General features: G+C 53.1%; 5 protein-coding genes across 5 annotated transcripts; 3 read left to right on the forward strand and 2 right to left on the reverse strand.

Moving 5' to 3' along the window:
• Window positions 1-34,116: 34,116 nt before the first annotated feature.
• NET1 (neuroepithelial cell transforming 1) lies at window positions 34,117-44,496 on the forward strand. Its single transcript, XM_050324944.1, has 10 exons — window positions 34,117-34,240; window positions 38,253-38,360; window positions 40,090-40,257; window positions 40,989-41,051; window positions 41,423-41,519; window positions 41,626-41,702; window positions 42,165-42,422; window positions 42,673-42,843; window positions 43,636-43,822; window positions 43,988-44,496. Exons 1-10 carry the CDS (start codon window positions 34,148-34,150, stop codon window positions 44,350-44,352), a joined length of 1,587 nt encoding a protein of 528 aa, XP_050180901.1. The 5' UTR covers window positions 34,117-34,147; the 3' UTR covers window positions 44,353-44,496.
• A 4,762-nt stretch (window positions 44,497-49,258) lies between these two features.
• Window positions 49,259-50,837, forward strand: LOC126645125 (calmodulin, striated muscle). The gene is made up of 2 exons (XM_050325128.1): window positions 49,259-50,044; window positions 50,552-50,837. The coding sequence occupies exon 1, from the start codon at window positions 49,556-49,558 to the stop codon at window positions 50,003-50,005; it is 450 nt and encodes a 149-aa protein (XP_050181085.1). The 5' UTR covers window positions 49,259-49,555; the 3' UTR covers window positions 50,006-50,044; window positions 50,552-50,837.
• A 4,466-nt stretch (window positions 50,838-55,303) lies between these two features.
• Window positions 55,304-63,592, reverse strand: ASB13 (ankyrin repeat and SOCS box containing 13). Its single transcript, XM_050325018.1, has 6 exons — window positions 63,465-63,592; window positions 61,651-61,838; window positions 60,870-61,020; window positions 59,560-59,694; window positions 58,159-58,350; window positions 55,304-57,317 (listed from the first exon to the last, which is right to left on the reverse strand). The coding sequence occupies exons 1-6, from the start codon at window positions 63,505-63,507 to the stop codon at window positions 57,190-57,192; spliced, it is 837 nt and encodes a 278-aa protein (XP_050180975.1). The 5' UTR covers window positions 63,508-63,592; the 3' UTR covers window positions 55,304-57,189.
• A 5,808-nt stretch (window positions 63,593-69,400) lies between these two features.
• TASOR2 (transcription activation suppressor family member 2) lies at window positions 69,401-104,936 on the forward strand. The gene is made up of 24 exons (XM_050323501.1): window positions 69,401-69,644; window positions 77,618-77,757; window positions 78,929-79,024; window positions 79,930-80,002; window positions 80,555-80,646; window positions 81,366-81,503; window positions 81,593-81,708; window positions 81,826-81,845; window positions 81,956-82,055; window positions 82,470-82,570; window positions 83,103-83,206; window positions 85,014-85,086; window positions 85,173-85,247; window positions 88,159-88,971; window positions 89,398-89,661; window positions 91,623-92,502; window positions 93,477-94,020; window positions 94,710-98,150; window positions 98,997-99,122; window positions 99,325-99,478; window positions 100,263-100,368; window positions 102,063-102,244; window positions 103,779-103,893; window positions 104,308-104,936. Exons 1-24 carry the CDS (start codon window positions 69,602-69,604, stop codon window positions 104,309-104,311), a joined length of 7,800 nt encoding a protein of 2,599 aa, XP_050179458.1. The 5' UTR covers window positions 69,401-69,601; the 3' UTR covers window positions 104,312-104,936.
• Window positions 104,937-105,681: 745 nt separating this feature from the next.
• GDI2 (GDP dissociation inhibitor 2) lies at window positions 105,682-120,481 on the reverse strand. The gene is made up of 11 exons (XM_050323502.1): window positions 120,315-120,481; window positions 112,056-112,163; window positions 111,390-111,489; window positions 110,775-110,909; window positions 109,517-109,715; window positions 108,892-109,023; window positions 108,522-108,621; window positions 107,797-107,968; window positions 106,918-107,062; window positions 106,787-106,841; window positions 105,682-106,714 (listed from the first exon to the last, which is right to left on the reverse strand). The coding sequence occupies exons 1-11, from the start codon at window positions 120,357-120,359 to the stop codon at window positions 106,559-106,561; spliced, it is 1,347 nt and encodes a 448-aa protein (XP_050179459.1). The 5' UTR covers window positions 120,360-120,481; the 3' UTR covers window positions 105,682-106,558.
• Window positions 120,482-123,134: the final 2,653 nt, after the last annotated feature.

Consider the following 123,134-nt stretch of genomic DNA (forward strand, 5'->3'; position numbering starts at 1 on the left):
AAGAATAATGGTAATAATAACACACTTTAGCTCCAAACCTGGAAGCAGTTGAGCTCTTTTTAAATGACTTTTAACCAAATGCACAAAATCTGTTTGAGGGCCTGACTTGGGCTTTAAGCAAAGGCCTCCACTCCCTTTTTCCACTGAGACATAAACATATCAAATTAATATCAGACTAAAATATATTTAATTACTATGACATGCCCAGTAAATGAGCTCAGTCCCTTGTCAGTTTGCCCTCCCTGTGTGGTTGTGTGTTCACTCCTCCCCCAAGGAGCTTTTGTCCCCGGTGCTGCAGGAGGAGTTGTGCTCTGCCCACCAGCCTCATTTTGGTCAAACACCAGCCCAGACAGAAACAGAGACTCAGTGAAGGCACTAAAGACACCCCGCAGTGTTTGAGGGCGAGGCAATATCCTTTATTAGCCCCCTTTCCCAGCCCCTCCTGGCTCTTTTCCCCTTGGGTTGTCAGGGCTCCCACATTCCCAAGCACTCCGGATCTGCTGCTTCAGCGTGGTATTTTCAAGCGTTCCCGTGGCTTTCCCAGCAAGCATCAAGTTTCCCTCGTGTGATGCAGGAGAATCCCTGAGGCTTCCAAAACAGGACGATGGGGGCGGGCTTTGGGCAGTTATTTGTGGCCTCTTGGCCGTGTCATCCCAGAGCTGTGGCTAAAAAGGGAGGAGACAGTCGATGTGTGCTGGAGACAGTGACTTCACCCAGCTATGAGCGCTGCATGTTTGACCTGGGCACGGCTGTAACATCTTCACAGTTTCTGTTTCTCCCTCTCCCCCTGTGGCAGAAGCACCTGCAGCTCCTGCACAGGGGTCACGTTTCAGGGAGAGGGAATTGCTCTGGGAAGGAGAGGAAGCCACAGAGTGTGCCCAAAGAAGGGCAGTCCTGGAGGAAAAATGGAAAAAAACCCTCTTTTCCAGCCCCTTTTTGAGCCAGACAGCACATCCAGTGTTTGTCTGAACCTTGTCCCCACAGCTGTGGCAGCCAGAGGGTGATAAAAAATTGCAGATACTGGGACAGGTGAAAGAAACCCTTTGTTTTGGAGTTGGTTTGTTTGCTTTCTAATCCTATTCCCATGGTTTATCTAGTCCTGAGGTGAATCCAGCTGAAGGGGACAGCCCATAGGCACGTTATCCCTTTGGAAGTAACACATGGAAATAAACCGAGTCCTCCCTCCTCCCCTAGACTGTCTGACTCCCCCATCTTGCCTACAAGCTGCATGGAACTGTCTCTGGAAGAGCTCCTTCCAGCTGGGACATGGGAATTCTCCAATCCTTGAAGCTTGGACAGTTGGTTTTTATGTCCATCCAGAGCCAACTGTTCTCTCTGCTACCTGGAAACACTCAGCACTCTGTAGTTATTTAATGAGATTAATCCCAAATAACTGGCTGATCCCCCATTAATAGGCTGGCTTTGTATAGAAGGATTAAAAGGAAAGAGTGGTTTTATGTAGGGGGGGAAGTGGAAAAAGTGCTCAGGTGTCAAGGGATGGAAACAAGGAGGGGGGTCAGGGTAAGAGCCAGAGCAAAGAGAGGGTCTGAGAAAGGCAGGACAGGCAGCTCCTGCCTGCTGGGATCAACTGGATCAACAGGAGCAGCAGTTGGAGAGCTGAGAGTCCAGCTTTGTGGCCGTGGGGTTGCTGCATGAGGCTTGCAGGGAGCTGGTGGGAAAGAAAGGAGAAAAGTGGCCTTTTTTGATCGCTTTATTTAGACAATAATGTGAAACAAAGCCCTTCCCAGCCTGTGCAGAAGGTTTGTCAGGAAGAGCTTTGTTCCTGCAGCAGAGACTGGAGCAGATAACCTGACTTCACTTGGGGGAAGGATTGGTTTTAACAGGCCATCTGAAGACAGGGAGTCTTCCATATTAAAAAAAAAAAAAGAAGAAAAGCTTTTAAAATCTTCCCTGATCACCCACTTGTTCTGCACAGTCTGCACTAAACCCTTTTATTAATTCACTTGCTGCATTTAACCCACTTAAAGGTGGTTGGTTGTTAGCCAGTGACCTAAAACGCGGTTGTGAGGGCCAAGTGCCTTTGATGGTGATGCTTCTCTTCCCTTTCTTCTCCCTAATGGTGACTTTTCTGCACCCAATGTTTGTTTGCTCTTGATGTCTTTGGGATTAAAGCCCTCTTTCACTCAGACTTTCTCGGACTGGGAAAAGAGTCCCAACACACACACTTTTCCTATTCATTAGCACATCAAAGTTCACCCAAAAGGAAACTTTTCCTAATCTGGAGAAGGTGGCAATTAAAATGCGGCACTTGGACGAGTGATTGGAAGCTCCAGGGGAAAAATGTCTGAAGGCTCAAATTACCAAGGGTGGGGGGGTTATTCCCAAAGCAGGTTCTGAGTGTCTGGATGGGAGGTTTAGACACAACCCTTTCAGCCACTTGTCCTTCCCTAGGCCTCAAACCCAGCTCCCAGGGAACAAATCCCAAATGTCGAGGCCATATTTTGGCCTGAAGTTTCTCTCAGAGACTGTTGATACTTTGGGAATCATTTATTTTAAAAATCAAATGTGTGGTTTGGGGGTTTATAGGGGTTAAACCCCCTCTTGTGTCCTTTGTTACTTGTGTTCCTCCTCTTGCACAACAACTCCACAACCTTTCAGCAACTGGGAGAGGGTTGGGAAGAAAGTATCCCTAAATATCCCTAAAACTGAGTGGATTTCTCTCACATATAAACTGATATCACATTGATAGCTGGGATGTTGTGACATTTTCTTCTCCCATAGAATATATGCCCAGTGAAACAATTAATCCCATGTGAACGTCAGCTTCATCTTTCCCTTCACTCTGAGTGTCACAGGGTTGATTAAAATCCAGTTGATTAAATTCCATTTAACTGGAACGAGATCCTGACCTTCCTGGGCATTTATTAAGAATTATTGGTGTGGGGGAACTGTCTTGTACACAGAATTAAAGATGTGAATGCTCCTGACTAATCACTTATTCACCTCTGGAAATACTGCCTGGATTTGATGAGGGCGGGAGGAAAAACCTGTAAAATCATTCCAAATTTGCTTTTTTTAACCCATGGGACTGCTGCTTCCCCAACTTCCATGACAAGTGACCTCCTTCAAACCTGTCAGCACTCCCAACATCCCTCTGAGTGGACGCTGATGGTGATTAACCCAGTCTTTAATGACTTCATGCTGATGATGGGGCTGCTCCTCGTGTCCTCGGAGAGCAGAAGTCAAAGCTCCACTTACCAAATAATTACCTTCCCTCCCAAACCATTACCCTCAACATCCACCTTAAGCCCAGTTATTACTGCTTTAATTAATATTTTCCAGGGCAGGCTCCTCACAGGTGCTTTGCAGAAGGGTCTCTCCAGGGGTGTAAATGAAATCAGTGTGGGCTGTGAGTGTGGAGACAACTTGAGTGAGTTGGAGGGAGAGAACCTGCCTGTGAAATTGGGGCAGCTGTTTGCACCCCGGGAAGTGAAAATCCATTTCCCTTCATCCAGGGATCCTCCACAGGGGCCTGCAGGTGCAGAGAGGAATCAAGTCCTTTTTTTTTTTTTTTTTTTTTCCCCTGAAGATTAGGAAATTATAATTATAGTGGTGTTAGGGGGGTTGTTTGAACAAAATGGGTCTCAGAAATATTCAGGATGAGCTGGAGGACACATTTTGTCTGAAAAGTATGATTTATCCAGTCTTTGCCTGATGTAGGACTTGGGAATACGATAACCAGTTGTCTAAATTCACATAGATTAAAAACAGGGAGAAATAATTTACACTGGTTTGGTGTTGCAGATAAGCTGGGGATCCTTCTGGACAGACGGGACAAGGACTAATAATTAAATAATAATCACATGCAATAATTACTATTAATTAAATAATAAATATATAATAATAATAATAATGGCCAGTCTTCGCGAGCGAAGATCCGGGGAAGGTCTTTACACCTTCCAGCCTGCGCATTGGATTTTTTAGGTGAGACACAGTGTGCGCGGAACTGAGCCCACCCTTTAATCCTAAGGTTCATCTGCCGGGGCCAAGCGAGCTTGGACGTTGGCAGTGAGGTCCTTAGGACGTAGGTGGGTTGCCTTTAAGGGCTAACGAGCCCCACCTGCCCGGGAGTGGCCCTGACCGGGAATCGAACCCGGGTCTCGGAGGTGATAGCGCTGTGCCCTTACCACTAGACCACCAGGGGCTCCAATAAATATATAATAAATACTAAATATACTTAAATCTAATTAGCTATAATTTAATATAATTTATTGCATGTTAGCTGGTTTATTATAATACTAGAATAAGATATTTATAATTATTTATATTAACAATTATGTTAATATTCTTTAAGAGCACATTATATACTATAATGTGTTATGTATTATATGGTAATATGTTATATTAATATATAATTGTATTTTATATTTATTCTATATGATTATATATTTAATGAATATTAACTATTAATTAACTTCATAAACAAATAATTCCTCAATAAGGGCTCGTCTTTGCTGGACACTTGGAGAAAGTTGGGATTTAAAAAGATATGATTTTTAACTGATTTAAAACCATATTTACTTCTGTATTTTGGAGATGCTAACGTTGGGAATGGTACCTTGGGGCAGTTGTGGTGTGTGTTGCTGTTTGTGGGAGTAAATTTGGGAACCAGTGACCGAAAGTACAGGAATGGGGTGTAAATGCAGAATCCCCCATATCCTCACACCCAGAGTTCAGCTCCTCAGACTGTAAATGCAGAATCCCCCACATCCTCACACACACAGTTTTGTCCTGAGAAGTTGCTGGAAGTGGTTTGACCCCCTCATTTACAGTTCCTTCCTTTCTGGGGTTTTCACCCAAACCCCGTCTTTTCAAGCATAGTTGAGATGTAAATAGATGAAAATACGACCTCACAGGTAGTGACAGTGAAATTCCCAGTAAATTCACTGCTTTTCCCATAGTATTCCAGCATTTCACGTAATATTCCCATTTATAAACGTCCCTTGAAGTGTTTCAAATCTATTTCATCCTTTGCCGGGAGAGAGGTGGAATCTATTCCTGGCTTTGTCCCCACCTGGAATCGCAGGATGCCCGAAAAATTCGTGGTGCCACATCTCCCACACCCCGAGGAGGGGAAGCACCTCGTGAATTATTCATTACCTGAGCACACCTGCAGCCTCACCGGGAAAGGGGCAGCAAGGCCGGGCTCCATCCCAGCCCTGCACTTCCCTCCTCGGGCACTTCTCCTCAGGGTTCATTGAAGTGATCCCGGGAATGAAAGCAAGGATGGAAGCTCTTAAAAGGCAGGGAAAAGTCAGCCCTGACTGGCAGATGCTTGGATGGATCCCCTTGGATTTCTTAGTTCCTTGAGCGGGACCCTGAGCTGCTCAAATTCTCCAAAAAACAATTTATGGGAGGATTTACACCCTGAAAGGTGAAAGGATTTACAGCCTGAAAAGGGGTGTAAAGTGCATTTGTGCTGCAATCCCATCCCTGCTCCCCTTTGTTCCTGCTTTTGATTTTGGAGGAGCCAAAGAAAACCCAGACTCAACAAACAAAGGAGGGAAAAAAGCCAAAAACGTCCTTGGAATTGCAAATCCCGGTGGGCCCCACCTTGTGTGGAGGAGGAGGAGGAAGTGTAGGCAAAGGTTGCTGCGTGTCCCAGCAGGCAATTCCAGGGGCACCCAAACAAACCCAGGCTGCTTCCCGGGAATCCTCTGATGTGCTCTTGCCTCCCCACCCCGATGCTGCAGCTGCAACAGCTCCTTCAAAACCTGCAGAGCTGGGAGAGGAAACCTTCAAAACCCCAAAAAGATCCGGTCCTGGAGTCTGGCAGTGGAGGGAAAGGAGTCTGGACTCCCAAAGGAGAGTCTGGGAATGTTGGGAAAGGCATAAACAGCTCACCTGCTGTCCGTGATCCAGAGGTTCCCAGTGTGGTTTGTATCCCACTGCTCTTCCCACACTGGGAAGGGTGGTGGAAACAGGAGCTCTTGGGAAGGCACAAACCTTCCAGCACCCTTTGGAAGAGCCTCAGCCTTCTCCCTTTTCTCCAGGGGATTTTCCAGGGGTTTTCCTGGAGCACTGTCACACCACACTGTGTTCTGGCTGTCACACAGATGGAATTCCAGAGGATGGAATAAGGGAATCCATCCAGAGGATGGAATAAGGGAACTCCAGAGGATGGAATATGAGAACTCCAGAGGATGGAATAAGGGACTCCATCCAGAGGATGGAATAAGGGAACTCCATCCAGAGGATGGAATAAGGGAACTCCATCCAGAGGATGGAATAAGGGAACTCCAGCCAGAGGATGGAATAAGGGAACTCCATCCAGAGGATGGAATAAGGGAACTCCGGCCAGAGGATGGAATAAGGGAACTCCGGCCAGAGGATGGAATAAGGGAACTCCGGCCAGAGGATGGAATAAGGGAACTCCAGCCAGAGGATGGAATAAGGGAACTCCAGCCAGAGGATGGAATAAGGGAACTCCAGCCAGAGGATGGAATAAGGGAACTCCAGCCAGAGGATGGAATAAGGGAACTCCAGAGGATAGAATAAGGGACTCCAGAGCCGCTGCTGGCTCTGGCTGAGCCGTGGAATTCCTTTTTCATTCCCATCAGGAGCTGCCAAGCCTGCAATGAAATCCTTTCCCTGCAGGTGTCACCACTGGATTGGGAATTGCAGCTTTTCCTTTCATTTTCAGCTCCGGCACAGCGTGACTGTTTGTGTTTCACTCCTGCTCTGAGCTTCAACTTTAGGCTAAACTGAGCAACTGGGATGAATTTGGCTTTACTGGTTTAGTGCTTCCCCTCCCGGGGTGAAAGGACATAATTCCTGGGATACCACAGGTCCCAGCCCGAAGTAATATCCATGGAATCACAGGATTGGAAATGACAAAGCTCATCCAGTCTCACCCTCTGCCGTGGGCAGGGACACCTTCCATAGCCCAGGTTGTTCCAAGCCCCATCCAGCCTGGAATGGAATACTCTGCCGTGTGCCTTTCCTAAGGCACAAAGCTGGGCCTAGAGCTGCCCCTGGCAGGGAGGCCGAGCAGGTGACGGGGCCCGGGCTGTGCCCTGTGGGTGGGCTGTGCAGGAGCAGCAGGGCCAGGGCTGCTCAGCACCTGTGTCTGCACTTGAAAGCTGCTCTGCACAGCTCTCTGGGTGGTTCTGAAAACCACCCAACACGTTCGTCCTTCCCATCAGAGAGACCACAACGGGTTTATGGCATGAAGGGCCAATTAAGTTGATTTTCCTCACACCCACACAAAAGGTTTGAAGGCTTTGTAGCTGCTCCCCTTTCTTGCTCAGGGAGAAGCATCGGTTCCAGGGCTTAGCTTAGTTTTAACCTCTGGATGAGGCTTTCCAAGTGATTTAATTCCTGGGAGGGACTTTTTGAATGTCATTTGTGTTCAGGAGTCCCTTAAACTCCTCTTCCCTTTGCCCAGAGAAGCTGTGGCTGCCCCTGGATCCCTGGAAGTGTCCAAGGCCAGGTTGGAGCAGCCTGGGATAGTGGAAGGTGTTGGGGTTGGAACTGGATGATCCTTAAGGCCTCTTCCAACATAAACCATTCCATGATCTCCCAGCTCAGGGCTGTTTGTTCTTCAGCTCTAAGAATTGACTCTCAAACTGTTTTTTCCCTCTGGTGACAAAAGGAACTGGGGCCTGTTTGTTCTCCCTGTTTGCACAGAGGATTTTATCCCTGGCTCTGCCCACTGTAGGAGTTCTTCCCTGCAAGGAGCAGAAATGCCATGGATTTATATTTCCGTCAGTGCCTGAACAGTGCTAGGACACTTGTAAAGACAATAAACACTATTTTAGTCATTTTGATGCCCAGCAAAACCCAAAAGGCTTTCAGAGAAGCCTTTCAAGATTTCCTGGGTTTGGACATCTGGAGATCCCAACAGGGATTTTAGGCAACCTCTGGCCCCTTCTCACTGTGCTGGGCAGCACCCAAGGGGCAAATCTTGTTCCCCAGAGAAGCTGTGGCTGCCCGTGGATCCCTGGAAGTGTCCCAGGCCAGGTTGGAGCATCCTGGGAGAGTGGAGCACTATAAGGCATTAATTGATTAATTAGTGACCCATCCTTCAGGTCCTTCACAAGTGACACTGCTGATCATTCCGTGAGACCTGGCTCTTCTCCAGGGATCGTGGAAGCAGCTGATGTCCAACTTCCAGAGGGGTCAGCTCCAAACCCAGCAGTGCCAGATGGAAGACAGGGCAAAGTGCTGCCTTGGAGCACAATTCCTCAGCACCTCCGAGGCTTCCAGCTGCCTCTGGTGTCACCCCCCCTTCCCCGAGGAGCTTTGGAGCAGGAAAAGTTGCTCCAAAGGGAGTTTTAACTCCTGCTGTCCCAACAGCTGGGAAGGTGCAGTGTTGTCAGGAGTTCTTATCCCTGGATCACACGCCACGTTTTCTCCCTCAGCTCTACCCACGCTCGCTGTTGCTGCCTTAGCGCTGCTATTCATTTTGATTTGTCAGTGATCAATCAGCTCCAAACCAATCCACCAAACCTGCTGTGCTGTGCCCGTCCCGCCGCGGGGCTCTTCCACCCACGCTCAGCCACATGGGGGGCAGCTCTGAGGCGCTGCTGCAACCTGAAATCCCTTCTCTCTCTCTGTAAGGAATTGCCTCGGGATAATCTTTAGCAGAGACGGACTATCTTTGTATTAACTCTCCAAGAATGTTCTGCCCGACGCGACTGAGCTGAGGGGGGTTTAATGCTGGGTTTCCTGTGGCCGTGTCAGCAGACTTTGCGTCCTCTAAACCTAAACACTCTCTAGGAGAGCTGCCCTCGCGCCCTCCCCGGCTGGGAGGTTTATTTTGTGTGGGGGTGGTTGATGGGTTGTTGTAACAACTGGAAATTACTGTAAGGCTTTTATTAAAGCTTCGTGATTCCATTCCCCCCCCCCCCCCGATTAAAAGCTGCAAACCACCTTCAGCTGTATTATTATCCTTCTCGCATGGAGCGAGATGAGAGGCTCGTGGCTGAACTCTCCTGTCTCCCTTGGCCCCTGAGCTGCTTTTCCCTGCCAGTCTCCATAAAATGATCGCTGGAGGCAGCGAGTGGTTCCTTGTCTGCTGCAGTAACTGCCCTTTTCCTGGAGTTCTTAATCCTTCCTTGGGACTGTTTTGTCTGAGTTCTGAGCTCTTGTTCTCTCCTCCCAGGCCTTTCTTTCCTCTGGCCTTGATCTGCCTCTCAACCCTCCTCCATGGCCAGATAACCAAACAACTCCAAGCCTCTCATCCCCCCAAGGAGAATTTGGATTCCATGTGCAAGCTGAACCACATCAGGGGAACGGGAGGGACCTCAAACTGGAAAATGTCACCTAGGACTGGAAAGAAATCCTTTCAGAGCTGACATTCCACCATTGCTTTCCCACCAGCAGGAAGGACCATGAGGGATCCAAAACCACACACACAGGCAGGGAAGGCTGAGAAATCCCGATGTGGTTTGATCTTAGGGCTCTGGGACTGCAACTTTAGGTCAGGCTTAGGTCCCAAGCTCTTGGAACAGCCTCCAGTTGGGCCCCTCTGCTGAACCTCCCACAAAGGGTAAGGCTGAAAAGGGAATCGAGGAAAATCTGAAGCCTCCAAAGTGCCGGGGAAAAGAGGGTAGTTCAAGGTTACAGAGAGGGAAGAAAGGCAGTGAAAGGGACAGTTATCTTGCCTCGGCACTACTTTAAAGTGCCTTAAATGAATTTAATCAAACCGTGCAAACCCTGTTGGAGCAAATGAGCTCTCCTGGGGTGGTTCCCGGGCTGTGTCAACTCAGCACAGGTCACTTTGTTCCTGGCTCCGGGATATCAGCACTACTTAAACCTGTTTACTTTTTTTTTTTTTTTTTTTACTTTTCTTTGCATTTAGCAAAGAAAGGAAAAGCATTAAACAATCCCTTTTGTAAGAGCAAAGTACACCTCGGAGCCCGTGTCACGTTTAAATATTTAGACTATGAAGTCACCCGGTGCTGCTTCACCACCCACCTCCTCAGGGCTCTTTCTCTTCCCATCTTGCCCTGGGTTGTGGAGACATCACATCCACAGCCCCACCCTGCAGCCATTCCCTGCCCGGCTCTTTTCTCCTGAGGCTTAGTTCCCCCTTGTCTCCTTTTCCTCGTGTTTTCATCCCTCACTCCCCTCCCGATCCCGCTGCTTCGCTCTGCCCTGCCCCCGTTTCTTTTTGCTTCCCTGGGATAAGTGTTAATCCCCTTCAGCTGCAAAGCAACGCGGGGCGGCTTTTTATAGCCCTGCTGAAGGCAAGAAGGTGAAATTCCCTAAGAACTTAAGAGCTTCCCTAAGAGCAGGGGGCCGTGTGCTGTTCCCACCAGTATTTGGCTGTTAAGTAGAAAAAGGCTGATGTTTGCGAGGCTCCTTTTTCCTGCAGTGCCCTGAATTGTTTGAGGCTCCTTTTCCCTGCCATGCACCAGGTTCTGGAGCTGCCTGTTAGTACCCCCCTGGAAATCTCTCCAAGGCTTTGTCCGGCCTCATCCCGATCCCACCTGGAGCTCGCAGCCAGCGCTTGGCACGAGTCCTGCAGCTCTCGGGAGTGTGCCGTGCCCGGGAAAGCCTCTCCTCCCCCAAAAAAGGGCACGAAGAAGGGATGTGACCTCCTCCCACCCGCAGCACTTTTTTTATGGCTTCTGCAGAACCGGCTGGAGTGGCAGGAAAAACGCCGGCTGGGATTGTCCCGAGCCAGCCCGGGGCCTGCTTTGTTTTGGTAGTGAATCACCAGTAATTACAAGCACGTTATTGTGGGGCTGGTGAGTCCCTGAGCTGGTGCCTCCTGCAAACCCACACGCGGCAGCTCCTCCAGACCCCTCACCTCCTCCCCTCGGAAAGCCTGGAGCTTGCAGTGTCGTCACATTTGTTATTTTTAGCACAAAAATAAAAGCCTTTGCCTGTCCCAGCTGGTTTCGAAGAACTTTCTACAACCCTCTCGGCACATAAAGCTGGCATTTCCTTCACCCAAGCCTAACTGAACATTGCTTGGGCTCGTGTTTGCGGGGGTATCTGTGAACTCCCGGTGCTGCTCAGGGGGAACTCTGGCACCACTGTAAAACTGTTCTTCCGAGCCCAAACGTGGCACAGTTTTGATCCAGAGCAGGAGCTGCGGGGCAGTTGGGATACAAAAAGCAAAGCAGGCAAGAAAGGGGAAAGTTTGTCAGCAGTAAAATGTGGGTTTGTCCCGAGTGTTCCTGTGTGATAACTCTCAATATTTATTCCCACAAGGACTCTCAACAGTTGTCCGGATTTGAAGCACAGTCTCCCTGGGCTGGCACAGCTCTCTCTCCCACGGAATTCCTCTGTCCAGACCACTCTCCCCAGGGAATGTTCAAAATAGGTACCCTGGGGGTGACACCCAGTGGAAACTGGGATGGGTAAAAACAACTCAGTTCAGCTCAACTGGGGGCCTTTGGGCTGGAAATGTTGCAAAAGTGATGGAGCCCTGATTGTTTGGGAAGTAAAAATGGCAGGTCAAGTTAACCTGAAGGGGTCTGTGAGTCATTAAAGCACCCAAAGGCCTTCACTTTGGGCCATAAAAACACTGTTTTAAGGTGCCTTATCTTAAGTGCAGACTCTCTGAGACTGTGCTTTCCTGGAGGAATGACTCTGGCTTCCTTTCTCTCTCCTCCTTGGATCCAGTCCAGGTTCCTAAATGTTTATTTGTGGCATTTTCTGTGTCACATTAAATGTAACATTTCTGCATTCAGAGGGCTGGTTTTTTGTGCTGCTGGTGATTTTTCTGGGACTCATTTCTGCCCTTGGGACCAAAATCTTTCTCTCTCCTCCTTGGATCCAATCAGATATGTTTATTTGTGGCATTTTCTGTGCTTGTGCAGATCACCTGGGCACATGGAGTGTAACCTTTCTGCACTGAGGAATTTTGTGCTGTGCTTTCTGGGACACACTTGTGACCTCAGCACAAAAATCACTGCAGAGCTTGTGAACTGTTTAAAGCCATTTTAGTCAGATTTCCTTGTGAAGTACCTGCTCTCACCATGCCCAGCCTGCATGACATGATCAAATGAGTCAAAAATGGCTTTGTGACCATCGTGTCTGAGCTCTGAGGAGAAATTCCAGGAGCTGGGCTCTGCATGGCAGATTGATTTCACCCGACTTTGGGCACCTAAAAGTCAAAAATGGCTTTGTGACCATCGTGTCTGAGCTCTGAGGAGAAATTCCAGGAGCTGGGCTCTGCATGGCAGATTGATTTCACCCGACTTTGGGCACCTAAAAGCCCCTCGTGCTCCAATGGGAGCCGTTCCTTTTTAGCCCCTGCAGAAGGAGAGGCGCCTCCAGGGCACAGCCAAGGCAGCTTAAAATTCCTGGCTGGAGGTGTCAGGAGTGACAGGGATGCCTGGCCAAGTGCTCCGGGGCTGGGGGGTGACACATGAGACAGATGAGCCCAGCCTGGCAGGAAAAAGGGAGCCAAGCTCTGGCACGTGGCCTGCTGTGCTTTTATTTCTGCTGCTGCTTTTTAATGAGCAGGATTATCAGCTCATCAATCACACTGATTGACAAGGGCCTGCTGCTCCAAACTCCTCCTTGGTGTTTGCATCACAGCCCTGGAAAAGGGAACTCATGGAGTGGGCAGAACCAGCCCTTAATCGTGGGGCAGGTGTTGGTCCTCCTAGCAGCAGCTTTTGCTTTTCTCTTCCTAAAGAAGCAAGTTTTGCTCTTTCCAGGGATGGATTGTCCCCCCAGTCCTCCCTTTCTGTGCTTGCAGGCAGGAATTGCTGCCTGGAGCCAGGAATTCCCTTGGTACAGCCCTGCCCTTGTGGGTGTGGGGAGGAGAGTCTGCCCCTGTATTCCATGGATGGAGGACAGGGAAGAGGTGGGTGATGCCCTGGGGCATCACTGGCACAGAGGTGCAGTGACAGGACGTGGCATAAGGGCTACAAACCGAAAGAGGGGAAAGTTAGGTTGGATTTTGGGATGAAATTCTTCCCTCTGAGGATGGTGAGGCCCTAGAATAGTTTCCCCAGGGAGGTGGATGCCACATCCCTGGAAGTGTCCAAAGGCCAGTTTGGAGCAACCTGGGATAGTGGGAGGGACTGGGGGTGGAACTGGGTGATCTTTAAGGTCCCTTCCAACCCTGAATTCCATGATTTTGTGCTGCTGAGGCTGAGGGACACCAGCCGCCTCCCATGCCTTAGGAGAGGGGTTGTACTCCTGGACCACCACAGCTCCTGTGCAGGGGTGCTTGGCCGTGGCCTGGACTGCTCCAAGCAGCCAGGGCTCCTGTGCTTCCTCCTGCAGCTTCCCTGGGATGGCTCTGGTGCAGGTGGCAGCTGAGGACGGTCCGTGCAGCTCCACCTTTCTCTCCCCAGCCTCCCGTTTGCTCCCTTGGAGCTCGGCCAGTTGCAGTGTTTGCAGAGTTGTGTCACAAATTAACTCTCTGGAGAGGCAAATAACCCTCCCAGGGGACTGCTGGCCCCCGTCCATGGCAGTGCTACATCCCTGCACGGGGAGCACAGGCACTGAGCGCTTGGAAAGGGCTTGGGCTGGGGAAGAGAGACCATGATCTGCTAGAATGACCTTGTCCTGCTCAAGGGTCTTGTCCCGCTGAAGGGATCTTGTCCTACTAAAAGGGATCTTGTCCCACTGAAGGGATCTTGCCCCACTGAAGGGATCTTGTCCCACTGAAAGGATTTTGTCCTACTAAAAGGATTTGTCCCACTGAAGGGATCTTGTCCTGCTTGAAGGATCTTGTCCTACTGAAAGGATCTTGTCCTACTGAGGGGATCTTGTCCCACTGAAGGGATCTTGTCCCACTGAAAGGATCTTGTACCACTGAAGGGATTCTGTCCCACTGACAGGATGTTGCCTTTGTCCTGCAGAAAGCCCTGCCAACCTCAGCCTCAGTGTCAGGAGCTCGGGAGTGACCAGCCTTGCCTCGGAGCTGGGGAGGGAAGGGAGATGTTTGGGTCAGGAGGGAAGTGTGTGGTGCAGAGATATCCCTCCAGCGCTCCCCCAGACCCGGCCATTGCTGCCTTGGCAGGGGCAGAGGCTGTTAATGTGCAGCTCCCCCGGGTCAGGAGGGTGATTATTCCAGGATATCAGGGCATGTTTAATCTCCTCGGGGCTTATCTGCCGGTACTCAGTGCTGCTGATTGCAGCTGCACACAAAGGGCTCTGATACTGCGGGACCTTGGAGGAGCAAAAGCCCTTCTGTAGTGGAAAAGCACTCCTGAAAACCACTTAAACACCCCTTGATTGTCCCTTCTCCCGCTGCAACCTTCCCGGAGCCTCCGCAGGCACTTCCTTCGACAGGCAGAGCTTGTTCCAACAGCAGAGGACAAAAGAATGGCCATCCCAGACCTTCTGAAAAGCACGAGGAGTTCCCACTCCCATCCCTGGGTTGAAGGGTTTAATTGGAATTCCCGATTGCTTTCCAAACCACCTTTCCAGGGAGCAGCTCCCCCCATTCCTGTGCTCCCTGAGTAATCGGGGCTGGATTTTTTTTCCTTTCCCAAAAAGGTATTTTTTTTTTCCCTGGAGCTTTTAGAGATAAGGCACCGGTGACAAGCCCAGCCCAAAGTGCCCTCAGCCAGGGTTTGTTTGCACAGCTCCTGGGAGGCCTCTGGATATCCTTGCAGTGGAACTATTAACTGGAAAACTCCACAGGTTTGGTTTGGGGTCCCCCCCCCCACACACCCTTGCAGAAAAGCTTTAAATTCAAATTCCAAAAGCTCTTTGGGGAGCTTTTGTGTTCCTGTCATTCCAAACAGGACCTCACCTGTTTGGGGAGGGGAAAATTCCCTTTTTCATCTATTCCTGTGGCTGTTCAAGTCCCCATTTCGGTGTTTCGGTGCTGCAAGTGGTTTGTATTTCATTTGAAAAAACGAGGAGGTTGGAAGGTGGAGGGGAAGGAAACCCAGAACTGCTGCCCAGCCTGAAGAATGTGTTTGGGAGCTTTAAAAAAAGTGAAGGGAGTTGCCAGATCAAAGCAGTGCTGCACTTTCCTGGAGAAGTCATCAAAAATAACTCACAAAAAAAATAAAATAGGGTTCAGACTGTGAATGGTACTGATTAGGCAGTGTGGGTTTACAGTAAAGAGGGAGAACAACGGTTCAAAGGACATTAAATGGGAGTTTGCTCCTGGTGAGTGAAGCTCGTCTGGTTTGACTAATGGGATGCTCTTCCAACACACCCTTTTTTTGGTGTCTTTGCATTCTTGTTGACCCCAAAATCTTGTTTATGGCTTCCCCTCCATCTCCCTTTAAAAAAAATCCCAAACAGTAAAAATCAAAACACAGCAAAAAATTAAGTGTGTCTGGTGAAGACAAGCAACAAAAAGATGCTGGAGAAATATTTGACGGAAACATTTGCTTTTTGAGGAATTGCTTTGAGATTAAATGTGTTGCCTTTTTTTTCCCCACTGCTGTTTATCCTTCCCTTCTGAACTTCCCAAGCGTGCCCAGCCCTGAGAGCAATAATGACCCTTCCCTCCTCCACAGGAGCTGTTTATCCACGGGAGGTGGGGAACAAATGAGCGTTTCCTCAGCTTGCTCTCAACCTGAAACCATCGCCCGCTTGCCTTCAGCGATCCTTTATCTCCTAAACGACCCAAACTTCCTCTGTGGAGGTCCTTGGGGCCACATCTCCTCCCACATCTCCTCCCCTGCCGCGCGGCCCCGCAGGTTTTGTGTCCAGCGCTTTTCCAAAAGCGTTTCCAGCCCATCCAAGTTCCCTCTTTTAACCTTGCAGATATTCCCTGGTTAATCTCTCCGGGGCAAAATCTCTATTTTCACAGGCTCTGCGAAGGTTTACTCTTGGGAAGGAGCCTGGAACATTCATTTCTCCAGGCAGACACAGGGTACCAAAACAGGAATGTTTGTTCTCTCTTCCCAGCTCTGCGTTTCGGAGGGGTTTTGCTTTGCCAGCAGCATTTTACCAACCTCCCCCCGCCCCGGGATTATTTTTGGGCCTCCACATAACCCCGAGGTCTTTAATCACCTGGAAATACGAATCAGCCGAGCCTCATTAACACTTGGTGCCCGGCCTGAGCCTGGCGAGAGAAGGACAGAGGCTGGATCTGCTCATCCTATCTCCAGCCAGGAGATTGTGCTGGAGACAGCCTGGCAGGACAGATCCTTCCCAAGGAAGTGACCCAACTGCAGCCTCTTTGGGAGACACAGCAGGGCCATCTCTGGACAGGCAGGATCCTGGAACAGCTCTGCAGTAAACAGGGTAATTAATAGAAGGAGCGCTGGCACCAGCAGGATACTTTATTTTGCTCTCTGCAGGTACTAGAACGTTATTCCCAGGCTCCTCTCCATCCATCATCCCGTGTTTGGAGCAGAGCTCAGCCCTGCAGGGCCTCAGTACACAGCTCTGCCTCTCCCCATGGCGGGTTGTGCAGGGAAAACTCCCAGCATTGCTCATCCGACCTCTCCCTCGCCTCACCGGCCCATCCCCGTGGTCCTGCCTCAGCCCCGAGCCGGTCCTGCCTCAGCCCCGAGCGTGGGGCACACGTGGCAGCCCTGGGGGCAGCCCTGGGGGTGATTAACCGGGCTCTTGGAAGAGCTCTGCAGGCTCTGGCACAGGAAAACAACCCGGGACTGGTGCAGGGCAGTGGCTGGAAGGGAGGGAGCCTCGTGGGGGTGACTGCAGAGGGGACACTGGGATGAGATGGGGCAAAGCCTTGGGGTGGCAGAGGCTGCTCTTCCCTAAAGGGCTTTTCTCTCCTCTGCTTCCCTTCCTATCTGTCCATGCTCGTTCCTGCTGTTCCCACTGTTCTCAGCGCCACGTGTTTGGCCTCGGAAAGCGAAGAGGATCAGCTCTGGATGTTTCTGATTTCTGTTTTGCCCTCTTCTCCCATTTGACTCCTTTACTGGACGACTGAAGAGGAAATCATGGAACAGAAGGGACCTTAAAGCCTGTCCCGTTCCACCCTGTGGAACCTTCCACTGTCCCAGGCTGCTCCAGCCTGGCCTTGGACACTCCCAGGGATCCAGGGGCAGCCACAGCTCCTCTGGGAAATCCAGTCCAGCCCCTCCCCACCCTCCCAGCCAGCAATTCCTTCCCAATATCCCACCTGTCCCTCTGGCAGTGGGAAGCTGTTCCCCCCTCGTGTGCCCAAGTGTAGATGGTGGAGTGTGAGCTGGAGAAATTCCTCTCCAATCTTGTGGACAGCTGGAAAAACGAAGCTGTCTGGTTTTCGAACCTTAATCCCATCACACCCCCCTATTCCTGAAACTCCTTTTCCCATAAGCTTTCCAAGGGAATTCCTCCCTTCCCCCATCCTTTCCCCTTCCCATGAAGCAATTTTATAATATATAATTTATAATAGATTTTTATATATAATTTATAATATATTTAATAATTATATATAATATTATATACATAAATATTTGTATATATTTTATTCTCTATTTTCATTCTCTGTCATGTCATATGTATTTCTAATGTATAATAGATATAATTGTATGTGTAATGCACCATATGATGTATTGGTATGTTATATATTTATATTTTTTACATATCTTTTTATATTTGCATATTTTAGGTGTTCGTTTTAGACCCCTCTATGTATAGATATTTAAATGTATTTAAATACCTATATATAAAAATATCTATAAAATAAAAAAATCTATATCTATCTATTTATGTATAGATATTCATATCTATGTGTATATCTATATATAAATATAGATATTTAAATCCATTTAAATAAATGTAACAGAAATGGTGTATTTTCTGTTCCAACCGCTTTAAAGCCCAGGACGACATTCCTGCTTCCTGAATTCCCACTGCAGGTGCTGCTTGCTCAGCATTTTCCCTGCTCCCTTGGCAGCTCTTCCTGAATCCTTGGAGCAGGTGGAATATTCCCTAAGCAGATCCTGGTGGGATTTCAGGAGCTCCAAATGCACCATTTTCTTCTCCCAGATGGAGTTTTGGGTCATCCCAAAGCCCAAAATCCACTGCAAGGGCTAAGGCAGGAGCAGCTCAGACTTCCAGCACTTGGGTAAACTCCTTCTGCACCTGGAATTTAAAGGGAAATCTGTGTCTTAACAGGGACATGTGGAGCAAAAATCACCATAAAAAGGGATTTCTGGAGGGAAAATGTGGGTAAACCCAACAGGGTTCTCCTCACCTGCCACAGAAAGTTGTTCTAATCTTATATTCCCTCCTAAAATATTCATCTTCCACGAGTTTCTGGCTGCTTGACTCGTGTTTTCCAAAGCCCAATCCCAAAAAACCCCACCCTCACCCCACAGGGGGGGTTTTCTCCTCTCACACAGAACTTAAACCCTCTGGGAGGGGAATTTGTCCCTTCCTGGGTCACCTCCAGGGGTTTGGGAATCCTGTGGGATTTGGGGTGGAGATGGGCAGGGGTTCTCTGTCTGAGGTGGCGACAACAAAGGGGAAAATCCCCCCAAAAAATCACAGAAATACGATGGGAAAATAACGAGTTTAGGGCTAAAAATCCACCCAAGGAGAGGCAAAAAATATTTCTCTGGAACAAGCTTTAAAAAATGGTTGGGAAAATGCCTTGAATGGTTGGGAAAAGGCCTTAAATGGATGGGAAAATGCCTTAAATGGTTGGAAAAATGCCTTAAATGCAGCAGAGTGGAACAGGTTAATTTGTTTAACTGGGGCTGGGACATTCCTGGATGGGGAATTTTAAGGGAGACTCCAAGGAGTAGTTTGTTGCCTCCTTTCATTTCAGCTTTGTTAACCTTTATTATTATTATTATAATATAATATATAAAAAACAATAAATATGTAATAATTTTATTATTCACATTATTTTCATATTTCTCAGCATTAATTTTTATAATTCTTACCATTTTATCGTTGTATTATTTTATATTATTGCGTTCATTGATGTTTTATCATTTGTTCTTGCAATTTTTATGAATTTACGATTTTATGTATTATGCTTGTTGTTATTAATTTTTATAATTATATTATTTTATTTTATTTTTGTATTATATATTATTTTCATAATTTGTATTTCAATATTCTATTAATAATTTATATAAATTTTATTAATTTGTTATTTTGGACTATTAATTGTTTTATATTTTGATTAATCTTTATTATTTTATTTATCATTAAAGTTGTAGTTGTCAATTCTTAATTTTTATTATTTTATATTATTTTATATTTTATTATTTTTATATTTTGTATAAATTCTATAGTCTGTATTATTTTTATTTTATAGTTCCTATTTTTAGTAGATTTCTATTTTATTATTATTTTATATTATTTTTATGTTGTATTTCATTAATAATTTGTATTGCCTTAATTTATGGGCTTAGGTCTTATAGTTATTATTATTTAATTTTATTATTATTTTAACCAGGTTTATATTTGATGTTTATTAATTTATTAGTTTCTATAATTTTATTATTGTTGTTGTTGGATCCTTCCCTTTGCTCCCATTTTGTGCCCATTTTCTGCCCCATTTTCCTCCAGGCCAGCCTGGAGGAAACAGACCCCTTTACTGTAGAAAACCAGGGTTTGCAATCCAACACCTCCAGACTGGGAATCCTTCCAATCCTTCCGCTTCCTGCTTCCCCAAAATCCGCTCCGGCATTCCCGGTGCCCTTGGTGGCCTGGGGACACCGCAGCTGAATCCTGCCCTTTCCCACAGGTACCCCCTGAGAAGAGGCAGCTCCTTCACCTTCCTGACTCCAGGGCCGCACTGGGACTTCACCCTGGTAGGTGGAACAGCTGGAAAACAGCAGGAATTCCCAGGGAAAGGGTCCTCTGGGGGAGGAGAAGGAAAAGCCATACAAGGAGAAGGAGAAACCCACACATTCCTCTTCAGCTGGGCAGACAATTCCTGAGCCACTGATGCTTCTGAGCTTTTCCAAAGGGAGCTTTTTATCTCCAGGGATTGAGGGAAGGCTGGATATCCCGGTGTTTCCTTTCTAATTCCTTATTTTCTGAGGTGGGAAAGTCATGGGCAGGATGGAAAACACGGTGTAGGAATTTTTCTTCCTGAAAATACAAAACTCTGGAATTTCTTTGGTGTAGAGAAGTTCCCTGGACCTCCTCACATTCCTGACTCCAGGGCCACACTGGGACTTCACCCTGGTAGGTGGAACAGCTGGAAAAAAGCAGGAATCCAGAGGGAAAGGGTCCTCTGGGGGAGGAGAAGGAAAAGCCACACGTTCCTCTCCACATCACCAGGCTCTTCCTGAGGCTTCCCAGCTTAGCCAAGGGTGCTTCTTGCCCCCAGGGATTGAGGGAAGGCTGGATATCCTGGTGTTTTCCTTTCTCATTCCATGGATGGAAAACACAGTGTAGGAATAAAGTGGGGTTTTTTGTTCCTAAAAATACAAAAATGTGGGGTTTCTTTGGTGTAGAGAAGCTCCCTGGTATTATCTCTTCTCTCCATCCTTTATCATCCAGCCTCTGGAGCTGAATCACTGGATTTGTGTTCGGAATTCCTGCTTCGTGGAGTCTGATTATCCAGCAAGTTCCCAGTGCTGTGGGTACAGATCTTATCCCATCCTCAGGCTCATTCCCATGAGCTTCCTCCTAAGCTTGATTTGCTCCCTGTTGCCCCTGGATTGGGAATCCCATCCTCAGCAAACTGGAAAACTTGCCTTCCCAAAAAAAAACCAACCCAAGGAGTTTGGGATGAGCTGATCCATCAGTTGATCCAAACCAGGATCTCCTGTAGGATTTTCTTTTGCCTCATTTTAGAAACTTCCATCCAGTGACTCCATTGGAATGTTACAAAGAGACATTTGAATATCCCAAATCCCTGGGAATTCTATCCTTTCCAAGCTGCAAATGCTCCAACATCACAAATCCAAAGGATTTGGAGCGAGTGTCACGTTATTCCCATTCTTTACCTGCTTTTAATCTCCTTTTCTTTATTTCTGCACATCTTTGGTTCAACTCTCAGTCACAGAACGTGTGGGAGGCCCTGAAATAAAGTGGAATTCAGAGGGAAAGAAAGGAAGAAACTTCCTGAAGGATTCCATTGGGTTGGAAGGATTTAATGAATTTTGAAGGATTGAGTTGTTTCTCCACCGGGTCCCTCCTCCACCTCCACTCCTCCCTTGGTGGGCACCACCTGAATTCCAGCCCTTTTTTTTTTTGGAGCTCCATCTTTCCTGGCACTCTGGAAAGGTTGATCTTGGAAGAGGAGCCCACACAGGAGGCTTTGCTGATGGAATTTTGGCCGCAGCCAAAGAGCTCCAGTGTCTTGGTGTCACATCCCAGATGTGTCACAAAAAGGTGGGGGGTTTTTTGTCCCCCAAATATTCCTGTGCCAATCCCAAATCACATCTCCTGGTGCCACAGTTTGTGCAGCTGGAAAATGCCCCCTCAGTTGGGTGATTAAGCCAAGCCTAGAGGTGGGCTGGGTTTAAAGGCAGTTCTTCCTAATTCCAAGAAAAAAAGCGGATGCAGTTTGGATTCCAACATCCTCTGGGGTCCTGACTGAAGAAACCTCTCTCAAGGTCTGCTTCCCTTTCTTTCCTTTCCATTGCTGAGGATTTCTGGGAATCAGGCACTTGGTCAGAGCTGCTGCTCGTTCCTCACCTGGAGCCTTCCCGGCGTTCCGTGATTCGGGTGGGCAGCCAGCAGGAAAAACTGGGATGAGCCCTGAAAACCACAATGTCCTGCTTTGGGGTAGAAGCCTTTAGTAGGAGAGAGGAAAACTGGATGATTGGAGTTGTTTTCCAATGGAAAACCAGTCTTTTCTTTAGGAGAGAGGAAACCTGGATGATTGGAGTTGTTTTCTTTAAAAACTTTCTTCCTGGAGCTTTGTTCAGAATCCTTGAGATGCTCATGGGATTGTTTGGGGGTTTCTAAAACAAAGCCCCAAAATATTTCGATTCCCCCTCCTGATTTAACACCTTTTTTATTTTTAGGCTTCTCCCTCACCCAACCCCTTGGGGAGCCTAAATCTGGTCTCAGTGTTTTTCACCTTCAGCAACTCCCAGAGAAATCCCTTTTTCCATGATCTTGTTCTGGGAGGAGGGGAAAGGATCAAATGTCTGATCAGGAAGCGGCGTCGGGGCCGCAGCTCGGGGCTTAAAACCCTCGGATCTGAGGCGTCTGGAGAAGCCTTTTTCTTGGAATGTGCTGCTGGCATGGCCTGGGAATGACACAGCTGGCTCTGGAGGGAAATGTCCAAGTTTTTTGGACACAACTTCTATTGGGCAAAGGAAAAAGAGGCCCAGCCAAAGCAGGGCTTTATTACACAAGTCTCGCCAGTTTAAAAACAAAGCTCTGGCTTTGCTCTCGTGTCTGGCTTTGGATGGGTGGGAAGGATGTTCCAGAGGGTGAATCTGGTAAATATCCCGCTCCAGGAGGAGCCACGAAACCCAAAAAAGGCCTGGCTGCTGTCTCTGGTGCAAGTTTTCTACTCTTAAATAAATCCAAACATCACAGAATCACAGGTTGGAAAATCCCTACCAGATCGTCCAGTCCAAGCCCTGCTCCAACCCTGCCCTGTCACCCAGCCCATGGCACTGATGCCACATCCAGTCTGTCCTCAAACACCTCCAGGGATGGTGACTCCAACCCCTCTCTGGGCAGCCCATTCCAATGGCTGAGCACTCTCCATGGAAAAAATTCCTTCCCAGTGTCCAACCTGCCCCTGCCCTGGCACAGCTGGAGGCCGAGCCCTCTTGTCCTGTCCCTGTTCCCTGGAGCAGAGCCCAACTCCCCCCACCCTCCTGGCAGGAGTTGCAGAGAGTGAGGAGGTCTCCCCTGAGCCTCCTCCTGTCCAGGCTGAGCCTCCCCAGCTCCCTCAGCCTCTCCTCACAGCACTTGTGCTCCAGTCCCTTCCCCAGCCTCGCTGCTCTTCCCTGCCCCTGCTCCAGCCCCTCCATGTCCTTGCTGAGCTGAGGGCCCAGAGCTGGGCACGGCACTCCAGGGGTGGCCTCCCCAGGTCCCAGCACAGGGGCACAGTCCCTGCCCTGCTCCTGCTGCCACACTGCTCCTGAGCCAGGCCACGAGCCATCGGCCTTCTCGGCCCCCTGGGCCCCCTCTGGCTCCTGTTCAGCCTCCTGGCCATCCCAGCTCCCAGCTCCCTTCCTGCCTGGCTGCTCTCCAGCCCCTCTGGCCCGGCCTGGAGCCGCAGGGGGTTGCTGTGGCCCGAGGGCAGGGCAGGAACCGCCCTTGGCCTTGGGGAATCTCATCCCGTTGGAATCAGCCCATGGATCCAGCCTGGCCAGGTCCCTCTGCAGAGCCCTCCTGTTTCCGTGTGGGAATAAATCCTACAGGGGCTACAGAGGTGTGGTTGGATCAGCCCTTGGTGGATCCACCAAGCCCGGGATGTTTGGCTGAGCCCAAGGCAGAACAAGTGGCCGTGGTGGCAGAGTGTGGGGGCTGCAGGGATAGCGGCAGTGCCACAAAGGTGGCAAGAGGGGTCTTTTCCTCTCTATTTAGCAAAGGATTCACGTGATGGAGCCGCTGTCGTGGCTTTGCAAGGCAGAAAAAAAGCAGGAAAACTGAATTAATTGTGGATTTTTGTACTTGAATCCACTTGCTGGAATAGGTGGGAAAAAAACAGAGCAGCCAAAGGGTAAAAAAAACCCCAAATGTAAGAATTGGTGAATGCTCTTCTGTTACATGGCACCATTGCTTGTATTTATTTAATAGTTGAATACATTCTTTCTGACATATTATATATGATATCTATATGATATATAGAGAATAGATATTATTATAGATATTATATATTGTATATTATTATTGTGGTATTTTCATTTTTATATATTATATGTATTATTATATACTATATTATTTTATTATATTCAACCTTTAATATATTACATGTATGTGTTATATAAAATATTGTTAAATTATATCTTATTATCAATATTATATGTTGTATATTATTAATTCCTATTTTATGACATTATTATATTACTATATTATATAATATTTTAGCTTTATTTTATTATATGATTTTATTTTTATTTTTATTTTATTTATTATATATTTTATATTATTCTATATTATTGTAGAATATCAATATTTATATATGGTATTATAAAATATTTGTTTTACATATATAATAGTTAAATATATAAAAATCCCCTCAGCACCACAGAGTTTGGATGGAAATGGGGCTGCTCAGCCTTTCACACAGTTTGGGTGCAGTTTCAGCTTCCCTCGAGGTCTGGCACTGTTGGGAGGGTGTCTGGAATGTTGCAATCAGTCATTCCCTTCCAAGAAATCGGGAATGGCAGCTTTGCTCCGGCCGGGAGCTCCAAGTGGGAGGGAAATTTGGGCTTCTGAGTGAACCTGCAGGAGCTGCAGAGAGTTCAGATGAGCCCCCCTTCCCTGACCTGTTTACTGAGAGCAGATAAACCAGCCTCAAACACTGCAGGGCTTCCTCCTCCTGCCCGGAGGGGATGGGATGGACTCGGCTCCTCAGAAATGGGCAAGGATGAGGGTCAGGCACAGCATCAAACCCAACCCCTCGAATCACGGGTGACCAAACAATTCCCACTCGTGATCCATGGCTTTTCCAGCCCAGGAACCCACGGGCTGGCTCTGGCTGATGGGATGGGTCCACAGCCGGCTTTCTATGAGCTGGATAATGAAAAAACAACGTGGAAGCCCAGCTAGCGCAGGAACAGTGGGAGGGATCGGGAAGCTCAGTCTTTGATCGTCATTCCTCTGCTCTCCTTGGAAAGAGTTCCCCGGCCAAAAGCCTCATCTTTCCACAGAAAGGCTTGTTCTTTTAGCCAGTTGCATTCCTTGCAGGAATGCTGCAGCCATGGCCAAAATCCTGCATGAAACGTGGATCCAAAGCCCTCACATGAATCTCCTAAATCACATGAGTTTGGGTGTTGGGTCATTCCTGCTCTTTGGGAACAAAAGTGCTCTAAGCTGGAGGAGGGCAGGGTTAGGTTGGATAATTAGGGATTGGATAATTAGGAAAAAAATTCTTCACTGTGAAGGTAAAGCTTGCCCAGAGAAGCTGTGGCTGCCCCTGGATCCCTGGAAGTGTCCAAGGCCAGGTTGGAGCAACCTGGGATAGGTGAAGGTGTTGGAGGTGGAACAAGATGGTCTTGAAGGTCCCTTCTCACCCAAAGCATCCCATGATTCCATGATTTTATGTGCCCAAATGAACTCTAACTATTTCCCACCGGTATCTGCTGCACTCTGTGCTGCTCCTGAGCTTTCCTGCTGCTGATTTCCTCACCACCACAATTCCAGGAGCGCAGAGAAACCCACTTACAACGTAGAGGAATCAGGGGCCAAACCTCCTGAAGCGGCACAAACACACTTGGCCTTTGTATTTAACTTTTATTTGGAGTTCTTACAGCCAGTTCAAGGTGTCAGTGAAGGGAACAGCTCTAAATTGCTGTATTAAAGATCTCAACACAGCCGTGACCGTGTTTTCCTCCTTGCAGAAGAGGAAGCGCCGCGAGAAGGACGATGACGTGGTGAGCCTGAACAGCCTGGACTTCAAGGTAACAAAAACCGCTCCCAAATGTTGTGGCAACCCCTTTGTCAACTCAGCTCCTGTGCTGGGGAAGGGACATCCTCCTCTGCATGTTTGCACTGCCCCAGCCCCGCTCGGGGGCCCTGCCCAGCTGTGTTTGCCCTCGGGACCCGGCTCAGGGTGGGCCGGGCCCTGCTGGGTGAAACCACAGCGCCGGTTTAGTCACTGCAGCCGATTGATTTCCCTTTAAAACACGGCAGTTTCACGGGAAAGGATTGAGTGGGACCCTCTGCTGAGCAAGAGCAGAGACCTCCTCAAGTGGCAGGGGGAGCAAAACGATGCAAAGCCTCGTCCAGCTCGCTGTTGTTTGACTTGTGGGCTGAAAACAAAGCGGGCTGGCTGGGTGGTAAACCCGGTTTAGAGCTGGGATTAAAGGGACTGCCAGAACTGAGGGCGGGGCGGTGCAGAGGGGCATCTGCTCCCGGCTTTCTTTGGAAGATAAACTGCTTCCCACTGCCCCTGTCCCCAAATCCCCCCCTGGAGAAGGGAAGGAAGACAAAGAGGCTTTCCCCCCCCACACCTCTATAAGTTACTAAGTGGGGTTTAAGGTTTATTAGGCTGAGATTAAAAGCAATTTGCTGGTGGGGCATTTCCTGTGGGAACTAATGGCCAGGTGCATTGCTTCATTTGCATTGCTGAATTATTCATTAGCCTCCCTTAATTGGGCTCCTGCTTTCACAACAGCTTCCAGCAGGTTCTGAGCTTTGACTGGATAAAACAACCCCCAAATCCCCCCCAAAATAATGTAAAATAACATTAAATAGTTTAATAAGAACAACCATAAAATAATTATTATTAATAATAAAAAATAATAACAATGATGACTGTGATAATGGTAATAATAATATGATAATAATTAAAAAATAATAATAAAACCATCACAAAATTTTGGGAAGGGGGAAGAGCAAAAAAAAACGGAAAAGGATGACCTGCCCTCCTGTTTCTGAGCTATTCCTGGTTTTCTGCTGCAGGTGGGTGTGGTAAGACAAGGAAATCTGCCCCCAGGGAAGAGGATTTTCTTTTGAACTCCCCAACCTTTTGATGTGTGGGACAAAACTGCCCCAATTAGGGTTTCTCTCCCCAAAAAACCCCTCCGAGGGGAGACTAAAATATCCATTTGTGAGCTCCACCTTTTAGGAATTTTACCCAAAATATCCCAAGGAAAAAGGGGAAAATCCCTGGGCTGATAAAGCCAAAGCTCAGGCTGCTCAGACCCTTTTTTAAAAGAGTTTTTTGGAAGCCAAAACAGCCTCCAGTCCCCTTGTTAAATTAGTTAGTGCACTAATTAATCCCGTGGGTTGCAGGGGGATTTTCAGGCTTTTCCATCCCCACTCTCCAGATTATCCCAAGTTCTCCCAAGTTTCCAAATCACCTCTTCAGGTCAGAATTTCCAAAAGTGGAGTTTCCTTCCCTTGAGGTGCAGCACAGGTTGGGCTCGGTCTAGGTTTGATCAGCAGAGGAAATTGGGCTCCCCCAGACCCATTTCACGGCTGAAAAAAGACCATTTAAACATATAAATGTAGCTTTAATATTTAAAGATATTATAGATATTCATCAATATTTAACTATATTTTCAGTGATTATTCAGTCATTTAAAAGCATTATGGTTGGACTTATTTGGCTTCTAAGTGATTTTTCAGTTATAAATCGATATAAATGTACTAATTTATATGTGAAAAATGGGGGTTCCTTACAGAAATTTATTCACTTCTTATTCTGCAGCAGAAATGTTTTTTCAGCTCCGTTATCCCAGCTGAGCTGACAGGTTGTTTTCTCACCCTGTTTGGAATAACTGGGGGGGTTTTGCCAGAATTCCTTAATCCCAGTCTTTCTAAACATCTTTGTGCTGACAAAAGTGCCACCTGGAGTGGTACTTAAAAGTCTATCCTATAGACTTTTTTTTTTTGATACTTTAAATGTTTTTAAAATATTTTTTAAATTTTTTTTTAAAAATATAAAACTTTAAATTCTAAACATTTGACATTTAAAAAATTTAAATTTTAACATTTTATTTATTTTAAATTAAAAATACTGATTTTTTTTAAAAAATGTGGGGGGAAGGTATTGTTTAATTTCAAATTATTTTTCTTAATTAAAATATTTTTAAAATTTAAAATTTAAAATTTTAATTTTTTGAAATTAGAAATATTCAATTTTAAAAGTTTTAAAATAAAGGTGAGGGAAGGGATTATTTAATTTTAATTTAAAAAAAATTTAAAACTTTATTAAACATTTGAAATTTAAAAAATCTAAATTTTAAAATTTTATTTTTAAAAAAGTAAAAATATTTAATTAAAAATGTTTTAAAATAAAAGTAGGGGGAAGGATTGTTTTATTTGAAATTAGTTTTTTTAAAAAATTTAAAACTACATTTTAAACATTTGAAATTTAAAAACAATTTTTTAAATTTTCATTTTTTAATTAAAAATATTTAATTTTAAAAAAGGTTTAAAATTAAGGGAAGGGAAGGGGTCTCCTGGTGGGTCATTTTCTAGAATCCTGCTGGGAATTTGGCTCTAGGTATAAATATCCAGGAGCTGGAATGTTAAACACAACCCTGTGTCCTGCTCCGAGGGGGACACGGGTGGGAGAAGGGAAAAGCTGATTTCCTGATTTATTCCTTGTTTATCCCAGTCCTGGAGCAGGTTCTGCACTAAAAATACCGTGCTAAAAATAGCTGGGAAAGGGAGGGTTGAGGTGGATTTCCAGCTCCTGGGAAATGGGATTTCACACCCCTGCAACAAGGAAAGGGAATACTGAGGATGAAGTGGATGCTTTGGTTGTTCCCCAAGACTCGGAGCCACTACGGGGATGAAAATCTCTGAGGATCTTTCTCTGAAGGAGTGAAATCCAGAGGTCAGGCACCAGGAGCTGGGAAAACTGAGGGATACCCGCCCCACTCCAGGCTCTGGCAGGGCCCAGCTCAGTCTTCTCCTTCCAGCCAGTGCAGGATGGGATGTTTTGTTTTTGGATCTTGGCAGCGGCAGGGTTGGGAATAACATGGAGCAATCCTGAGGTGTCCTGGGTGGAAAATCAAGGAATTCTGGAGCGTCCTGGGGGGATTTTTGGGATGGGAAATGTGGCCAGACCTGGACCGTGAGGACACTGAAGGTGCTGCAATGACCATTTCCCACTGGTTTAGGCTGAAAATCCCAATCCAGGCCTGGGTTAGGCCTGGGCTCCTAGGGCAGGCCTAGGGTTTTGTATGAATTGTGCCTGCCTGCTGCTCCAACACAGCATTCCCTGGAGTTCTGCCAAGAGAAAAGGCAGGATCAGGCCATGTGTGTGTGTGCCCACCTGGACACAGGAATTCCTGCATCCCACCCTTGGCACCCCCTGGATGCCAAGTGTCCCTTCAGCGTTTTCCCTGGGAAAAATTCCACCAGTCTGGAATTGCTCACTGGGATTTGGATGCCTGTTTTCGGTGGAATTCATTTATTAATCTGAAATATATGTGATGATGCTTTGGGGGCTGAAATAACACTGTGGCATGTCAACAACCCCGAGGGAATTCCTATTTAGTGGCAGCCCTTCTCAGAATAACTTGGAGCAGCCAGGAATGTCGCAGGTATGAGGCCCCTGGGAAGATCTTTGGGAATGAAAACCCAGCCTAAAAATAAGGCTCAAACAGCAAAGGGCTTGGGTGACTCCTCTGTCATCCCAGCTCTTCCCAGCTCCCTAATTTGATTGTAGGAATCAAGAGGAATTTTGCTTCTGGCAGTGAAAAGCTGGTGGGGATGGGGGAGGGATGTTCTCAATCCCCCCTGGCAGGAGAGCAGGAAGAACTGGTCTGATATCCGTGCTGGGGAGTGGCCTGGCAGCCTTCCTGTGGCTCCAGGGGGGGATGGAGGGGCAGGAGAGGGCGAAATCCAGGTTGGAGCCAGGGCAGGGGGGTCAGGGAGCACAGAGGGAGATGGTCTGGGGTGGAAGGGAATGTCCTGAGTTAGAGGGAAACTGGGATCATCCTGAGTGCAATCACACGGCACCTACAGGATGGACAAGGGATCAGAGCCAGCCAGGATGAGGTTAGGAGGGGCAGGTCCTGTCTGACCAACCTGATCTCCTTTTATGCTCAGGGGACCCGCCTGGTGGAAGAGGGGCAGGCTGGGGATGTGTCTGTCTGGACTCCAGCAGAGCCTTGGACACCTCTCCCACAGCACACTCCTGGAAAAGCTGCAGCCCAGGGCTTGGACAGGGCACTCTGGGCTGGGTTAGGAACTGGCTGGAGGGCCCAGAGAGTGGTGGGGATGGAGCTGCATCCAGCTGGGATCCGGTCACCAGTGTTGTCCCCAGGGATCAGGGCTGGGCCTGGTCCTGTTCAGTGTCTTTACTGATGGTCTGGATGAGGGGATCGAGTGAATCATCAGCACATTTGCAGGTGACCCCAAGCTGGGGGAAGCATTGATCTGCTGGAAGGCAGGAGGACATGGAGGGGCTGGAGCAGGGGCACAGAAGAGCAGCGAGGTTGGGGAAGGGACTGGAGCACAAGTGCTGTGAGGAGAGGCTGAGGGAGCTGGGGGGGCTCAGCCTGGACAGGAGGAGGCTCAGGGGAGACCTCCTCACTCTCTGCAACTCCTGCCAGGAGGGTGGGGGAGTTGGGCTCTGCTCCAGGGAACAGGGACAGGACAAGAGGGCTCGGCCTCCAGCTGTGCCAGGGCAGGGGCAGGTTGGACACCGGGAAGGAATTTTTTCCATGGAGAGTGCTCAGCCATTGGAATGGGCTGCCCAGAGAGGGGTTGGAGTCACTGTCCCTGGAGGTGTTTGAGGACAGACTGGATGTGGCATCAGTGCCATGATCTGGTAATCACAGTGGGGTTGGATCAAGGGTTGGACAGGATGATCTTGGAGGTCTCTTCCATCCCAGTTAATTCTATGATTCTGTGATTCTATGATTATGGAAACCCCAAAGTCTGGTTTGTCTCTTCTGCTGCACAAAGAACAGCTCTCCTTCCTTATTCCATGGGCTTTGGTTTCCCAAGTGCCACAGCCTTGTGTTCACCTCACCAGGATCCTCTCCAAGGTCAGGGCAGCATGAACCCATCTCATGGGGCTCATCTCATCCCTCAGCATGGATCCCTCATGCTCATCCTTTAGGATGGAATTGTGGGGCTCATCTTGTCCCTCAGCATGGATTGATGGAGCTCATTTCCATCAGGATGAATGTCTGGTGCTCATCTCCATCGCTCAGGATGGATTCCTGGTACTCATCTCCATCCCTCAGGATGGATTTATGGAGCTCATCCTTTGGGATGGAATTCTGGTGCTCATCTCATCCCTCAGGATGGATTCCTGGTGCACATCTCCATCCCTCAGGATGGATTTATGGAGCTCATCCTTTGGGATGGAATTCTGGTGCTCATCTCATCCCTCAGGATGGATTCCTGGTGCTCATCTCCATCTCTTGGGATGGATTCCTGGTGCTGATCTCAATCCCTCAGGATGGACTCCTGTTATTCCTTGTGCTCATCTCATCCCTCAGGATGGATTCCTAGTGCTCATCTCCATCCCTCAGGATGGATTTATGGAGCTCATCTCAGGATGGATTCCTGGTGCTCATCTCATCCCTCAGGATGGATTCCTTGTGCTCATCAGGATGGATTATTCCTGGTGCTCATCTCATCCCTCAGGATGGATTTTGCCTTCAGCTGGTGCTTTCTGATCCATCCAGACACGGCTGCCACCCAAACCCCATCCCATTCCAAACTGGAGCAGCTTCTTTTAGGGCTTTTTGTTCCTTTCAGGCCTTTCCCACCCCTTCCCCTGAACACAGGGCACTTTTCCAAGGGCCAGAGGCAGCCAGGCAGCCTGGTTGCATCATTCCATGGGGCCACTCATGTTCCCAGCCCGTGACCTCACCCCAGGCCTCGCATCACCAGGAATTATTAACTCCCAAAGTGTCACCACCAAGTCAGGGATCCTCCTGGGGGTGAATCACAGGGGCCAATTAAACACCCACGTCACAAAAAACACTTCATGGGCCAGCTGAGCTGCTCTGGCACACGGGACACCTCCAGGACACCTCCAGGGAAAACATTCCCAGGGAAAACACGGCCAGGACGTCACGTTCTGGTGCCACCAGGAAGCGTTTCAGTGTTACCCTGGTGAGTGTGACTGTGCTTCACTCCTGCCCTCGCAGGGCCTGCCTGTTCAGCCCTATTTTTAGTTGGCTCTGCTGCATCTCCCTGGAGAAAAGGGATGAGCTCCCAGAAGTGCTCCTGAATCTTTAGGCCGAGTTTAACAAAGCTTTGAGCTGAGACTGGAGGAGAAATGGCTTTGATGCTCTGGCAGGGCCCAGCTCAGTCTTCTCCTTCCAGCCAGTGCAGGATGGGATGTTTTGTTTTTGGATCTTGGCAGCGGCAGGGTTGGGAATAACATGGAGCAATCCTGAGGTATCCTGGGTGGAAAATCAAGGAATTCTGGAGCGTCCTGGGGGGATTTTTGGGATGGGAAATGTGGCCAGACCTGGACCGTGAGGACACTGAAGGTGCTGCAATGACCATTTCCCGCTGGTTTAGGCTGAAAATCCCAATCCAGGCCTGGGTTAGGCCTGGGCTCCTAGGGCAGGCCTAGGGTTTTGTATGAATTGTGCCTGCCTGCTGCTCCAACACAGCATTCCCTGGAGTTCTGCCAAGAGAAAAGGCAGGATCAGGCCATGTGTGTGTGTACCCACCTGGACACAGGAATTCCTGCATCCCACCCTTGGCAGCCCCTGGACTGCCCAGAAATGGGTTTGATGCTTCCCAAAACAAAAAAATGATGCAGGGTTTTCCTGCCCCTCCCCAGAGTCAGCTTCTCTTTGGTGGTAAAAATTGTGGTTTTTAGTGATCCAAAAAAGGGAGGGTTGTGTCTGGAAGAGTCACAGTCCATCCTTTCCACGAGGGCGTGCAAACTCGGGGTATTCCAAATTTCTGACAATCCCACAGTGGATCATCCTGAAAGTCCTGGCAGAGCTTGAGTGCTGAGAAAAGCAAACAAAGCCCTCCCAAAAAAAAGCCAGGGAATGGGACAGCAGGACTTTCCTCTTCCTCCTCCTCTTCCTCATTCCTCAAAAACACTGTTTGCCGTCCCCCAGCCACAATGGGGGGCCTGGGAATACACCCCAAATTCCACTCCTTCCAACAGAAGCTTGGTTAGCAATCACCAAAAATTTATTTTTACCAGCACCAGAACCCTTTTAATATCCAAGGTTTTTGCAGCTGTGCCAGGAATAAAAATGTTGTGAGTGGAACAAACAAACAGAGAACGCAAATCCTTGGCATCTCCAGCCGGGGCCTGCCAGGACAGGATCCCCTGGGAGACAGGCTGGGCCCAGCCCCTGCCTAACAAAGCTCAGGGCAGACTTAAAAATGCAGGTCTAGACAGGAATTCTGGGGGGGTTGGGTTGTTTGGTTTGGGTTTTTTTTAAGCAAGGTAAAGAAAAACAACTCCCAGCAGTGAAGGGTTGATATTCCAGAAGGCGGCACATTCCCACCCAGGAGGAGCCTATCCCACCACCGCTCCTGGGAGGTGGTGGCAGGGGGTGGGGGGTTCTGAGTCCCAGGGAAGAAATACCTCAAAAATGGGGGAAACTCCCCAAAACCAAAAGTTTGGCTTCGTGTGTTTTCAGTACAAGCAGCACAAGGGTTTAGAATTGTGGAATGTTCGGGAGTTGGAAGGGGCCTTAAATCCTGTCCAGTGCCACCCCCTGCCATGGGCAGGGACACCTTCCACTCTCCCCGGTTGCTCCACCCTGGCCTTGGACACTTCCAGGGATCCAGGGACAGCTTCTCTGGGAAATCCATTCCAGTCTCTCCTGATCCTCCCAGCCAAGAATTCCTTCCCAATATCCAACCTAAATTCCCCCCCTCTGGATCTGTATCCCTCACTCCTTGTCCCATCCCTGCAGTTCCTGATGACTTTCAAAGCACTTTCCCCTGTGGGGTGTGATGGCACAGCCCCCTCAGCCCTCAGTGGGTGCCCCCTTGTCCTGCCTCCAGGCAGAGCCTCACAGAGGTCCCGTTTTTCACCGAATCCTGGGATGGGTCAGGTTGGAACGGCCCACAGTGGGTCACCTGTCCAGCCCCAGGAGCACGTGGCACAGGATGGTGTCCAGAGGGTTCTGGAATATCCCCAGTGAGGGAGACTCCACACCCTCCCTGGCAGCCTGTTCAGTGCTCAGGGAAGTGCCCAGGGAAGAAGTTCTTCCTCACGTCCAGGTGGAACTTTCTGAGCATCAGTTCCCACCTGTTCCTCTTGTCCCATCGCTGCCCGTCCTCATCCATCCTCTCCCCCTCCCTGCAGACCCTGACTGTGATAGGATCCCTCAACCTTTTCTCCAGGCTAAACAGCTCCCTCAACTTTTCCTCAGAAGGGAGATGCTCCAATCCCTTCGTCATCTTCACATCCCTCCCCTGGACTGGCTCCAGGAGCTCCCTGAGTCACAGGATGGGTCAGCTTGGAAGGGACCGACCTCCCAACCTCCACCTCTCTCTTGTCATGAGGAGCCCAGACCTGTCCGCAGCTCTCCAGCTGTGCCTTCCCAGGGCTGAGCAGAGGAGCAGGAATTTTTGGGTGGATTTTGGAACAAATTGGGGCTCCCGGAGTGCCCAGCATCTCCACCGGGCGTGGTTTGAGGGCGTGGTTTAGTGAAGGCGAGGGCGTGGTCTCTGCCCTGGCCCCGCCTCCTCCGGTGAGGTCGGGGCGCGGCGCGCGGAGCCCTCAGAGCGCGATGAGCGCGGGCTGAGGGAGGGTCGGGGGCCATCCACCGCCATGGTGGCTCACGATGAGCTCGGGGGGCTGCTGCCCATCAAAAGGACTATCCGCGTCATCGACGCGCAGAACCAGCACTTCAGGGAGCAGGAGGTGAGCGGGCAAGGGCAAACGGGAGGTTGTTTGAGGGGAAAGTGTGCGTGTGTGTGTGTGTGTGTGTGAGAGTGTATGTGAGTGAGTGAGGGGGGAGCTGCCTCAGCTTCTCGCTCGCCGCGCCTGAGGGGAGGCGGCGAGGCGGGTGCGCTGCCCGCTGCGAGCCGGGCGGGGCGAGGGGCACCCAGCCATCTAAATCACTCTCTCTCTATATTTAAATCCATATATGTGCGTGTGTATATATTTTATATATATATTCAAGTTCGTAATCCCTGAGGAGTGGGGGCCAGTGCGCCAAAACCTATCTCAGCGCCTCACCTGACCCCGCTCCTCCCAGGGGAATTTCCATTTAAAAATCGCCTGGTTTCATTTAAAAAAATCGCCGGTTTTCATTTAAAAATCGCCCCGTGGCTCTCTGCGTTCTTTCCACTGACGGTTTTTTTCCTAATTAGGTGCTTGTTTGCTGCTGAAACCCCGGGTGGGGTTTGTGGGGTTTTGAGGGGTGGTTTGTTGTATTAAAGCGCTGTTATTTTATCGCGTGTTGTTATGTAGACGGCAGTAATTGCGCTCCTGGTAGGTGTTTCCGTGTCTCCTGCTGCGACAGGAGCAAAAGTTCAGCAGCCAGGTAGGGACTGGCTGCCTTGGGCTGGGTTTATTGCCCAGATTAGCGCTGAGATTAGGTGGAAAAGTTTAAAAAAAAAAAAAAAAAAGGCGTTTCCAGACATCTCTGGGGCTTGAGGGCTCAGCCTCCGAAAATCCTGGCGCTGGAACAGCCAAACTTGGGCAATCTCATTGTGCGAAAGGGAAACCAGATGTTGGGAGAGAAAGAACATAAAGCAGAGCTCTGGAAGCGAGAGTGAATCGCTTCTCATTCTTAATCGGCTGAGCCAACACTCCTCGAGTGCCGCGGGAGCCGCTGAACTTGGAGGGACACGGCGTTTGTCCCGTGGTTGGGAACAGGGAATTTGGGAAAGGGGCTAGGTTCCCTTTGAGTTCAGACTGTTTCAGAACAGCCTGACTCTTAAACCAGCACGTGGATCTCAAGATGGTCTGGTCAGGTGCCGATGATTTCTGGCACGAGTTATTCCAGCTGCTGGCTCAAAATCCTTTTTTTTTTTTTTTTTTTTTTTTTTTTTGATGAGTTGGCTGAATGGGAGAAGTTTTGCCATGCGAGGTTTTCCCATGGGTCACCCTGTTTGTCCCGGGACTGGCACGTAGGACATTGCACTCCAGTAAAGGGAGCCTTGTAAAAACCACTAATCATTAGCCAGCACGGGGGAAAGGTTGTGGGCGTGATGCTGCTGCAGGAAAACCTTCCTTGCTCTAAAGTAAAGCCTGGCTTGCTTTGGAGCAGCGAGTTGCAATCTTTTTAATGACTTAACCTGCATTTAGAAACACTTGAAGGGATTCATTCCATCAGTGTGAAATTTCGCCTGGCACAAATTTAGCTTTAGTGTCTGTGCTCGTGATATATAATTCACTTTTAATGAAGAGTCCCATGGAAAAAAGTACTTCGTGGAACTGTTGATCCCACTGGGGTTTTAATTATCTGTGGGTGCTGTAACACCACGGGCTTGTTACAGAAACTTCCCAGCCCTCCGTCTAATCTGTGTTTCTGTAAGGAACACGGAGACAGGAGACTCATTGTTTGCAAGTCCAGGACTAAAAAAAAACCCCTCCTGAGCCCGAGTTATCCGCAGTATGAAGTGGAGGGAGTCTCGGCTTACAGCGGGCTGAGCCCGGCTTTAGGGGGAGTGCATGACCCTGAGCTGAAACACAGATCCCAGACAAGGTGAAGCTGCCAAGGAGAGGGGGGTTATTTTCCTCCTCCTGCCTCGCATCAAACGCTGGAAGAAGAAGAAACAGATGTTTTTTTGGCAGTTGGGCCGTGTCTGAGGAGCTCTCAGAGGACAGAGACGGGGATTTTTTTTTTTTCCCCCCTTTAAGACAGGGAAAATGGGCTTTTGCTAAGCTGGATTTATAGGTACAGAAGTTCCTCTGTTGGCTGAGCACCCCGTGGACAGAAAGTGTGGGATTCCTCCCTCCTTGGAAGCCTTGTCCAAGAGAGCAGTGCTTGTCATGTCTCAACTGTTCCCCAAATCCATTTATAATCCCAGGCAGCCCCACGGAGAGGCAGGAATTCCTCCTGCCGGTCCCCGTGCACGTGCCTGCGCCTCATCCCGGCGCAGATGTGCTGGGAAGGCATTCCCACATGTCCCTGGGCACCGGGAGCCTGTCACTGGATCTGACCCTTCAACAGTGACCTGCAAAATGCTGCTTGAGCCTCCTGGAGCTTTCTTGCTATTCATTTTCAGTGTCACATTTTTCTTCCCCGGGCTATTTTTATCCCTGGCCTGGCCAGAGCCGTGTGTGGCTTCGTGTCTGTGTTTTTCCTGCCTCAGTCCTGCAGTTGGAGCTTCTCTTGGCTCGTGGCTCTTTATTGTGATATACGATTTTCTAGCAGTAAATACCTCTCCTCTTCCACTCAGAAACATCTGCACTTCATTAAAGCTCTTTCGAGCCCGGCTTTCTGCAGAATCCTTTTCCAGACTATCCCCGCCCTGAGCCCAGTAGCAAAAGCAAAGAAACAACTGCAGCATTTCCAGTTGTTTTTTTTTTACCCAAACCCAGCTGAGCACCCCGGGGTTGAGAACACTCTTTTCCCTTGAGATCACCCAGCTTTGTGCTGTGCCAAGAGGTCTTTGTGTCCTTCAGTGCTCAGCAATTGTTTCTTTTCATGTTCCCCCCTGCAGCTCCGAAGGCTGAGTTAGGGTGATCTCACCTCCTCCTCCTCCTGCCCTTGCTCAACGAGTGGGATGAGCCACTCCTCGGGCCGTGTTGCTGAAATCAGATCTGACACATCCATAGCTCTGCTGCTTCCTCAGTCCCATGACTGGAATCCAACCCTGGCTGTTCCCGTTCCTCTTTTTCCTTTTTTTTTTCTTTTTGCTTTTTTTGCTTTTCATTTTCACAATTTGTTGCTGCTGTCACTGCCCAGAGCAAAGATTTGGGCACCGAATTGGACTGGAAATTGAGACTGGGCCTAAGCAGCCTCCTCAGGCTTTTGCCTTTTGAAACAGGAGAAATTCAACAGCAATTAACCAGTTTTAACTGAGGTAACCCCAAAAAGTGACTGCTTCCATCTCTGCGCTTCACCTTAAGAAATGTCCTTGTGCTGAGTCACGTCCAACCCACGGATGTTTGGGAGCACCAGGACACCCCTCCAAGCTTTAAATCCCGGTCCATCCCTTCCCCCTGTGCACACCTTTCCTGCACAGCCCCCAGCACACCACATTGTGGGTGTACAACGGGCAGACTTTGCAGCAGAACTCAAAACCTGAGCTGGGCTGAAGTGGGAGGTTTCCACGGGGCGTTCCCTCATCCTTGGCAGCGCTCAGGTCAGGCCACACTTGGGCTCCCGGCGGGGATTAGTGGGGTAGAAAAGCAGAAGCTTCATCTTTCCAATCCAAACAACGTGTATGAAAAATTGCAGTGACTTGTGGGGGGCGGGGGGAGAATCCAGGAGGAGGAGACGTTGGGAAGTGAAGCTTTTGCAGCTTTCTGCACGGGGTGCGTGAGGATCGTTCAGCCTGGGGTGGTTCGCAGCTCGTTGGGAGAGCCCGAGCTGCGCTCCCGCCGCTGCTTTCCTCTCCAGAATAAATCGGGCAAACCTCTTCTTCCTGCAGAGGAGAAGCTGATAAAGCAGAGCAGCACATCCCAGCTCCATCTTTAGGTGACAGCCACTGGCCTCTATTTCTGTTCAAAGCACAGCAGTCCCTGCTGGACTCCTGTTTCAATTCCTAGTGACGTTCCCTCCCCTCGTTCACGCCAGACAAAAAAATCTCCACATGGGGCTAATTCAGGCCCATATTTACAGCCTCTGCTTTCCTTTGGCCGCTCCCACATGCTCTCCTCGCTGCCTTTCCCGCTCCGTGAGTGGGTTGGGCTTGGTTGAAACCTGCGTGGGCAGCTGGAGAAGCCTCAGGCGGTTTGTTCTGTGCTTTATTTCCAGGAGCCGAGCAACAAACGGGTGCGGCCCCTGGCTCGGGTCACCTCCCTGGCCAACTTGATCTCTCCTGTCAGAAATGGGGCGGTTCGGCGCTTCGGGCAGACCATCCAGGTAACAACAACCGGCCTTCTGGTCCGAAATGCACGGGGTTGGGGAAGGGACGGGCTGGGAATGGGCTAAAAGGGGATTTTGGGGGGCTTCTCGTGAAAATCGGTGATGTAAGGACAGCAAAGTCACTTGGAGCAGAGGGGTGAAGGAGAGGGGGGAGAAACAAGTTATTGAGGGTTTAAGCAATAAAGAAATGAAAATTATTTGTTTATGTATTATATATTTATAAATAGATATTTACATATTTTATCTATAATAAATAAAAATAACCTGATTCAGACAGAGATAGAGAGAGGTCACTTGGACCATAGGGATGAAGAAGAGGGGGGAGAAACAAATTATTGAGGGTTTAAGTAATAAAGAAATTACATTTGTTTATCTATTTTTATAATTTATATTTTTATAAACATATTTCTATATTTATTTTATATATAAATCAGTAACAATAACCTGATTCAGATAGAGGTAGAGATTCAGAGAGAGATAGTCCCCAGACTGTTGGCCTTGGACCACAGGGCTGAAGAAGAGGGAGGATAACCAAGTTATTGAGGGTGTAAGGAATAAATAAACCCAAACTGGTTCCAAGAGAGGCAGTGAGTGAGCAGGTGTGTGCTGGGGCTGCAGAGCTGCCCCTGCTCTGCCCGGGCTCTGGAGCGCTGCCCATCCCCAGGACAAAGTTCGAGGGCTCTCAGTCACCCTCCTTCAGAGGTGCAGTTCGTGTCCTGCTTTATTTCCTTCCTGGTGCCTCGGAAATGGCCCCTCCCCGGGGCTGGGGGGGTGTGACAGTGCCTGGGACAGGGCTGTGGAGCTGAGGAACAGGGGCTGGGAGTGTCTGCCCTGGGAACAGCCCGGGGGGAAGGATTGGGGGGCTGTACTCTGAGAGTAACACCTGATGATACCTCTGAGGAGTTGATTCTGCATCAGGTTGTTAATGGAATGGGGTTGGGGTTAATTTTTTTTCCCTAATGTTTTTACATGTTTGGGATTTTTTTTTTTTTTCCCAAATTTCTATGGGGTTTTTAATTTTTCAAATTTTTAATGGGTTTTTAAATTTTGTAATGTTTTTAATGTGTTTTTTTAATTTTTTAATTATTTTTTTAATGTTTTTAATGTGGTTTTCAATTTTTTTACTCTTTTTGTAGTTTTAATTTTTTTAATTTTTTAATGTTTAAATGTTTTTCTGATTTTAATTTATTTTTAATGTTTTTAATCTATTTTAATTTTTTAATGTTTCTAATCCATTTTTAATTATTTTAATGGTTTTTAATGTGTTTTTTCTTAATTTTTCAACCATTTTTAATGGTTTTTAATGTGCTTTAAATTTTTTTAAAATTTTTAATGTGTTTTTTAATGTTTTTAAATTACTTTTAAAAATTTTTCAAATTGTTAATTTTTTTCAATTTATAATGGTTATTTTTATGATTTTAAAATTATTTTATATTATTTTTAAAACATTTTTAGAATTTTTTTAGAATTTTTAATGTTTTTTAAGTGTTTCTAAAATTAGGGGGATTTTGTTATTTTTTTAGGGTTTTTTCTAATTTTTTTAATGAGGTTTTTAGTTTTTATGTTCAATGAGCTTTTGGGGGGTTGTTTTTTTTATGCCTTTTTAAACATTTTTTATTTTATTTTTAAAATTTCTTCAAATTTTTAAAATTTTTTTTTATGGGGGTTTTAAATGCGGTTTTTTACTGTTATTTTCAGTGTTTTGTTTGTGTTTGTGCCCCTGCAGTCGTTCACTCTGCGCAGCGACAGCAAATCCCCGGGCTGTGCGCACAAGTCCTGCAGCAGATCTGCTGCTCCCACGCCCCCCAAGAGGAGGAACAGCGTCCTGTGGTCGGAGATGTTGGACGTCAACATGAAGGAGTCCCTGAGCTCCAAAGAAATCAAGCGCCAGGAGGTGGGCCGGGATGGGGAATGGCAGCCAATTCCTTGCCTTTGTCCTTCCCGAGGGAAAAGAGCCCCAGCCACCTGCGGGAGCTGCATCTTCCCGTGCCCTCACCCCAAACCCAACAGTTACTGAGGGAAAAGAGCCACCTGCGGGAGCTGCATCTTCCCATGCCCCTCACCCCAAACCCAACAGTTACTCCTGGATTTTCATGGGGAAAGGTGGATTCCTCTCTTCCCAGTCCCAGGGGAATTCATCTTGGGATATGCCAAACTCTTCCTAGCCTTTCTGGAATCCCTGCTGGGTGCTCTGCAGCAAGCCCATAGCTGGGTTCCTCGGAAAACTGAGCAACTGCCTTCGTCCTGAAGCTCCTGCTTTAAAGCCAAGCTTTGGCTTGCCTTTTCCCTGCAGTTCTGGACCAGTCTTCTGGAAACACCATCCAGCAGCCCCTGGGACATGCCCTGCGTGCTTTTCGGGGCTGTGTGTGTGTGTTTGGTGTGCTGGAGCAGCGATTTAACAGGCTCTGATATTTGATTTGGCTCAGGCAGGGGCAGCAGGGCTTTCCCACAGCCAGGGAAGGGCTGGGAAAGCAGTTGATTTACTCCAGGTTTTCATGTCCAGGTGCCACGGAGTGGCCAAGCCCCTGTGGAGGACGGGATGGACGTTGTGGGAGCTGAAAAGGCTCTTGCAGGGAAGGCCTGGCCTTAAAACTGACCCTGCATGTTTTCCCCCCTTCCTGCCAGGCCATATACGAGATGTCCAGGGGAGAGCAGGACCTGATCGAAGACCTCAAACTTGCCAGAAAGGTGAGTGGGCTTTGGGGTGGGCTTTTTTTGCAGTCAGAAATCACATCACAGATAACCCTGAGGTTTCTCTGCACCTGCAAACGTTGTGGGGGAGCTTTATCCGGCCCCCAATCCACAGCTTGGCAGCTGGCCCAGAAAGCTGATGGGATGGCCAGGCTTGCAGTCCTGCAGAGCTGGCTGGGGAATTCCTCTGCCAGATGTTCTCCCAGTTCAGGCAGGAAAGTCCTCAACGTCTTCCCACAGCCCCTTTCAACATCCAAGTCGCTGTTTCTGTGGGTTTCACTTTGCTTTCTGCTGCCCTCAGATTGAAATGGGCAGCTTTTGGGGCTTGGCAGAATGGAATTAACTGTAACAGTGCCATTCTTTGACAGGCCTACCATGATCCCATGCTGAAACTCTCCATCATGTCCGAGGAGGAGCTCACCCACATATTTGGGGACTTGGATTCCTACATTCCTCTGCACGAGGGTAAGAGCAGCTGGGTCGGCTGCTGGCTAAGAGTTCCCTCCCCGCTGTGCTTTCTGTACTTGCTGGGGCATTGTCACAGTTCCTGATGTTTGTGTTTCATTTCCAGACTTACTGGCAAGTTTAGGAGAAGCAACAAAACCAGATGGGACGGTGGAGCAGATTGGGCCCATTCTTGTGAAGTGGGTGAGTTCACAACTGGGGGACAACGGGCTAAAGCTGAGCTTAGGGGACGTTTAAAGCCAGGAACCAAAGAGCTGTGGGGTTTTGTGGCCTCGAGCACAAACTGGAAGGGAAGTCCTGGTTATTTGGGAAACAGTGGGACTCCCTCAGCCATGATGGGCCCTGCTGTCACCCTGGAGACTGACACTGGTGTGACTGCAGTTGTTGATGATTACTGTTTGAATGTCTGCGTCTGCTGGGCTATTGGTCCCCAGGGTCACTCAGGGTGTTACCACTGGTAATCCCAACTGCCAGAGCTGCAGAGGCTCCACGTGCAGGGTGTCCCTGCTCTCACAACACCCCAGCTACTACGGGATACTCCTTAGCTTTCTCATGGGGAAAAGTAGCACAGTAAGTCATGCAACATCCTAATTTGATTTGCTCTTCCCACGTGGAGTTGACTCCTGGATATCCTGTTCCCTTCAGCTACCACGGCTCCACGCCTACAAAGGCTACTGCAGCAACCAGCTGGCAGCCAAGGCCCTGCTGGACCAGAAGAAGCAGGACAGGAGGGTCCAGGACTTCCTGCAGCGCTGCCTGGAGTCTCCCTTCAGCCGCAAGCTGGACCTCTGGAGCTTCCTGGACATCCCTCGGAGCCGGCTGGTGAAGTACCCGCTGCTCCTCAAGGAGATCCTGCGGCACACGCCCAAGGACCACCCCGACGTCCACATCCTACAGGAGGCCGTAAGTGAGGCTGGTTTGGACCGGAGCGGGTTCCTCTGGAGCTCCAGGAAACTCCCTGAAACCCTCAGGGATCTCCCCTGGATTTCACCGAGGGCTGGGTTTGTGGTGGACACGGGTGTGTGAGTCACGCTCTCTGAAAGGAAGTGAGGGATCAATCCACAGGGATTCCATCACCTGGAGCTCTGAAGTAGCACTTAAAAGGAAGAAGCACATGCAGAGGTCACTCCTAATCATCTCTTTGGGTTCCCAGATATCCATAATCCAAGGGGTCCTCTCCGACATCAACCTGAAGAAGGGCGAGTCCGAGTGCCAGTATTACATTGACAAGCTGGAGTACCTGGATGAGAAGCAGAAGGATCCAAGGATTGAAGGCAGCAAAGCTTTGCTGTGCCATGGGGAGCTGAAGAATAAAAATGGACATGTAAGTCCCTCCTGCTCCTGGGAATCAATTCTCAAGGTTGTGCAGCTGGTTCAGACTGTTACAGCGTTGGGATAGTTTAGACTTCAGGCTGAGTTTAAAAAGCAGAGGAGAAAGCCCTTGATGGCAGCCTGGATTTTGGGGTGGAAGGGAAAGTTTCCTGCTGGCAGCTCCACAGCTGGCCCTGGGAAGCTGGCAAATAATTAGCACATAAGGAGCAGAGAAAGCACTCTCCATCCCGAGGGATTTCCTGCCGCTGTTCGCTTTCAGGTGCTCTGACAGGGCCCTTCAGGAGCTCTGCTCCAAACAAAGGGCTTCCTGCAAAGGCCTGCTTGGCGCTGAGCTGAGCTGAGCCAGGAGTTTATCTGCCACTGTCGCTGAAAGAGCCCGCTGGACTGCAGGCATTGCTGCCTTTTGTGCTGCCTTGGTTTGAACATCGAATCTTTTCATGTTTTCTTCATTTATTTTCATTTAGTTAATTGGAGGTTTGTTGGGGTTTCTTTTATTTAATTTGGCTGTTGCATTTCTGCACATGAGGCATTTTGTGTTGCCAGAACAGGTAATTGCTCCTAATCACCCACTCCTTGGCATGTGTAAATCACAATTCCCGGCTCAAGGATCAATCAGACAATAAAGCCGTGATGTAATTAATTGTGCTCCGTGCCAGAACTCAAACTTGTTGCGGGTGAAACTGCAGATAAGGCGGCCCTGGGTCCCAGAGGGGGGGATGTGTGACCTCCTGGAACACAGAGTGCCAGGCTTTGCTCCCGTTCCAAGGTGCTTTTCCCTTTCCAGAAGCTCTACGTGTTCCTCTTCCAAGACGTCCTGGTGCTGACCCGGCCGGTGACCCGCAACGAGCGCCAGGCCTTCCAGGTGTACCGGCAGCCCATCCCTGTGCAGGAGCTGCTGCTGGAGGACCTGCAGGATGGGGATGTGAAGATGGGAGGGTCCTTCCGAGGAGCCTTCGGCAACTCCGATAAAGGTACGGACCGAGCCGGCTCGTCCGCGGGGGGCCGAGGCTGGGACAGCATCTGTGGGTTTGGGTGCGTTTGTGGTGGGATTTCGGGCGCTTCCCCTGAAGTGTGACCGGTGGAATGTCTGAACACCGAGCTCGGAGCTGACGTGTTCTTCCCCTGTTCCTGGACAGCGAAGAACATCTTCCGGGTGCGGTTCCAGGAGGCCGCGGCGGGCCAGTCGCACACGCTGCAGGCCAACGACGTGTTCCACAAGCAGCAGTGGGTGAACTGCATCCGCAGCGCCATCGCCCCCTTCCAAAGCGCTGCCCCTCCCTCCGAGCTGCAGGAGCTGCCGGAGCTCAGCGAGGAGTGTGAGGAGAACGACCCCTCCGTGCCCAGCGTGCTGGCACCGCCACGCCGTGCCGGGACACCCCCCCTGGAGCTGGGCGAGGGCGCGGCCCAGGACTCAGGGACAACGGCACACACCCCCTGCCCTGGGCTCAGGAGAGCCAGGGAGAAGCAGCTCAGCGGGAGACGGAAAGAAACGCTGGTGTAGGGAGAAGAGGAGCCCAGAGTGGGCTCCTTCCCTCCCTCCTTCCTTCCTTTCCCCGAGGGAAAACTGTTTATTTATAAATAATGCCGTGTACATTTGTGGAACCGGAGCCACTCCACGGGGCACAGCCTGGGCTGTTGTTGGAATGGCAGCTATTGGTGGGCACTCGCTGTTGAACTGGGGGCTGCTTTTACACAGGAGGGCTTTGGGAAACCTTTTCAGGCAGCTTCCAAGGTTGGGTTCCTGAAGGATTTCCACGGGCTGGAAGAGCTGAGTGGAAGTTTGGGGGGAGAGCCTTTCCAAGTGGGCTCTGGCCCTGGAGTCACCTTGGGGGGTGGTTGTGGCAACTCCTGCAAATTTCCATGGGAAAAAAAGAAAGGAAAAACCAAACCCAGAGCCCAGGTTCAACAGGTTCTCCATTTACCTACTGGAATATTTTCATCTTCCCGTGTCCTTTGTACATTCCTCATTTTCATTCTCGGAACCTGCCAACTATTTAATTTTTTTTTAGTAGCTTTTTTTTTTTTGTCAAGTTTGGGATTTGGGATTTTTGGTTGTTTTGTTTTCTTTGGGGTCCCCCCCCTTTTTTTTACTTTTTAATTTTGTCCAGACTTGGCATTTTTTCCTTCCCAGTCACTCGATCCTTCGTGCTCCAGGAGGGTCAGGATGTGTGTGTATCCACAGCATTCCTCAGTCATTCCATGGCTGAGCAATCCAGAGGCTGGGAGGAGACCCTGCTGAGGGAGAAGGGGTGTAGGAAGGTTGTAGGGACGTTGTAAAGGGTTTTTGGGAGGGGAGAGCAGCAGCTGTAGAGGGGGAATAGCAGCGAGCGAAGGTAGATTTTTGGGTTACCGTTGCCTTTTGGGAATGAAACCCCTTCCCGTGGGAAGGCAGGACTGGAGGCAACCAAGGGATTCCTGCATGTGGTAGAAAGGTAGGGAAGAGGAAGAGTTTGAGGTGTGGGGAGAGGAGGGGGAGTGTTGTAAATACTCATGAGTGGCAGCGATGCAGAGGGCCAGGCAGGGGATCTGATCCCGCCATCCCAGCGCCTGGAATGGCCGTGCCTGTGCCGCTGGATAGGGAGGAGGGTGCACATGGACACAGGGGGTTGGTTCTCTGTAAATGTCTTGTACAGTTCCAGTGCCAAGTACATTAAATTCCTGATGCCTCTCTCTCCTGTGTCCTCCTGTGCTTCCTGCCCGGGGAGGAAGAGGGAGCAGTGGGATTCTCCTCACGTCCTTCACCCTCCCAAAACCCTCTGTCTATGGAAAAGTCCCCATTCAGCAAATCTTTAGGAATCCTATCCTCCAGGAACCTTGGGAAGGGGGGTCCCGCTGGGCCAACTCCGGACAACTTCCAGGGAACATATGGTTGTATCACCGGGACAGATCCCTCCAGTCTCCACAGCGCTTCCCAAAAACCTGTGGGCTGGCCATGTAGGGAATGTCTGGGCACAGCTGGAACTCCTGGGATCCCACCGAGCCCTGATCCGCAGGGAAGGAGCAGCCTGGACTTTGGGGATGGGTTTTACAGCTGAGCTGTGGCCTGGTTTGATCCAGAGGGGACTCTGCCCTTCCCAAGCAGGGAGAAGCTGGAAAAGCAGCTGCTCCTTCAAAAGTAAAAGGCATTAGTGATGGTGGAGCCCAGGGGAAAGGAAATCCTGAATCCTGCTGGGCCTCCCGGAGTCAGGCCAGGCTCAGCCTTCCTCTCATCCTGCAGCCACCGGCAAATCAGCCAAGAACTTCATTTCCCTTTGGAAAAGGGAGGCCCCCCCAGCCCGACTCTGGTGGTTCCCATCCCTGAGGAATGTGCAGACACCGCCGGCTGAGCCAGACTAAACAAGCCGGGCTTTCCTGGTTTCCTCCCAGCCTGAATTCCAGGGGGGCCTGGCTGGGCCTGTCCTTGTGCGTGCCCTGAACCTTCATCCCATGGATGGGGACACCCTGGGATGCAGGGGGGTGGAATTCCCGAGGCTAGAGGGAGAGGGGGAAGCTGTGCCAGCCCCAATCCTGAGGAGCCCCTCCATCCTGGCCATGGCAGCATCCCTGTCCCCATGGAAAGGGGTGTGTGGGCACCTCCAGCCTGGAGCAGCTCCCTCTGGATCCACCCAGCGCCGGAGCCACGTATGGAATGGAGCCAATCCCTCCGTGGATAACAGGTGAGACCCTCCCAGAGTCGGGATCAGGGGCACGGTGGGGCTCATCCCTCTATCCCAACAACTCCCCAGGACCCCAATCCCGAACTCCTCCTCCACGGGGACATCTCTGCCAGGCTCTAATGTGGGATCGGGGTTCCTTGGTTGGGCCTGGAAAAGCCCGGCTTTAGGATCCGCCCTGGAGGCTCCACAGCTCTCCCCTGGGCTTTGGGAACCTCCTTGAAAACAGTGGCTAAAGGAATCCCTGAATCCCAAACGTCACACCCGGCAGCCCCGGGATGCCCCTGCAGGCACTGGGGATCGCACTCCGGCTCAGCCTCTCCCAGATCCCTGAGAATTTCCACGGGATCCTGGGAGATCCTGGGAATTTCCACGTTACAACGTTAGAACTCCGTGGAGTTCATGCCAGGTTTTGTGGAGGTTCCTTCCCATCCCCAAAGGCTTCCCTGTCGGAGCCGCCCCCTCTCCTGCTCCAGCTTTCCCTTTTTCCATGAATCCATCAGCCTCCCCCCCGCTGTTCCGTCTGCAGACGTAGACCCAGACGTCTCCGCACATCTGGATTCTCCAGCTGGGAGCTTTTAACCCTCCGGATTGGGGAATTTTTCCACCATTACCTGGCTCGGACCCCTCAAATGAGGCCGGCGGGGGTTGGGAGGAGCAGCGTCGGCCGGAAAACTCTGTGTGAGGTTTTACCGGCGGCCGCTTCCAGCCTCCCTCCTTCCCTGCGGCTCCCGCTGGAGAAATCCCAGGAAAAGCAGCTGCCAAGAGCCCGGCGGCTCCTGCTCCTGCCTCCCACCAGGGTGGGCTCTGCTCCCCTGTCCCACCCCGCGGAGGCCGTGGATAACTCACGGGATCTGTGGGCCAGCGGGAAGTTCTTTGGGATAATTATCCCGCCGTGCCAACGAGGGGTGGTGGAGCCAAGGGCTGGCCTGGACCTTCTCCCAGGGATTGGCAGGAATGTGGGACGGGACGGGATGGGATGGGACGGGACGGGACGGGACGGGATGGGATGGGATGGGATGAGTGCTGCTCATGGAATGGGAAGGAAGCAGCACTTCCAGTTCCACTCAGCACCGAGGGACCCCCCGGGCAGAGCCCCCTGGGACCCTCCACCCTCATTCTGGGGCTCCCACACCCCCCCCCCAGGTCTGGACCCAACACCTGAACCCCCCCAGGCCTCAAACCCCCCGGAGTTCTGTCCGTGTTGGCTTCTCCCAGCTGGATTGGGATCAGCTCCCCTGCCTTTGGCTCCTGGCTCAACTCCCAAGGCCCTTTCCTGGCAGGTGGGATGGGAAATGGTTGAACCTGGCTCGGCACAGACAGGCAGGGAGCAGCTCCTGGCACGGGAGGAGCTCCAGGGCCTCCCCTGCATCTCACCAGACGGGTTCCCAGCACGGATCACACCATTCCTGCCGGGAATTGCAGCCTTCTATGTGCCCACTGTTTCATCCTCCGGATGGTGACCCCCTCCCGGGTTTATCCCACCTGGAGGTCCCATGTGCTCCTCACTTGTCCCATGGCTTGGCTTCTTGTGGCCTTCCCTGCAAACCCCACCCCTCCAGCTCCTCACTGGGTTATACTGGGATGAACTGGTGCGGTTTCCCTGTGGCTGGGAAAGGCAAATTATCCCGCGCTGTGGAACTTGGTCGGCTGGTCCTGCAGCTCCAGGGACGGGCTGGGGAAGGTCACGGGTGTTGTGGGAACAGAGGAAGGAGGGAGGGAGGGAGGGATGATAGGGCAACCAGATGTATGGATGAAGGGGCAGGGGGAGGGATGGAGGGGTGGGGAGATGGAGGGATGGGGGGATACTGGACTGTCATGGGCACACAGGGAAGGGGAAAGGAGGGAGGGGGAAACAGGTAAAGGGATGATAATGTAAAGTCATGGATGGATGGATAGATGGATGACGTGTTTGGGGGGAGGATACACACGTGGATGGTTTTGTTGGTGGGAGGGATGGATGGAGATGACTGTAATGAGCACATAGAAAAGAAGGAGGGAGGAAGGGACAGGTAGATGGGTGGTAATGTAAATGCATGGAGCGATGGAGGGATGGATGATTGGGCAACTGGATGTATGGATGAATGGGCAGATGGATGGGTGGATGGCCAGAGAAACAGCTCATCCTTTGTCCCCAACCCCTGCTGACCGTAAGAGCCGAGCAAAGCTGCCGCCAGGACGTTCCAAGGTGGTGAATTCCCCCTGTGGTGCCCCCTGAGTAACCCGGGCAGGCCTGGCCACCCTCCCCTGGCACAGGCCCACATCCCTGCCCAGAGCTGTCACTGCGTCCTGGGGGAGCCCCAGGGAGGCCCCACCGTGACTCAGATCCCCGTCAGCTCCGTCGGGCTCTGCCTGCACCCGCCCGGGGATCCCTCCCTCGGCACCTCTGACCCACTGCCAACACCACCCAGGGCTGGGGGGACCCTCTGACGCCCAGCAGACCTTCCCACAACTCCAAACCTCTCCAGAACTGCCCTAACACTGGCAAAAACAATTGTGTTTCACTCCCACTCCTTCCTGCTCAGCCCCTCCCCGAAACCGCCGCCAAATCCCTTAATGAGGGGGTTTGTTGGGATCCAGCTCCACCCAGTGCCATCAGCGGAGCAGTGGGCGTGTCCCCAGGGGGTTGGGTGTCCCTGGGGGTTGGGTGTCCCTGGGGGTTGGGTGTCCCCAGGGGGTTGGGTGTCCCAGGGGGTTGGGTGTCCCCAGGGAGTTGCGTGATCCTTCTTCTCCTGCACCCCCAAAACTCCTGTTTGCTGTGCCAGAATCCCACTCATCCATTGCTGAGGCTCTGCCTCTCCCATCTCCTGCCTCCTCCTCCACCACCCCGGAACTCCCCTGTTTGCTGTGCCAGGATCCCGCTCATCCATCCCTGAGGCTCAGCCTCTCCCATCTCCTGCCTCCTCCTCCTCCACCACCTCAAAACTCCCCTGTCTGCCGTGCCAGGATCCAGCTCATCCATCCCTGAGGCTCAGCCTCTCCCAACTCCTGCTGCTGCTCCCGCCGTGCCGGCAGAGCAGCCAGGGCTGAGGCCGTGCCGGGGCGGAGGCCATGGCCGAGCGGCTGTCGGAGGAGAAGATCGCGGAGTTCAGGGAGGCCTTTTCCCTCTTCGACCGCGACGGCGACGGCTCCATCAGCACGCGGGAACTGGGCACGGTCATGCGCTCGCTGGGCCAGAACCCCAGCGAGGCCGAGCTGCGAGACATGGTGGGCGAGGTGGACGCCGACGGCAGCGGCGCTGTCGACTTCGCGGAGTTCCTGTCACTGATGGCCCGGAGGACGCGGGACACGGACAGTGAGGAGGAGATCCGGGAGGCCTTCCGGGTGTTCGACAAGGACGGCAACGGCTACATCAGCGCGGCCGAGCTGCGGCATGTCATGACCAACCTGGGCGAGAAGCTGACGGACGAGGAGGTGGACGAGATGATCAGGGAGGCCGACTGCAACAACGACGGCCAGGTCAACTACGAGGAGTTCGTGAGGATGATGACGGAGAAGTGAACCCCACCCCCCGCCCCCTGGCCCAGCTCCAGCCCTCAGGTGGGTTTGGCTCGTGGGATGGGTCATCCCGGCGCCCGGGGGAGGTCCCACCACACCCCACCCCAACGGCCACCCCAGGAACTGCTTCTGCCCTGTCCCACGGCTGGAAAAATGGGCGTCCGTGACCCCCCGGCATGAGCGGGACGAGTGGGAAAATCTGTGCCAGGAGTTGGGAAAATCTATGCCAGGGCTTGGGAAATCCACATTTGTGGTCCCTTCCCGCTCCTGCCAGAGGCTGGAAAAAGCCGTGTTTGTGACCCCATCCTGATCATGCCAGAGGCTGGAAAAATCAGTGTCTATGGCCCCCATCCCACTCATGCCCGGGGTTGGGAAAATCCACATCCTTGGCCCCATCCCGCTCATGGCAGAGGCTGGAAAAATCCCTGTTTGTGGTCCCATCCTGACCTGCTCATGCCAGAGGTTGGGAAAATCCACGTCCGTGGTGCCTATTTTTTTTAATTTTTAATTAATTTTGGTTTTAGTATTTTTCTTTCATTTTTTCCATAGGGAGCAGCAGTTGTGGTGGGTCCCCCAAGCCCTTCCATCCCCTCCCGCCTTCTCCACGCCATTCCAGGCTGGAAAAATCTCCTCCCATGCCGTTCCAGGCTGGAAAACCCCCTTTGGTCCCAGTTGGAATGTCGGCAGCGTCTCCGTGGGACACCGGCATCCCACCTGGCAGGAGGGGGACTGGGATGCAGCTGGACATGGGGTCCCCCAGGAGACACCTCGTGTCCATCGACATTCCAGAACCCTCTGGATGTTCCCTGACGTCCCTGAGCCCAATAAAGGAATGATCCCCCCCCCTCTCCAATCCTGATGCTGCCGGTGCTTCCTTCGGCTTCTCCTTTGGATCCCGGAGAGAAACAACCCCCCCAATTTACCCTGGGTGGGATCAACCCCTGGGTCATCTCCATCCCCTCCCACCTCCCTCCTATTTCCCTGGAAAGGTTCCCCCGGTGGGTGCTGGAGACCCTCCAGCCGCAGTCCCACGGGCTGTGTCCGGCCCCATCCCAAATCCCGGCGCTTTTGGGATCTGCTGCCTCCCCTCCCGGAGCTCAGGGAGCCTTTTCCCTCCTCCAAGGCGAGGGAGCCGCTGGATTTATCCCTGAGGGCAAATCCCGAGTGCCCCCGGGTTTATCCATAGCGGTGAATCCTGAGGGTCAATCCCCCAAAAATCCCAAGTGCCCCCGGGAATTTTATCCAACGGGAAATGACATCACGGGGAACCACAACCCAGTGTGTCCCATTCGGGGTGGGTTTTTTTTTGGGATCGTCTCCCTCTTTTCTGCCCCTGGACGGGGCAGGGGGATGGAGCTGGAAGGGCTGTAAATCACAATTCCCACGAACATTCCCAGCTCCACAGCTTTGCATCCCCGCTTTGGTCCCCTCCTGCTTTCTCGCTTTGGGGAAATGAAAGTAATTAATTACATGAAAATAATTTCTTTCCAATGAGTTTCTAATTAATTATTCATGACATGGCTAATCCCAAATCAGCCCTTGAAAACAGAAATCCCTTTCCTCAAAAACACGAGCCCAGGCACAGCTCCCAGGGGGTTGTTTTGCAGCCCCTCCACCCCTTATTTTTCCCTATTTTCCCTTTTCTATTCCCGCCAGGGAGGCAAAACCCGCCCCGCGCTTCTTTTTTCTCCCTTTTTTTCCACGTTTTGCCCTCAATTCCCGCTTTTCTCCTTAAGAACACCCCTGAGCCGAGATCGGAGGGAATTTTTTCTTCCTGCCAGATCCGGGGGAACCCAAAAAGCCCTTCTGGAATCCCGGCGGTTGGAATTGCGGCCTCTGGAGGCGGTTTGTGTTTCCAGTCGTTTTTAAGCGGGAGAAGGAGGGGAGGGAAAATTTAGGAGTTTTTCCCGGGATAAAAGAGCCTTTTGGCTCCGCAGGGATCCCGATCCGTGTTTGCCGGTTTGGTTCGGGGAGCAGATTTCCCAAAGCTTTTCCAGGCTTTGTTTCCCTGCTGGCGGGGGGAACATTCCCGCTGTCCAGGAGTTTTCCCTGCTCTTCCCGGAGGGGGACCGGCTCCGCCAAGAGGCACCGCGGCGGGAAGGGCCCAATCCCGCCGATTGTTCCCAGCTTTTGGGGCCGATTCCCGCAACCCCCAAACTCGTCCCAAAAAAACCCCAGGAGCCTTTTCCCCATCCCGAGCGGCCCCTCTGCTCCAGCGGCAGGGAAAACAGGGACTGTCCCTGCCTTCCCAAAGAGCAGCTCCTGCCCATTTCTTTGGGATGTTGTTTCCAACCTGTTTTCTTCCAGCTGGTGGAAATTCTCCCCCCGCCTCGGATCCAAAGGGGAAGGTTTTCCCAGTGCCAGCCCCTTCTCCAGGACACGGGAAGCATCCCAGGGAAACAAGGGCTGAGGGGACACCGGGGGTGTGGGGGTGTGGGGGGGTGTCTATCCTTTTCAGTGTCCCCTAAAAATTCCAACCAGTGTGTCCTGGAAAGTCTGGGAATGGCATCAAACCGAGCATGTTTTTATGGAATCCTGGACTGCTTTGGGTGGAAAGGACATAAAGGATCATCCAATTCCACTCAGGGACACCTCCCACTGTCCCAGGTTGGTCCATCCCGGCCTGGGACACTTCAGGGATCCAGGGGCAGCCACAGCTGCTCTGGGAAATCCAGCCCAGCCCCTCACAAGGAAGAATTCCTTCCCAATATTCCATTCCCTCTGGCAGTGGGAAGCCATTCCCAGTGTCCTGTCCCTCCATCCCTCATCCCAAATCCCTCTCCAGCAATCCTGGAGCCTCCTCAGGCCCTGGAATGGTGAAGGCACCGCGGGAATGGGACCCAGTCCAGCCTTTTGAGGAATACAGCCCGAGAATTCCCCCTTGGACATGGACTGGAACTCCCTGCATGTTCCATCCCACTGCTTTTCCCTCAGGACAACAATTCCACTGCTTCCTGATCCCCCCAAAGCCTCGCTGGGATCCGGGATGAGCCGAAGGTTCCCCCCACCCCAGCCCAATCCCCCGGAAGAGCCAGACACGGATCCCACCTTTCCAAGCGACTTTTAATCCTGAAAAACCCTCCAAGTGCCCGAATCCATCTCCAATAACCCCCAAACCTTCCAGGGTCCTGCAGCCTTTCCACAGGCCAAGTGTCAGGGCCCCAATCCAGGGAAAATCCGGCACATCCCAGGTTTTGGGGCAGCACCCGAAGCCCGGGATCCATCTGCGCTGGTGGGTGATGCAGGGGAGATTTGGGGGGAAAAGGAGTGAGTTTGGGGTTGGTTTTTTGCAGGACACTCGGTCGGGACACGCAGGGAGAAGAGCCCGGTCAGGAAAACCTCGGGAAGCCATCCCAGCTTTCCAAGATTCCAGGAAAGCAGGAGGAGTTTTCTTTCTTGCCCTGGTGCTTCCCCATCCTCCAAGGGCCGGCTTTGAGTCCCCAGAGATCCCCTTGGGGGCTCAAAAAGCGGGATTTGGGAGCTTTCCCGGCTCCAGGAATCCCAAGGGAATCACCAGGGATCCTCCTTGGGGTTTGGAAGGGGGGGGGGTTATTCCAAATTCCAGCTCGACCTGACCGTGATGGAACCACCTCCCGACTCCTCTCCGGGACGAGCCAAAGGATTTCCAGAGGCCTCCCAGAGGGATCGGAAGGCTTTGTTTGGCGCTGGGAAACTCAGGAAAACTCCTGGAGTTTTGGGGGTTTTCCCTCCCACAAACAGAGCCTGGGAATGGAAAAAACAGAAACCTGCTTTGCTTTGGGTTTGTCCCTTCTGGTGTTTCTATCCCGGGAATTTGGGGAGCTCCAGGAAGGGGAGGGATAAAATCAGGAGTGGCCCCGCTGGGATTGGGTTGCTTTGAGTTGGATTTGGCTTTGGGAAGTCAAAAGAATTCCCAGGAAATCCCGAAAAATCAAGCTGAGGGTGTGACCCAGTCCTTCAGAGATCCCTGGAATTCCAGCAGATGAGCCTCTTCTGCTCATAGCAGGAGATATTCCCAACAATCCACGGATCAGGAGAGACCACGATCCAAACCCGACCTGCAGGACAAAGCTACCTCCAAAATTCCTTGATTTCTCCCAAAAATTCCTTGATTTCTTCCCAAAATTCCTCATTTTCTCTCCAAAATTCCTCGTTTTCTCTCCAAAATTCCTCGTTTTCTCTCCAAAATTCCTCATTTTCTCTCCAAAATTCCTCGTTTTCTCTCCAAAATCCCTCATTTTCTCTCCAAAATTCCTTGTTTTCCCTCCAAAACTCCTCATTTTCTCTCCCAACCTCCCCGTTCCCGTCCCACTGGCGGCAATTCCCAATTTTCCAGACTGTCATTCCCAGTCTGGGACATCCAGGGAAGCCAAAGCCAAGAAACAGAAAAGAAAGGAATTGAAAAGGAGGGAATTTGAAAGGAAAGAGATTTCAAAAGAAAGAGATTTTTTTTAAAAAAGGAAATTTAAAATCAGGAGATTCAAAGGAAAGAAACTTAAAAGGAAGGAATTTCAAAGGAAGGAATTTCAAAGGAAGGATTGGAAAAGAAAGGATTAGAAAAGAAAGAAAAAAAAGGAATTTAAAGGAAGGGGATTTAAAATAAAGAAAATTAAAAGGAAGAAATTTCAAATAAGGAGATTTCAAATAAAGGAATTGAAAAGAAAGATTTTAAATAAATTTAAAATAGATTTTTAAACAAGAAATTTAAAAGAGACATTTAAAGAGAAAAAGAGATTTAAAAGAAAGAGATTTTAAAATAGATTTTAAAGGAAGAAATTGAAAAGAAAGGAATTTAAAAGAAAGAAATTTAAAATCAGGAGATTTAAAGTAAAGACATTTAAAATAAAGGAATTTAAAATAAAGAAATCAAAAGTAAAGAGATTTTAAAGAAAAATTTAAAATAAATAGTTTTAAAATAAAGGAATTTAAAACAAATTTAAAATAGATTTCCTTAAAAAAATTAAAGACACTTAAAATTAAAAATATTTTATTTAAAGAAATTTAAAATAAAAATATTTTAAATAAGTTTACAATAAATAAACTTAAAAGAAAGGTTTAAAATAAAGGAATTTAAAATAAAGAGATTTCAAAGACAGATTTAAAAGAAAGACATTTAAAAGAAATTTAAAATAAAAAAATTTTTAATTGATTTTTTAAAAAGAAATTTAAAATAAAGACATTTAAAATAAAGACATTTTAAATACAGGAATTTTAAAAAAAAGGACTTTAAAAGAAAGTGATTTAAAATAAAGACATTTAAAATAAAGATATTTAAATTAAAGAGATTTAAAGACATTTGAAATAAAGGAATTTAAAACCAAAGAGATGTAAAATAAAGACATTTAAAATAGAGAGATTTAAAATAAATTCAAAATAAAGAGATTTAAAATAAAGAGATTTAATAAAAAGAAATTTAGAATAAAGGAATTTAAAATAAAGGAATTTAAAATCAAAGAGAGGCAAAATAAAGACATTTAAAATAGAGAGATTTAAACCAAATTCAAATTAAAGGGATTTAAAATTAAGGGATTTCAAATGCAGAGATTTAAAATGCAGAGATTTAAAATAAAGAACTTTAAACCCCATTTCAAAGAGCTTTAAAATAAAGATCCCAACTTTAGGACTTCACAGAGAGGGGACAAAAAACCCTCAAGATGTCCCGAGGAGGAGCCGGGAATTTTATTCTTGCTTGGCCAAGGAATTTTTGGGGCCTTTCCTGCAGTTCCTTCGGGATTCCACCCCTTCAGCCTTTCCAGCAAGGTCAAAAAAATCCACTCCATCCTTGGATTTGCCCCCAAAGGGCAACTTTTCCCCCCAGTCCCGGGGTCTGGGCCGGCACAAGCTTGGTGGGAGCTTTTCCCGGGAAGATCCAAGGGAAAAAAGCTTGGAATAAAGGGCCTGGGGAAGTGCCTTCCAAACCCCAAAGCATTCCCTAAAAAAACTTCATCCCTCCAAAACCCTGGAGGCTTCCCTGAGCTTCCCATTTCCGGAGATGCCAAAAGCCGGGATGGCAAGAATGGAATTTTTGGGGAATTTTTCCATCCGGCTCCGAAATCAAACCCCACGAAGGGCACTGGGGGGGAGGGAATTTAATCACAAATGACAAATGAAAGAGTTTGTGCTTCCCATAAAGTGCTTGAGCTCAGCTCTCCCAGCCTGGATCGGGCCCTTCCCGCCTCATTCCCAAAGAAAGGACAGCCGGGATGGGTTCCCAGCAGGAAGGATGGTGGGAGCTCAGCATTCCACCCGGGATAGGGGGGCTCATCCTGCCTTGGAGGGGTTTGTGTTCTCATCACAGCGCTCAGATCTGCCAGGGGCGTCTCCATCCCCACCCAGGATCCCATGGAATTCTGACCAAGGACAATAGGGAACGTCACCTCTGGAATTGGTAATTATGGCTCTGCCCAAACATCACCACCTTCCCCCCGCTTCCTTCCCAAGGACAAAGCCCCAGGAATTCCAGCTGCCAACCTCTGCAGGGGCATTCCCAAGTGGGAAATAAATCCACCTAAAAATCCCCAGAATTCCAGGCAGAGCCTGCAATCCCACAGGGATACACACGTGGGATGCACATCCCACTTATTGCACACGGAGCTGGGAGAGCAGAGGGAATATTTTGGGAGCAGGGAAGCCTCCCTGGCCTTGGAATTGAGCCTGGGAATGGGGGGGACGCTCAGAGAGGAAGGAGCCGGAGCCAAGCCCGGCAGAGGCTTTTCCTTCCTCCTGCTGAGCAGCCAAAGCCTGGGGATCCTCCTGGAAAAGCCAGGCAGGGCCTCCAATTCGTCCTGAGCTTAACTGGGGGAATTAATTCCCAAATCCAAGGTCATTCCCCGCCCACCCCTCTGCAGCCAGCAGGGACAGGTGCCCGCAGGGAATCTGAGAGGGGACGGATGAATCCCATTCCAGGAGTATCCATTTACCCCCTGCCGGCTGCAAAGGCTGGAGCACAGGGGGGTGCCGGGAAAACCAGGAGACAACAATCCCACTCCACGAGCCTAAAAATCCACACCCCCCCTGCCAGGAGCATTCCCGGCCCCCCAGGTGGAATCTGCCCCGGAGGAGAAGGAAGCGGTGCCTCGGAAACGCCGCTGACAGCACTTTGCTTCAATTGACAGCAGCTTCTTGGGGGACGGGGGAGGCAGAGGAGGAAGAGCAGATACTTGGTGGCCTGGCAGCTGCGGGGGGTTTTCCCGCCCGCCCATCCTGTGTCAGTTGTAGGATAGGTACTGGATGAGCCGGGGGGGAATGTCAAGCTTGGAGATCTTCTGCAGGGCCCCCTGGCCGGCCGCTTTCCTCACCGTCACCCGGCACAGCTGGCACAGGCTCAGCGGCGTCTCTGCAACGACACGCGGGATCGGGGGGCTGATGGGATGGAGAGAGAGGATTCCCGGATGGCAACACCTGGAAATGTCCCCAGGGCGGGGACAAGGATGGATCGACCTCCCACGGCCAACGGGGCACCCCAGGGGTTGCTCATCCCCACGGAAATCCCACTGGGAATGAGCTTTTCCCAGCGTCCCTTCCTGGCCTGGGTGGAATTCTTAGAGCCAGGGAATTCTTTAGGAGTTATTCAGGTTAATTGTTTAGGCTGGAAAAGGCCTCTAAGGCCATGAGGTCCGACTGCCGTGGACATTCCTGACATCCGCCTTCAAGGTAGGGAAAAAAGTGTTGGAAAGAATCGAGGGAATCATGGAATTGTTTAGGTTGGGAAAAGGCCTCCGAGACCACGGAGTCCAACTGAATCTGCACTGCCAAGGCCACCACTGCCCCGTGTCCCAAAGTGCCACACCCACAGGGACCCACCAGCCTCCAGAGTCTGCACCCATCCTGGATCTCATCCCGAATGTAACAATCAAAGAGGGAACCCTGGAGTATCTTGGGAGTATTTACAGGTGTAAAGCCAGACAACAATTTACTATTCTCCTATAAGGAATTTTTCCTTTTATGAGGAGGAATTTTTATCCCTGGGAGGATGGGGAGGGGCTGGAATGGGTTTCCCAGAGAAGCTGTGGCTGCCCCTGGATCCCTGGGAGTGTCCAAGGCCGAGTTGGAGCAACCTGGGATAGTGGGAGGTGTCCCTGCCCATGGGGTTAGAACTGGATGGGCTTTTAGTTCCCATCCCACCCCAAATCTGTGTTCCTGTGACTGATTCCCAGGACTGTCCCCCCATCACTTACTCTCGTAGTACTCGAAGCACTTGGCTGTGGGGCTGCTGCTCCAGGTGTAATCCGAGGGTTTCTTGCCCCGGTTGTCCCTGGCGTAGATGTTCCCTCCGAACTCCACCAGCATCTCCACCAGGTCCACGTTCTTCACCTTGGCCGCGTGGTGAAGGGCCGTCTCATGCAGCTTGGCAGCGTTCACGTTGGCCCCTGGGGAGAGAGAGGATCCCAAACCCGTCCAGGAAACCCTCCCTCAACCCAAACACTGGCAGTGCTGGGACTGGGGCGAACAAAGTGCTCTTAAAAAACACACCCAAGGAGCTGGAAAAGATCCCCCCAAAGAAAACCCGGCATGATCAGGAAATTGCTGAGCAAGTTCTCGGTGCTGGAAAATCACGAGTTGTCCTCTCTGGGTTTCTGTTTTCCTTGGAGAGAGGGGGTTTCAGTCCCTGGGATTTGGGGAAATAAGGCCATAGCTGCTTCCTGAATCCAAAGGGCCACTCCCAGTCATCTCCATGGAACATTCCCACTCGAGACAGTGAGAACTTGGTTGGTTGTTTCAATAGGAACATCCCAGATCCAGGAAGTGTTCCAGCCCCACCATCACGTTTTAGTTACGGATATTTTTGCTGAGGAAGTTTGGGTTTTATCAGTTTACAGTAAGAAGTCCTTCTCTACCCCCCAAAACAGCTGGAGTTTGATCAGCAGAGGTGAGGGAGACCTCACTGAGCTCAGAAGATTCCCTTTTGGGAATGTGTGGCCACACTGGACTTCATGAGAATTCATGAGGAGAAACTGGAATTTCTTGGGAATCAATTCATGGGGAATTGGAGTGGTTGGAAGCAAACTTGGCTTAGGTGTGTAACTTTTAGATAATTGTTATCCAACTAAATAAATCCCCTCCCCTGGGCCAAATCTCCTCCTGGACGCACAGGGAAAAACTGGAAGTTCAACCTAAATTCAACCCCCCCAGAACGAGAAGAAAACTGGGATGTGAAACCTGGAGCCAAATGTTGGACCTGACCATCCACCAAAGTCACCTGGGCTGTGTGTTTTGAATGAGCTCTGAGTTCTGGTCACAGTTTAGGGATCGGGAATCACGGGATGGTTTCGCTCGGAACAGACCTTAAAGGTCATCCAGTTCCAAGCCCAACACCTTCCACTAGCCCAGCTTGCTCCAAGCCCCCTCCAACCTGGCTTTGGGTGCTTCCAGGGATGCAGCGTCCAGCTGGGAGCATCCCAAGCTGGATGGAATTTCTGGAATTTCTGGACTAAACATTTGAACAGCAAGTTTTGCTCCGTGAAAGCCAAACCTTCTGCCGTTACCGTCTCTATCCCGGCAGGAATTCCGCTGAGGAGCTGCTTCCCACGGACACCCCCGCGCCCTGCCCACCCACAGCAAGCCCAGGGGTGCCATACCTGCCTTGAGCAGCAGCTTGGCACAGTCCAGGTGCTCCCTGGCACAGGCCACGTGCAGGGGAGTCCCAAAGTGACAGTCGTGAGCCTCCAGGTTGGCGCCGACGTCGATGAGCAGCTGGACGCACTCGGGGCTGCCTTGGGGAAGGGAAGGGCCCAGTCAAAAGCCAAGAATCCAAATGGGATGTTGGGATGGGCCTGGACATTGGGATGGGCCTGTTTGGTGCTTGGCTGTGCACTGGGAAGGCTGTGGAGCCAACACAACAAGAGCAGGACACAAGAAACGGAGAGGCCGGGCTGGAGCCAACCAGGAATCAGGTCAGACCACCCCAAATCCAAGGATTTGCACTAAATCACCTGCTGTTTGCGGAGCTGCTGGCCCTGCCCTGGGTGAGTTTGATCACCTTTAATTCAGCTTAAGAAAAAGCAGGGAATTCTCACCAAGCCTCGGGAAAAGGCTTAACGAGGAAAAGCTCCACAGGAGCTCCCAGTTGTGGATTGAACAACCACCTGATTGTCCAAAATGCTCCAGAATTGAAGGAAAACTCTGTCCAGGACAGCAGATCACAAAAATAGTAGAGGGAAGGAGAGAGGGAGATTAAATCTTACAGAGGGGAAACTGAGGCACAAAATAGTGAATGAGGAAGAGATTTGGTCACAATTATCCAACAGGGAAATTGCTGCTCCCACATCCAGGCTTTCCCGCTGCTCTGTCTGTGCAGGTGGAAGTTTGAGGGATAAATTACATTTGAATTTGTAAAAGTAATTAGCAAATTCTTGCCTGGGAGGGTGGGGAGGGGCTGGAATGGGTTTCCCAGAGAAGCTGTGGCTGCCCCTGGATCGCTGGGAGTGTCCAAGGCCAGGCTGGAGCAACCTGGGGGAATGCGAGGTGTCCCTGCCTGTGGCAGGGGGTGGGACTGGATGGGATTTAAGGTCCTTTCCAGCCCAAACCATTCTGGGATTCCATGGTCCTATGAGTACATCCTCCTCTGATCCAAGTATCCCAAAAGGATTAAGCAGAGGATGAAGGAAGCAAAGAGCAGCTGGGTTTATCCCAAACATCATTTTGGCCTCTGCTGTTTTCCCTTGTTCCCTGGACAGCCCCTCCAGCTGGAAAAGCCGGGGATAGGGACAAGGAGCAGCACAGGCAGCAGTAGCATTTCCAAAAATCCCTGGCCCTTCCTTCCCACCCACCCAACAGGTTGGAAACGAGAACAACTCGCGGTCAAATTAAGGTCCTGGGTGCTGCCTTTTCTTTTGTGGATCCTCAAAGCCCTGAACAAGCAGGGAGAGATGAATCCCCCGGGATTTACCATTCATGCAGGCTTCGTGGAGAGGAGAGGCCGTGTACAGGGGGGGGTTCACCTTGGCCCCGTGGGACAGCAGCACCTTGACACACTCGATGCTCCCCGAGGCGCAGGCGTCGCACAGGGGGGTGCTGCCGTCGATGTTCCTGGCATCCACCTGTGGGGAATCACAGCACGGTGGGGTGGGATGGCATGGGATGGGATGGGGTGGGATGGGATGGGATGGCATGGCATGGCATGGCATGGCATGAGGGGGAAAAGTGTTCCCAAGGAGACCAAGCGGAGCAGCGCTGGCCAAGGTTGCCACCAAATTGTGTCCCCAAGTGCTACAGCCACAGAACTTGGAAATCCCTCCTGGGGTGGGTACTCCAGCCTGTTCCAATTCCTAACCACCCTTTCCATCATGGAGAAATTCCCCCTCCTGTCCCACCTGCCCCTCCCCTGGCACAGCTGGAGGCCGTTTCCCCTTGTCCTGTCCCTGTTCCCTGGGAGCAGAGCCCAACCCCCCCCGGCTCCCCCCTCCTGGCACGGAGGTCCCCCCTGAGCCTCCTTTTCTCCAGGATGAGCCCCCCCAGCTCCCTCAGGAGTTCTCCAGCCCCTTCCCAGCACACGCTCCAGCCCCTCCATGACCCAGCTCAGCTCACTCAGCCTCCTGGACAAGCTCCCTCTGGAGCCTCCGGCTGATTTTGGCTGCAGAGCCTCATCCCAGATGGGGGGTGTGTGTGGGGGAGGGGGTTATTCCAACATCCCCCAAACAAGGTGAAGCTCCCAGCCCCCAGGGCCCCACCTGTGCCCCTGCATCCAGCAGCAGTTTGACACACTGGGTCTGCCCCCTGAGGCTGGCCTCGTGCAGGGGGGTGATGGAGTCGTAGGTGACGGCGTTGACACAGGCCCCGCTCTCGATGAGCTGCTGCAGCTGCAGGATCTCCCCTCTCCGGGCAGCCTCGTGCACTGGGGTCCTGTCGGCCCAGAAGCCTGGAGAGGAAGGGGTAGAAGTGGATGGGGAAAGGAACAGAGCCAGAGGCACAGAGGAAATGTGGGGACCCCACACATCGGGGGGGAACTGCCAGTCGGGAGGTCTGGGGAGGTCCTGGCAAGGGTCACCCTGAGATTCTGTGGCTGCCCCTGGATCCCTGGAAGTGTCCCAGGCCAGGCTGGAGCAGCCTGGGATAGTGGAAGGTGTCCCTGCCCACGGCAGGGGAGTGGAATTAGATGATCTTCAATATCCCTTTGAATCCAAACCATTCCATGATTCCACAGAGCTCTGGAAGTGGCAGCCTCTGAGCAGCATTATTTTGTCACCAGAGCAAATTCAGCAGAATTCCATTAAGGGATTTTTATAGCCAAAAACCACCCCCCATCCTACAAACTGCAGGCTCCTCGAATTTCTCCTTTCCTGCTGCCAAATTCCTTGTGTGGAGGGAGGCTCAGGTGAGGGATAACACATCCCCAGGGATGGGCTCCCACAGGGTTATGGAGCAGGAGGGAGGCTGCAGATGGGGCCAGAATTCCTAAATCTGGGGCCAGAATTCCTAAATCTGTGGTTTAAAGCTTCTGGCTCAGCTGGGAAGCAGGGATGGCTCCTGATGCCATCCGGGAGCATCCAGGGAGCATCCCTGCCACAGGAATCAGCTGCAGCACAGGGACAGGGATCGGCCCTCTGGAGGGGACCCGGAGGCAGCTGCTGTCACAGGCAGGATTTTGGAATTTTTCCCATCTGCCTCCAAGGTTGGAACCATCTCAACCCCCCAGCTCTCCAACACGGATCACACACATTCATTTACGGAGGAATGGGGATGATTCCCCGTGTCCAGCTCTCCCAGGAGTTTATCCCCTTATCCCTTGCCTTGGGAGAGGCCACTTGCTTCCCAAATGGTCCTGCCCACCCCAGAACTGTCCTGCAACCCCCAAAACCGTCCTGCAACCCCCAAAACTGTCCTGTCACCCCCAAAACCTTCCTGCAACCCCCCAAACCCTCCTGCCCACCCCAAAGCCACCCTGCAACCCCCCCAAATCCTCCTGCCCACCCCAAAGCCACCCTGCAACCCCCCAAACCGTCCTGCAACCCCCCAAACCATCCTGTGACTCCCAATCCATCCTGCAACCCCCAAAACGGTCCCGCACCCCTTCAAAACCACCCTGTCACCCCCAATCCCAGCCTGTCATTCCCAATCCATCCTGACCTCCCCAAAAGCTACCTTGTGAACCCTGTCACCTCCAAAACCACCCTGTCACCCCCAACACCATCCCGCTCACCCCAAAACCGTCCTGCAACTCCCTAAACCACCCTGTCACCCCCAAATCCGTCCTGCAACTCCCTAAACCACCCTGTCACCTCCCAAACCACCCTGTCACCCCCAAATCCGTCCTGCCCGTCCCAAACCCGCCTTGCAACCCCCAACACCATCCCGCTCACCCCAAAAAAGTGCTGCAACCACGAAACCCGCTCTGCAACCCCTAAAACCACCCTGTCACCCCCAGTGCCCCTTGACCTGCCCCAAGCCACGCCGCTGGCGGCAGCCCCCGTCCCTTCCCAGCTCCGTTCCCAGTTCAATTCCCGGCTCCCCTCCCAGCCCACGCCACCCCCCGGGCCCCACGCACTGATCTCTCCCCTCAGGGAGCCGCTGCTGACGGGGCTCTCCATGGTCGGGCCCGCCGGCTCCGGCCTCGTCCCGCGCCCCCCTCACGGCCCCTCACGGCCCTCACGGCTCCGCCTTCCCCGCACGGCGCCGGCCGCGGAGCACCGCGGGACTTGTAGTGCCGGGGAGCCAGGCAAGGGGGCGGGGGCGCTGGGACTGGGGGCACTGGTGTGGAGGGGAGAGAAACTGGGGGCGCTGGTATGGAAGGGACTGGGACTGGGGACACTGGTGTGTGTAGGGAGTGGATAAGGGGGCACTGGGGCGTGTGGGGGCGGTAATGGCGGACTGGGGACACTGGTGTGTGTGAGGAGAGGAACTGGGGACACTGGTGTGTGGGAAGAGAGGAACTGGGGACACTGGTGTCTGTGAGGAGAGGAACTGGGGACACTGGTGTGTGTGAGGAGAGGAACTGGGGACACTGGTGTCTGTGAGGAGAGGAACTGGGGGGACACTGGTGTGTGTGAGGAGAGGAACTGGGGACACTGGTGTGGAGAAGAGAGAGGAACTGGGGACACTGGTGTGTGTGAGGAGAGGAACTGGGGACACTGGTGTGGAGAAGAGAGGGACTGGGGGGATTGATGTGTGCAAGGAGCAGGTAATGGGGGCACTGGGGTGGGGACAGGGGAACTGGGATGTGCAGGAAGGGGATACTGGTTGCACTGGTACGGGGAGCAGATACTGGGGGCACTGGTGTGTGTGGAGAGGGGTAATGGGGGCACTGGGGTGGGGGTGCTATGGTACTGGGACAGCACACTGGGAATGGCTTCCCAGTGCCAGAGGGCAGGGACAGATGAGAGATTGGGAAGGAATTCCTGGCTGGGAGGGTGGGGAGGGGCTGGAATGGATTTCCCAGGGAAGCTGTGGCTGCCCCTGGATCCCTGGGAGTGTCCAAGGCCAGGCTGGAGCAGCCTGGGACAGTGGGATGTGTCCCTGTTGTTGCAACTGGATGGTCTTTAAGTCCTTTCCAACCCGACCCATTCCATAATTCCATGATTTTGCCACGATCAAACATTTTGCTTCCAGAAAGGTCTCGTACCTCCTGGCTCCTTGTAAGGAGCAACAATTAATATTTAAACTCTGTTTTCAGGCTTACATTGAAAAAATCCAGGATAAGCAGCACAACTAATAATTTTTAATAACAACGCCAATACTGATTAAAAAAAAATGGTGGAAAAATGGCAAAGGGACTTGGGAAAAAAAAAAAGAATCATTTGCTCCCTGCTGAAAATACTCATCTGCATTTTGGCACTTTCTGGTCATCTTTGACTCATTCCCTGAGTGTGGTTTTACAGTTTGCACCATTGAGAAAACTCCTCTAAACGAGGTGGGTTTTTCTTCAGGGCTTTTCTGGAGGGTTGGGTGGGTGGGTTTTGACTTTGGTTGTGACTCCCCCCACCCCCGAACTATTTTAATGTCTGTCAGAGCAACAGAGTGGTTTCTTAGGAAGCTTCTTAAGTTTCTTAGGTGCCAAAAGAATTCAGGAAAAACCTCAGACATAAGAACAAGTTCAAGCAGAAAGTGAAAACCTTAAACTGTGTCTTGCTGTGGAGTATCTACACTGCAGGAACACACCAGGGACAGGGGTTTTTTTGAAGATTTTCCCATATTTTTGACCAAATTAAAGGTCTTGGGATGGTCTTTGCTGGGGTATTTTTGAAGACTTTTCCCCTGTTTTTTACACAACAGAATTAAAGGTCTTGGGCAGAATTTGGTTGTGGTGCTGCAAGATCCTAAAGGGATTGAGGGAGTTTTTCTGGAAGGATGGGGCAAGACACCTTTAGGGGATGAGATAAATGTTGGCAGTGGTGTAGAATAAAGTAGAAATTTGGGATCAGGAACTTCCAGACTTTGCATTTTATCCTTTGGTTAAGAAGCTGTGGCTGCCCCTGGATCCCTGCAAGTGTCCAAGGCCAGGCTGTGATAGTGGGAGGTGTCTCTGCCCATGGCAGGGGGTGGAACTGGATGATCTTCCAGGTCCCTTCCAGCCCAAAGCATTCCATGAGCTCTGATTTTAAAGAAATAAGAGAAAAACCCAGTTTCCATGTATTCCTGTGTCACCTTCTTCCCCAAGGCAGGAGCAGGGGAGGGAGCAGGTCCTATCCATGTTTTCAGGCTGTGTTAGTTCACTTTAGGCAGCACCTGGCCCTCAACAATGAGATCTCACCTAGTTATTTGCTCTTGACTCATTCCATTGCTCCTCATTTCCTTGGGTGATGGCACCATTCATTTGGGTCTTTTATTGTGAAGAAAAGAGGAAATAGAACTTTGAGTGGCTGCTTCCCTGTTTTAGACTCCCAGGACTCCATGAGTCAGTCTTCAGAGAAGCCAAAATAGAGCCTTGCCAGGAACTGAGTCCCCACCAGGGTGAGATCACAGGCTCTCCTGTCGCACAGTTTACACCCCAAAAAGTTGGGCAGCACCACAGGAGGAGCATAAAAACTCCAGTTAGAAATGGTTTGGCCTCCAGAGGCTCCAGTTACTCTCCCCTCTGCAAAATTATATGGGATCATTACAGGCTGGAAAAGACCTTGAAGATGATCAAATCCAGCCATCAAAATCGATGATAAAATTCCTTCCAAGTCTTTGTTTTTCTAATAGAATAGATCAGTTCTCACCTGAAATCCTCTGTTTCCTCACCATAAATGACCCCCGCTGCTCAAACACTCGTGACAGGGACTCGGGGGTCACGTTTGAGGTGTAAACCTGGGTGTTCTGGCTGTGGACCTGCTGATTTTTCACGGGACTGAGGCACTTTGAACTCCCTGCTGCTGCCAGGGCAAATTCTTGGGATGGGTGGCACATCCGTAATGGCACATTATGGGTAATAAGTCACTCATAAGTGAGCTGTCCTTTTGTTCCTTCTGCTTTTTATCCCCCCTATGTTTGCCAGTCTGCCCTGCCAAGGGCTGAAAACAGCCTGAGTGAGATCAGCAGAGCACAGATACCCAAATGCCAGCGAGGATCAGGAACCAGCCTATCCGTGGATTTATTACGGATAATAATAATTTAGCATTGGTAATAGTAATTTACTTTTTAATATTCTCACGGATCTTGTTACCAAAAGTACCTGGAATGGCAGGTGGGCTCCCCTCCAAGACTGATCTCCCTGCACAGCCAAACACATGATCCGACTTGGGCACAGGGTGTTCCTCCAACCTCTTGTGTAAGAGGTTGGGCAAGGCCAGATCTCCCTGTTCCCTGCTCCAGCTTCTGTTGCAACGTCACGATTTGCTGTACTTTTGGTGTTCCCCAGAGGCTGCTGAGCCTGGTGGAACCTAAAAATTATCTGCTCCTACTGTTCTGATGATATTGTGAAGAGGCAACTCAGAACCATCAAAAGGGACGCTCAGCCCTTCCCTGATCCCCTCAGGTTCTTCCCTCTCATCTTTTTTATCCATTCTGGCCCCTTCCCTCATCTTCTCACCCCTTTTCCATGGCCTTCCCTTCAGTCCCTCAGCCCCATCCCACTCTCTTGGAGCATCACTGAAAGGATGTGGAACACAGGGGACTCTCCTCTCTCCCAGTCGGAGTTGGTTTGGGAAGGAGGAGACATTAAAGGATTCACCTGAGCAAGCAGGGCAAGAGAATTTTCCCCATGGAGCTGGTCAGACTTGTATGGAGAGCTGTAGGGTAAGCTGTGCCCAGCTCTGGGGTCCCAACTTCAGAAGGACGTGGAGCTGCTGGAGAGAGGTCAGAGGAGGCCCCGGAGCTGCTCCCAGGGCTGGATCCCTCTGCTCTGGAGCCAGGCTGGGACAGCTGGGAATGTTCATCCTGGGGAAGAGAAGGCTCCAGGGAGACCTGAGAGCCCCTTCTAGGGCCTAAAGGGGCTCCAGGAGAGCTGGAGAGGGACTGGGGACAAGGCCTGGAGGGACAGCACACTGGGAATGGCTGCCCAGTGCCAGAGGGCAGGGACAGATGGGATATTGGGAAGGAATTGCTGGCTGGGAGGGTGTGGAGGGGCTGGACTGGATTTCCCAGAGCAGCTGTGGCTGCCCCTGGATCCGTGGAAGTGTCCAAGGCCAGCTTGGATGGGGCTTGGAGCAACCTGGGATAGTGGTTTATGTGCAACTGCTCAAAGCCAAACTCTCTCCCTTCTGGGCTGATCCAAACAGATTCCAGGTGCTGGTGGAAAACCAGATTTATCTACTTTTTCTGCTTAAACACTTATTTCCCTGTGTGTGTGGCCTGGGACTGCAGGGGTACCCCATGCCATGAGGGACAAGGGGGACATGGAAGACAGGGATGGGGCTGAGGGCTGAAGGGAGGCACTGAGGTGAGAGCCACAGAAACGGGGTGAGGAGATGAGGGAAGGGACTAGAAAGGAGAAAGAAAGATGGAAAGGAAGAAAATCCCTGATCCTGAGGGGATCTGGGAAGGGGTTTGTGGGGGAACTAAGGGACAGCACTGAGGGGGAAGGATTGAGGTCAGGGAAAGGGTTCTGGGCATGATTTTAGGAGTGAGGGAAAGAGGGGTGAGGGGAAAGGTTCGAGGGGGGCTGAGGGAAGATCCAAACCAAGGGGCTGAGGGAAGACACTGAGGGGTAAGGATCGAGGTGAGGGAAGGGGCTCTGGGCATGATGTGAGGGATAAGGGAAAGAAGGTCTGAGGGGAAGGGGCTGAGGGGAAGAGGGAAGGGGTTGTGGGACCCTGAGGGAGGGTCCAAACTAAGGGGCTGAGGGAAAACACTGAGGGGGAAGGTGAGGGAAGGTCTGTGGCCATGCTGTGAGGGGATGAGGAAAGGAGTTTTGGGATTGAGGGAAGGCCTGAAACAAGGCTCTGGGAAAGTCACTGAGGTGAGGGATGGGCTCAGAGCGGGAGAAGACTGAGGGGATGAGGAAGGGCAGTGGGAAGAGCTGAAAACAGGCATGGAGGACTGAGGGGATCAGGAAGGGTGTTGAGGGGCTGAGAGAAAATTCTGCGGGGAAAAGGGCTGAGGTGAGGGAAGGGGCTCAGGGAATGACCTTGAAGTGTGAGGGAAAGAGGGGATGAGGGGAAGGGTTGGAGGGGACTGAGGAAAGGTCCAAAACAAGGCACTTGGAAAGGCACTGAGCTGAGTTATGGGGCTTAGGGCAGGAGAAGACTGAGGAGACAGGGAAGGGGCAAAGGCAAGACCAGAAGATGGAGGGGCTGAGGGGATCAGAGGGGGCTCAAAGGCAACTAAGGCAAGATCCACACCAAGGAGCTGAGGGAAAACATTGAGGGGGAAGGATTGAGGTGAGAAAAGGGGCTCTGGCCATGGTGTGAAGGGTGAGGGGACAAGGGGATGAGGGAAGGTCCAAAACAAGGCTCTGGGGAAGGCACTGAGGTGAGGGTTTGACTCAGGGCAGGAGAAGAAGACTGAGGGGTCAAGAGAAGGGGCAGCGGGAAGAGCTGAAGACACGAACTGAGGTGATCAAGGAGGGGATTGAGGGAGGCTGAGGGAAGATCCAAACCAAGGGGCTGAGGGGGGAGGACTGAGACGAGAAAAGGGGCCCTGGACATGATGCAAGGGGTGAAAGAAAGAAGGGATGAGGTGAATGGGCCGAGGGAATGAAGGGAGGGGTTGTGGGACTGAGGGAGGGTCCAAACCAAGGGGCTGAGGGAAAACACTGAGAAAAGGGGCTCTGGCCATGTTGTGAGGGGAAGAGGGAAGGGACAGCGAGAAGAGCTGTGGACAGGCGCGGGGGGGAGGGGGCTGAGGGAAAACACTGGGGCCGGAGCCAGGAGCCAGCCATGAGGGAGCAGCGCTGAGGGACGGCGGGAAGAGGGGAAGCCCGGGCATGGCCACCACGGCTCGGTGCCGGCGGGAAGGAGAAAACCAGCGGACAGCCAACGTGGCTGAGTGACCGCGGGAAGAGGAACACCCGCGGACTCTCTTTCCGGTTCAGTTTTCACTTTCTCTTTATTCCTCCCTCCCCCCTCCCCGCCTCACGAGCTCACAGGCACGCACACACATTCCGCCGCTCCCGCCCTCCATCCCCTCCTCCCTCTCGCCTTCCCTCCCTCCCTTTCCCGGACATCCCCTCACTTCCTGGGGCCGGCGGGTGGCGGCGGCCGCCCCGCACCGCTGTGTCCTCCGGCGGGGCAACCATGAGGGCGGCCTGAGGGAGCAGCGCCGGCCATGGACGGGCGGCGGGGCCGGCAGAGCGGCGAGCCCGCCGCGGGTGAGTGGGGAGAGGGAACGAGAGGGCGGGCGGCTCCGGCCCGACCTCCCCCGGGACAAGGGAGGGTTAAAGGCTCCATCCCGAGCTTCCCGGGACGAGGGAGGCTTGAGGGTTCCGTCCCGAGCTTTCCCGGGACGAGGGAGGGTTGAGGGTTCCGTCCCGAGCTTTCCCGGGAATGCGGACGGGGCGGGGTGGGTTGCTTTATGCCCCATTTTCCTGGGAAAGGAGCGCGACCGACTCCATCCGACCCTTCCCTCGCCTTCCCTGGGACACGGGAGGGCCACCGGTTTCATCGCACCTTTCCCTAGCGAGAAGAGGGCGACCGTCCTCATCCCACTCTTCCCTGGGTAGAAGGGGGTTACCAGCTCCATCCCACTTTTCCCTGGAGAGGGGAGGATTACTGGCTCCATCCCACCCTTCCCTGGGAGAGGGGAAGGTTACCAGCTCTGTTATAAGTTAGTATAAGAATTTAGACAACTCAATTCCAATTAAACATTGATAAATTTATTAAGCAAGCGATAATAAAGCAAAACAGCGCTGGGTGGCCTGGAGGGCAAGTGCCCTGCCGAAGCACACACCAAAATGTAGTAAATGTTCCTTTTTATACATTTCCAAGTCCCGAGTTTTTAATGCGGCTGCGTTGAGGCTTGAGTTTGTAGCTCATTCTTAAGTGGTCATCTGGTATTTGTCAGAGATGAAAGGTGCAGTTTCTTATCAGTTGTAAATTTTACTGATACTGATACTTGTTTGCTTAGCAAGATGTCTGCAATTATTTTTACTGATACTTGCTTGATTAACAGGATGTCCATGAAACTTATCTTGTTGAATTATAACAAAAGTTCCTTATTCCCTCATACACGTAAGATTTTATGAACAAAGTTAACCCTTCTATTACAAGCTCCATCCCACTTTTCCCTGGAGAGGGGAGGATTACTGGCTCCATCCCACACTTCCCTGGGAGAGGGGAAGGTTACCAGCTCCATCCCACTTTTCCCTGGAGAGGGGAGGATTACTGGCTCCATCCCACCCTTCCCTGGGAGAAGGGAAGGTTACGGTCTCCATCTCGCTTTTCCCTGGAGAGGGGAAGGTTATGGGCTCCATCCCATTTTTCCCTTGGGAGGGGAGGATTACCAGCTGCATCCCACCCTTTCCAGGGAGAGGGGAGGATTACTGGCTCCCTCCCAGTCTCCCGCGAGTGGAAGAGGATTAGTGGCTCCATCCCAGCCTTCCGTGGGAGAGGGGAGGGACACCAGGAACACCAGCTCCATCCCACCCTCCCCTGGCTGGAAGAGAGATCCCGACTCCATCACCCCCTCCCCGAGGGAGAATAGGATTACTGGCTTACCATCCCACTTTTCCCTGGGGAGAAGAGGGTTAAGGGCACAGAAAACAGCCTTTTTTTTTTTTTTTTTTTTTTAATTTCCTTTTAACTTTTATTTTCATTTTAAGACTTTGGCTTTTTCCAAGCTGGTTAAGTGATCCCAAATCTTCGTTCGCGAAGCCTAGCCATGAAGTGATCCCAAGGCCTGTGCAGATAGATCTTCCCCTTTTTGGGGAGGAAATTTCCCCAGTATCCCGTTTAAACCTGCTGGTCCGGGGAAATGCTGCCAGTGGGACACTCCCAGAGCCCTCCAGGAGGAGAAGGAAAAGCCTCCCTGCAGAGATGATCCCGAGTGTGGAATCAGCCAGGATGAGTTCCTGGGCTGTCCAGGGGGGATCCCACACAGGGAAAGCAGGGAATCGGGATGGGGGATGGAGAAGTTGGGAAGGTGATCCTGAGGAGCTGCCAGGGCTGGCATTGCTGTGGATGCTCGTTGTTCCAGCTCATCCTCAGCATGGGATCAGGCCAGGAAAAGCCAGGGAATCCAGGCTGTGGGAAAGGAGCAGCTGAGCTCTGGGAGTGTGTTCCCTGGGCTCTGGAATGTGGAGGATTTGGCAGGATACGAGTGTTTGTAGCTCCTCAAATTTTAAGGTTTTAAACCAAAAACCAAACAAACAAACCTCCCCCCCCCCAAAGAAAAGCAAACTCTCTGTGTAAGTGGCTGGAAATCCCAGTGGCTGGAAGTCCATGGGTTTTCCCTGTGGATTGATGGCAGGAGTTGGTGTGTGGGGAGGCCTTCCAGAGGGCACCCAAAAAAAAGGGATGAGCCTAAAGAACGTCCTGGGTTGGGTGGGAAGTTTGTGTTCCCTGGGCTCAGCTGACCCTAATTTGGGAAGGGGGGCCCAGGCCTGCAGCTCCCAAGGGGTTTGTGGTCCATGGATATCTGGCCAGCACAGGGAATGTCGGGATATCTGTAAGGCAGGATCCGGGAGGAAAGGTCAGAGGAGCCGGTTCCAGGTCTGGAGAAAGGGGAGGAAGGAGCAGATCCACCCAATTCCAAGGAATGCAGGGCTCTTGGAGGAGGATTCCTGCACAGCCACACAGAGGGAAAATCAGCTTTCCCTGGAATTCAGAGCTCTGAAGGAGCCTGATTTCATTCCTGGTTATCAGGGGAGGAATTCCCTCCCCTGGGATTTCCTGGATAAACCCCCGCCGTGGGTTCCTCCAGCCCTCAGTTCTGGGAGGTCTCTGCTGACAGGAAGTCAATCCCATTCCTGGAGGATCCTCCAGTGGCATTCCCAGGCTGCTCCCAGGGGGTTGGACGCTTTCACTTTTACTTCAGGCTCAGGCACTTTCGCTTTCACCTCCTCAGAGCCTTCTCAGATCAAGGACTTCTTTACTCCTCCAGAAAAATCCCGGATGTGCCAGGACTTTGGTGCCTCTGACTGGGAGGCTTTTCCTTCCAAAGGCTCCCCCTCCATCCCACAGGAATCCGCACCCTGGGAGTGTTTCCTGTCACCTGCTTGTTTATGGATTTATTTATTGCACATTATTAATCAACCTGGGGGGGAGGGTGTTCCCTGCCTGGACTTTCCTTTTGGAGCGATCCCCTCCAGCAAATTTCCTGGGATTAATGCTTTTCCAAGAGTTTTCCAGCCTTTTTTTTAGAGGGGTGTGTGTTTTAAGCCTTGAGCTTTCAGCCCTGAAGGTGAAAGTGTTGTTGTGGTGGTGGTGCTCCAGCAAGGAGGAAATAAAAAGAGGGGGGGGGTATGTTTTGGTCCAAACCTTTTAATTCCATGATCTGATTCCCCATGGAGACGCCTGGGCTCTCTGGCTGCTTCCCTGGGATTTACAGGATGCGGGAAACGAAGCAAAAAGGAGGAGAAAATTGGGTAAACTGGCCCGAAGAGGTGCAGCAATAACCCCCAGAGAGAGCTGGGAAGCCCCTTTGTTTTCCCTGCTCTTGGCATTCACTTGCTTTGTTCCCCCTCCTTCTGGTGATTCCAGAGGCATCACCTCTGGAAGTAGGAAGTGAATCCAGAAGGGCACAAAAAGAAGGTTTCAAACAGGCAAAAGAGCTTTAAGGACTTTCCTTTCTGTGCTCCGGGTTTCCATTCTCACCATACCTTGGACTGTTTTTAGGTCCCTTTCCCTTCTTGCCCTGTCTGGATTTGTGTGTTTTCCTTTCATTTTCCCTTTTAGTTGTTATTATTTCCTTATTTTCCGTCTTTTCCCACAGTGGGAACTGGCAGAGAAATGAGTTTAAAACACCCCATTTTAACTGGTTTCTTTTTTTCCCTCATGTTTTCACCCTCGAATAATTTGAGAGGAATATCAAAGGGGACCCAGGGAACGATTCCACCTCCTCTCCTTTAGAACTGAGGGGAGGGAAAGACAACAACCATCAGAAATTCCCCTTAAAAAAAATAGGAGCCGAAACCCCCCTCGGTTTGGGATTTGGAATCTCAGGGATCACCCCCCAGGAATAAAGATTTTTTTTTTAAACCAGTCCTGGATTTCCGGGTGGGTGCTTAGTATTTAAATTTAGGATTTTATCAGCTTCAAAAGCACAAACATTCCAGGTTTTTCCTTGGTTTCTGAGTCCATGTTTAATTTCTCAACTGTTTTGGGATCTCTCTCTGTGGGAAGTTGTTGGAATTAAGTGGAAATGCAAACCAGCTAGCTCAGTGTTGGGGTAACAGAGCTGAATCAACTTTATTAGAAAATGGAGGGGTTTTATAGGGATTGGGGAGGAAGCTTCAGGAATATGGGAGGAGAATAGGAGAAGCATGCTAATCCTCCAACTAGGATTGGATATAGGAAAATACATAAACATAGGGAGCATATACATATGTATGTAGGGGTAGGATAGCAACAGGGTAAGTCAGGGATTGGTCGAGCTGCTGTGGCTCCACGAACTGTCCAGTGGCAGCTGGCACCAGCTCTTGAGCACCATGTCCATGGCAACCACTTGCAACATGATGACAATTGAAGCTGCAGCTCAACGACAATATCACACCTAAAAATCACTTATAATACAGGCTGTTTTAACCACCATAATTATGTTCTTTACAATCATAAAAAATACCTCCAACATATCACCCTTTTTTGTTTTATAACTTAAATTAAATTAAAATAATATTTTGTACAATATATTAGTTAATATTAATAATAAATAGAATAAGAAATTAGTGTAATTTATATTAGATGAAATATATCATTTAGACTTAAAAAGAAATACGACAACTTTACAAAATATTACATTAACAGTCAGATTATAAAAATATAAGACATATATATATATGAAAATAAATAATCTTGTGATTAAAGATTTTTACAATCAAATGATGAGAATACGTAATAGAAATTGATTAACAAACAAGAGGGGGAACTATAAGGAATAGTAATAATAATAGAAATTAAAGAATGGATAATAATCAAACTAAAAATCTCGGATGATGTTGTGATAAGATTAACTCTAAAGATGTTATGATTTGGTTTGATGGATATTGTGTTTTGAGAGAGAATATTTTTATTTAGAACAATTAATAGTGATGACATTCGCATGGTGGAGTGTGTGTATTGTGATTTTTGGTGTTAAACATGAAATCCTGATAATTGGGGAAAACAGGAACTTGGATAAAAGGGTGTAATAAAAGCAGTAAAAAAATTATTCTAGATAGAAAAAGATAAAAGAGGTAATATGGATGTTTCCATATTTTTTACTCTCCTCTCTCCTGTCCACAAGAGACAGTAGGATGTGAAATAAAAAACTTAATAAAGGCATTATTAATAAAATAATATTTGTAAAAGACAAATCTCCAAGTTAGATGTTACTTAAGACCCGTTTTTAGGGTTAGAAGGGTTTAGGAATAGAGAGTAGGGAAGGGGAACTCCAGTGCAGAGACCTTCTTTACCCCGCAGCAACTCATCGCTTTTGAGTGACGGCACCATCAGTCAGGTAGCTTATTATTTGAAGGGGAAATAGAAACTTGGATGGGGAACCTCTGCGCAGAGGCCTTCTTTACCTCGCGGCCATCCACCGTGAGGCAGCTTATTATTTCCAGTTAGTGTTAGCTGAGAGGGAGGGAGAGAGGTCTTTAATTTAGCATGAAGATTTCTAAACCCATGGTAAACATGAAACACAAGTACAAACTAAGGTAAACCCAAACAAGCAGTTGCAAAACTACAACACAGTTATAATTGTATAAAAATATTTTAAACTTGAAAAGTAAAATGGTTAGAAAAAATACGTTGAAAAGACAAAAGTCTCCTTAGTTGTCTGCACTCCAGAATGTAACTGGGCGAGGATCTTGCTGAAAAGGTCTGTGAAGATTTCTTTTTCGGCGAGTAGTGCGGTTGTTAAATGACACATAGGTGTAGTTTCCCCCAGGTCTGAGGATTCGGAGCTGCCGTTGTAATGGTTCAGAAAATGGTAGAATTGGATTCCGCCTTGTTATTAAATCAGAATTGGCAGGTGAAGTAGTAAGGTTGCCTGCAGGCAGTACGGCATCGGTAAATGGCTGGTGGGCGGCACCATCTTGTCGGATGTTTACATCCTGAGTGGTGGAAGTGTTATGGTTGCCGCCATCTTGAAGGTTAGGGACTTCCGGGGCGACATTGGTGATGTTAGTCACAGAGGAGGGTAGAGGTGATGTGTCAGGTGACGTAATAATGGGTGGAGACACGACTTCCCATGATTGCTCCCTCGCGCCACCCTCTCCTCCCTCCTGTAACCCGTGAAAATTTTCCCACTGTTGGTCTAACACGCTGCCTTTATCGCCACCATACATGAAGTGTTTTTCTAGTTCGTCGCCATTTTGTCCCTCTGCCCTTGAGAAGTCCTCCCCCGCCATGTTAGGTGGTAGTGAGGGGGAGAGTGACGCAGACTGAAAAATGAATTCGTCGCCATTTTGAGATAGATTATAAGTGGCAGAAGTTTTATTACAGTCCTGCAAATTGTTATCCTCATCGATGTTAATATTCTGAGGACAGTCACTTTCATATATTTGGTTTTGATGTTGTGTAATAGTTGTTTCCAAATTTTCTTGAATATTATAAAGATGGTTTTCCACGCTTTTAGAGTCTTTACTGCGTGACTGTCTCCATTAAAAATTGCTATTGCCAATGCAGAATCGATTTTCGCTCATTTCATATAAGTTAGAATTTCTGGAATAGGATCGATGTTTTTGTAGATCCATTTCACTAAAGATTTTAGGGAGCTTTTGTCCAAAGGATAGTTACATCTTCTAATTAAAGCTTTTAAATGTTCATACATTTTAAGTTCGTCCCTCGAAGGGGAGGCTCCCATTGTTGCCGTTTCTTTTTTTCTATTTTATTTTTTGTAGTAATTTTTCGATTTTTATGTAGTTTTTTCTTTTTTAGTATGGGGTCTGGAGATGGGGTAGGAAGGTAGGGAATGCCCAGGGCACTCACCTCTCCCATCCGACGTCCAACGAAGGCAGTGAGAGGACATGAAGGTCAGTCTCGCCCTGGGAAGCCACTGGAGCTGCAGGGTCTCTTCTACACCCCTGCAGTTATTGCCCTCTTTGAGCGGTGTAGATTTTTCCTAAAACGTAAAATCTACAGGTCAGCCCTAGTTTTGGGCTCCATTTGGCACGGCTTTGAGAAATGGGAAAGGAGTGATCCAGCTCCGGGGTTTGTTAGCCCCACGTTGGGCGCCACTTGTTGGAATTAAGTGGAAATGCAGACCAGCTAGCTCAGTGTTGGGGTAACAGAGCTGAATCAACTTTATTAGAAAATGGAGGGGTTTTATAGGGATTGGGGAGGAAGCTTCAGGAATATGGGAGGAGAATAGGAGGAGCATGCTAATCCTCCAACTAGGATTGGGTATAGGAAAATACATAAACATAGGGAACATATACATATGTATGTAGGGGTAGGATAGCAACAGGGTAAGTCAGGGATTGGTCGAGCTGCTGTGGCTCCACGAACTGTCCAGTGGCAGCTGACACTGGCTCTTGAGCACCATGTCCATGGCAACCACTTGCAACATGATGACAATTGAAGCTGCAGCTCAACGACAATATCACACCTAAAAATCACTTATAATACAGGCTGTTTTAACCACCATAATTATGTTCTTTACAATCATAAAAACTACCTCCAACAGGAAGTGTTTTCAGTGGGGTGTTTTGTTTTGGGAATGTCCAGAGAGAGGGTTTGGGATGTGAGAAAGATCTGCCTCTGGAGGAGGCTCTGGAGGAGAGGCATCAAAACCTACACCCCCCTCCCCTCAAGAGCTCTGCAGGAAAACAGAGAATCCCAAAAAAAAAACCTGAGCACAAACCCGGAATTCTCCAACGTGTGGCTCTCACCTCCTGAAAAAACCCATTCCATGAATCCAAGTGACTTCAAACATGGGAGGAAACTCTGCCCTGCCCCAAGGAAAAGTTGATTTCCCACCAGGCTTTGCCTCTGGCACTTCCTCTGCACTTAATCCCTTTTTTCCAAAGGGAAAACTTCCAGGGAGTTCAGACCCTCCCCCCCTGCCAAGGAGCAATTGATCCCGCAGGGATTTGGGATCTGGGATGATCTGGGATGCGGAGCGGGAGGATCTGCGGGGCAGCAGCCCCAGGTGGATGTGGAGGAGCCCCCAGGGAATGTTCCTCACCTCCCTTTTGCTCCGCAGGGTTTCCCATGGAGCCGGGGGATTCCCTGCTGCAGAGGGCGGTGGCGGTGCTGCACAGCTCCTACCTGGACCCCACTGCCCGGGGCGGGTTCCGGTACAGCCGGGCCATCCTGGTGGAAAATGAGGCTTTCCGGAGTGAGGTGAGGCCGCAGGAGGAGTGGGGTGTTGCTGGAAGCTCGGGAAGGGGTTTTTTTTTGGGGAATTGCAGAGCTCTTCAATTCTGGTTTCTGGGCAGGGTTGTGTTTCCTGTTCAGCTGAGCTGCTCCCAGGGCCCCTTTCCCAGTTCCCGTCTTCCCTTTCTTTCCCTTCCATCCCTGTTTGGTCAGGAACAAAAGGTCCATTCAGCCACTGGGGCTCAGCATTCCAAGGCAGTTCCCGGAGGAGGCCTTTGGAGCAGGGAAAAGTCCCTTTAATATCCATCAGGAGAGCTTGAAAGACTTGCATTAAAGGCAGAATTCCATGTGGGATTTCTTTGGGGTTTAACCCTTCTTTCCAGCTGACTGTGGTGGGTACAGACCCCCTTCTAAAACCCCTCCACCCCTACATTCCCACTGCCACTGGCCTGGAAAACAGGCTGCTTTGGGAGCTGGGCATTCCCAGTCTGCCTGTTGTCATGGATCAAACAGGGTTTGGGCATTTGAGGATCATGGAGGGGATTGGGCTGGAAGGGACCTTAAAGATCATCCAATTCCAACCCCTCCACAGCAGGGACACCTCCCACTGTCCCAGGGTGCTCTAGCCTGGCCTTGGACACTCCCAGGGATCCAGGAGCAGCCACAGTTTCTCTGGGAAATCCAGTCCAGCCCCTCCCCACCTCCCAGCCAATAATTCCTTCCTAGTATCCCATCTATCCCTGCCCTCCTCCAGCTTAAGGCCATTCCCCCTTGTCCCATCACTCCATGCCCTTGTCCAAAGTCTCTCCCCATCCTTTTTGCGAGAGCCTGGAGGAGTAAAAGCCGCCTAAATCTGGGATAATCACCGTGGGGCCAGAATAAAAAAATAGGGGTTTCAAGTCACTTGTTGCTTTGCCTGGGAGTTCTGAACCCCAAAAAGGCAAAAGCAGTGACGGGGCTGTTGCTCCCTTACCTTCCAACCCCCCTGGGAAAATCCCATGCTCCCAGCACTTCCCTGAGCCACGGATCCTCTTTGCTCCCACAACCTTCTCCCTGGAAGTGCCCCGGAACAGCTGATCCAGCTGGATCCAGCACCACCTGGCTGCTGGATCTGCCCCGTCCTGGGAATGCGGGGGGTGTTTGGGGCAGGCTGAGAGGACATGGAATAAAGGAGGGGAGTTTTCCCGGTGTTTTCCAGCTGGGAGCTTTCGCCCGAGCCAAGGAAGCCGCCGGGTACAGCCGGGAGGAGCTGCAGGACACCTTTGGCTTCCTCCTGTATGACAAGGAAGAAGAGGTAACCTGGGAATGTTTGGCAGCTCCAGTTTGATCCCCAGTGGCTGCTCCATCCCACCAGAGCCCAGCAGAGCTGGGGGCTGAGGAGTCCCGGCTCTCTGGGCCCTGGAATTGCCGCTGGAAGGAGCTCCGGGAGGAAGGTTTGAGGGATGGGTCTTATTTTCCGTCTCTCCAGTCACTTCTCTTTGGGATTTGGCTGCTTCCTTTGCCCTCTGCAGGGAGACAGGAGGAGTTTCCCTTTGTCCCAGTGGATCTGTCACAGAGCCACGGGATGGTTTGGGTGGGAAGGGACCTTAAGCCCATCTTGTTCTGCCCCCGACACCTCCCACTGTCCCAGGTTGCTCCAGCCTGGCTTTGGACACTCCCAGGGATCCAGGGGCAGCCACAGCTTCTCTGGGAAACCCATTCCAGCCCCTCCTCACCCTCCCAGGCAGCAATTCCTTCCCAATGTCCACCTAACCCTGCCCTGTGCCAAGTGCAGGGGGTGAGGCCTGCAGTGCCCACCTGGAAAAGCCGCTGTGGGACAGGACATGGGGGGGGGGCGGGGGCTTGGGGAGGGCAGATTCCCTGGATTCTGCCAGCTGAGAGCAGAAGGAGCCTCCCCCAACTCCTGGGGAAATGATCCCTACCCGTTTCTCACCAGGATGCCTTGGATTTTGTGAGGGGAGTTTTTCCAGGATGCCTGGGGGACGCGGTGGGAATTCCTTTCACTTGATTTCCTGATGCCACGGGTGGCTTTGGGCCTTGAATTCTCTTTTCTCCCCGTTGCTTCTTCCCGTGGACATTTTATTTCCTTGTCCTTTATCCTTGCAAGTGTTTTTCCAGCTGCTTGGGGACGGGCTTTGCTCCCTGTGCCCTGCTTTGTGGGAAATCAGTGTGCAAAGGGCTGTCTGTGCTCTCTCCAAGGCAAAGGCAGTGTGTCAGAGCGGCCTCCGTGTCAACAGCAGCTCCATTTCCACGCTGGGAGACCCGGCCAAAGGTGAGAATTCCATGGGGAGAACCCAGACTCCCTGCCCTGGGAATACTGGCTCCCTGAAAAAATCCGAGGCAGAACACGAACTCCTGCTGCTGCCTCTGCCAGGATCCCTGGAAAATCCCTTTTTTCTGCACTGGATTTACCAGATGGAGCAGCAGTTTTCCCTCTGCCCCCACAACCAAGGATGGGATCTTCCACAGGGAACATTGCCATCTCTTCACTTCTCCATTCCCCTTTTTTCCTGAAAAAAAACCAGTCACCAAACTGGTTTCTTTGGGAATAAACCTCAGTCCTGGGGGACTGAGGGCAGTATTAGGGTGCCCCTCTGCTCAGCCCCTGTTTCCCCCCCGAGAATTCCCTACACATCTCCACAAACATAAATCAGGAATGAAGAACCAAGGGAAAAAAAAAAAAAAAAGGAAGACAGAAAGATCTTTGCCCCTTTTTGTGGCTGTACAGAGCCTCTCATTCCCAGGATTCTTCCCAGAGGTGGTTTGTTTTTGTTTTGGGAATGTCTTTACTGGACAGGTGATTCACGTTATCCTGTTTTCCCAGGGGTTTATATTTCCAAGCATGCAGACTGTCTCCACCCCAGACCCTGGCACCACGGAGAATCGGGATATATTGTCATTTGCAAGCTAATTAAGGTAAAATCCAAGGGAGTTTGGTGTGTGTGGAGTGGTTTTCAGAGGCCACTAAACAGCACAAGTGGGTTTTAAGGAGACTTTTGGTGCCTGTAACTGGGGGGGAGGCTGTAAAATCAGACCCCACAGTCACATTTTCCCTGGATTCTCCTGCATTTGGGGGGTTTGAGGGGAAATCCTTAAGATTGGTCAGATCAGAGCTCCATTTTATTCCTCTGTGGAGCTGGTGTGTGACCACTTTCCCCTTTGTCCACTGATTCCTGGCTCCAAACCCACCCTCTCCCATTCCCTCTGGATTCCTGGCTCCAAACCCACCCTACTCCCATCCCCTCTGAATTCCTGGCTCCAAACCCACTCTTCTCCCACCCCCAGTGATTTCTGGCTCCAAATCCACCCTGCTCCCATTCCCTCTGGATTCCTGGCTCCAAACCCACCCTCCTCCCATCCCCTCTGAATTCCTGGCTCCAAACCCACCTTGCTCCCATCCCCTCTGGATTCCTGGCTCCAAACCCACCCTGTTCCCACTCCCCACCCCGAGCATTGACCCTTCATCTCCCATGCCAAAATCATCCGAATTTCTGGAATGCCCCCCACCCCTCACAGCATCGGGAAGGGCGGGGTTTCCCCCACCACCATTTTTTGGGGGGGAAATGGGAATTTCTGCCTGCTGGAGTCCCTCGGTGCGGGCACTGGGCTGTGTGACACTCTGTGCCATGTTCCAGGGCAGGGTGCGGGTGATCCCTGAGGATTACACCACCACCTACACCTGCCCCTCGCCGGGCTACGACTGCCACGTCGCCGAGAGCCGCGACCCGGCCGCGGCCCCGCCCGGCCCCGGCCAGGCCTTCGAGCAGAGCCAGGTACCTGGGCAGAGCCCCTCCCTGGGGCTCCAGGGGTGAGTTCCCCTGTCCCTCCCCGGGTTATCCCTGTTCTCCTCCCTCTCTCCCAGTGCTACGTGTACGAGGTGTGCGCCGGCAGCCCGGCCCCGCGGCCCAGGCAGGTCTGTCCCTACATCATGCTCTACTGCCAGTACAGGGATCCCAAGGACGTGGCCATGGAAGACCTGTAAGCAACTCCCTGGCGTTCCATAAGAATTCCATAAGAATTGGCTTTTCCTGGCCTGTTTCCCCCCCCCTACACTCCCAGTTTCTAAACGCTCTTCTTTTTGTTCCTTCGCTGCAGGCCCCGGTGTGATCCCCAAGGTAGGAGTGTCTGGGGCTGTGTTTGGTGTTCTGAAGGTACTTCAGTCTCTCTGTTCTCCTCTCCTGCTTTCCCTGAGCTGTTTTCCTGAGCTGCTCTCCCTCTCTCCCAGATCTCTACTGCCCGTGGAGAGGACAACTCACCATCCAGGGGAAACCATTTTGCGACATCACCCTGAGGACCCCCCACAGCTGCTCCATCCCAGTCCAGCTGTGAGCTGTCCTTTTCCTTCCTCTCCTGGGAATTTTGGGGTGTCCCTGTGCCAGTTTTGCCTCCGTCAGGATGACCCTTCAGTGCCAGGAGGGTGGGGTTGGGTGGTAGTGGCGCAGCCGGATAAGGATTTGGGATCGTGGAATGGTTTGGGTGGGAAGGGGCATTAAAGAGCATCCACGAGCATATGGATGGGCAGGGACACCTTCCACTATCCCAGGCTACTCCAAGCCTGGCCTTGAACAATTCCAGGATTTGAGGATTTAAGGATTATAGCGGGAGCCTCAAATCAGCCAAGTGCAGGGAAGCTGCCCCTTCCTCAGAGCTGCTTCCTGAGGTTCCACGGGGACAGGGCAGCCAGCATTCCCTGCCCCTGCCAGCCCTTCCTGCTGCTCACCCCACCTCTGTGCCCCCAGGCCTACCAGGCTGGACATCAGCCACGTCATGGCACTGGCTGAGCTGAGGGAGAAACTGCCGGAGGCGGCCTTTGGGAAAGGGAATTACACCGGCAAGGAAGGTGAGTGGAGAGCCTTCCCAGGGATCCTTCTGCTGGGCCACGGGAATTGCCATGGGAGTCAGGGCAGGGCCCTGGTTGGAAGGGGTTACAGAGGAATAAAATGCCAGGGAATATAAGAAAATACATGGAAAAAACACCAAGGCAACTCAGGGATGTTTTGCTGTCCACATTCCATGTGGGGTCCTGGTGGGATAAACCCCTCTTCCCAACAGAACTCCTTAAGCAGCCCATTCCTGGGACAGGGAAGGGTGGGATACTCTGTTTGGAGAGCCAGGGATGTTTTTCTGGTGGGATAGGATCTGGATCTCCCCACCAGGCAAGACACTTGCCACCTCCTGGATTCTTGGAATCTAATATTGAACAGCACAAACCCCACGGATCTGGAGGAGGGAGAGGAAATCCTGAGGATTTTTAAATCCCTTTTAAAATCCCAGTATTTCCACCCAACCTCGAGGGACAGGAGCTCTTGTTTGTTCGGAGTTCGTGCAAAAAGCAGCATTTTAACACCAAATTCCCTCCCTCCTGCCCCCAGTCTGCTTCCAGGGGGTTTATTCCAGCTTATATGAAGTGGAAATATCCAGTAAGGATCAACAAAAAATGGATCAGTTCGTAGAAAACCTAAAGGAAAAGGACTTGGTAAGTGTTTAAAAACCATTGTTCTGGGAGGGGAATGGAACTCTTGAAACTTGGGTTAAAATTATTTTTCAGTCATGAAAAATGGGAGTTTCCCTGCTTGAAGTGTTATTTTATTCTCCAACGTGATTTCATCTTTCCCTGCATCAATTGTTAACTGAAGATCAACCCCTGGGAGCTGGGGAACATGTGATCCCAAGAAGACATTTTTCCACCACACTCGGGTGTTTTTGTTCCCAGGGGGATTCTCCTGCTTCCTGGTGCCTCTAGGGAAAAAAAAAAAAGGGGGACAGCAAAGATCTGTCCTTGCTGCAGCTCCTCAGTTCCCAGATCTGAGGGGACATCAGCTTATCGAGGATGGCCCTGTCTTCTTCTCCTTCTGGAAAGGCTCCAGGGAGACCTGAGAGCCCCTTGCAGGGCCTAAAGGGACTCCAGGAGAGCTGGAGAGGGACTGGGGACAAGGCCTGGAGGGACAGGAGACAGGGAATGGCTTCCCAGTGCCAGAGGGCAGGGACAGATGGGAGATTGGGAAGGAATTGCTGGCTGGGAGGGTGGGGAGGGGCTGGACTGGATTTCCCAGAGAAGCTGTGGCTGCCCCTGGATCCCTGGGAGTACCCAAGGCCAGGCTGGAGCAGCCTGGGACAGTGGGAAGTGTTGGGGTTGGAGCTGGAGCCACCCAAACCATTCCATGATTTTATGATGTATCTCTCCAGCTGGATGAATCCAATCTCCCTGGTTCCAGCTGTGGCAGCAGCTCCCAAAGGCAGGAATGGAAGATTCCCTCAGTCTCCCTTTCCCTGCCAGGTGTTCAGGCCCTGGGAGGAGATGAAGGGGTGGCTGAGGTTGCTCCTCTGGGTGTTCCAGGGATGTCTCCCAGTGCCAGGGCCTGACTTTCCCCCTCACCTTCCTGAAAATCCCGTCACTGAGAACCCCCAGCTGTTCCGAGGAGCTGGATCCATCCAGCAGAATTCCTGGCTCTTATCCCTACTGCTCCGCTGGCTCGGCACAGCCAAAGCCAGGAGCTGCTGCTGCACAATGTGGATGTCACACTGGAATTGGCCAGCATTCCCCAAATTGGGCTGTTTTCGTGGAGGAATGAGGCCCGGGCACGAATCCAACTCTGTGTTATGTCTGAATTAATGGAGTGGGATTGGTGGGGTTTCCCGGAGCATCCAAACGCCGAGGATTATTCACCTTCTCTCCCTTTCCTGGAAAGATGTGCCTGCGTGGCAGGCACAGATCCCAGTGCGTGTTCCCTAGCCAAGCCAAGCTCGGCCATCAAGTCCCACCCAAACACAAGGAGAAGCTCCAGAAGTGCCTGTTATCCCTTTATCCACCTGGGCCGTGCACAGAATTCCAGGCTTTTCCTGCACCCAGCACATCTTTCGCACACCCTGGCCTTGGTGCTGCTGAAAAGCTGCTAAAAACCTTCAGGCAGGGGGTGGCTGCAGCTCTTGGGTGCATTTTGGTTGCATTTTCATTGCATTTCTCAGATCTTGGTGTTCCCTGCCAGGAAAACCTTCCCCTTGGGCCGCAGGATTCCCAGCAGGGATTCCCTGGCTGGTTTGGACCCCGAGGGAGCCAAATAATTGGTGACAGCTCCTCTGACTGAGCATATTTACCTTCATTTGTGGCTCTTAAGGAGAGCTAGGAGGGATTTAAGGGCTGGCTGAGGAGGTAAATGGAAGCCTTTGTGGGGCACACGTGGCATGAGAGGAGGTGTCCCCTGGCCAGGGAGGGAGCTGCTGGTGCCAGCGGTGCCAAGTGTGCCAAGGAGGGGCTGCTCCAGCTCTCCACGTGTCTCTTGCAGGCAATCGTCAAACATTTACAGGATCAGGGGGTCCTCATCTTCCTCACCTCCTCGGCCTTGGCGCCAGACCATGGTAAGAGGGGCCAGGGAGGTGGGGGTGATAAATCTGGGATCAATCTCCCGCCGTTCTCTCCCACTCAAAGCTGCTCTTTCCCGCAGGAATTGACGCCCAGGAGCCCCTCAGCCTCCTGGCCCTGTTCCTGTTCACCTCGGCCCGCTCCCTGTGCTTCAGAGGTAGGAGCTCCCCGTTCCTCACATGCTCTTTTTGGGCTGGAATCCTCACCAGACAAAGGGCCTCCCTTTTGGGGTGGAATCCTCACCAAAAAAGGCCTCCCGGCCACAGCCACCGGGAATGTTCCTGCTCAGCTTTAGCACAGGCCGTGGGAACAGCTCAAGTCCCAGCTCGCCTCTGAGGCTGCACTTTGGGCTGGTCTGAAGCTGCTCCCTGCTTTGCTGGTGGCTTTACCCCTTTGTGACATGGTGATAAGTGGTGATAAAAGGTGATAAGTGGTGATAAATGGCGATAAAAGGTGATAAAGGATTAGTTTTGAGTCAGTTTTCAGCAGCACCCACTCCCTCAAGTGGCCTCTGGGAGCCTGACCCTGCAAAGCCAGGCTGACATCCCTGGGCTGACATCCCTAAGCACGTGGCACTTACTGGACAGGGCTCCAGGTGGAAAATGAGGGAATTGGAGGGTGAGGAGAGGAGGGGAAAGGGGGAATTCTCCCTAAAAAAGCAGTGGGGATTTTGGGTTTTGGCTGTGTTTTTATAAGGGCATGTGGTGACAGGACAAGGGGAATGGCTCCAGACTGGAAGGGATTAGGGTTAGGTGGGAGACTGGTAAGGAATTCCTGGCTGGGAGGGTGGAGAAGGGCTGGAATGGGTTTCCCAGAGAAGCTATGGCTGCCCCTGGATCCCTGGAAGTGTCCAAGGCCAGGTTGGAGCAACCTGGGCTACTGGAAGGTGTCGGGGGTGGAACAGGATGGTTTAAGGTCCTTTCCAACCCAAACCATGGTGGGTTGGAATAAGAAATAAGAGAGAAGGGAAATAAACTTGTGGCTTGGTTTTGGTCGTGCTGCACAGCCCCACAACGGGCAGGGAATCCCTCTGGAGCAGAAGGATTTATCCCTGGAAGGCTGAGTGTGAGGAGAACAGGCCAAGGAGGGATTGACCTTGGGGGAGAAGGTGATGGAGACGGGAGAGGGCCCCAAAATGGGCTGCTGGTGGTGCAGAACAAACACAGGGAGCCTGCAAAGGAGATGGAGGGGGATTTTTGTGGTGACAGGACAATGGAAATGGTTTCAAAGTGAAAGGGAACAGTTTTTTAAATCTCCAGGTACAAAATTCTTCCTTCAGGATTCGGATACAGGGTGGGTTTGGAAGTTGGGTGAAGCCATGGTGGTAATTTGGCATTTCAGGGGTAATAATCCCTGGGTAATAATGTTTCCCATTCCCTGAGATTAAAACCCCCTCTTTCCTTGGGTAAGAATGTTTCCCATTCCCTGAGATTATACCTCCTTTTCCCTTGGACAGTAATTTTTCCCATTCCCTGGGATTAAAAATCTTTTTTTCCTTGGATAATAAGGTTTCCCATCCCTTGAGATTAAAACCCTCTTTCCTTGGGCAGAAATCATTCCCACTTCCTGGGATTAAAAACCCTTTTCCCTTGGATAATCAGGTTTCCCATTTCCAAACAATCCATCTGGAATCTGTTCCCTCCTTGTCGGGAGGAATGTTGGGAAGGCATTCTCAAACCAGAGGTGGAGCCAGGCAGCTGGGAAGTGGCTCCCACCCAGGGATGCCTGGCCCTGCCAAAATCAAGGACCAGGAAAAGCACCCAGCTTGGAGGGAAGAGGGACGCCTCGAGGCGACAGGGAAGGGCGCTGGGATTGTCCGGAGAACCGCTGGGATTGTGCCAGGAAGCTGGGCCAAGCCTGAGGGTGCGATCCACCCACCAGATGTGGATTGCCCAGGGAAAAGCTGGACAAACCTGGCTCGCGTGGAAGGGGAGCTCCGCTGCGCGGCTCTGCGTGTCCCGCGGGCTCTCCGGGAATGCTGGGCCGCCGAGAGCCGAATTCCCTGCAGACACGTGCGAGGGCAGCCCCGCGGAGCCCCCGGGGAGCTCCGCTCGCTGCGAGGGGCGGGAATGTTTTTTGGGATGTACGGCTGGCGCTCGCGGGGTTTTGAGATGCAGATTGAGCTGGGGGTGGGGTCCCAGGGGGGAAGAGGCTGTGAAATTCCAACCTTTGGGATAACAAAGGTCAGCGGCCCACGTGGATGGGCGCTGGGAGGCGCTGGGAGACACGGCGGGAGCGGAGATCCGTGAGGAAGAGTTGGGACGGGAGCACGGGGAGACTGAAGGTATAAATCCATGGATTTCCTTTCTTTGGGCTCCTCCTGGAGGCACCGGGAGCGAGGTGTTTATGGAATGTGGGATGGAAGACCTGGCCTGGAAGCGGGAAGGAAAGGTGGGCTGCGTGGGGAGCCCCGGGGGGACCTTGCGGCTCGTGGAGCTGCTGCTGGGAAGGGGCTTCGATCGCGGCAGGGACAGCCTGTGCTGCTGGCATTGGGATCACCAGGGAGGCTTGGCAATGGTCGCACCGGGAATTCAGCGGGATCAGCTTTGGGGAGTCACCCGTGCGTTATTTCTGTGGCCCCCAGCCCTGCCGGGGGGGGGTCTGTGTGTCCTCCGTCCCGCTCACAGCAGGAGGAGATGGAGCTGCTGAAGCTGGATGTGAACGGGGACTCCAGTGATCTGGAAATGGTGCTGCTCCCTATTTTTTAACGAGTTTAGAGGGGGAAAAAAAACCACAAATCCCATGTATTTTAGAGCTCTGAAATGCTGGATTTCGTGTGAATTAGTGGAGTGAAGGGTCTTGGACCACTCCGGGAGGGATCTCCCCCTGGAATTTTCTGCAGGATGGGGCTGGCCGATACACCCCCAGCCATTTCATCTCACTTTAATTCACTTTTTTGTTTTGACTCCTACTTGCAGCTCTGTTACCCTCAGCAGTTACAAACACCCCCCGAACCGGGCCATCTCCCGGCTTTTTTCTGGGCTGTCCCCTGGATCTTCTCCCTTCCTCTCGCGCTCGGGGAGGGGGGGAATTCAATCCTCTCCCTTCTTTGATCTTCCCCGCCGCAGCGGAAAAACGCCCCGCGGACGCCAAGAGGAGGTACGGGGACAAGAGGGACATTCCCTGGAAGGTGTCGTCGGTCCTGCCGGGGCTCCGCTACGCCCTGAGGAAAGCCCGGGGCTCCCCATGGAATGACCCCGTCAGCCCCAGCGCGCGGATCAAGCAGCACTTCCAGGACTACGCGAAGGTGGGGCCGGAGCCCGCAGACTCCCAGCTGACCCTTCCTGCTGCCCCCTCGGCCGCGGAGGAGCAGCCCGGCGCCTTCCACGAGTGCCCCAAGAAGTGGCTGTGCCAGCTGCGGCATTACCTGCTGGACCCCAGGAGCTACACGCTGGCGCTGTCGGCCGCCATCGGCTCCCTCAGGGGGCTGGCCGAGTCCCCGCCGGGCCACACCGAAGGGCTTCCCCCCAGAGAGGGCGGTGCAAGGGAAGGCCCCGCTCCCCAGGCCGGGGGAGAGCCCGCGGGGGATTCGGGCTGTGCCGGGGGAGAGCCCGCGGGGGATTCCAGCTCTGCCGGGGGAGAGCCCGCGGGGGATTCCAGCTCTGCCGGGGGAGAGCCCGCGGGGGATTCCGGCTGTGCCAGCAGCCCCGGGGAGCAGGGAAGGAGGAAATCCAGCCGGCTCCTCATGAGCAGGAAGAGTTACACGCAATTCCTGGAGGAAGAGGAGTCCGAGGGAGAGGAGGACGGGAGCCCCAAGACGAGACCCAGCACGAGGAGACCCGGCACGGCCACCACCTCCAAAAAAGGAAAGGCCACGGGCAGTTCCCACGAGCCCCTGCTTAAACTGGCCAATCTACAGTTTCCACAAAGAAGGAAAAGAGGTAAGGGCTGCAGAAACGGGGCTGGCATCCAGCCTGTCCAGGTAGGATGCTCAGGGGTCACTTGGAGTCATCCCAAGGGGCCCAGAGCAGGCAGAGACCTCCTGGCAGCATCCAGACACACCTATGGAGGTGTTTCCACAGCCTCTTGTTCTCCTGGGATGGAGAACAGAAGGGAAAAAGGGAGGGAACTCAGGGAATGTCAGTGAAATGCCTGAAGTGGGTGGTGTTCCCTTGCTTTGCTTCCAGGTGACAGGGACATGAGCCCTGGATTTATTACCAGTTAAATCCGAGCAGGGTGATGGGAAGCCAAACAAATCCCACAATCACCTCCCCCCTTCCCGGGCTGGAGTTCATTCCTGATTGCTCTTTACCTGCCCTTGTGACATGTTCCCAGCCCAAAGGCCTGTTGTCCCTGCCCTGTCCCAGGTGCAGAGGTGCTGTCTGCGGAGATCGTCCACCACCACCACGCGGCCGGAGGAGCGGAGCAGGACACGGCGGATCCCGACGCTCCCGAGCCGGCAGCCAAGAGAGCCAGGGCTGGGGAGAGCCCAGCCAGCCCTGCTCCCCTTGCCAGCCCTGCTCCTGCTCCTGGGGAGGTGGCTCCTGCTGACAGAACGGTGACAGATGCCGTGCTGAGAGGCGAGGAGGGCGGCCTGGACCAGGACCGAGGAGAAAGCCAAGCAGGAAACGGTGAGAGTTCCCTGTTTTCCTTGGGAATTCTCTCCAAAGGCTGAGCCTTTAAAGGCTGATGGCAGTGGGAGGACAAGGGGATGAGGATTTTAAGTGGAAGAGGCTAAAGATTGGGATATTGGGAAGGGATATTCGTGGTGGTGCTGGCACAGGGTGCCCAGAGAAGCTGTGGCTGCCCCTGGATCCCTGGAATTCAAAGCAGGCTGGATGAGGCTTGGAGCAAGCTGGGAGAGTGGAAGGTGTGCCATGGCAGGGGGTTGGGATTAGGTGATCTTTAAGGTCACCTTCCAACCCAAACCATTCCAGGGTTCCACGATCCAACCCCGCCCCTCATTGCCTTTGTACCACGACATTCCCAGAGTGGATCTGGGTCGTGCCTTCCCCCAGGAAGGTGTTGGGTGGGCCCTGCTGAATACCAGGATGTGCCAGAAATGCCACATCGGGGCATTCAACAGTAAGAAAATGCTGGATTCCCGTGGCTCACCTTCAGGGAAGTTCAGAGGGACCTTCAGCACAGCTCTGGTTTAATGAGGTTTTACTGGCAGGGAGGGGTTGAATCCAAAAAATTCAGTATAATGAACTGCCTGGAGACTTTGATTTTTTGAGCAGCAAAGGTATTTATTTATTAGCAGCACCAGGAGCAAGCCAGCTATTGCTGGAAAAACTTACTCAAAGGCTTCACACAAAATCAGCACTTTTATACAATTTGTCTACCTGATTAAATGCATATTCAAATGATTACAATATCTATCTCTGCATATTAATAACAGGTGGAGTATGGGTGGGGCTTGGGGCGGTGCTTCTCTTGGCCCTCAGTTTTGGGGGTAGGTCCATCCTTCTTCCCATGAGTCTGGTGGCTTAAACTCATCTTCAGTTTGACCCTTCTTCTTTCCCATTGTTCTCCACCCCCTCACTGAAGCTTGGAGAAAGCCTTGGCTCCCGGCCTGTTTCTTTATTCAAATGTTTACCTTATCCTACTGCAGCTTCATTTCTTACCTCTAGACCTATTCCATGTTCCTTTACCATTCTCTTCAGTTTTGGTCCAGGAAGTAGAACAGAACAAGCACAGATGGTTTTTGGATGTTGGTAGCTTGTTAGCAGGCCCAAATCTCTTAGTTAACTCTTTTGGGCCTGACCTCCTGTTTCAGGGTTTGTGCTGGTTTTTAATCCCTTCTTTCATGACCCCACGCTGGTTTTATGACCCCAGGCCTGGAGCCGCAGTGGGAGGGGCATTTTTATCACCAAAAACTAAATAAACTCCTATTTCTGTGCTCTGGCTGCCTTTGGGGACCCCCAGGTTTCTGTGTGCACTCAGGGCCATGTTATGATCAAATAATACACATTTTCTCTGTTTTAGGGTTTTTTTGGGGGGGATTGTTTTAGAACTGAACTGAATGAATAATGCAGAGTTTATGCAGTGAATGGATAACACAGAGTTTATTCCTCTGAACAGATAAATATATTATTAATATAGTTTATTAATAATATTTAGTCATAATATGATCCAATATTTTGGTAACATATTATTGATATAATTTAATTAATATAAAATAATATACAAATATGCAAACATTAATTAATATAAACAGATTAGAAATAAAATCAATAACATTATTTGTTGCAAATGGCCAAACCACAAGAAAAACTTAGAGCAAAAATCAAAAGGGTGGAGGAAACCTCAAATACTTCAGGTTGTGTTTGGGTGGCCAAGGGAGCTTTTGTTCCCTGTGGATGCCAGGCCTTCCTGCAGTCCCTTTGATTCCCAGCTCTGGATCCTTTCCCAGTAGCCATGACCTCCCCGCCCCTGGAGGTGTTTCAAGTGCGAGAAACCCACATTGGAAAGAGCCTTTTCCCTGCCAGACTCGGCACCTGCCTCCCACCCCTTTTTTGGGGCGGGAGGATGTTGTTCATGTCGTTTATGTGATGCTTATTCACCCCTTCCCTTCTCTTCCCTCCCCCAGCGCTGGAGGAGCCAGCCACCCTCCCAACGGACGTCCCTCCGCAGTCCCAGTGCCAGGGAGAGCAGAGCCGAGGGAACGAGCTCTACGTGGCTGCTGCGCTGGAGGACTGCAACTCCCACGGGCTGAACCTGCTGGCTGACCTGGCCCTGGGCTCCTGCATCTCCCTCTTCTCCCCGCCCGACACCGAGGCCATCCCTGCCTCCCACAGCCCCTCCAGTGACTCCTCCCCGGAGCAGCAGGAGGACCCAGAGCAGCAGGGTGATCCCAATCTGGAGCAGCAGGGCCATCCCGGGCCGGCGTCCCCCGACCCCAAACAGCAGAGGGCCGGCAAACGAGCGGCCAAGGCGGGGCCACCCAGCCCGGTGCGTCCCGCAGTGGCAAAACCGCCCTCGAGCGGCTCCGGCGCTGCCGCTGCTGGGGACAAAACGTCCAGGATTGCCGGCCAGAGCAGCGCCAGGCCCGGCCTGGTGTGGGGCAGGGTGACGGAAGGCGCAGGCGGGTCCCAGCAGTGCCCCATCGCCTGCGAGCACTCCTACGCGCTCAGCGTGCCGGAGCAGCGCGCCGGGGACGCCAACGCCAAGGGAAACCCCCCCTCCAGAGCAGCCCCCTGCAGGAACGGCACCGGCAGCGGGAGGGCCCGGGAGGGCCCGCTGGTGGGGAAGGTGCTGCCTTTCCCCCGCCCCCCACAGCCCCCCGGGGCCACGAGGGGCGCGACGAGCCCCTCCAGGGCCAGGGAGGAGTTCGCCAAGTGCCACACAGTGAAGGCGCACGGCAACTCCCTGAAGGTGACCCTGCAGTGGGACGGCGAGTTCCTCTACAACCTGGACACCAGGTACAGCAACAACAACCTGGAGAGATCCGTCATCCGTGCCCTGCACGGGTAAGTTGAGCCTGGAGCCCGGAAAGCCTTTGGAAGGGGCTTGATTTGCTCTTTTTGTTTTTATTTATTGCTTGGTGCAGTGGTGGATTTTGTTCCCCCCACTGGGTTGGGTGGGCTGTGGTCAGTGTGTTTTCCCTGGAGAAAAGGAGGGATTTGGAGGGGGAGGGTGGTGAGGTGACAAGTTGGACGTGACCAGCCCAGAAATCCACCTGTGGCCTGGGCTGATCCCACAGTCATGGGAGGGGGGTTTCTGCCCCTCTGCCCCCTTAGGGCAGAGCCCACCTGGAATCCAGCCCTGGGAACAGCAGCAGGAGGACGTGGAGCTGCTGGAGAGAGGTCAGAGGAGGCCCCGGAGCTGCTCGCAGGGCTGGATCCCTCTGCTCTGGAGCCAGGTTGGGACAGCTGGGAATGTTCATCCTGGAGAAGAGAAGGCTCCAGGGAGACCTGAGAGCCCCTTGCAGGGCCTAAAGGGGCTCCAGGAGAGCTGGAGAGGGACTGGGGACAAGGCCTGGAGGGACAGCACACAGGGAATGGCTTCCCAATGCCAAAGGGCAGGGATAGATGGGAGATTGGGAAGGAATTGCTGGCTGGCAGGGTGGGGAGGGACTGGAATGAATGCCCCTGGATCCCTGGAAGTGTCCAAGGCCAGCTTGGACGGGGCTTGGAGCAACCTGCTCCAGGGGGATTGCACTGGATTACGTTGAGAGGTCCCTCCCAACCCAACCCGTTCCATGATTCCCATGGCTCTGCCACTGGAATTGGCAGCCAAAGCCACCACCACCCCAAGTCCTCCAACCCTTGGGGTTCTCTACTTTAATTTTTTTTTGAAAAAAGCTGGAACCTTCATCAGCTGCTTTGCAGGGAATTCCCAGCTCGGCGCTGAGCCCTGCAGGGAACCGGGCGCCGAGTTCCCCTTGAGCGGAGAACAGCGTGGAGATGTTTCAAGGGGGTGTGTGTTCCCTCCCCTTTTGCAGGCCCTGGAACTGCAATCTCCCCGAGGACCTGGAGGAGATGAAGCTGATCCTGCATATGTGGGTGGCCCTGTTCTACAGGAAGCCCACCACCCAGCTCAGCAGCTCCAGGAAGGTGGTGGAGCACAAAGACCCCAAGAAGTTTGTCCTGATCAACAGCTCCGACGGCTTCCTGGACTTCACTGACGACAGGGAGCGACCCCGGCGCTCCAAGACGTGCCCTGCAGACTCCAGGTCGGAGCCTGACCAGACTCCTAGCAGCTCCCTGGATTCCAGCACTCCGGGACAATTCTCTTCCCGGCCGAAGAGGCGCCGGGCGGACTCGCGGAGCGACACCGGAGGCATCGACAGCACCGTGTCCTCCTCCTCAGGGGAGCTGCCCTGTGAGGAGGAGGAGCCCTCCTCCACCAGCTGTCCTGAGAGCGTTCCCAAGGGCATTCCCAACGGCATTCCCGATGCCGAACATGCCGCAGAAAGCCCGGATGAGGGAGAGGGGCAGCCAGGAATGCCCGAGGAGGGCAGGTGGGACGTGCCGAGCGTCGCTACGGTGAGTGTGGGCTTGGGGGTACAGCCCAGCAGGGCACGTTCCTGCTCGGAGGGGAGGGGGGGGTCCTGCCTTGGGGCTCCCCTGGAGGCAGGGAATGCGGGTCCTAACAGCAGGATGGAGAAATATCCTCCAGGATTTCTTCTGGACACACTCCGAGCCACCATAAGAGAAGCTTTCAGGCCACAATCCAGCTGTGGATGTTCCTCTTGGATTGAGCTGGCATTCCCAGGCTCTGGCATGAGCTGTGTCCCTCTCTTGCTCTCCCAAGAACCCCAGAGAACCAAATGCCTGCTCCTGGTTGGAGTGTGAGCTCAGGCAAGGTCTGAGCCCTTAAGTGAGGGAAGAGAGGAACCACAAACATCCCGTACCATCCCATTCCCAGACAGAGAATCCTTTGCAGCATTCCCCTCATCCCTGTGGGAAATCCGTTAATATCCCATTCTGGAGAGAGCTTTTAAATCAGTTTTTGCTGTTCCTCCAGCCTGCAGAGGGGCAGGAGTGGAGGCACCTGGGCAAGCACAACCCAGGGGCATTTTTCAAGCCTGAAATGTGGGCCTAAAATCTTTTAACTTAAACCTTCTGCTCCGAACAAAGGAGCAGCTCCCACAGGAAAATTCCCAGGGTTTGTTGTTTTGTTGGTTGTTTTTTTTGCTCCCAGGAGGAATAACCTGCGGGTTGTGTCATTGCAGGAGGAGCTGGTGGATGCCACGATCACCCCCGGCCCTTCTGAGGAGGAGCTGGGGCATGCCCCGGCCGTGCCAAGCACTGAAAAGCCCTGCAGCCCGGCCCCCAACCCCTGCAGCCCAGCCCCCAGTCCCTTCAACCCGGCCCCCAACCCCTGCAGCCCGGCCCCCAGTGCCACTGCAGCTCCGTGGACAGAGATTGGTGGAGAAGGGGAGCAGTGGGAGAGCGGGCAGGAGGCAGGAGCGGGGCGTGAGCCCAGTTCTCCCTGGGATTCGGGAGATGCCGGACGCTGCACAGAGGTGGAGGGCAGCAGGGACAGCAGCTGGGCCACCAGTGATCTGCGGGGTTCCCTGCCCTCGGAAGCAAGTCCTGGAAGTGCCCGCGATTCCGTGCCCTCGGAAGCGAGTCCCCGGAGTGCGAATCCTGCCGGAGCCAGCAAGGAGGGGCTGGAGTCACAAAACCCCTTTGGACACCCGGAGAAAGAGGAGAGAGAGCCGGAGGAGGACAAGGATGAGAACGAGGAGGACTTTGAGGAGGAAAGCACATTCCTGGGGCCTGTGGATTTGGTGTTATCTGAGAGCAGTGACACCGAGATGGGGAGCGAGCACAGCGAGCAGAAACCAGGGAATTCCCCGTTTCCAGAGGACTTCGGCGTTCCTGGAGAGGACTCTATGCCCAGCCCCAGCTCCTTGGCATCTCCCTGCTCAGCCAGCTCCACACTGGTGCTGTCAGGTGGGACTTGGACCGGGAATTGGAGTGGGACTGGCTCTCCAGGCCTTCCTGGTGAGATGGCCCCGAGCGCGGATGAGCTCCTGGAGCCCTGGGATGCTCCGGCCACTCCGTACTCGGAGACAGGCACTGGTGGTGTGGCCAGTCCAGCCCACGTGGGGTCACCCCGTGACAGTGGGGAGATGTTCCCACCTGATCCAGGCCTTTTCCATGGGGCACAGCCAGACAGTGTTACGGGCAGCCCAGGAGCTGCTGGAGAGACACTCGGGAATGCCTTGGAGCAGAGAGACAGGGATCACGTGCCCGCCGCAGAGAGGTGGGATCCTGCCGGGAACACGGATGGCCTGGAGTCACCGCACAGCCGGGGACTGGCACCAGCCTTGTCCCCTGACTCCAACTCTGCCTGCCTGGCATCTCCTGATGGATCCATGGAGCCTGGGGCTGCTCCAGAGGACTGGGGACCCACGGCAGGCTTGCCATCGCCGTCACGGAGCGAGCTGGGTGGGAGCAGCCGCTTTTCCCGGGAACAGGGAGATGGAGTTCGTGCTGATCTCGCCTTGCCTCGCTCTGGGGACTCAGAGCAGGGAAGGAGTGAGGCTTTCAGGGAAGAAGAGCCTGGCAACCCATGTTCCAACTGCCCAGGAGTGCTGGATGGTCCCGTGGGAGCGGGTGGTGACCAGGACTTCACCTCTGACTACAGAGCCCCTGGAAATGATGGCAGGGCTGGGGAGGGGGACCACGTGTGTCCTGGTGCAGAGAATTCCCCCAGGACGCACGGAATGGACGTGGAGATGGCGGGTGACGCTCCACAGGAACCAGAGATGCCCCTCCATCACCTGCTGGAGTCGGAGCCCTCCTTGGAGAGGAAAGGGATGTCTGCTGTGGAGGAGCCCCCCGGGCAGCAGCAGAACTTCCCAAAGACCGTCTCCCCATCCAGCCCTGGATACTCAGCTCCTGCTTCTCCTGCTTACGAGGAAGATGCAGATCCCCGAAACTCAGAGCAGAGCCAGTGGGAGCCAGCCCCGGGCCAGCCCTGGAATTGCTGGGAGGAAGGTGGTGCTCCAGAGGGGAGTGGGGGTGCCCGGAGCCTGGAGAGCTCCGTAAATCCCAGGTGTTCCGGAGGGGTGATCAGATACCGGGCCGGGCGCCCTGCAGGGCTGGCACGGGGCTCCCCTGCGGATGTGCTGCCGGGGCAGCTGAGATCCAGATCTGCTTCTCCTCCACACCGTCTCCAGGATGTTCTCCACGGCCCAGAGCCAGACTCAGTCCTGGATGTGTGTCCTGGGATGCTCCGTCCAGGCACGGATGATGCCTCATGGTCCTCCCCCCGTACCAACCCTGGGAGCCAAGCAGAGCATCCAAGAGGGAGCCGGAGGGAGGAGCCCATCCTGCCTGGGCACTGGGAAGGAGGAAGCGGCATCCCTGTTTCCAGCCCTCCATCTTCTCCAGAGGGGGAGTCGCACGATCCATGGCACGAGCCCTGCTCTGGGTGGGAGGACAGCGAATCTGAGGCATTCCCTGATCCCAGGGACAGGGAGTCCTGGGCATTCCCTGGTCCACACGGTGCCCGCACAGAGGAGGCAGATGAGGAGATCCTCGTTTCCCCCATCCCGGCGTTGCCGTTCTATGGGCACAGGGATCCCTCTGGAGACAGCCTGGAGTTCAGCGACGCTGAGGATCCTTTGGACACCTTCCCGAGGGCAGAGCAGTTCCTCGGCAGGGACACACACCGGGGCCTGGCCTTTGGAGACCCACTGGATCTTTCATCCAGTGACTCGGAGCAGGAATATTTTGGGAGGAACTCGCGTTCCCATCTTCCAACCAGGGTTTCCCACGGCACGAGAGCTGCGGACACCGTGGGCACGAGGACTAACGGCGACCACTTCTCCATGGAGGGGCAGGGAGAAGGCTGGGGCTCGGTGCTCTCCAGGCATTCCCGGAGCTCCGTCATCACCCAGCACCACCACCGGGAGAGGCCTGGGAATTCCCAGCCCTCGAGGAGGCGGCGCTGCCGCACGGGAGAGTCCCATCTGTTACGGAACAATTTGCTGGGCGACTGGAGGGGCTTTGAGGAGCTCACCCAGAACACTCTGGACATGGAGTGTCTCCGTTTCCATTATAAGCTAAACCAGGTCCTCGGGAATAGGAAACCTCCCTTTTCTACCTCGGAGGGCACCTTCCCGAAGGACTTTTCCCGGCCATCCCCGCGCAGCAGGAGCCCCTTGCAGGTGACCATCCCACCCTCGGACACGTGGCCGGGGGGGAGCAGGTCCCGCCGGTGGAGGGGCCGGCACGGGGAGGTCACCCCCCAGGAGCCCAGGAGGAGATCCCCATCCCGAGCCCGCGCTCCCGTCCACCTCGGGAGGCTGCGCCAGGACGGCCGCCCGCTGCCGCCTGGCCGGGGGGACGTCACCCGGGGGGACGTCACCGTCATCCTGGACGGCTGCTCTGAGTTCCAGAGGGTGGTGCTGAGCAGGGCGGGCACCGGGAGCGAGGGTAGAGAGGGCAGAGAAGGCAGAGAGGGCATAGGGCCGGGCCTGGTGCGTGCAGGGCACGGGGCCGAGGGCCGAAGGACGGCGGCCGTCGGGGACACCATTGGCGACCTGTGCGGGGCCCTGCGGTCCCAGCTGCGCCGCGTGGCCCGCCGGGCCTCCCCACACCCCCCCATGTTCTACCTGCTGGAGACCGGCAAGGAGCCCTTCTTCGAGAGGCTGAAGGTAAGAGGAGTCCCCAGGGGGAGGGGGTGGCACAGCCTGGCATGGGGGGTTCGGGTGCCCTGAGGTGGGAGCCGACCCTGCCATCGCATCACCGAGTCCTTCAGGGTGGATTTAAGGTGGGGTCATCCTAGGATCATGGAGTGGGTTGTGTTGGAAAAGAGCTTGAAGGTCATCCAGCCCCCTGCCATGGGCTAGGACACCTCTGCTAGCCCGGGTTGTTCCAGCCTGGCCTTGGACACTCCCAGGGATCCAGGGGCAGCCACAGATTCTCTGGGAAACCCATTCCAGCCCCTCCCCACCCTCCCAGCCAGCAATTCCTTCCCAATATCCCATCTAAAATGACTCAAAGAGTTCCAAGTCCACTCTTAACCCAGCACTGCCAAGGCCACCCTGCCCCGTGTCCCCAGGTGCCACATCCACAGGGATTTGAAATCCCTCCAGGGATGGGCACTCCACCCCTGCTCTGGGCAACCCCTTCCAGTGTCTGGCCACCCTTTTGGTGATGAAATTTTCCCTGATATCTAACCCAGACCTCCATTGGCTCAGCTTGAGGCTGTTCCTTCATATGCTGTCAGCTGAACATCCCAAAGCAGATGGGAGGTTGGGCAGCCCAGGCTGGGAATTCGGGCAGGGACATTTTGTGGGAGGATTTGCTGCTCTGCAGCAGCAAAGAGGCCCCATGATGGTGCGGGGAGAGGCTCGAGGGGGTTTCCAAAAGGATTTTAGGGATAAAGGTCCATGGTTTCCTTGCCACCGGGCAGATCCCACGGTGCTTGCACAGCCCCCATCCCTCCCTGTGGCGTGTGGAGGTTCCCCCGGGCCGAGCTGAGGAGGATTTTGTTGCAGGCCCTGCTGAGGAAGGAGGGCTGGGTGAGGATGGAGCCCCTGAGCTTCTGTGAGGGGCGGCGCCGGGCGGGCGCCCAGCTGCTCGTCATCATCCGCAACCAGGACATCTCCTTGCACCTGCACACCGTAAGGCCCCTCCCCTCGGCACCTTCCTTAATCCCTGGGAGAGGCTGCAGGGCCGGGCTGGAGCGGCTCCTGGGCCGCTCTCCAGGGGCTCTGGGGCTGCAGGGAGCGGGGGCTCCCCGTGGGCACAGCCTGGGGTGGGGCTGTGGGGATGGGACGGTGCAGGGGTTCCCCAGCCTCAGGGCAGCCTCTGTACCCTGAGCAGATCCCGGGGCTGCTGGAGCTGAAGTGCTGTCCCAGCGTGCTGTTTGCCGGCGTGGACAGCCCCGAGGACGTCACGGGCCGCACCTACCAGGAGCTGTTCCACACCGGGGGCTTCCTGGTGTCCGACCACCACCTGCTGGAGTCCGTGTCCCTGGGTGAGTCCTGGGGCCTCTCACTTGGGCACAAGGGTGGTGCTGTCCCTTCCCTTTGGCCTTATCCACAGACACCTTCCCAAATCTTTCCATTGCTCCTCTGCTCCGCCTTGGAGCGGGGAAATCCATGCCCTGGGTGGGACATCTGGGTCCCATCTGGGTGATGGGTCCAGGTCAGGGGGCCCCAAAAACATCTGAGTACAGTGGAGGGTTGTACAAGGATGTTCAGCCTGGAGAATCATGGAAGCATGGAATGGGTTGGGTTGGAAGGGACCTTAAAGGGCATCTTGGCCACGGGCAGGGATACTTTCCACTCTCCCAGGCTGCTCCAACCTGGCCTTGGACACTCCCAGGGATCCAGGGGCAGCCACAGCTCCTCTGGGAAATCCAGTCCAGGCCCTGCCCACCCTCCCAGCCAGCAATTCCTTCCCAATATCTAATGGCAAAGGGAGGACAAAAGGAAGACCGTTCGGATCCCTGATGGGGAGTGGCAGAGAAAACTCATCCACACTCCTGGGGCTGCACAGCCAAGGGACAACAGGAGACAGGGGCAAGTTGCACTTACTTTAGGTATTAGTGGGAATAAAATCCACAGGCAGCATGTTCAAACAGCAGGACAAAATCCCAGTTTCCCAGCCTGTATTGGGAGGGGAGTCTCCATCCCTGGAGAGACTCCAACCTCACCTTGAGCAACCCTGCTGGCCAGAGACCCCCAGGCCCCTCTTCCCCTCACCCTCCTGCTCTCTGTGCCCCCTTCCCCTCACCCTCCTGCTCTGTGTCCCCCCAGCCCAACTGAAGGAGGTGGTGAAGGTGCTGGAGAAGCTCAACAGGAGAGGGAGGTGGAAGTGGCTCCTTCACTACAGGGAGAACAAGAAGCTCAGAGGAGACCTCAGGTAACGGCCCTACCCTGGCAGGTTGGGTTCAGCACCCCTGGGAGGTGGAACTGGGAGCTGGAGAGGATCAGGAACTGGGAGCTGGAGAGGATCAGGCTCTGGCAGCAATTCCTGCCCCCCTCCACCCCTCCTTGAAGCACTTTCCCCTCTCCCTGGCCAACACACCCCCAGGCAGTGAGTGATGGGGAGAGGCACAGATCTCCTTGGAGGAGCTGCACATTCCCAGAGCAAACTGAGTTCCGTTCCCCCCAGCTGATCCCAGCCCCACACACCGGGAGCCTGGAGCACCTTCCTGGCTTCCCCCACATCTCTTTGCTGTTTCCTCCCCGTCCCGTCCCAGGTGGGGTTTGAGGGAGGGATGAGGAGCCCAGAGTTGATGCAGAGGAGGAATTGCCACCACAGTTCCCACCCCTGGTCCCTTTGGACCATTGGAATGAACTGCCCTCGTCCTCCAGCTCGGGATTGCCTGTGGACTGCATCCCTCAGGGTGTGCCTGCTCCAAGGGGAGCCTTATGCATGGGCCACAGTCTCTCCAAGGATTTATTCTGCCATGGCACGGAGTGATCCACAGCCAGAGCTGGCCCTGTTCCTCCATGGCCTGAAATCCAGGGGTGACAATTCCTGCAGCACTGCACGTGCTCCAGCACGGCCTTATCCCGGCCTGGAGTCACTGGGATTATCCAGCATGGACTTGCCCACAGCCACAGCTGCTTCCAGGGGTTCCTTTGCAGCGTGGGGAACACAACCAGAGGTTGGATCTGCCACATTCCAGTCGAGTCTGGGGTTATCTCCAGCCAAAATAGGACTGGGGTGTGTTGCCTCGTGCGAGCCTCGAGGGAAACTTTCCACACACCAATAGGATGTTTTAGAAGCTCCATCTTTATTGAAAATTACGCTTTCTTTTATACAGTTTAATAATTACCATATATTTGACTATTTAACTCGTTATTGGTTACATACACAAAACACAAGTTGTTCACACGACTAAACTACATCATTATTGGTTAGTTAATATATCTTATTTTTCTAAATTCTTCTTCTCTATCTAACCATAACACTCTATTTATATGCCTCTTGGCAGGTTTAACTCAGCCTCCCATCTGCAGGTGCTGTTTTTCTCCTTCCTCCAGATGTCCAGTCCTTGTCATATCATCAAAAACACTCAGTCCTTGAAACTCCTCAAATTCTCATCAGCTGGTCCACTCCTGTCCTAACCCAAAAGGTCCCTAATTCTCCTTCAGGGGTGGTTCAACCCCACACAGCCGCACTGTCCCGACCACCACGTGGGGTGGGAAGGGGAAAGTGAGGAAGACTCGTGGATTGGGCTGAAGACAGTTTAATAGGGGAAACCGAGCTGTCACAGCAGCAAAACCAAGGATTCCATTCCCTACTTCCCATCCCAGCAGGTGCTGGGCCTCCCTCAGGAAAGCCAGGCTCCATCCTGGGAACAGACAGCGTCATTCCAAACATCCCCCCCTTTCCTTCTTCCCCCCTCCTGAGCTTTACATCCCGAGCACGATGCCACAGGGCCTGGAAAGTCCCTTGGGGACCCTGTCCCTGCTGTGCCCCCCAAACCTGGCTGGTGAGGGGGGGAGCAGGGGAGGCCTGGGCTCTGCCAGACCCCCATTTTCCCCAGCCCCAGCCCCCAAACTGCAGCAGGGCTCCCCTGAGCGCTGCCCGTGCTGTCCCAGCAGGCTGGGCCCCGATGCCCCCGGGAAGCAGCGGATCCTGACCTGGTGCCAGGGGGAGGGCCTGGTGGAGCCGCTGCCCTTCCACGCCTGCGACAGCCCCGGCGCCCCCGACAAGGAGCTGCTGAGGTGCCTCCTGCAGCTGCAGGTGCAGCACGTGCGGGCCAGGCTGGGCGTCCTCCTCACCCGTGAGTGCAGGGGAGGGGTGGGATGGCATGGCATGGCATGGCATGGCATGGCATGGCATGGCATGGGGATGAGGTGGGGAGCAGAAGGATGGGATGGGAGTGAAGGGGGGAGAGCACAGGAGGGATGGGGGTGAGGGGGGGAGCTCACAGGGAATGGTTGTGAGGGGGGGAGCTCCCAGGGCAGGGATGGGGAGCTCCCAGGGCAGGGGGAGTAAGGGGGTTGTATCTCATGGAAAGGAATGTACATCACACCTAAGGGGGATGTGCCACAGGTAGGGGTGTATATTTTATGGGTAAGGGAGGAATAAGGGGTGTGTATCTCACCCTAAGGGGTGTGTATCTATCTCACCCTAAGGGGTGTGTATCTCACACTAAGGGATGTGTATCTCTTAAGTAATTTATATATATACTTTATATACAGAGAGAGAGTTGTGTATATATATATATATAGGTACTATGTACATAGGCAATTTATAGGTAGAACAGGTGATAAGGGTGTGTATCTCACACCTAAGGGGTGTGTATCTCCTAAGTAATTTATGGGTTCTTTATATACAGAGACAGAGGTATATATATATATATGTGTATATATAGGTACTATATCCATAGGTAATTAATAGGTAAAATAGGTGATAAGGACTGTGTAGCTCACCCATAAATGATGTGCATCTCACCCATGAGTATCCCATGAGTAAGGGGCTCACATGTATCTCACATGTAAGGGGTGTGTATCTCACATGTAAGGGGTGTGTATCTCACGTGTAAGGGGTGTGTATGTCACACTAAGGGGTGTGTATCTCACAAGTAATTTATAGGTACTTTTATATAAATACTTTATAGAGAAAGGTGTATATATATATATATATATAGGTACTATGTACATAGGTGTTTTATAGGTAAAATAGGTATTAAGGGTGTGTAACTCACACATAAATGATGTGTATCCCACCCACGAGTATCCCATGAGTATCCATAACTAAGGGGGGTGTATGTCACACTAAGGGGTGTGTATTCACACTCTAAAGGGTGTGTACCCCACGAGTAAGGGGGGTGTATCTCACACTAAGGGGGTGTATCTCACACATAAGGGGTGTGTACCCCACGAGTAAGGGGGGTGTATCTCACACTAAGGAGGTGTATCTCACACTAAGGGGGTGTATCTCACACATAAGGGGTGTGTACCCCACGAGTAAGGGGGGTGTATCTCACACAGCAGAGACCCCAAGGCATTGAACTGGCCTGGGGTGTGATGGAGGAGGGGCAAGAATCCCCCCATTCCCCCCATTCCTGCTGGAATCCCTCAGGTGGGTCTGGCCCAGGTGTGCAAAGGGAACAGGTTTTTGGGAGGCTCCTGAACTCTTCCATTTTGGGAACCCGTGGATGGCATCTCATCCCCCTGGAGTGCCGGGCTGAGGCTCTTTGCCAGGGACTCTGCTCCCTCTGCAGGGCAGTCCACGGGGGATTGGGGGAATTTTCCTGCAGGGTTGGAATTCTGCGTCCCTTGGAATTCACGGGGTTGCTCCTTCCCTTGCAGAAAACCCCGGAGCCAGCCGGGAGATCCTGGAGAGCAAAGGGATCCTGGTGGTCGATGTCAACACCTTCCTGGGGACGCTGCAGGACGTGGCTGCTCCTTTCCAAAGGAGCTACTGGTGAGGAGGGGAAGCTTGGGAACAGTCCCCAAAATTTGGGAGCAGCCCCTGGGTTTTTTTGAAAGCAGCCACTGCATTGTTGGGAGCAGCCACTGCATTGTTGGGAGCAGCCACTGCATTGTTGGGAGCAGCCACTGCATTGTTGGGGGCAGCTCTTGGATTTTTGGGAGCAGCCCCTGTGTTGTTGGGAGCAGTCCCTGGGCTGTTGGGAGCAGATCCAGCTGCTCCCGGATCAGAGCAGGGATGTTCCCGAGGTGCTGGACACGGGATCTGTTGGCACTCAGGGCTGGCTCCGGAATGCAGAGCTGGCAGAGCCGTGCTTGGCACCCTTGGGAATGGGGAACACTCCGGTGTTTTCCTGGGAAGCTCCTGAGGGAGCTGAGCTTTAACCTGAGCCACCTCTCTGTGTTGCAGGTGACAAAGTCCAGGCAGGACTTGGCTCCTCCCCAGGGTGGCCCCAGCCGGAGCCTCCCAGTCCTTCGGGACTCGCCCATCCCGGCGGGTGCTCCGGGGGGTGCGGGAAGGGCCGTTCTGGTTCTGCACAGAAAATCTGACTGAGAGGTGGTCAATCCAACCCCCCCGGCCTTTATTCCCTGTTGCATCCCAGGACAGAGGTTGTTTTAGCGCGGTCGGGAAATTCTCGGGGCGTTCCCGAGCGTTTCAGTTCTGCTGACGTTGGAATCTCCAGAAAGCCGTTTTTACTTGAAGGAAGGTCAGGAGGGACAACAAACCCCACTCCCCACGGGGTAGTTCCCATGCCCTGCCCCTCCTACACTACATTTCAACTCACCCCCTGTTGCCTCACGGTACATTTCCCTGCTGGGACTCCATTCCGTTGCATTCCAGCACCTGGAATTCCTGTAAATAGCTGGGATATAGGAACAAAACCAAAATCTCTTATTTATGGGGGCCAGGATGGAGATGCAGGGCTGGGGTTTGTCCTCTTGTATTTTGGGTTTTTTAAAATGAAAGAATTGCAGTTGCCCTTCTGTACAGGACAGGTTTGTAAAGAGTTTGGATAATAAAACCTTGGAAGAAAGCAAGTTTGTTCTGCGTCAGCTCCAACCTGGAGGCCCCCACGGGAAGGGAAGAGGGAACAGGACCGTGGAGGCTCCATCCCATCCTGCTTCCCAGGGCTGGGAGGCACAGGAATAACGAGGCTACAGCAGAGGGGGATAACAGGGTAGTTTAAGGGAAAGATTGTTTTCCACAAAGTGGTGGGATCAGAAATCCCAGACCCTCCTCAGCAGCAGCCTGGGAATGGAGCAGCACTGGCTGGAGGGCGTTCCAAGGTATTTCCTCATTTTTCCTGGCACGTGGCAGTGCTGTGTCCAAACACAAGCCCTGCTCCTCACTAGCCAGCTGTGCCCAACAGCTGGATGGTCCAGGTTCCCAGATCCCAGCCAGGGATCCGGAGGGAACATCTCTTACCCAGGGAGAGCCCCGGAGAGGAGCCCCAGGAGCAGGAATTCGTTATTGCTGCTTCCAGCAAGAGCCATTCCCGGATGTGGCTGCGGGGAACAGGCAGGACTGTGCCACGGACAGCCTGGGCAGGATTGTGCCCATGGACAGCCCAAGCCACAGCCTGGTGCTGCCATATCCCTGCAGCAGCACGGCCTGGGAATCCCAGCCAGGGACCCCGAGCCCGTTTTCCTGCAGGGAACGCTGGTGCCCCTTTTCCAGCAGGGAATGCTGTGCCCGTTCCCTGGCAGGCTGAGCTCCCTTGGGGTGTCTCCCAGAGGTGCTGCTGGTAGAAGTGAAGCAAATCAGAGACTGGGAGCCCAGGACTGGTTTCCAGAATTTGGCTTTACTTCGCAGTACAGAAATCATTTGGAGCCTGGAGGAGCCCCGGGAAGCACCGGCTCCGTCCTTGCCGGTACCGCGGTGCCATTTTGGTCCATCCGAGGAGCCCCCAGGGACACAAAATACTCCCAACATCTTTGCCTGCTCTGCAATTTTGTTCTCTCAATTTTATTAAGATTAAAACACAAAGGAGCCTCAGGCACAGCTGTGTCCCAACCCCTGTAAACAGGTTTAGAAGCTGAAGTGGAGGTTAAAGTTCTGTGCCCAGAACGAAGCCAACGTTTGCTGCTACAATAGATGTGGGCTTTGTCCATGATAACAACTTTGCCACGAGAGTTAAGGTCGATGGGAGGGACTTTTAGGGATGCTGTCCACAATGACGGAGTGCTGGGGGTCTATGCTCCTCGACACCAGGTTTGAGTGACGCTCACAGTCACATCTACGAGCTCACCAGAAGCACAGGGGGTGGAGGATGCTTTTACAAATGATTAAAAAGACAAGGTAAGACACAGCTGTCAATGAGTTGTTATTTCTCAAATCTGCACCAACGTCTACTCTGCAAAAATAATAATAATAATTATCATATTCATCATCATCATCCTAAGTTCAATTCTGCCTTTCGCTTAGGGGGTTAGTCAGGGAGTCGGGGGTTGCCAGATTCTGGACAGCAGCCCTACTAGAATGGAATAATTAACACATGATATCCAAAAAAGGGAACATGACCAGTGCAGTAACTCTTCAATCTCTCAGAGATGGGATTACAAAAGCAGGCCTTACAATATTGAATTTCGTACAGTGTTCATTAAGTTCCTTATATATTCATATTAGCCCATTTAATTTCTCCTAATCAGAGGCTCTCTCATTACTGCTGCTCCTCCTCCCCGTAGATGTCGTTCTTCTTGCGCTTCATCTCCTCGAAGTCGAACTCTGAGCCCATCATCCTCTTGTAGATGTCCTTGATGTCGTCACACGTCGTCTCGAAGTGGGTGGTGGCGTCGTAGGTGCGGGAGATGAAGATCTGCAGGAACGGGGAGTTAGAGCTGAGCCGGGCCTGACCCCAAGGCGAGCTCGGCCCCCACTCCCCACTCACCTGGCTCTCGGTGCCCAGGTCGGTGGGCGCGAACAGGTCGCTGATGCTGACGAACCTGCGGGGAGGAGAAGGGGTTGGGAGGGCCCTGCCGAGCGCCAGGGCCGAGCCCCGGGAGGGCAGGGGGGACTCACTTCTGCTCGATGGGCTCCAGCAGGTCCAGGGCCGGCTTGATCTCCTTCTCGGGGTCGGGGGTCTCCACGGTGGTGCTGGCGATGGCGATGTACTTGCCCTGCGCCGCCACGTTGTGGGCGGACGAGATCATGCACACGTAGATGTCTGCGGGACACGGCTCAGCACCAGGGACCACAGACCCTCCTCAGCCCCAGCCTCTGCCCTCCTGCCACCTCCTGGCAGAGCCCAGCCCTGTCCCACCCCCCGCCTGCTCTCCCTGTCCCGGTTGAGGGGCCTGGCACGTGGGACAGCTCCAGAATTCACTTCACTGGCGCTCTGATGGCTCCTGAAATCCAGCAGGGTCCCCGCTCTCATGTTCAAGGGTGGGGAAGCATCTCCCCTCCTCAGCCCCTCCACAGCCCCAGGGTGGGTTTAACTCCCCTCAGCCCCTTCCACACCTCCAAGGGGGGTTTAGCTCCCCTCAGCCCCTTCCACAGCTCCAAGGGGGGTTTAACTCCCCTCAGCCCCTTCCACAGCTCCAAGGGGGGTTTAGCTCCCCTCAGCCCCTTCCACAGCCCCAGGGTGGGGTTTAACAGCCCTTCCAGCCCCTTCCACAGCCCCAGGGTGGGGTTTAACAGCCCTTCCAGCCCCGTGTTTCTGCCCCACTTGGACAAACCCTCCTCACCCTCACCCAGCATCTCCCCCTCCTCCCCACTTCTCCCCGGCTGGGGCACTTCCCTCCCGCAGGTTCCTCACAGGGTTTCCCCCCCAAGGTTTCTCCCAGCTCCCCCATCCCCACTCTGAAGTGAAGCAGAGCCCTGCTGGGGCCGGAAGATCCCGGGAAGGACCCCAGTGCCCATTCCCGGCGTGGTTTCCCGGCCGGCCCAGCCGCCACCCACCTGATTTTCGGTTGACCTGGTTCTGTGGAATGATGATCTGGCACGAGTTGGCGTCGTTGGTGTTCTTGATGGGGTGGCTGAGGATGCAGATGACCCGGATCACCTGGCCCACCTTGGTGACGCGGTCGGACACGTAGCTGGGGTCGCAGATGAGCTGTTTGCAGCGGGCCACCTGCCACAACGAGAGGCCAGCCCACGTCAGCACTGATCCTTTCACAGCCCACCCGCCTGAAGCCCCCAGCCCACCCACACTGGCTCACACCGGGTTGTCCCCTCCACTCCCACCCGAGGGGAGATGGCACCGAGAGCTCCAGTGCCCCCCAGCGCCTGCTCCAGTCAGGAGTGCCTGGAGAGCCTCCAGGAGGCTGCCAGCATTCCCAGTTTCATGCTGCACCATTCTCCAGGTGCAGAAGCAGATGCAGGAAGGCCACGTGCCAGTTGTCTAAGGGCAGGGCTGGGTGTCTGGGTCAGACACAGGAACAGCCCCTTCCTCATCTCCCCAACCCTGCCAGGGCGTGGACGCTCCATCCCAACCCCTGGAGCAGGACTGTTGGATGGATCCTCACCCCAGGGCATCAACGTGCCTCAAGTGAGCTGGAGAACAGCACCAGCCCCTTGGGAAAATGGGATTTCGACTTCATTTATTCACATTTATGACCAAAAGCCTCAGTTTTTAGGGAAAACATGGAGGGCAGGGAGTAAGGAATGAAGGCAAGGGACTGTACCTCCCCTTCAGACTTCACCCCGACCACTTTGCCGTTCTCGATCACGATCTCCTCGATGGGCTTGTTCAGCATGTAGGTGCCTCCGTAGATAGCGCTGAGCCTGCAGGAGGAAACTGCCCTCAGTCCCTGCACAGCTCCAGGGTGGGGTTTAAAACTGCCCTCAGTCCCTGCACAGCTCCAGGGTGGGGTTTAAAACTGCCCTCAGTCCCTGCACAGCTCCAGGGTGGGTTTAACAGCCCTTCCAGCCCCTTCCACAGCCCCAGGGTTGGGTTGCTTGGGAGTGAGTGAGTGCTGGGACACTCGGGAAGCTGCGGGATCGGCTCCCCACAGCCCACCCTGACCCTGCGGGCGCGGGGATCCACAGGCTCACCTGGCGAAGCCCTGGGGCAGCTCTCCCAGGCCGTACAGGGGGTACAGGTAGGGGCTCTTCCCGTACCGAGCCAGGGACTCGCTGTACAGCTTGATCCTGTTGATGGTCTCCTGGCAGGGCTGGTCCAGGTAGCTGTGGAGACAGTTACGCCCCTGGGATGCTTCCCAAGCCGGCAGTTCCGGCGGGATACACCTCCCCAGAGGTTTCCCTCCCACCCCCAACTGCTCCCGCTGTTTTAGCAGGAAGGAGGCGCTGCCTTAACCCCAGGAATGCTCAGCGTTCAAACAGCTGCCCCAAATTCCAGGATTTGGGGTAGAAGTGATTCCAGTGTCAGCATTTGGGGCGGGAGTGACTCCGATCCCAGGATTTGGGGCAGGAGTGACTCCGATCCTGGCATCCGGGGAGAAGTGACACCAATGCCGGGATCTGGGGTGGAAGTGACACCAATCCCATTATTTGGGGTGGAAGTGACTCCGATCCCGGAATTTGGGGCAAGAGCGACTCCGATCGCACGATCTGGGGTGGAAGTGACTCCAAGACAGGATCTGGGGTGGGAGTGACTCCAGTTTTGGCCTTTGGGGCGGGAGTGACTCCGACCCCGGATCTGGGAGCTGCCCCCACTCACTCGTCAGTCCTGTAGAGGGCGAGGGCGTGGCCGGTGAAGTCGATGACATCCTGGCCCAGGTCGAACTTCTTGTACACGTCCCTCATGGTGGTTTTCTTGGGGTCGACGCCCTCGAAGGTCTTGGGGTCGTTCTCGTCGAAGTTGGCCACGTAGACCAGGAACTTCCGGAACCGGCGCTTCTCGAACAGCCCCATCAAGCCTGAAAGGGAGAGCTCTGCTGGAACTGCCGGACACACCACGGGGCTGCTCCGTGGCCACACGGGGGGAGGAACTGCTGGGGGTTCCACACAGGGAATCATGGCATGCTTTGGGTGGGAAGGGACCTTAAAGCCTGTCCAGCTCCGACCCCAGGGACACCTTCCACTGGCCCAGGTTGCTCCAGCCTGGCCTTGGACACTCCCAGGGATCCAGGGGCAGCCACAGCTTCTCTGGGAAACACATTCCAGCCCCTCCCCAACCTCCCAGCCAGCAATTCCTTCCCAATAGCCCATCTAACCCTCCTTCAGCTTAAGCTCATCCCCCTTGTCCCATCACTTCCAGCCTCACACACGAGACTGGATGAGGCACTTTCCTCTTCCCCAAACTGGGAGGCAAGACTGGGCTTGCTGGAACAGGAGGGCCGAGGCAGCATCTCCTGCTCCTGCCAGGACAAGTCCCTCGGGAGCCCAGTCCGAAGGAACAACTGGTTGCTTCACCAAACAGGAACATCTGCAACGAGCAAGGCTCAGACCTCCTGACCCGGAGCCGTGACTGCAGGAGTCACTTCATCATCACCAGGCTTTCTAGAGATGCCATGAACACATCCCACACCTGCAGCCCCTGGAACGCCCTCCACCAGCTCCTGGAGGATCTCCTAAGCCACTGTGAAGGAGCAGTGGTTTTACGGGAAGAGGGGTGAAATTTGAGCAGGTTTGAGCCATAATTTACACTCCAATTCGCCCGGGATGTTTTTCCACACAGGCAATTCCACCAAGGATCCACCGTTAAGTGTTTATGGTGGAGCTGGGAGCACAAACCCCGGACGTAAAACCCTCTTATTCCACCACATTCCCACCAGATGGGCCACGGAACAGGTAGCTCTGCTGGGAAGCTCCAAGAAAAACTGTCACTCGAGGCTCGGGAAGCCCAAGGCTCCCTCTCCAACCCTGAGGATGCTCCTTAAAACAGGAGGAGCATCAAGAGCATCCCAAGATGTGGGGTTTGCCTCTGTTTGGGGCCAGGAGGCCCAGGAGGACACAAAGGAGGTGCAGCTACTCACTGGATGCCAGAGCTTCTGCCTCGGTGGAGGGCACCTTGTAGATCTTGCCCCCCTTGTAGACGAAGCTGCCCTCGATCACCTTGAAGTCCAGGTAACGAGTCACTTCTGTGTAGAGCAGCATCTTGACCAGCTGACCTGCGGGAGGGATTGGCACAGGTCAGGCAGCGGGGCTGCAGCCAGAGCCGCTCCCGAGGCGGCTCCTCCAAACCCCCTCCAGCTGAGCCGGGCCTGGAGCGAGTAGGCCTGCCCGGCACGTCCCTAACTCTGAGCCAGCCTGCCCAGCACGTCCCTAACCCTGAGCCAGCCTGGCCCCAGCCAGCCCCTCATGCCCCAGGGATGAGTGCCCAGCACAGCCCAGCCTGCCCCCGTGCCCCAGGGATGAGTGCCCAGCACAGCCCAGCCTGCCCCCGTGCCCCAGGGATGAGTGCCCAGCACAGCCCAGCCTGCCCCCCGTGCCCCAGGGATGAGTGCCCGGCCAGCAGTGCTTGGGTTCTGGCAGAGGGACTCGCCTGCCCCGGGGGCACTGCCCCACAGCTGGCTGGGTACTGAGGGTGCCAGGGGGTCTGTGCCAGCCCAGCCCCCAGCAGGCACCTCTGCGGGCCCAGGGGCGCTCACCGTTAGCCATGAGGAATTTGGGAATCAGGTCCACGTTCCAGTCTCTTCCCCGCCCCATGGATTCTGGTGGAGTCCCCGGCAGATTAAACCTTTTGTAAAGCTTTGGAGAGAGAATACAGACCTCATTATAGCCTGGGAAACCTCCCTGGGGGTCACTCCTCCCACACATGAACACACTTTCCACCCCCACGGCTCCCAGCAGAACACAGGCCCTTCAGAGCCGGGTTTTGGCCAGAGTTTTAGCTCCAGTCTGGCTTCTGATGCAGCACACAAACACTTCCAGGGAGCTGTGGCAGCGTTATTCTGCTCTTCCAGCCTTTCTTCCTCCAAGGCCTAAAGTTTGGGAATGTAAAGCTGAGGAGGTGAAATACTGTTTAACATGAGGTATCTTAGTCAATATTTACAACTCAGGTGGGGTTTTAACATCCAGCTCTGGATCCAGGGCATTACAGCTCTGGAGAGCTCCATGCTGGAATTCCAGCTGGGAATTCCAGAGAACAAGTGCTGTCTGTAACTCGTGTCTCCCCTCCTATTAACTGGTGAGGAAGCATCATAAAACATCCTCGCTCCCAGGAAACCCTGCAGAGTAATGACACGGAAATCCACGCCTGGGATAAGCGGGAATAAAGCCCCTTTCCCAACAGTGGGTGCCAGCTCCACACTTACATCTTCCAGGGGGGTAATGGACGCACTTTCCCCTCCATAGTAGGAGTTGCGATCCATGTGAAGGACCTTCTTGCCATTCACGGACATGATCCCGGAGAGGATGCATTCCTGCAGGAAGGAAGGGGTGCAAGGCACAGGTTAGTTGCTCTGGAGCCTCCTCCTTCCCAGATTTCCTAGGGAAGAGCATGTTCAGACAGCTGGCTGTGTGCAGGCACCTGCAATACCCCCTGGACAGACACAGCAGTTGCCTCACTGGGGAATTCAGACACCTCCTGGAGGCAGATGAACCCCTCACCAGTCTGTGTGCTCTGGGCAGGCCACCAAGGGGTTAAAACTACACAACCACCACCTGCACTGAGGAAGTTTCTGGGAATTTCATGTATTTGGGGCAGATCTGGGAAATCTCCTAAGCCACCACCTGTCAGTTTAAGGAGGAGGCAGTAGGAGCATGGGGTCTTACTTGGGCTTCATCAGTCTCCCCAAACCTCAGTCATTAATATTGGCCACACTGGGACACGCAGGAGAATCTACAGCTTCTCTTTATCCATTTACAAAGAATAAATTAGGGCATTTGGGAGGTTTATCACCTCAGCAGAGGCCTTGCTATCGCTGCTCTGTATGCAGAGATCCCTTGGAGCAGCAGCTCAGCTGCTGGCTCTGAGACTCAGCCCAGAGCACACCCAAGCTGCAACCTGCAGAACCAGCTGAGGCCTCCCTAAGTCCCACAAAACACTGACTCTGCCCCAGCTCTGGCATTCACAGCCAAAGAGCTTAACAAAACCTTGGGTGTTTGCGTGCTTAGGACGGCTTAGCAGGGAGGTCTGACTGATCTTGCTGTGTCTCAGCTCCCCCCAGGAGCAGAACTGTCTGCACTGAGCTCCTGCTCACCATCAGCCACATCTACCAGGGAGGTCCCAGCCACGTCTCCCATCAGGGCTGGCTCAACCTGGGCTACCGGAATGGGCTTCAAGGTCCCTTCCAGCCCCAGCCATTCCATGATTCTGGATTCAGCACTCAGCCTGTAACACCCCCCATCCAGCTGCCGGGAGATGCCCCCAGTCCCAGGAGTGGAGAAGATGCTCACTCACAGCTTGGCCCTCCTGGCAGAGATCTGTGTCTCCACGAAATCCTTCATGTCCACTCCCTGAGCGCCTCACCCAGGACTCTCCTCCTGTGTCCCTCAGTGGGGTTCAGGAGCTTTATTTCCAGCCCCACCACAGCAGCCCTGGCCAAGGCAGGTGTCACTCGGTCACACAGGCTCACCACAAACACCAGAAGTCTCCCACTGTGCGCTGTTTACACGCTGTGTAAATCCTGACTCCAGGCAACCCTCGGTGCAAAGGAAGCTGTAAAATCATCTACAACTTCCCCGGCCGCGGACCAAACCCCTCCAAGGCGGCTCTGGGGGATTCCTTGGTTCTGAAGGGGTGGGGGTGGCTGGCAGGGACTGCTGGCACGAGGATTTGCTGTTCTGCTGCTTCCAGGTGGGACAGTAAGGCACTGCTGCCAGTCTGTCACCCACCAGGATGCCACCCTAACCCAGCCACGGAGCCGAGGACAAAGCTGGAGCTGCCCAGGGCACAGCAAGGATGCTCCAGAGCGAATCCCCGGGGTCGTGGGGCGATGGCAAACACGGCGCCCACGTGGCTTTGCGATCACCACGTGGGTGGTGGAGAGCCAGCCACGGCACTGCCCACAACACCTCCTTCCAGCACCTTCCACCCGAGTCCTGCGAGGCTCCTGCTGCTTGCCCACACAGGAGAACGAGCAGAGAGCCCAAGCCCTGTGCTAAGACTCCAGGGGCGAGGAACCGCAGGAGTGAGCGGCTGCAGGGTGTCAGCTCTGCTGGCACTGATTAACCACGTGTGACGTGGGGCTGTCACACCGACTGCATCGCCTCCCTCCTCTGCCAGCTCCTCACAGCCCCGGGGTCAGGCCCCTGCTCCCCCCTGCCATCTTCTGCCCCCCGTGACATCTCACCAGCTCTGCCAGATGGTGGCACAGGGCTCCAAGTGGCCACGCTGGAGCTGAGCCACGAGAGAGCCAACCAGGATTTCACACCAAATGAGTATCAAAGGCAGGAATTAAAGCCACAGCAAAAGCTGCTGAAGTTCCAGTCACTGCCCTGGCTGTCAGCTGATTTCCTTCCTCCATTTAACTTCAAAGCAGCCCGTGCTCCATCTTCCCAGAAACGCACACAGCGAGCCTGTGTCCCTTCCCCAGCCCGGCTCTGGGTACCAGCAGAAGATGGAAGAGCCCTTCAGCACCTCCTCCATCCTATTTCATACCCATCAAACAGCCCCACTGGCACTGAGCTGGAGACATTCGGCTTCTATTTCATCCCAGCCTTGTTTAACACGGCCCTTCCATCACCCGGAATCCCACCCAGCCTTTCACGAGCCACGAAACACACGGGGTGCACAATGGATTCATCCTCCCGGCTCAGCAATTCCTTTGCAGCTCTCCCCGGCCGCTGGAACCGCTGGATGTGTGTCCTGGCGTGGTCTGGGGGGAGGGAGTGAGGAAAACAAACAGCCTGGGCTGGCTGGGAAGGGTTTCAGCTGCAAGCGAAAAAAGGGGAAGCGTCAAGAGTTCAAATGTGGAGGGGTTTGGCTGTGCAGAAATATCAACACGGAGCAAAGGGGAAGGCAGAGCAGCTGCTGAGAGCAGCAGCAGCACACGGCAGGCAGAGCTCCGGGTATCCAGAGCAGCACGGTCTCCATGGAAAGTGCAGCCCCGCTGGAACTGTAATCCAGAGCTCTGCCAGGACAGCTCCCCAGAGCTCATTGTGTCTCAGGGAATGACAGAGCAAGCCCTGGCGTCTGCAGCACCACCCCGGCCGCTGAAATGGCTGCAGAGCACAGCACCAGGACAAACGGGCACTGGGGATGTGCAGACAGCACAAACCCACGGGAAAAAACAACAGGAGCGACTTGAAGGTGGTGGTGTTTCCTGGAGCGTTTAAGACCGTCAGCTCTTCCCTTGTGTGCAGGGGCTGGTTGTGAATAGACCTTCGGCAGGCAGAAGCCTTGAGGAATGGAGGGAGGCAAGGAGGTTTCCATGGATTTCCTCCAAGTAGGGCGGCAGCTCGGAAAGGCTCAGCCAGCGACGAGAGCCGAGCCAGCGCTGCTGTCTGAGGGCAGGACGGAGCACGGGCCCTGCGGCTTCCACAGCGGCCTCTGCCACCACCAGGGCTCTTCCTTCCAAAGGCAGGCCCTGGCTGGGGCCAGCAAGGCACAGAATTTGGGGTTGGGAGGGACCTCTGCAGATCCTCTGCTCCGGGGGACACAGGAATTCGTCCAGTGGGTGCCAACCCATCACACACTGGCTACATCCACCATGCTGGATTCCAGCATGATCCAAAGCTCTGCTCCTCCTACAAACTGCCAAACAACCCCTCACTGCACCTGGAGAGTCCCCTCAGCTCCTCCTACAAACCCCTCACTGCACCTGGACAATCCTGAGCTCCTCCTACAAACCCCTCACTGCACCTGGAGAGTCCCCTCAGCTCCTCCTACAAACCCCTCACTGCACCTGGAGAATTCTGAGCTCCTCCTACAAACCCCTCACTGCACCTGGAGAATTCTGAGCTCCTCCTACAAACCCCTCACTGCACCTGGAGATCCCCTCAGCTCCTCCTACAAACCCCTCACTGCACCTGGAGATCCCCTCAGCTCCTCCTACAAACCCCTCACTGCACCTGGAGATCCCCTCAGCTCCTCCTACAAACCCCTCACTGCACCTGGACAATCCCAAGCTCATCCTACAAACCCCTCACTGCACCTGGACAATCCCAAGCTCATCCTACAAACCCCTCAGTGCCCCTGGACAATCCCAAACTCATCCTACAAACCCCTCACTGCCCCATGACAATCCTAAGCTCATCCTACAAACCCCTCAGTGCCCCTGGACAATCCCTGAGCTACCAGAGGATGGTGAGTCCCCACTTGGTCTTCGCAGTCACTTGGAGGTGCTTTATTTACACGAGGCCTGTGCCTGTAGGATTAAATACACCCTGCCCCAGAGTGTGGTTGCTCTGCTCCCACAGAAAGTGAATGTGCATCCCCGAGATGGATTTAAATAGCTTTAAGGCAGGGAGGCAGCTGGCAGGTAAGGAGCTTAGTTCAGCCTGCAAAGAGTGAAACCCCAGCAGTGTTCACCTGCTGGGGCTGAACAGGAGGGGCTGATTATCCCCAAAAGTCATGGAAAATAAGCCATGTGGGAGAAGCACAGAGGCAGGGAAGGAACATCCGTCATAGGGCACAACACAACTCCCAGATATCCCGGTGAGGAACTACCAAGCCACTTCCAGACCTCCAGACCAGAGAGGTGCAAATTAAGGTGAGCTGAAAAGCTGAGGGTGAAAACCCAAACCCAAGGAGTTCTCCGGCCTGGGATCCCCGTGGCAGATTAAAACCTGTTTGTGCAGCAGGTCTGCAGGAAGATGATCCCTAATCCACAATGCACCACGCACATGAGGAGCCTAATCACGGACCTTAAAGCTATTAAGGCTGCAGCACCTTGGAGGAGCCATTCCCACCAGGAATGAGGCAGCTGGAGGATCCACCAGCTCCAGGGCAGCAAACACCTGCCCCCAGCACAGAGCAGTTCATCACACTCGTGCAAGCTGGAGGCTGTTGGATCAGCAACCACTCAGGACTAAAAAAGCACTGGCATTATTTTCCCCCCGAGTGCTCAGACACATCTCCCGAGCTTGGCACTGCAAGGGGGTCTCTGATTAGCACGCAGAAGGGAAAAGCTGAAATAGTTGGAGCGCCGGTAATCCCAGTCCTAAAGCTGCCTTAGTCCCTCCTCGCTGCTTGAGGAAGAGATTAACACCTGAAATATTCCTGCTGCGCTTCCAGACCCACCCCCATGGAATTCCCACGTGCGCTCACGCAGGGGTGGCCCCACAGACCCAACCGGAACCGCCACCATGGTGGGTGTGTTTGTGCTCTTGTACAAAGGCTCCAACAATTGCCTTTTCCCCCTTTAAACCGACACCTGAACTCTCACTTGGAAAGGGAAAGAAACCCCCTCCAGAGCAGCAGCAGAGGCACAACCTCAGAGACACAACCTCAGGGCTACACCAGCGGCCTGCTGGGCTCCGGGACCAGAGTCCGCTCTGCCAGGGAACACCACCACAACTTCCAGGACAGCAAAAGGCTCTTTGGGAAAGGAAAGAAACAACCGGAAGTGCTTCCAGTTCCTTCTCCTCAGGAAACCTGACCGGACCACAGTTGGGAGAGCAACCTTCAGGCTTCCAGCTGGATGCCTCATCTGCCTGTGGAAGAGTCCTGCAGCCCAGCCGGATCCAGCTCCGCTCCGACACCACTTGCCAGCCACTGGGAATTTTAGGATGGGGAACATCCTGGCTGCACCATTATTTTCCACAGCAGCTGCTCCAGAGCAGATGAAGTCCATCCTAATTAGTATTTCAGAGGGAAGGCCTGCACATCATCGGTGCCCCTGCACATTCCCAGGCTCTGGAGTTTGGTCAGCACACCTCAAAATAAGGCCCTAATTTATTTCTTTTAACTCAACTGCTGCTCATTAGCAGGAGCTTGTCTTAAAAGTGATTTCACAAGGGGCCTTTTGTCAAATTTACACTGGAATTTGTCAGTTTGAGATTAAGCCCCCGTGTTCACCAACCTGATACCGCTCCCTCTAAAGCATAAATTACCATGTTAATGGAGTCGGGTCTATTGGAGGCCCCTCCACTGCAAGCTCATTATACTTCACCTCCCCAGAAGTCCCTTTCCCTGCTTGGCTGAGCCAGGGAAAGGTTTTAGGGCACACTCCAGCCTTCCCCATCCAAGGGAAGGTTCTTCCTCCTGAGCCTTCCAAAGGAAGGGCGTGAGAGGGAGGAATGAAAGCAACCAGGAAAGTTGGGGTGTCCCCCACGGCAGCAGCTGGGAAGACGCTCCCACACTTTGCAGGTTTCCTTTGTGCCACATCCCAGGTTTGTTCCTGTTGTTCCCAACCCCCAAAGAGGGGGATGAAGACCCAGCTGTGCCCTCGGGGAGGGGTCCTGTGTGTCAGCGCCCCGTCAGTCCCAGCCCCAAAACCATGGGAGGAAAGGTGTGGATTCCAATTTACTGCCCATCCCCGGGGGGAAGTGGGGGAAACTCCCCAGACATCCCTTTGTCCTTCCACCTTTCCCCGCTCACAGCCGGGAACAAAAGCAGGAAAGGCCGTTTCTCTCCACCGTGTCGGATTCTCTTCCCCCCCTTCCCTCAAACAACGCCTGGTGTTTGTGACCTGCGATCCGCCCTCTCCCGGGGTTCCAGGGATGCGGGAAGCGGGAGGATCCTCCAGCAGAGTCAGGAGCGGCGGCACTGCCATGTTTTTCCCTGCGGCGCGGGCTGCATCCTCCACAATAGGACAAAGCCCCTCCGCGGCTCACCCCCCTCCCCGCGCCGCGCCCCCATCAGCTGGCAGCTCTCCTCAGGGAGCACCGCCATCGAGCAGGGAAAAGGGTTTTTTTTTGGGGAGGGGGGGATAAGGGAGATTTGACAGGCTCGCCAGCCTCTCCCATCCCCCTCCTGCTGCAGTCAGGCTGGAGGGAGCCGAAGGCTGCAAAGGCGGAGCGGGAACGGGGATGGAGGGGGGGGATAACCACGGCTGCCTCCACCCTGCGCGGACCTGCAGCCACGGCACGTTCCGGGCTAGGAAGGATGTGTGAACGGGACAAAATCAGATAATAATGTAGAAAATAAAGGAAAGGCGATAAATCCCCGTCGGCGTTTTATTGTCCGAGTCCCCCCGCCCCCCCCGCGCTCCCTCCGCAAAACAACCGCATTTCCTGGGGCCCCCGGGAACTGGGGGGGATCAGGGGGATTGGGATCGGGAAGGGGGATCCAGGTGGATTGGGATCGGGAAGGGGGGTATCCAAACACGAGGGTGTGTTATGATCACGTAAAAACCCCACCGGGGGGGCCAGTGAGGGATGGGGGGAAAATCCAGGGTGGGATTGAAACCGGGGGGTGCTGTGGGAATTAATGACGAGGGAAAGGACCCTGGGGGTCCAGGGGGAGGTCACACATCCCCAGGTAATACTGGGGATGGAGGGGGGGAAGGAACCCAGACAGGGCTGGAATGGGGGGGAAGGATCCAGGGTGGGATTGAAGGTGGGAGAATGAATGATGGGGGAAAGGATCTGGGGGTCACACATCCCAGACAATATTGGGGATGGAAGGGGGAAAGGAACCCAGACAGGGCTGGAATGAGAGGGGAAGGATCCAGGGTGGGATTGAAGGTGGGGGAATGAATGATGGGGGAAAGGATCCTGGTGTCCTGGGGGGGTCACACATCCCAGATAGTATTGGGGATGGTGGGGGAGGAACCCAGACAGGGTTGGAATGGGGGCGGAAGGATCCAGGGTGGGACCGAAACCAGGAGGTGCTGTGGGAATTAATGATGGGGGAAAGGACCCTGGGGGTCCCTGCGGGGTCACACACCCCAGGTAATATTGGGGATGGAGGGGGGGAAGGAATCCAGACAGAGTTGGAGTGAGGGGGCAAGGATCCAGGGTGGGACTGAAAACAGGAGGTGCTGTGGGAATGAATGATGTAGGAAAGGATCCAGAGGGTCCCTGGGGGTGGGTCACACACCCCCAGGTAATATTGGGAACAGGGGGAGAAAGGAACACGGGGTTGGAATGGGAAGGAAAGATCCAAGGTGGGATTGAAGGGGGGGGGTGCTGGGAGAATTAATAATGGGGAAGAGGACCAGGGGGGTCCCTTGGGGGGTCACACATCCCAGATGTGGGATGGGGGGGAAGGAATCCAGGCAGGGCTGGAAAGAGGGGGGAAGGATTATGGGGTGAGGATGGGATTGAAGGTGGTGGCTGTTGTGAGCATTAAGGATGGGGGAAGGACCCCGGGGGGTCCCACACACCAGACTCCCAGGGTAATACTGGGGATGGGGAGGGGGCAGGGGCGGGCTCCGATGTAGAGGTGGCAGCCGAAGAAAACGAGCCGAACGAGGTGAGAGGGGCGATAATCAGCTGAGACACTACCGAAGGGACTCGCCCCGGGGGGCACCGGGACCCCCGTGCCCGAGGCGAGGGGGCTCGGACCCCAGCTGGGGAGGATAACCATGCGAAAGGACAGCGGGGCCGCGCTGGGCGAGGGATGGGAAGGGGGCTCAGCCGCAGGAGCCGGGGATGGCGGGGGTTGGGGGCGGCGGTGGGGCGGGGCAGGGCGGCGGCCGCCCGCAGCAGGCCCGAGGCGCGGGCGGGCGGCGGCTGCTCCTCACCGTGAGGCCGGTGCCCAGCACGATCACGTCGTACTCCTCGTTCATGGCGGCGGGCGGTGTCGCGGCGGGGCTCTCCGGGCCGGGGCTGAGCGGAGCGGGCGCTGCGCGGGGGCCGCGGGAGCGCGAGAAAATGGAGCCGCCGCCGTGAGGGGACCGCGCCGGGGGGGCGGGGCCGGGCCGCCCGCGCCCCGCCCACGCGCCTGCCAATCACCGCCCGGGCCGCCGCGCCATTGGCCGCGGGGGCAGGGCCGGGCCGCCCGCGCCCCGCCCACGCCGCCGTGCCGATCGCGGCCCGGGCCGCCGCGCCATTGGCGCCACAGGCTGTCGGTCAAGGGGCGCGGCGCGCGTGCGAGTGCGGCCCCACGGGCTGCCGAGCTGGGGTCAGGCGGCGCGCGCAGGCGTGCGGGCCGGCGCTGCCACCGTGGTGGGGGCGCGGCGCGCATGCGCATGCCTGCCGGGCAATCTTCGCGGGAGCTCGGGGCATTTGGGAGGCTCGGGGGCAATTTTTGGGGAGCCCCATTTGGGGGAGATCGGGGGGCAGAATTTTGGGAGGGTGTCCTTATTTGGGGAGCTTGCCTCGATTTAGGGGAGATCATCAATTTGAGGGGGGTCCTCAAGGGGGTGGTCCTTACTTTAGGGGGGCTCCTCAGTTTAGGGGGTCCTTAATTTAGGGCGGTGTCCAGGATTTTGGGGTCTGTCTGAGTTTGGGGGGGGTCATCAATTTGAGGGAGGTTTCCTCAGTTTAGGGGTGGTCATCAATTTAGGGGGGGTCCTCAGTTGGGGTGGGGGGCTCTATTTGGGGGGTTCCTTAACTTGGGAGGGTCTCCTCAGTTTAGGGGGTCCTTAGTCTGGGGGGTGTCCCCAATTTGGGGGGAGGGTCCAGAATTTAGGGGAGGATGTCTCAATTTAGGGGGGGTCATCAATTTGGGGGGGTCCTTAATTTAGGGGGAGCTTCTCAATTTGGGGATGGTCCTCAGTTTGGGGGGTTTCTCAATTTAGGGGTGGGGGGATGCTCTATTTGGCAGGTCCTTAATTCAGGAGGAGGTACCTTAATTTAGGGGGGTCCTGTTTGGCGGGGTCTCTCAATTTAGGGGGTCCCTCAATTTAAGGGGGTCCCTCAATTTAGGAGGTCCCTCAATTTGGAGGGTCCCTCAATTTAGGAGGATCCCTCAATTTGGGGGCTCCCTGAATTTAGGAGGATCCTTAATTTAAGGGGGGGGGGATCTCAATTTAGGGGGTCCCTCAATGTAGGGAGGTCTCTCAGTTTAGGGGTGTTCCTCAGTTTAGGGAGGTCCCTCAATTTAGGGGGGGGGTTCCTCAATTTAGGGGGATCTCTCAATTTAGGGGGTCCCTCAGTTTGGAGGGTCCCTCAGTTTAGGGGTGTTCCTCAGTTTAGGGAGGTCCCTCAATTTAGGGAGTCTCCCAGTTTAAGGGAGTTCCTCAATTTAGGGGGAATCCCTCAATTCAGGGGGATCCTCCACTTGGGGGTTTTCTCAGTTTAGGGGGTCCCTCAGTTTGGAGGGTCCCTCAATTCAGGGGGATCCTCCCTTTGGGGGTCTCTCAGTTTAGGGAGGGGCTCTCAATCTCGGGACAAGCAATGATCATCCCAGGATATTTCTACTTCCCAAACGCAGCTTTGGGATTTCCCCCTTTCCCCCCAACCCCCTTTTTCCTCTCCCCCAGGACCACATTCCATGTGGAAAATCCCCCCCAGGTCCCTCCCATCCACACCCAACCCCCCGGTTTTCCCGAAGGGCTGAGCTTTGCCCTGCATTTCAGAGGGGGTTTCTGAAATGCCCCTGCCCCTCAGGGGGCGGGAATGCCCGGCTGGGGCTGGCACACCCCCTGGATCAGCAGCCAGGCAGGGAGCAGGGCCACAACGGGCACAGAAAAGGCGGAAAAGCTGCTTATGGCTCTCAGGGACGTGGATTAGGAACCCTGAGACCTCTTAACTTTATCCCAGGGCTGCATTCCCTGTCTCTGCCAGGACTCTGGGAACGGTGGAGAGCTCCAAAATCCCTCCCTGGGAATGAGCTGGACGTTGGGAATGAGCTGGAGAGACGGATGAGGAGATGGATCCTTTGGAGATGCCTCGTTTCTGGTGGCCAATCAGCGGGAAAGGCTTCCCACCTCTCCAGTATCCATGGAGAAGGTCCATGGGTGAAGGAACAGCCACTGCTCCGCACCAGCCACCAGGAATTCTCACTGGAAAAGTCAGTTTGGGATGGGAATGCAGGGCTGGAGGAATGTCTGTGCAGCTGGAATGCTGGTGAGGAGCAGGAAGGGCTGGAGGAGGAAGGAGAGGACAGGGCACAGCACTGGGTGGAGCTGCTCTTGGATCACGTCCACCAGGGATCACATCCACCAGGGATCACGTCCACCAGGGACACCAGGACTGGGACACAACCAGAGGGTGAATCCTTGGAGCTCACAGAGAAGGGGAAGAACAGGATAGGGTGGAAATCACCACCAGCTCCTAAGAGATAGGAAAAGGCACATCCCAAAGGGATACCTGGCCACCAACCCGAGGAAAGCCTGGGAGGAGTGGTGGAATCCTCATCCCTGGGGGGATTTATGGGAGGAGTGGTGGAATCCCCACCCCTGGAGGGATTTAAAGGACACCTGGATGTGGCACTGGGGGACGTGGTCAGTGGGACCTGGCAGTGCTGGGTTGGACTCGAGCGGCTCAGGGGGCTTTTCCAGCCTGAACGAGTCCACAAGCTGAGAAAAGGCCGGGAGATGGGAGGAGGAGCAGATGGGATGAGGAGCAGCATCTGCAGACCCTGAGCCTCAGTGTCACCCCACACAACAGCAGGAGGT

The sequence above is a fragment of the Myiozetetes cayanensis genome, unplaced genomic scaffold, assembly GCF_022539395.1.
Source record: "Myiozetetes cayanensis isolate MyiCay16 unplaced genomic scaffold, myiCay2020 scf3, whole genome shotgun sequence".
NCBI lineage: Eukaryota > Metazoa > Chordata > Aves > Passeriformes > Tyrannidae > Myiozetetes > Myiozetetes cayanensis.

Excerpts from the sequence above, each read along its gene's own strand:
- NET1 (XM_050324944.1), top strand. The coding sequence starts at position 34,148 with ATGGTGGCTCACGATGAGCTCGGGGGGCTGCTGCCCATCAAAAGGACT. Across the intron at positions 41,703-42,164 it reads GGCCCATTCTTGTGAAGTGG|CTACCACGGCTCCACGCCTA; the intron begins GTGAGTTCACAA and ends TGTTCCCTTCAG. Across the intron at positions 42,844-43,635 it reads TGAAGAATAAAAATGGACAT|AAGCTCTACGTGTTCCTCTT; the intron begins GTAAGTCCCTCC and ends TTCCCTTTCCAG.
- LOC126645125 (XM_050325128.1), top strand. The coding sequence starts at position 49,556 with ATGGCCGAGCGGCTGTCGGAGGAGAAGATCGCGGAGTTCAGGGAGGCC.
- ASB13 (XM_050325018.1), bottom strand. The coding sequence starts at position 63,507 with ATGGAGAGCCCCGTCAGCAGCGGCTCCCTGAGGGGAGAGATCA. Across the intron at positions 61,839-63,464 it reads CTCCCTGAGGGGAGAGATCA|GCTTCTGGGCCGACAGGACC; the intron begins GTGCGTGGGGCC and ends CTTCCTCTCCAG. Across the intron at positions 59,695-60,869 it reads CCACGAAGCCTGCATGAATG|GCAGCCCCGAGTGCGTCCAG; the intron begins GTAAATCCCGGG and ends CCCTTCCCCAAG.
- TASOR2 (XM_050323501.1), top strand. The coding sequence starts at position 69,602 with ATGGACGGGCGGCGGGGCCGGCAGAGCGGCGAGCCCGCCGCGG. Across the intron at positions 81,709-81,825 it reads GACGTGGCCATGGAAGACCT|GCCCCGGTGTGATCCCCAAG; the intron begins GTAAGCAACTCC and ends CCTTCGCTGCAG. Across the intron at positions 82,571-83,102 it reads GAATTACACCGGCAAGGAAG|TCTGCTTCCAGGGGGTTTAT; the intron begins GTGAGTGGAGAG and ends TCCTGCCCCCAG.
- GDI2 (XM_050323502.1), bottom strand. The coding sequence starts at position 120,359 with ATGAACGAGGAGTACGACGTGATCGTGCTGGGCACCGGCCTCACG. Across the intron at positions 112,164-120,314 it reads TGCTGGGCACCGGCCTCACG|GAATGCATCCTCTCCGGGAT; the intron begins GTGAGGAGCAGC and ends TCCTTCCTGCAG. Across the intron at positions 109,024-109,516 it reads GCCCTCTACAGGACTGACGA|CTACCTGGACCAGCCCTGCC; the intron begins GTGAGTGGGGGC and ends CTGTCTCCACAG.